Raw genomic sequence first — 144179 nt, 5'->3', positions numbered from 1 at the left:
AAAAAAAAAAATTGTGGCCTCACGTCTCATTTTCCACACTCTCTTCTTACTCCCAAGGCCTTGTGGACACAAAGATTACGACTCCCCTCCCCTCGCTGTTTATTCGCTCCGTTCCTCTCACATTAGCCCTCCTACACAAGCTGCCAGCCAGCTCTGTGATTATGCTGCAAAGACAGACTGTGTGGATAGAAGGCAGCCAAGCCCAGCATGGTAGCAGGTGTGATGCAGTGTGTGGGAGAGAACAGGAGGTCCTTCAAACAGTACCTGCCTATGCGAGAGTGCACGCGAAAGGGGAGCCAGTCAGTTGGATTTTTTCCCCCCAAGACTCACAAATTAACGTAATCATTACCACATGAAGGAGACACGTGTGGCAGGGCAGGTGGCACAGGGCATTGCAAGCAGGTTTCCAAATCAAGGCAAGACCTTGGCTGTGCGGGGAGGAAGACAGGGACCTGTGTTGTGGGTGGTGTATGACCCCTGATGGATAATTCCCTTCCTCATATTTACTTCAAAGGGGTTGTGATTCCGGTTACACTTTGGTATGAACCGAAAATCTGGCTCTTCAACCTCCCTTCATAAGACTCCATCACCTCTTCTCTCTTGTTTACATTGGCTCCCAGCACAGGTATTCAAAGCTCTCTGCATTCCATTACCCCGCCTTTACACCATGGGCAACTACGTGAACTCGACCCAAACCTATTGATAATGTGGATCATAATCGGGGGTTACATGACAACTGTCTTGCCTCTTACTTATTTCACTAATGGTTCATGTTGAAAAACTTTCCCTTCAATAAGTACTTGTAACTGCAGTGTTATAAATTGGTTCATTATTGTTGTAGCTTATTAATCAATCGCAATCGGATTTAGAACAAATGGCATTCGGAACACATATAGTTGAAAGCGCTTTCATACACGATGATGAAGGAAAATTATTTTGGTTAGGTAAAGTATTTCCCTAAGATCACAAAATGTAAGTGGGGAAACCCTGATTTATCCACATTTTCTGGTTTCACTTAGTACAAATCATCTAGTAATAGGGCATTTTTTAGTTTTTCCTTATGTTAAGGGTTTGGTTTTACCTGTTGTACAATTTTCTGCAGTTTTTATATAGGGTCTAAGAGAACTCGACCCAAAGGTATTAATAATGTGCTCTATATTAATCTGGGCAATGTACAGGGTTTACATGACAACTGTCTTGCCTCTTAGTTCACTCATTGTTCATGTTTAAAACCTATCACTGCACCACTTATCCCATTTTGTATGCATTCGCACAGGAAATGGCAACTGGACTCCCAAAAAATGCTGTGCAGTCCACTCCCCCTCACCCCCACCCTAAGGTCAAGCCCAGCCTCTCCACTCTCAAACTTCATTGGCTTCCACTGGTCAAAACATCAGGTGGTTGGTTAAAAGGGAGTAAGGTGCAAGACTATGATGGGCTTTATAATTTAATTTTGAAAGAGCGTCTGTTAAGGTACTGTATTTCTGAAAAATCGCATCAATACTTGGTGTACCTAGGTTAAGTCTTCCCCAGGAGTTGGAGAAGGAAGCTGACCATTGGGAAAGACTAGAGTGTCCAAAAAGTCTCATGGTGGGGTTGATCAAAAGAAAGGGTTTGTGAATCTCTCCCATGGGAAAGATGTGGGACAGCCTGAAGAAAAAGGTAAAGAGTCTTCTAAAGGCCCCCCAAAACATGTTCAGCAGGGTGGGGCTGCGACATTTCACAATCCAAGGGTGGATACCAGAGTAAGAATTGGAATCCGAAAGAGGCTCAGTGTTACAATTGTAAAGCCAATAGGCACCAAACTGGATATTCTTTGTGTGCCAAAATGGCTCCCACTAGTGCACTGTAGGAAAACAGGATCTGTTTTCATGGTTACCCCTACTTTTACTGGTGGCAGTATGTTTTTTTACTAGTCTGACTGGGATCCTGCGAATCAGCACCCCAGTCACTGTGCTTCCTCTCTAAATTTGACATGGTGAGTACTACTTTACCTCCAAAATTGGCTACTAGTGTACCCCCCTATAAGTCCCTAGTATATAGTACTGTGGTACCCAAGGTATAGGTACACCAGGGGTCTCCCATGGGCTGCAGCACGTATTGTGCCACCCATGAGAGATCACTCAGGGGGCGTGGCTTGGGCGCCAATGGCGATGGTCGCCTGAGAGCTCGGCTCCGGGACTGAGCCCGGAATTATCCTGTAAATCGGAGGCTGCGGGGCACCCCAGACCCCGCATTCTGCTGAGCGGACCGACGGAGACCTGCCGGGGCCCCTGGTGGGGCTCGGACGAGGGTTGATCCGGAGTGGAACCGAAGTTTGCGGAGTTGCGGAGTGCGACCCAACATGGCGCCCGGACTTCTTTGTCCCCCTGGTCGGACCCATTGACTCGGAGGAGCGTCGCGAACAGCGACTTGCGCCCGGCCTTGCCATCCCCGGCTGCTCTGTGCACTGAATATCAACTGGATCGGACTTTTTACAACGAGTCTGCACTCGGCTGGGTGACTGGGCGGATGCCCACGGTATAGGGGACCCCGGGAGCGGACGCCCTGTGATCCAGGCGGTGGCCCAACTCACGACACCGCACCTAGCTACGTTTTCCTGGCCAGTCCACTTCCATGGGAGGCGCGACACTTTGGCGCCACAAGTCGTCCGGTGGAGTTGGTGACCCTCACCCCGGGTCTCTAGGGGTTGAGCGGGCCTGCCCGACTCGGCGGCGGTTGTCTCCGCCCCCTCATCGGTGCCCTCGGACGCCGTGGCGGTGGCGTGAGCCGAAGCGGAGAAGTCTCCACAGGCCCTGGAGAAGGAGGTCTCCCATACTTGATTTGAAGACCAGTAACCGGGAGGGTCGTGATCGGCATCTGCACCCGGAGACGCCTACTCCGGGACCTTCACGGAGCGCCCCCGGTGACATGGGGAAACCTAGAGGAGCCAAGGGGACTACCCCGACTGCCTCGGACTCGGAAGCCCAGGACAAAGAGGAACATGGAGACCCAAAGAGTTCTGGTGGCGCACCGATGCAACAACAGTTCGACCGCGTCCTGGAGGCGATAGCGACCACGAGATCGGCCCTCCAACAGGACATTGCCCAGGTGGCGACGAGCCTAGGCCTCCTCAGAGCGGACCATGGTAAATTGTCGGACCGGGTCAAGGAAGTGGAGAGCTCGGTGAAAACCTTGGAGCCGGCGCAGCGAACCTTGGCTGCAACGATGAAGGATGCCTTATCCCGAATCGCGACCCTGGAGCAGAGGGCGGAGGATGCGGAAGGCCGCAACAGAAGGAACAACATCCGTGTAGTGGGCCTCCCGGAAAAGATCGAGGATGGCGACATGGTGACATACTTGGAGACCTGGCTCCGTGACACGGTGGCCCCGGAGGGGCTATCCTCCTTCTACACTCTGGAGCGTGCCCACAGAGTCCCGGCGCGGCCACCGCAACAAGGACGCGCCCCGAGACCGGTGGTGGCGCGGTTATTGCACTTTCGGGACAGGGACTTAATCCTGAATGCCGCCAGGCATAATGGTCCATTCAAAGTGGCGAACAGTCAGGTGAACATCTTCCCGGATTACACCTACGAGACTCAACGCAAGCGGTTCTCCTTCCTGGCGGTCAAGCGCGAGCTCAGGAGCGAGGGCATCCAGTACTCGCTCCTCTATCCTGCAAGGCTCCGCATCATTGTCGATGACAAAACTCAGTTCTTCGACACCCCGGAGGATGTCTGTGCCTGGCTCGAGCTTTACAGGGCAGGGAAAGATGGCTTCGGCTCCTCGTCCCAACGGGCGGATGAGCCGGAACAGAGACGGCGGTCCAGGAGGATCAGGAATCGCCGCAGCCGCACGGGAGGGCCCTCAACTGCAGAGACGTCGTCGGAGCGGAGGGGAGTGCTGGAAGTATTGTCGGAGTTGTCTGGTGCACGAGACGAAGCCATTGAGGAGGAAGACAACCCGGGTGATGAGGAGGCACCATCGGAATCGGAGGACTCAGTGACTGACAGTGCTCATACACCGGTGATCACACCGAAATCGGTGGAGGACCTTTTGGATGGACAAGGGTAACGGGGTGTGCTGCCTTATTTTGGGTGGGGGCCCGGCAGGGGGGAGGCGGTTGCCGTCCATTGCTGCTGACAAAGAGGGTGGGAGGGGTGGGGTGCCCCTGTTTCTGCCCCGAGGGGGTTTTTGGTACTGTTTGGGGCTTGTTTTAGTCCTGGTGGCCTGAGCGTCGAGGGCCCACTGCCTCCGCCCGGCCCGCACCTGGCCCTTAAGGCCTTCCTACGGTGGCGACCGTAGGAGTAGTAGGGGTTATTGGGTTGAGGGAAGGCGAGGTTTGGATGGGATCTGGATGGCGCAGTTTGGGTCCTGTTCTGGGGTGGGTGGGTGAGAGTTCGGGTTGTTCTTGGGATGTTTGGTTTTGGTTGGGGAAAATGGCCGCCATCAGTGCTGGGATGGATGATATCTTTTCTCTGCGGGAGCCCGGACGGGGAGACTGTGCGAGAACACTATGGGACAATGGCTGATGTTGCTAACTTGAAATGTGTTACTTGGAACGTAAGGGGGCTTCATACTATGTCCAGGCGCCACAAAGTCCACGCTTATTTAGTGCGTAGGGGAGTGCAAATGGCGCTGTTGCAGGAAACTCATCTGACCAGGGCGGAAGGGGCGGCGCTACAGCGTAGATGGAGGGGGCAGGTCTTTTCCACGTCGTACTCCGCGTATGCCAGAGGGGCGCTAATATGGATCAGAGCGGGGGTCCCCTTCCAAATCACGAGAACAGTGATAGATCCAGAGGGACGTTACGTGGCCATCTCGGGCACTCTAGGAGGGAGGGACTTGAATGTTTGCTGTGTGTACGCTCCTAATGTGGACCAGACTGCCTTCCTCTCCAGGTTATCGGGCTCGTTGGCCCACCTTTTCTCCGGGCCCCTTCTGCTTGGGGGAGACTTCAACTCCGTAGTGGACGTGGATATTGACCGCTCCCATCCACCACTTCCCGATTCTCCAGTTCGTCGCACGGCTAAGGGTCGTCAGGATTGGCAGACCCGATGGGGGTTGACGGACATCTGGAGGGCACATCACCCCGCATCTAGGGATTATTCATACTTCTCGGGCCTGCATGAGTTGCATGTCCGACTGGATGCCTTTCTTGGGTCGCCCGAACTGGTTTCGGCAGCGGTCCGATCTGAGTACTTGTCCAGAACCATTTCCGACCATAACCCACTCCTGCTGGACCTTCGCTGGTTCCCCGAGCGCCGGCGGTGCCCACCTGGAAGCTGCGACCCGAGGTTCTTGAGGACAGTGTTTTCAGAGCGGACCTGGGAGACAAGGTATCGGAATATTTTGCGTCCAACGGCGGCACCGCGAGTACACGAGCGTTAGAATGGGACGCTTTTAAGGTAGTGGTGAGGGGTTACTGTATTTCTAAGAAAGTGGGTATGAGGCGCGTTATCCTGGCTGACTTAGATGCAGCGGACCAGCAACTCCGCGAGCTTGAAATTCGCCGCCCTGGACACCCGGAATTGCAGGTACGAACGGCGGAGGCGAGGGAAAAGGTAGCGGCAGAGGTCGAACGGCTTCGCTGTTTTGATTATAAAGCCTATACGGTCCGATCCATCGCAGAGGGGGACAGATCGAGCGCGCTGCTGGCATGGTTGGCCAACCCTTCGCGCCAGTCCCACTTGATGACAGGTATGCGTGCGGCAGACGGCACCGAGGTACACACCCAACCGGAGATTCTTAGTTGCTTCCGGCATTATTATGAACGTTTGTACCGCAGTCGCTCCGCACGAGACCCTGCCCGGCTCGATAATTATCTACGTCCACTGGAGCTCCGCGTAGTGGAGCAAGATGTGGCGAAGGCCCTGGGGTCCGACATTGAACTGGGGGAGATCCGCGGGGCCATTAAACGGATGGCAAGAAACAAGACCCCGGGCCTGGATGGCCTTCCCGTGGAGTTTTATGCAGCTTACGCTGATCTCCTAGCCCCTCGATTGTTGGTGGTCTACAGGGAGGCGAAGAGGCTGGGCCGACTCCCGAGCTCGATGTGTGAGGCGCTGGTGGTTCCTCTCCTCAAACCGGGTCGAGACTCGTCCGACCCGGGGTCTTACCGCCCCCTATCAATGTTGACGGTGGACTATAAAATACTGAGCAACATCTTGGCCTCGAGGCTGCTGGGACACATGAGTTCCCTAGTGCATGAAGACCAAGCTGGTTTCATCCCACGGCGAAACACGACTATGAATATTCGCAGGCTGTTCCGTTTGCTGGGGGAGCCATTTGTGGATGCCCCGTCCCCGGTCGTCTTGTCGGTGGACCTAGAGAAGGCTTTTGATAGCCTGGAGTGGGACTACCTCTGTACGGTGCTGCGGAGATTCGGCCTCGGGGAGGGATTTGTCAGGTGGACCGCGGTTCTCTATGCCTCAGCATCAGCCAGGGTCCGGGCGGGTCCACTGATTTCCTCACAGTATCCGGTAGAACGAGGCACGCGGCAAGGGTGTTCACTGTCCCCACTTCTCTTTGCGCTAGCGGTGGAGCCACTCGCGCTGCACCTTCGGTCGGGAGCCCACTATACGGGCTTGTGGACGCCGGCGGGCCCGCATTATGTTTCGCTGTATGCGGACGACCTGTTGCTCTTCCTAGAGGACCCGCTCAACGCTTTACGTGGAGCGGCGGTGGCGCTCACAGAGTTTGGGGAGGTTTCGGGCCTCCGAGTGAACTGGTCCAAGACCTGTCTCTTTCCGGTACGCAAAGGGGCTCCCGCCCCTGCCCTAACTAGGGAGATTCGATGGGAACCCGACTGCTTTAAGTACCTTGGGGTGTTCGTCTATCACGACCAACCCGACCTCCTGGATGGGAACATTGCCCGCAGCATTCGAGCACTTCGAGGCTGCATGGACTTTTGGGCCACGCTGCCGCTTTCGGTGGCGGGACGGATCGCCCTGCTTAAAATGGTGGCGCTTCCCCGGCTATTATATTACTTTCGGACTCTACCGATCTGGGTTCCACCGGCCACGTTTCGACTGTTACGCTCTATGGTGGTCGGATTCCTTTGGGGGTCGGGCCGCCGACGGGTAGCCCTCAAAACCCTGATGAGGCCGAAAGATGAGGGGGGGCTCGCGGTGCCGGACTTTGAAAAGTATTATCTGGCGGCGCAGCTCCAGACCTTCACCCAGGAGATCGCCAGGGAATTTCGGGGCCCGGAGGACAGGAGGGGAACGGGCATGGCCAGGCATGTTCTCTCCTTTATAGTCCTGCGACAACGTTTGGCCCTGCGGGATTTGTCGATGGAGGAGCGGACTGTCCGCCTGTGTTGGAATCGGGCTCACGCCCGAGGCCAACTGAGAACACCATATGCACCTGAAATACCGTTGGGGATGCTGACGGCCCTCCCCCATGGAGGGGATTGGTCACGTTTGGCGGCCTGGGAGGATGCCGGTTTACAGCTGGTTGGGGATCTGTACGAGGACGGAGCACTCTTGTCCTTCCAGGATCTTATCGACCGATTCGAGATCCCCCGTGGTGATTTTCTGCTGCACTCGGCCATTGTCCGAGCAATCCAGGCACACTGGAAGAGCGGGCAGGAGGAACCCCCCTTATCTCAGGTGTGCCAGTACGTGATGATGTCTGTGGGCACGGTGAAGGCGGTCACTTGCCTTTACGGCAGGTTGATTAACGAAGGGTTGGCTCCCCTTACCACTCTGAGAAACCGCTGGGAGGAGGACATTGGTAGGGAGATCCCGGAGACGACCTGGGCCCAGTTGGTGAGACGAGCCTGGAAGGGCACACGTAACGCCCGCTTCCAGCTGGTCCACTATTACGTTCTCCACAGAGCGTACCTGACCCCAGTGAAAATTAGGCGGTATTTTGCCACGAATTCGGCGGAATGCCCTAGGTGCCCAGCTCAGGAAGCGGATCTCCTACATATGCTATGGGCCTGTCCGGGATTGTCATCTTACTGGCAGGAAGTAGAGAAGACCCTGGAGGAGGTGACGGGGAGATCCTTATCATTTGATGCGGCGGTGGGGCTCCTACACTGGTTCCCCCATACCCCCAGGAATAAAATTTCTAGTAAATTTATCGACCTAGGGCTCCTCCTTGCTAAACGAGAGGTGACCGGGAACTGGAAGGCACGAGTTGGTCCGACAGGCAGCAGATGGCACAGCGAGCTTTTGAAGTGGGCGGCGGGGGAGAGCGCGCTGAGGTATCAACTAGCTTGGAGGCAGCGTAATGAGAAGGCGCAGGCCGCGTTGGAGTGGGAAATGTTAGTGCAGGCCCTCAGGGATTATTGTGCCCCCAGCGACTCTGAAGATGAAGAAGCGACTCGCCCTGAGTCCCGGTAAACGTTTGCACAGTTAGTCCTATTGCTTTCCCCGTGGGTCCCATGGCAGATCCTGTGGCGGTAGCTCCCAGGCGCTGGTGGCGAGGGTGGGTGGGGTTTCTTTTGGTTAGTAGTATTTTGAGGGTGGGGGTTTTCTTTTGGGTTTATAGACTTGTTTGGAAAAGCAGATGACGGACAGTGGATCATCCGGACCAGCTCAAGCATCCTGCTGAGCCCCCATTGCATCTCGCCGCCCGACCCCAGGGTTGTGGGCCGGATGGCTGTGTACGAAACTTGCGGTGGGGGGCCAGGGGTTTTACTATGTTGATATTGCTTATGATACGATGCTGGTCGATATTGTAACGATTTACTAATTCCTGCAATAAAAATATATTTAAAAAAAAAAAAAAAAAAAAGAGAGATCACTCAAACTGTGACTACAGACCTGCCATTGAAGCCTGTGTAAGCTGGTGCTAGCACTACTTACGACAGGTATAAGTTTTCTTATATCTGAGGCCACTACACTTAAAACCTATAAGTCACCCCTAAGGCAGGCCTTTCAATCGTGAAGGCAGGGTGCTGGGTTATAAGTGTGTGGGTGGCTCTGCATAAGCAGGACACCGCAGCAAACCTCAGAATCTATTCTCCAGGCTTTGTAAGTGCGGTCAGCCATCTTTATACATATAGTGGCCATCTGTCATTACACGATGGCTAACTATATAGTAGCTGTACCTAACCTGGGCATGTTTGGTATCGACCATGTTGGAATCATACCCCAACACCGTTAATTGTGTTGGAGGTACGTTTCCATGCACTGGGGGACTCCTCTGGGAAGCCCCCAGTACTGCTGGTAACAGCCTTCCGGGGTCTGCCAGTAAACTAGTGCTGCTGCCAATCCCAGACACGATTCTTCCCTCCTGCTGCTGAGCTAAGCTCAAGCAGGGGAAGGTTTAACAATAAGTTTCCTGTCACAGGGAGGTGTGACCACCTCCTAGACAGGACTTAGTGTATTGGGCTGGCGTGGGGATGCTTGCCAGCACCACCCAACTGCTTTGAAGGGCACATTTGATGCCCTCCTTGAATACTCTAGATGGAATCAGTTCTATGAGTCCTCGGCTCCCGCTTTGGTGTGTAACTGGACAAACTCTTGGAAGTATCCTCCCCTCTGTCTAGCTCCTCCTCTGGGAGGGACCCCTGTGTCGTGCTAACCCCTTTCTTAGAGTATAAAATGGCTTACCTGTGAGTGGGTTCTCAGATTCATTGTGGGACAAGACTCAAACGTGAAATCAAGTCACTCTTTGACCGTCTGGACACCTGGACTTCATTGGACTTGGCCTGGAACCGAGACTGCATCAAGGAAGACTCCTGCTGCTCCAGGTCTCTCAGGTCTGCAAGTCTTCTTCGTTGTCTGTGTCTGTGCTTCTTCCAGGATCTTCAACAGACCTTTGGGCATCAAGGACACCCGAAGTAATCTCCCTTGAAGTGAGGGAGTCACTCCACTGCATCTGCAGGCACCGCAATGAAGCTGACCAGTCTTCTACTCCCCACGTCCCACAGACTTCAAAAGGCTCAGCAACATAGGTGGTAGTTCTGCAACTCCCTTGAGGCCTGACCTGTCTTTTCTGAAATTTTGTGGCCACTATCCCTCGTTGGAACTGCTGGGACTGAACCCCTGTGCACCACATTGACTTGCCATTGCCAAGGCTTGTTGACTCTGCATTCTAGAGATCTTAGAGCTACAAGAAGCTTCAGCCTACAGCATCTCTTCCTGCTAAGTACAGCATCCTCACTGCATCCTCTGCATCGTGGGCCTTCATCTTTGGTGAGCTGCTTGAGGTCTTCTTGCGAGTCCTGTGTCCTTGGCCTGTGGGTCCTCTCGAGTGTCTTCTTCTGCATCAGTGGGCTCCCATGCTTGCTCTGGGCCTGCTCTGACTCTACTGCTTGTGGTGAGTCCCTTGGACCTTGCTGGTCCTAACGTTGCTCCTTCTTTTCTTTACACGCCTGTGGCAGCTGCCAAGGCTTGTTGGTGCTCTCGCTGGACACCGACCCCCTGGTTCTCGACTTATGATGTAGGACAGCTCGAGAATGGCTCCTAGTCTTCCTCTGCATCGCCTGTTCCTTACAGCTGCAGCGACAAGGTCACTGTCAACTCCTTTGAACCGTCCATCACTGGTGGGCATTGTTCTTCCGTGCCTCCTGGTCCCCTACTAGTGGCAAAGACTCTGTTTTCTCTGCTTGCAGGTTCTTCTCTTCATCTATGCACCCTTGAATTTCATCAGACTCTTGCACAGTCTTTGCCAGGGGCATCTTTACTGAAGTCATCCATTGTGGTCTACGGCGGTTTCCAAACCTCACTTCACACCTATGCACCCAGTTTCCCTGGTGTAAGTTTCCTGGTTCTTTGGATATGTGCTGGGTGGGGTGACTCTCCAACCTTTTCAGGGTCCACCGGAAAGGGCCCTTTTTCTTCAAAACTGCAACCGCACCTTTCCCGTTCACTTCTACTGAGTACACAGCTGTGTTTCCACTCTGCACACAGACTCTTTGGGATTCCTGGGTACTTACCTTGGGTGGCTCCTTGTGTCCCAGGTCTTCTGAGTCCCCTGGTTCAAGTCCTGACTTCGGTCACAGTTTGCATTCTACTTTTTCTTAGTATATGGTTTGGTCTCCCCCTGAAGACCACTGTGTATTGTGCTTACTTACCTATTTGCCATTGAAGTATTGTTGTGTACTTGTGTTGATATCTCCGGGTAGGAGATATACCAAGGTGCAGTGGGGTTTCTCGTTGAGGGCCTCTGGGTTCCTCCCCCCTTCACTTTCACCAGCCCTTCCAATATAAAAGCAGTGTATTATGTTAAACGATGCACACACATCATTAGTTTCTTTTTTCAGGGGCGGGTCTGCTGCACATTGCCTGCCACACGCTGTGCATGACACTGCAGTCTGCAGCGATGCCGACACTGAGTGACTAAAGTCTGAAGTATTTGCTGAGCTGACGATCTCACAGCACTGAGGCCTGTGAGGTCATCAGCTCGCAAAGACATAGACTTGCGGACCAGTCTCCACCCCTGATGCGTGGGAACAAAATTACCCCTGGTGTTTTACAGTGAAGCCCTGTAGTGCTGGGACTTCACGTCAATCAGGGAGTGGAGATCGTGGTCACCCCGCCTGAGGTAGCAGCTGCAGGCAAACGGGAAGCCAAGAAACTGAGTCTGCACAGACTCGAGGTGGCTGCTTCCCATGCTGCACTTTGTGCATGACGCCATTGAGCTCCTGCCCGTCACCAACGGAGCAGCCAGAAACTGACTCACAGACCTAGGCCTTGTCTCATGCGCTGTCATGAGCAGCAGAATGTGGCCCCCGGGGGAAGCTGGTCGACAGACCAGTCTTTTTCCCGGGGTATTCACGCGAGAGGACGGCAGGCAGAGGGTTAGGTCAAGGGGTGAGTTTTAGGGGTGGGGGGATAGGAGGTTACTTAAGGGGACAGGAGGGGAAGGACTTCCTCTTCCTGTCCCCAATGCCTCAGGGAATAGGTTTAGTTTTGTGCTCGTGTAGTTTAGATAGGCGGGGTGTGATTTAGTGATGGTGCGTGTCGCCACTGTCGCCACTGGTGCCCCGGTGCGCGGCGCAGTTGGAAGGTTGCAGAGGAGGTATCGCACAGGGGTGAGAGGAGCGCTTCGGGAGCCCGCACAGAAACGCCTGATGCAGAGGCGGCGTTGCAGGTGCTCGGCCGGGCTGGGAGGGCCGACCTCCTCCAGCCTGGCGTTTTGGAACAGGCGTGGGTCGGAATGACCCGCAGGCCTAGGCCCGCTTCTGCGGGAGTTGCTGCGGCCGTCGCCGCATGACTGGAAGAGCCCCTAGGGGCCCGTGGAGTTACGTCAGGGCGGGGGAGGGGGGAAAAGCAACAAGATTCCCCCAAGCGCGGCGGGAAGCGGCCGTGCCCCCCTGCTCATGCAGAGGGTGTGGGTGAGGTCCCGGGTGGTGTGGGAGGCCTTGTGAAGGGAGCCATGACCATGCAGCAACCTGCTGGGGACCCCGGGCATGGCTTGGTGGTTTCAGCCCCACCGGCTGATGGGCCGGGCAGCGAGGGGCCCTTAGTGGACTATGGCGTCAGCAGCGAAGGCGAAGGTAGTGGGGGGGGAGGACCTGGGTGATTGGGAGGTGGCGGCTGGGGATGAGTTTGCCCTCATGCTGTCGGGGGTGGGGGAGTCTGGGGGGAGGGGGGGCCCCTTGAGTGAGCAGCCGATGGACCTTTCTGGGTGCAGGAAGGGTGTGGTCAGGGCACAGGGATCCAAGGGCAAGGGTCCTCTGAAGGCGCAGCAGCAGGTGGGGGCGGGGTCTGTGGCGGGGAGCCCATCGGCACCCCCGCCTGGGAAGGGTACACTGGGGGACCTGGAGGGCAGGAGTTTGTGGTATGCCAGGTGGGAACACATGTCAGAGGAGGAGAGAATCCGCGACCAACGTCGTATTATTGAGGAGTCGGAAGTGGAGTGGCTGCGCCTCTGTGCGGCCAGGGAGGCGAAGGCGGGTGGGTGCCCAGGCGCATAGGGGCCTCGGCACCTGCACGTGGCAGGGGTGCAGTTGGTGGACGAGGTAGAGGCGTTCCAGGGGCCTAAGGGGAGTGGGTCTGGGTAGAGGGGTCAGGGACTGCCTTGGTGGCGCAGAGACCTGGTGGCACTGGGGCCTCCCCGGGCTCATACAGCTCGGGGGGGTGGGTACAGGCCAGCAGGTCAGCTGGCAGAGGCCGGGGTGGGCCGGTGGGACACAAAACGGCCTCCAAATGCCAGGACAAAGCAGCAGGGGGGTCCGCGGCGGCCTGCCCTCCACCGAGGGAGCGGGCACCGGCAATGTTGGAGTGTGAGTTTGTGCCTGGAGTGAAAGGGAAAGGTGCCAAGAGGGTGGTAACTGAGGTGCGTGAGTTGGTGGCGCCGGATGTGGAGGATGAGATGTTGGATTATGAGGATGAGGAGGATGATTTGGAGGAGGGTGAAGTGCGTGAGGTTGAGAGTTGGGGGAAGGGCAGAGCGGCAACGAGCAAGTTTGGTGTTTTCCAGGAAGCACGAGATGGCGCCGGTCGGGCCATCAGAGGGAGTGTGAAGCCGGCGGAGACGCGGCGGACAGAGCGGGATGTCCCGGCAACTTTATCAGGTGAGGGCGCCAGGTGGGAGGCTTGGGGGGACGGGACTAAAGGAGGGAGGAAGAAGGCCTGCCGGTCGGTGGGTGTGGGGGACGGGTCTGTGAGGGAGACGGGCCCCCAGGTGGGTCGGGGCCTGTTCTGCTGGATGGTAAGAAGCAGTTGGCGACGGTGAGCTCGCAGACTGACAAGACTGAGGACCAAGGGGGTAAAGAGGATGGTGTGGAGAAATTGGGGAAGAAATTGCCGTATATGGGTTTGGCGATGCCTCTCGGGTCGCATTTGTCTGAGAAGACGAGGGCAAGAATTTGGCGGCATGAGTATGTTGATGTGTTTAAACCCTGCACAGGGAGATTCAGGCGAAGGAGGGGTCGAAGGAGGAGGAGTGGGAGTTGACCAGGCGGCCGAGAGTGCCGGTGACGATGGAGAATTGGACATTGGCCTTTTTGATCTAGGCGAGTATCTATTGCGAGAAGCACGCGGATTGTGCGATTGCGCTGTTTAAGTATATGGATGTGATCAGGAAGGCGTAGTTGCACTTCGGGGGTTTTGCCTGGTTGAGCTATGACGAGGAGTTCAGGGCAAGGATCAGGGTTAACCCGGACAAGCCATGGGGGGATGTGGACCAGGAACTCTGGGTCCAATGGATGTCATCGATGCAGGCGGCGGCGTCTACACATACGGCCAGTAATCTTTCGGTCACCTATCGGTCTTTTCAGTCGTGCCCCGCCCAGTCTGGGGCAGGTGGTCAGGGTGTTGCCGGAGGGCATGGAACTCAGGCGGTGTGAACAGTGGCAGCCGGACAGCAGTACAAACCGGGATCCACTGGGGCCTGCTGGGGTTTCAACAAGGGATTCTGCAATCGGCCTTCCTGTAAATTTAAGCATGAGTGTTCCAAGTGCAGGGGACGTCACGCGGTCACGCAATGGCTCCTGCTGGCTACGCCCTCAGAGCAGTGGAAGATTGCAAGAGGCAGGGGTCAGGCTGGGCCGAAGGGCCCTTACTCCGGTTAAGGTGGAGGTCATGGGTCCATGGCTCTCCCGGTACCCTGATAGAGAGCTGGCGTCGAGATTGTACTGGGGTTTTGTGGAAGGTTTTCGGATTGGCTATCAGGGGCCGAGGGTGAGGCGTTGGGCTGAGAATTTGCGGTCTACAAAAGAATTGCCGGAGGTGGTGGCGCGCAAATTGGAGAAGGAGGTTCTGGAAGGCAGGATTGCGGGTCCGTTCGAGGAGTGGCTGTTGTCGGATCTCATTGTCTCTCCTCTAGGGGTGGTGCCCAAGAAGGAGCCGGGGGAGTTCATGTTGATTCATCATCTGTCTTGGCCGGAACGAGGTTCGGTGAATGACTTCATCGCAGAGGAGGACTCCAGGGTCTTGTATGCCTCAGTGGATGATGCCGTGGGTTTGGTGCTGGCCTGCGGGAGGGGGGCGGAGTTGGCCAAGTGTGATATCAAGTTGGCTTTTCGCCTCCTCCCCATTCATCCGGCGGATTTTTCCTTGTTGGGCATGCAGTTTGATGGGGCCATTTTTGTTAACATGGTATTGCCAATGGGTTGTGCAATTTCCTGTGCGCTCTTCGAGACCTTCAGTTCCTTTTTGCAGTGGGCTTTTGTGGACCGCAGTGGGCACCGGCTGGTGTCTCACTATTTGGATGATTTTCTGTTTGTTGGCATAGGTCGGACGGGAGAATGTGGCGCAGCCTTGGGCCAGTTTCAGCTGTTGGCGCAGGAGTTTGGGGTGCCATTGGCACCGGAGAAGACGGAAGGGCCTAGTTGCTGTCTGACTTTCTTGGGAATCGAATTGGATTCGGTGGCTTGGCAGGTGCGCTTACCGCTACAGAAGGTGGCTGAGATGCAGGAGGTTTTGAGACAGGTGCTCGGTGTCCGCAAGATTGAGTTGAGGTCTGTGCAGCGCTTGCTGGGTTTGTTGAACTTTGCTTGCAGGGTGGTGAGGGCAGGGAGAACGTTTTGTAGGCGCCTCGGCATGGCCATGTCTGGGGCGGTTCTCTCTCACCACAGGGTCAGGGTCACGCTGGGAGTGCGGGCTGACTTGCGGGTCTGGCTGGTGTTTCTGGAAGAATTCAATGGTGTCTCATTGGATTTTGCACGGGACAGGATGGTGTGGCAGGTACAACTCTACTCTGATGTGGCGGGAGCGGCAGGTTTCGGGGTTTTCTGGGACGGCCGTTGGTGTACGGAGCAGTGGCCGGCTCATTGGCTGTGCCTGGGCAGGAGCATTGCGTTTCTGGAATTCTTTCCGCTGTTGGTGGCACTGTTGGTGTGGGGCCCGGAATTCCGGAACAGGTCGGTGTTGTTCCAAGTTGACAACAGGACAGTGGTGGACCTGGTGAACAATCAGAAGGCAAAGGACCTGCGAGTGCTGGGCTTGCTGCGAAGTTTCACGCTGCTGTGTTTGCGCTTCAATGTGCTGTTCCGCGCGCAGCATGTACCTGTCGCGAGTAATGAACTTGCGGATGCGTTATCTCGTTCGCAGTGGCAGCACTTCAGGAAGCTGGCGCGGGAACGGAGGCTTGCAAGACCAAGGTGCCGGAGGGTATCTGGGCCTGGGGGGAGTGAGAGTGGTTGGTTTGGTGGAGAAGTCTATAGCTGAGTCCAATAGGCGGACGTACAGGTTGACGTGGTCTGAGTTTGGAGCCTTTTTGGGTTGGAAGAAGGGTGCGTGGCGGATGCCCAGGGACGCATGTGAGCAAGGGGTGGTGCGATTTGTATTGCATTGCATGGAGAGAGGTTTGTCTCAGACGACGATTGCTGGCAAGTTGGCAGGCGTTTCATTTTACAGCATGGTCTATTTGGGTTTTGATCCGGCTTGGACGGATCTGCTGAGTCGTATGTTGAAAGGTTGGGGACGGGTGAGGGCGGAGGGGGAAGGGGGGGGGGGGAGTTGCCTCGTGAGGCGATTACTTTTGACTTGTTGGAAAGGGTGTTGGGGGAGTTACCTTTTTGCTGTTACGATGGGGATGAGGTGGCGTTGTTTCGTTTATGCATGGTATGGATGTTTTTTGGAGCGTTTCAAGTGTCGGAGTTGTTGGGGGCGCGTGGGGCGCCGGGGCGGATGTTTGCGGATGTGCGGTTGGACGGGACCCGGCTGGGTATATGGTTGGAACGTTCCAAGACAGACCAGGTTGGTCGTGGCAAGTGGGTGTGGCTGACGGAGAGTGGTTGTGCAGATGTGTGGCCGGTGCGTGAATGGAAGGGGTTCTGTGGACGAGTGCGGAGGTCGGCTGGTGAGATTTTTGTGCACGGTTCCTTGAGACGTTTGACGCCCTTTCAGTTGCTGGCGGTGTTACGGTTGGCCTTGCGGAGGCTTGGCAGGGATCCGGCACGTTTTGACACGCACTCGTTTAGGATTGGGGCAGCCACGGCAGCGGCGGGGTTAGGTTGGTCTTGGGAGGAGATTCGGCGGATTGGTCGTTGGCGGCCTCGAAGCTGTGAACGCTATGTGCGCAAGTAAGGGGGGGCGCGGGCTAGCCATCGCGGCGGCAGTTGTTGTTGTACCCTTGATTTGCTGTGGCACTAATCTCTTTCTCTTCGTAGGTTGTGTTCGGGGGCCGGGGGCCGGGGGCCAAGACGGTCGCCTGGATTGTGGGACACTCTTTTGTGCACTGAGCTTCAAAGTATGTGACAGGCAGGTGTACGGTCGTAGCCTGGGCCTGAGGAGCAGTCATCATGAGGTCCAATGGTGGGGTAAGAGCGGAATGCGATGGGGCGAATTGTTGCCATGGCTCACGAAGAAGGTGTCGCAGCTGGGCTGCCCGGACATGCTTGTTATCCACTTGGGGGAGAATGACTTGGTGAAACAGTCTGGGGTGTCCTTGTTACACCTGATGCAGCAAGACTTGGAGGCTTTGAGGAGCAATCTGGCTGGCGCCTGTATTGTTTGGACTGAGTTCATACCACGACGGATCTGGTGGGGTGCTCTTAAGCCTGCGGCCATTGAAAGGGCCCGCAAAAAGTTGAACAGGGCAATGAGACTGTTTTGTGCTGATCATGGAGTTAAAGTGCTGGCTCATGGCGGGCTCAGGCTGGTGAAGCCCCTTCTCTTTTGCGACGATGGCGTGCACCTTTCGCACATGGGGAATGCGTATTGTCTGATGGAGCTGCGGGATTTGATCAGTTTTTTGTGGAATGAATCGATACGGTGTAGGCGTGATTGAGTACGAAAGGTCCACGATTGGTGGGGCAGGTAACCGCCCTCCGGGGGTTCCCTGGGTGGCAGGACCTGGGAGGGGTAGGGAGTCCATGATGGGCAGAATCACCTTTCCGGGGAGGGGGTTACAGGTGCAGGATGGGGGGTGTGGTAGATGGGAGGCGATGGATGGAGATGCTGGAGGAGTTTGGAAGTGAAGGGGGAACTGAATGGTATACGTGGAGAGGTCGTGGTGTGAATTGGGAGTGCCCAGTGGAGTATGTGAGTGGATGATGGTTGAAAGGCAGGATGTTGGGGGGATTGTTAACTGTTAAAGATGTTATGTTGATTATGGTTGTCATGCCTGTCCTAATAAATGGCCGTTCACGCTAAACTGATGCGTGGAGTGGTTATTGCGCGGTGCGGCCCCCGGGGGAAGCAGGTCGACAGACCAGTCTTTTCCCTGGGGTGTTCGCGTGAGAGGACGGCAGGCAGAGTGTTCGGTCAAGGGGTGGGTTTTAGGGGGTGGGGGGATGGAAGGTTGCTTAAGGGGACAGGTTGGGGAAGGACTTCCTCTTCCTATCCCCAGTGCCTCAGGGAATAGGTTTAGTTTTGTCCGCCCGCCCACCCTACAAGTGGTTCAGGGGTGAGGTGCGGGTGTTTTGTTGGACAAGTTGTTCGGGTGCCAGTTTAGGACAGGTTGACACAGGGAGGGCGTTTGCGGGACCTTGGAGGGGTGGGGAGTCCATGATGGGCAGAATCACCCTTCCGGGGAGGGGGTTACAGGTGCAGGATGGGGGGTGTGGTAGATGGGAGGCGATGGATGGAGATGCTGGAGGAGTTTGGAAGTGAAGGGGGAAGTGAATGGTATACGTAGAGAGGTTGTGGTGTGAATTGGGAGTGCCCAGTGGAGTATGTGAGTGGATGATGAATGAAAGGCAGGATGTTGGAGGGATTGTTAACTGTTAAAGATGTTATGTTTAGTATGGTGGTCATGCCTGTCCTAATAAATGGCCTTTTACGCTAAACTGATGCGTGGAGTGGTTATTGCGTGATTATCGCATGTTATTTCAGGCCCTGCCACAAGTGTCTACTTCATGTGGTAATGATTACATTAATTTGTGAGTCTTAGGGGAAAAAAAATCCAAGCAGTTACTGTTTAAAGGGCCCCCTCTTCTCTACCACACTCTGCCTCAAACCTGCTTCCCAGTCGGGCTGGGCTGCCTTCTATCCACACAGTCTCTCTCTATCTCTCTTTGCAGCATGATCACAGAGCTGGCTGGCACCTTGTGTAGTAGAGCCACTGTGAGAGGAACGGAGCAAATAAACAGTGAGGTGAGGAAGGAGAGTTGTAATCTTCGAACCGCCGCAGGGCCGTCAGAGGAAGAAGGGAGCAGGAAATTTGGCTCTATTTGCTCCTCTGTTAAGATCTCATATCTCCCTTGCAACACTCTCTTCTTCCTCTGACGGCCAGGGCATTGCAAGCAGGTTTCCAAATCAAGGCAAGACCTTGGCTGTGCGGTGAGAAAAAAAAGTGACCTGTGTTGTGGGTGGCTGTATGACCCCCGATGGAAAATTCCCTTCCTTATATTTACTTCTAAGGGGTTGTGATTCCGGTTACACTCGGGCATGAACCAAAAATCTGGTTCTTCAACCTGCCTTCTTATGTCTGCATCACCTCTTCTCTCTTGTTTACATTGGCTCCCAAACCAGGTTTTCAAGGGTAATTCCATCACATTCCATTGCCCTGCCTTTTCACCACAGGCAACTAAAAGAACTTGACCCAAACCTATTGATAATGTTGATCATAATCTGGGGTTACATGACAAATGTCTTGCCTTTTACTTATTTATTTCACTACTGATTCATGTTTAAAAATTCTCTCTTTAATAAGTACTTGTAATTGCAGTGATATAAAGTGGCGTATTATTGTCATAGCTTATTATCAAACGCAATAGGTTTTTGAACAAATGGCATTTGTAATGCATATAGTTGAAAGCGCTTTCAGACACGATGATGAAGGAAAAGAATTTTGGTGAAGTAAAATATTTGCCTAAGATCACACAATTTAAAAGGGAAAGCCCTGATTTAGCCACGTTTTCTGGTTTGACTTTGTAAAAATCATCTAGTAATTAAGTTTCTATTTGTTTTCCTTATGTTAAAGGTTTGCTTTGACCTGTTGTGCAATTTTCTGCAGTTTTTATATTGGAACTAAGAGAACTCGACCTAAATGTATTGATAGTGTTGCTTTCTGATATTCGGGGCCATGAGTTTACATGGCAACTGTCTTGCCTCTCAGTTCACTAATAGTTCATGTTTAAAAACTATCACTGGATCACTTATCCCATTTTTTTAATGCATTTGCACAGGAAAGGGTGACAGGCTGTGGTAAAAGGATGATACAGAGTCCAGCTGCACAGGTAGAATACTTCTTTATTGTAGCTTAGTTCTAGGATAGGTGAGTAGGAGAAGATAGAAGATACAGATGAAGCCCCACAAGCAGCAGGCTCCTAGCCGCTCAGCCTGGGTTGACCAACTGACACTCTAAACACAAAGAGGCACTCAGGCATTCCATGATGTCATGGTACATTCTAACAGAGCAGTACAGTGCAGAATAGTAGAGAAGTAGTTTACTACACATCCTCCTTCCTTGGGGAACGACAGCAGAAATAAAGAGAAAGACAAATAAGATACCTCAGAAATACATTAGCATGAAAGTAAAAACATTGAGATGCAAATATCTAATGATGTAGTACATGAGGTATCAGGAATAACACTGGCATGAGAAGAAATGCATAAAAATGCAAAAATTGTTGAATACATAAATATTGTAAACATAATTACTACACGCCCCATCCCCCTCCCTTAGCGAGAAAAAAAACAAGGCAAGGCTTAGGTGGAAAAAAACAATGCAACAGAGAAGGGTGGTCACCCCCACAACCTCCTCATAAGCTGGTACACCACAGGGTAGTCACCCTGACAAACAAAGGTGGGGATTAACCGCCCTTACAACTTCCCCATAAAAAGTACACTACAAGGTGCTGAACCTTGGAACTGAAAAACATCAACCTCAAGAGAGAGGTACAGCAGAGGGTATGGGTCACTCTAGATAACAGGTAGAGTGCAACCTCCCCAAGAAGGGTACACTAGAGAGTAAACGCTCTGGAAAAGAGCTGAAGTTCCCCTGATTGAGGTAGAAGGCATGCTGGCACCAACATTTAGGATTAAGGTCCATTAAGGGTAACGGAGGAGGTCTAAACACTAGAGAGAAGCTTCTCACTCAAAGTCCTACGAACGTGAAACCCTAGGCCACGAGTTCCAAGCAAGTGGACTTCGACCGGAGCACAGTGTCAACATGAAAGGATACCCCATGGGTAGTAACCCTTGGAACTGAGGACCCTAGGTAATAGAAAGATAGAAAGGGTGCACAAGGGTACACGCCCTGGAAGTTACACAACCACCTCTAAGTAGTGGCACTGACAACCCACTAACAATACAAACTCCCCTATGTATGGTGAGCCTAGAAGGGTACACCGCAGGGTACTCACCCTGGAAACTGATATGGGGCATTGACTACCCACAAACAACAGAACCACCCCTAAATAGGCCAAACCTAGAAGGGTACACCGCAGGGTACTCACCATGGAAACTGATATGGGGCATTGACTACCCACAAACAACAGAACCCCCTAAATAGGCTAAACCTAGAAGGGTGCACCGCAGGGTGCTCACCCTGGGAACTGATGAGGGACATTGACTACCCACAAATAACAGAACCTCCCCTAAGTAGGGTACACCACAGGGTACTCATCCTGGAAAACTGAAAACTACAACCTCACCAAAATAGGGCACACCATAGGGTATACACCCTGGAAAAAGAAAAACTACAACCTACCTTAAATAGGGTACACTACAAGCTACTCACCCTGGAAAACTAAAATCGACAACCAGCCCTAAATAAGGTACACCACAGGGACTCACCCTGGAAAACTGGCATCTATGACCTCCCCTAAATATGTTAAACCTAGAAGGGTACACACTAAATAAACAACATGGAAAACAACACTACCTCCCCTGAGTAGGGTACACACTAGATAAACAACAAAACTGAGACAAGACACTATGTTATACTCTGAGCGCCCACACCACCAGATGAAAGCACAGACCTATACCAGAGAACATGCATAATGAATACAGACGTTATATTCACAAAGCATTTGTTAAGCACTGGTGAGCGGTTTCACGCCCGAAGCAATCACCAATGAGAAGCTCTTGGACAAGCATACCATGCAGCACCAGGAAGGTTATCCCTGTCCCTATCAGGATGGACAATCCATGACAGACTATGTAGGGAGCATTAAGACATGCTGCAAGCAAGGCCAGTCCAGCCTCATAAGTAACTCTGAAGTTGTAATCACAGGAGTAAATTTCCCCGTTATGATCCTGGAGCTGGAGTTTTAAACGTGTCACATCGTTGGTCGATCCAACGGCATCCATGAGTGTATTCATCACCTGTCACTCAGCTGAAGAAAGTTTAGAAGTTTGCTAGGAGGCACCGCGCGTCCGCGATAACAAGGGTCGTGGTGGACGTCCACCAACACGCGACTGGTAGAAGGAAGACAAGCACAAGGTGGCGGCACGCTTCTAGATGCTGCGCTGGGTGGCTTGTGGCAAGGGCGTGCGCCACAACGTCTATTGCAACAAGAAAGACGAGGATGCTGGGGACGTCACTGATGATGGCTCAAAAGCAAGACACAAACGGTGAGACTGCGCATGGTGAGTGCATGCACGTGGTGGATAGCTCGTGAATTGTTTGAATGGCAGCGGTTAAACTGCCATGGTACAGATGTGACTGCTTGAGTCCGCAAACAGGCAAAGTAAGATGTTAACACTCACCGTAAGTCACACAGCCACAGTCCCTGCCCTACCAAATGTGCACATCGGCTCGCCAGAGAGGCTGTTCCTCAAATAACAAAATGTTCAGCTTGTCCCCACTTGCTGCACAAAAGCCGGTCACCGTCCCCGCACATGGAAACACGCTCACTGACGATACCGCTCCACAAGTAACAAGTCACTTAGACAGATGTTCTGGGAAAGTACTGCAGTACTACCCGATGTTGTCACTGTCTTTGCCAAAGCGTCAGAGGCTGTTAGGGGTCTCTTTCTGCACAGAAAGCTGTTCACACTGGTATACAGTTTGTTCACAAGACTTGCTGATGTGCCACAACAATTCCCACACAGGTTGAGATCACGAATGTTGCAGGGAAACAGCTTAGGAAGTGTATGCCTGTTGTGCCTGTGAGAAATTTGTTGCTGGATTGGTCAGAATTTTCCAGGTGACAGCAGCGTCTTGGGTGATGGAACCGCAAACTCCCAGGTTGCAGCTCTCCAGAGGGTACTGGACATTGGTGGGGCTGTCCAGGGCATTTCTCTGAATTTCAATTGGCGTTTTGAAAGTCCTTAATGTCCTTGGTTCCTTGTCCTTTAGTTCCTTAGTTGTGCTTACTCCTTACTCCAAGCGTAGGTTCAAGATCGTCACCAAAATGTGGTAAAGTGATGAAGCACAGTCCAGCTGTATAGTTGAGTAATCCTTTATTGTAGCTTGGTTCTAGGAAAGGTGAGTAGGAGAAGATAGAAGATACAGATTCAGCATCACCAGGAGCAGGCTCCTAGCCGCTCAGCCTGGGTTGACCAACTGACACTCTAAACACAGAGAGGCACTCAGGCATTCTATGATGTCATGGTACATTCTAACAGAACAGTACAGTGGAGAATAGTAGAGAAGTAGTTTGCTACACAGGCCTCCCAAAAAATGCTGTGCTGTCCACTCCCCCAGCCCTCCACCCTAAAGCCAAGCCCAGCCATACCACTCTCAAACTTCACCGGCCGCCACTGCCAATGTGCTAGGGAGTGTTCTTTTTTTTTAACCTACACTACATGATTAGATTTGGTAAAACAAGCTGCTTAAAACTTGTTCAGGCTAAGATTGAAGGCTGATCTCCATAGCTACCACTTAGAGAGCTTTCTATGGATGTCTAAGACCTCTAAAATCACCATAGGATTGTCTGGATTAATGCGAGGTGCTTCATTTAAGTGTGCACCATATACTAAACCAGCCTCCTACAGGCACCCCCCAGTTACCTCTGGATTGGTGAGTCTCCAGATGGGAGCCTTGATGTGCCTGACTAGGTCAGGGAGCACAGTGACGCTGCCTTAATCTCACAAGGTGGGACGAATGTAGCTATCCTGGCTGTCTGGCCCTGGAACCTGGAGAAATACAAACAGCCACATATGAATGGGGTTAGAGTTGAAGCACTAAGCATACAGGTGCAAGTGTCACAAAGGTGACTGCAAAACTGATATCCCCTAAACAGTATTTGACTGCACAAACTTATCAAGTCACCAATGCTGTTAACCATACTAAGGTTCATTCTATGGCGTTAGTGTCCTTAGAGTGGGGAAGGGTTACTGGCTAAAAGAAGGTGTTCTTGTCCTCTGAAATTCCTGTTGAATGTCTGCTATTGAATGATCTGGAGACCTGAGGTAGAGCTAACGCCATGCAGCCATGCCAGGAATACCTGAATGGGTGTGTGTAAAAACCAGAACTCAGAGTAAAGGTCAGGGTGAAAAAAAGGTATTGGAGCCTGGAATTGTGGCACCATGGTACTCGGAAAAACTCAAAGAGTAGAAGGGACGATGCAGGGCTCAGGAAAGAAAATGGAGAAGATCCAAATGCACTGAGGACAAGTGTGCTTATAATATGGCACATAGAGCTGACCTATGTCACTGCAAAACCGCCAGAAGAGAACATCTGAACGTGCAGATTAGGGAGGCAAATAATTCCTCTCAGGAATTGTGTAAGATACTAAAATAATTTACCAATCCGACTGTGAGTAGTACAGCAGGCCCCTACATATGGGGTGGGCCAAAGCAGGAGCAATCAAGAATTCCACACCATAATAAGTGTGGAGAACCGCAACGCAGTCTCGCCTCCTTCCGTGATGTTGTCGGGAGATGGTCGATCTTCCATCCCTGCTTTTTAACTCGTACAAAATACAGTATCCAATTATGTTGGCTAGTCTTACTGATCTGTGGTTGGACTGGAGGGACAATTTTTCTGAATACAACTGATCCTTGCTTTAACAATATTAGAGACCTAACGCAATTAATTTTATGTTTTTTTTAGTTATATGTACAATTAATAGTTTACATACCAAGTAAAGGCATCATTACGCTGTCAACACCTTAGCGGACTGGAACTGCCAGACCATAAGGCAACAGTTCCGGCCACACAATTTGGAAGGAAACAAGCATTTTACAATAGCAGCTTGTGAGGTGGGCAGAAAAGGGTGAGGTGGGCAGAAAAGGCCCGCAATACAAGAAGCCATTGTAAATTGAATGTTTTTAAACATCCTTGTAGAGTGTGGCAGGCAGGGTACATCTCGGATCCCAATCTATTTCCAATGCTCTCTTGAAAAATAATTTTGGCTTTGTGGAGGACAGGTGAACGTTCTTTAATTTCAAAAATGCAAATGCCCAGGTGCTTCAGTGCAAGTAGAAGTATTCATGCAGGAGTATACCTACTGGCAATGCAATCTCTTTTCACAAAGTGCACATATCCGAAGTTATGGAGTCTCTTGCGTGGAACACATGTTGTGACTAGCGTCTCTGAATGTATTGAAAGTACAACCATACTCCTGCAACTTGACGGTTGGATATTTCATGCTGTATTCATACTAATCTGAAAGAGACTATTAGTTATATATTCCTTACCTTATTTTATTTTATAGCATTTGTAAGGCGCGCAGCTACCCACAAAGGGTTTCCCGGCGCCGAAAGGAGGATCACGAGCCCAGCTAACCAGAGAGGGAGTCCAGGGTACTTATAGGTCAAACAGCCAGGTCTTTACGCTTTTCCTAAAGATCCTGTAGTTTTCCTCTTTGCGTATTTGAATGGGCAGAGTGTTCCACAGGGTTGGACCCAGATGTGAGAATGATCTCCCCCCCCCATTTTGGCCCGTTTATACCTGGGGCCCGCAAACTTTGCTGATGTAGCTGAGCGAAGATTGCGATTGGGGACATGGAGTTTGGCAAGATCTAGGAGATACTTGGGGGCAGTCCCGGCTTTAATTTTAAACAAGTAGCTCAGCGTTTTAAAACGAATCCTGTTTTCGACTCTGAGCCAGTGTAGGTCACTGAGATGTTTTGTGATCCTGGCATGTTTGGGTATTCTGCAAAGCATTCTGGCTGCGGCATTTTGCACCAGTTGTAAGCGTCTTACTACTGCTTTGTTTGCACCCAGGTACAGGATGTTACCGTAGTCAAGCCGAGAAGTTACTAAGGCATTGACTACGGTCTTCTGGGTGGGGAGTGACAACATCCAAACGATTTTACGGAGCCATCTAAGAATCGTAAAACATATGCCCGCTACTTTGTTAGCTTGCTGTGACATTGAAAGGTTGTCATCTATAATGACCCCAAGATTTCTGACCTGGGTGGCTGGAGGCGGTAGCTTGCCTAATGCGGTCGGCCAATGGGGATCACTCCATAGGTCCCTATTATTTCCAAGAAGGAGGACCTCTGTTTTGTCCCCATTTAATTTAAGTTGATTGGCCGACATCCAGCGGAATATCTCGTGGAGGCCTATTTTGAGTGCAGATGGAGCAGACGTATCCGACTTAGAAAGAGCGAACACAATCTGGGAATCGTCGGCATATGTCATCAAAGTAAGACCGGAATTCTCAGCAAGGTTGGCTAGGGGACGGAGGTACAAGTTAAACAATAGGGGACTCAGGATGGATCCTTGTGGAACTCCGTGGGGAGAACAGAAGACATTAGAGCTGGCCTCGGCAGAGATGATCTGGAAGGTACGTAGGGATAGGTATGATTTGATCCATTCTAACGCCCTGCCCTCGACACCACACTCTTCCAGCCTGACAAGCAGTTTGGTATGAGAAATGGTGTCGAAGGCCGCACTGAGGTCCAACAGGACCAGTGCTACCGTTTGTCCATCATCTCTAAGCTCTCTGATCTTTTCGGTTATCCCGAGCAGGGCTGTCTCAGTGGAGTAGCCACTCCTAAAGCCCGACTGGGAAGGGTGAAGTAAATCATTTTTCTCCACGTATGAGGAAAGGGCCTCATGGATGTGCTTTTCTAGTATTTTAGAAAAAGCAGGGAGTAACGATATAGGCCGATAATTGGCCAAAATCGTTGGATCGGCAGTCAGCTTTTTTAGCAAAGGGCTGACTATGGCATGTTTCCAAAGAGCAGGGACTGAAGCATGTTCCATAGAGGCGTTAAGTGTGTCAATAATAGGCACCATGGTAGAGTCCTCCAGTTGACTCATAATGGTAATGGGAATAGGGTCGCGCGGGGAACCTGATTTGATGGTTTTTAGAAGTTTCCTCAATTGGTCAGATGTGATGGGGGGCCAGGTGTCAAGATGGCAATTACTTTTATGGGTTAGAGGAGTGTCATTTTGGTTGTGGGTATTTGGGCTGGTCATCATATTTATATTTGAGACAATTTTCTCAATTTTGTCAGTGAAGAAAGCCGCCAGGTCCTGACACTGCTGGGGGTTAAGTGGAGCCGCCTCCGCTCTACAATTTTCTCCGGCCAGCTCCTTCACTGTATTGAAAAGCGTCTGGACTTTGTTAACAGCTGTGTTTATAGTGGTGGTCACATAGCTTACCTTGGCTTTCATACATGATGAATGATAGCTGTTTCTGGCCTTTCGATAGCTCTCTTTTTGTTGCAGGTCATATTTCTTGCGCCACTGCCTCTCTAAGTTCTTGCAAGAAGATTTTTCTTTCTTGAGTGCCTCTGTAAACCAGGGGGCCGGGGGACGATGGACTTTCCCTTTACAGCGGGACGGTGGCAGACTGGCGTTCACTGCATCATTAAGCCATGTTTGTATGGCATCAGCTATATTTTCCATATCACCTTCAAGGGTTGGATGGTCTTTGTTCAATGCCCTATTGAGATTTTCTAGATTTAAATTTTTCCAGTTTCTCCTAAAAGAATCCGAAGGTGTAATAGAAGAGCATTTGGTGGGTTGAAGAGAAATGGAAAAGAGAATGAGAAAATGATCCGACCAGCAGATGGGAATAGTGTTAATCCATGACAATTCTTTCATATTTGAGATGATGGGATCGAGAAGGTGTCCCGCTTTATGAGTGGGGCCCTTATTTCGTAATGTCATATCTAAAGCCATGAGATCATCCATGAGATTTTTACAACTCTTGTTGTCTTCGTCATCCAGATGGAGATTCAAGTCCCCGAGTACTGTAAAATTTTGGGTTTTTAAATGGTGGGGCAAAATGAAATTGGCTAAGTTTTCTGGCCAAGTAGGGTTATTAGTTGGAGGTCGGTAAATAAGTAGTCCAGAAAAAGTAAAGTTAGGACTAAGAGTAATTTTAAAAGATGCTGCTTCGCAATTAGGAATGTCTGCAGGTGAGAAGTGGCATACAAAGTCCCTTTTATAGATAATGGCAATGCCACCACCTATTTGGCCAACACGGTCCTTCCTTACAATGGCATAGCTCGGGGGAAGTGCCAGGGCCACATCTGGGCCGGCACTATCATGAAGCCAAGTTTCTGTAAGAAAGATAGCGCAAGGCTTCTCTTCCAACAGAAGGTGGAAAATATCGAGTTTGTGTTGGGGTAGCGAACGACAGTTCACCAGATAGAAGGTAAAATTACTGGGGCGTTCTTGCTGCCGAGGTCTTATTTGGGAGGGGCCATGAGAAGCATCAGGGTACGGCTGGTGATCTGACAAAAGGATAGAGCACTCAGGGCACGTTTTTGTACCACAAGAAGGAATCAATGTTATGCATTTGTCATGTCTAGCAGGGCGAAGCGCTCTGAGAGCCTCCCCAGATAGCGCCATACCTGCAGGATGGAAGAGCAGAGATTTATGCCCTATGTCCCGATCTGGCCCGGACGGGCACAGACGGGCTGACTCTGGCTGGACTCCGGCGAAGACGAGGCGCGACCGCTAAACGCGTCCGCTATCGCGGAAAACAACTGTTTCCTTTTATGTCGGAGACTAGCGCTCTCTCACTGCGCTGTCCCGCCCTAAGATGGCCGCCACAGTATTTCCTAATGCTCGGTGCCTTGCCCTAGATCGGCAGGTATCGAGCGAGTGAAACACAAACACTAAGAAGTCTGGCCTTAGAATTACCCCCAGGTGTCAAACCGGATCCGGAGAATTTTTTTAGTAGTAGTACTCCTGCGCGTCGATAGGTGGCGTTGGTCGCCTCCTGGTTCGTCTTTGGCATCGCGATCGCCGGGATAATGTTGTGGTATCTACTTAGACGCCGCCCTCTCACACTGACGTCAGTTCTTTACATGACATTCCATGCCAGAAGCGCAGAGCCATGCAAGCCACTGACCACTGGTGCACAAAACTAGGGCCCTGAAAGGGAGTCCCTTACCCTAGAAGTCACTTCGCAGAAAAAGGAGGATGGGTAGGGCGGTAAGGAATCTATAACTAAGGTATGTCTCTTACCAATATATCGTTACCGAAAGTAAGTAACTTGTTCATCTGAAAGAGACTATTAGTCATAGATTCCTTACCTTAGACCAGATACCCCAGTGGTGGGTATGCGAACTAAGTTCATACCAGAAAGTCCTGGAGAACAGAATGGCCAAACAAGCTGTCTCTCCGGACTTGACTGTCCTGGCAGAAGTGTTTCGTGAACATTAGCAGGGATGCCCACATGGCTGCCTGGCAGATGTCATTGAGGGGGACTCCACATCCCAAAGCAGCAATGGCTGCCGTCGCCCTGATGTAATGGGCGCGCAGTCCTACCGGACGTTCCTTCTATGCCAATGAATAACACATTTTATTGCAAAGAGCTACCCACTGATCCAGTCTGATGCCTATGTGTTGGGATGAAATGCGCTGGCTGTGTCCCTGTTTCTACCTAAAAGTGAAAGTAAAAGAATAAAGAATGAACATTAAGAACATACATGTCTCATTATGGTTTTTAGGTCTCGTAGCGAAAACACAGCGCGTAAGCGCTGTGTCTCGCCAGAGATCTTTTGTTGCTGACTCTGCTTCCCAGGAGACAGTGCCGGCCGCGCGCATCTCGCAAAAGGCACGCGCGCGTGAACGCGCTCGCTGTGTCTGTCTCCTGGAAAGCTCCAGCGCATGCGCATACACAGCGACCCAGTCCCCACTGTCTGCTCTCCCCTGTCGCACAGATCGCTCTTCAATCATAAATCAGTGCTCCCCTGAGCCACACGCTTCCCCGGGCACATCAGACTTGCGCTTCCCCGGGCACATCAGACTTGTGCTACTGGTTCTTACCTTCTCGTGAGAGGCTGACCTCCGGCGCAGTCCTCGGTGTCGAGTTCCTGAGCTCGCCGTCCGTCTTGCGGGATCACGGGCTGAAATACTCCTCCACCTAACAAAAAAAAACAGCGGGGAATCTTTAGGGTCCCCGCCAGACGCTTGCAACCCACAGGGCGCACTCCTGGCCGCGGCCGGCATGTTTTCGGCCAAGGTTTACGTGCACTCTACTCTACTCCGTCACGGAGCCGCGGGAGGGGGCGTGGTGCGTTGTGTGCGTGAGCTTCTACCGAGACAGCTCACGTCGCGCGCCTCTTAGGTTTCGGTGATCTCTTTCCGTGTGATTCATCATCTTGAAAGCGCTTTGAGCCGTCTTCAAGAGTGAGTAACCCAGTGTTTGAACTTACAAAGCCACTTTTAAATTATTGAATTACTGTAGAGTTATGAAGCAGTCGGAGACTTTTTATTCGCAAATATTAACTCAAATCACACTGTCATTTTATTTTCCTCTGTACTTCATCACGGCTGCTAGTGGGAGGGGCCGATGAATCTGAGCCCCCGAGATACAAGATGGCAGTGCTTCTCTGCGTGGGTTAACCAGCGGCAGAGACCTCCTCAATTGGTGATTTCACCTCGGTGTAGCATCTGTTCCAAGTCTCAGCCCATTGATTTCTGAGGCTCGCAGTGTGCTCTTGAGCAACGTGGTACCTCATAAATAATGAGCGTTTTGTATGAAAGGTGAGGGGGGGCATCTATGGCCACCAGCGTTGTTATTTCTGGTTTTAGATGCTCTGACTCTCGATCAGAAAGAAACCAAAGCGCGCTGGATCGGGTGTCACACGGGGATGGACGGAGAAACTGACAAATGTTATTGCATCCAAACATTGCCTTTGAATTTAAAAAAGTAATACGAGCAGAAGTGAAAATAGTGACTGATGAATGTTAAACTCATTCTATCCGCAGTTGTTAATTTATTACTTTAATGAGCGCGGTGCCCACTAGGGACACCGCGCTCACCTTACGTTTCGCGCATGGTGGATCATCATCCGGCCGCGATCACTCAGAGGCGCTCACAGACTTTCTCCCTGGTCCGCGGAACAAACTGAATCACTGTGTGCAGCCGGTGCCGAGCGGGCTCTGTGTGCTTGTTTATTTACGTGCGTGGTTGGTTGGTCTCCGGCCCCATGACTCAAGGAGTTTACAGACCTCTCCCTGGTCCGTGGGTCAGTCTCGATGCCCTCACCGGTGCCGGGTCCGCGCGTTTGCCGAGCTCCTCCCGGTTCCACGGAACTCGCCGTGTGCATCAGGTGCTGAGCTGTTTGTTGACTTGCGGGGGGTTGATCACCGGCCCCATCACCCCGGTCCTAGTGAACAGATTGACTCGCACATAAGATGAACCGCTAGCCGAGACCCCTGAAAGAGAGGCGGACAAAAAAAATGAGCAACACAAGTGTCCACCCTTGTTTGGCCGCCTCCATTGTCCCCAGCCCGTCCCGCAGACGTAGACAGCAGCCACCAGCTCCGCGAAGAAAGGCCGGCCCTGCATCTGCTCCGGCTGCGACCCCCGGTGACTCAGCATTTCCGCTCCAGCCCCTGACTCGGGACTTGGCGCCTCTCTGTCGGCCCCCTCCGGATCTGGAGCCTCCTCGAGGGCCTCCGCGTCACCTCCCACTTCTTCACTTGCCGCTCTCAGATCGCTACTTTGACTGACCTCGTGACTGGGTGTTGATTCAACATTTGGTGTGTCAGTTGCAGTTTCAGTTTGTTCAACACTCTGCCGGTGCTCTGACTCTGTAGCGGCGGAGTGAAAAAGTTTGAAGTGAGACACATTGCGAGTCACCATCTCTCGTCCTCGGATCACTGTAAGACGGGTGCCTTTCACCCCAATCACTCGCCACGGTCTCCTCTCATAATTGAGTCTGAACTTGCCACTAGTTATTCGGTTGCGAAGAAGCACCACATCTCCTCGTCTGAATTGGGGTGGTACCGCCCGTCGCTTCTGGCTGATTTTGGCAAACGTAGTCTTTCTTTTCTTCGCAACGGCCTCCTCATTTGTGGGGTCTGGCGGTAACTTCGGAGAAAAGTGAAAATGGCCATTTCCACGGACTGTCCCTTATCGTGAGCAATGCGGATGACTTTGTTCAATGTTCTCATAAACCTCTCGGCTTCCCCATTGGCTTGAGGCCACCGAGGTGTTATGCGCCTGTGGCGGGTCCCAAGAGATGACAGATAAGTAGCCAGATCCTGCCCTTGGAATGGGGGCCCATTGTCCGTTCGAAGCTCCCTCATGGCACCATGGGTGGCGACAATTTTCTCCATTTTGGGGATTACACAGTCTGCACTGGTACTTGCCACAATTTCTACTTCTGGGTACTTTGAATGGTCATCTATCATCACCAGCGTGTGTCTCCCGTCCGGGAGACTGCCAAAATCCATGCTGACCCGCTCCCAGGGTCCTTGAGGTCGGGGCTCTACAATGATGGGGGCTTCCCTTGAGGCTTCTCCCGTGACTTGGCAGGCAGTGTACGACCTCACCATGCTCTCCACCATGTCGTCCATGAGGGGAAACCATACTTTGGTTCGCAGCCGGGCCTTGGTCTTGACCATCCCCTGGTGACCTACATGCGCTAGTTGTATCACTTGTCCCGTAAGGGCCGTGGGTATTACTAGACGATGCCCACGCAGCAGACATCCCGCCGTGTCTTCATTGAGTTCTTCCCTGACATGGTATAGGCTCTCCATGATTTTCTGGGCCTCCGGGGTGAGCACCTTCCAGCTCTCCTTGGCTTTATGCCAGTTGGCAGTCCGAAGGATATCCTTGACCCGCTGTATGCAGGCGTCTTGGGCTGTGGCGCTCACAACGTCCTCCAAGGATATGGGGCGCGGGCAAGACCTGGCCACTACTCACTTCACATACGCTTCTGTTTCTTCCGCCTCATCCATCTCCTCCGGAGTGGCGGGTCTGGGATGGCGCGATAAATAGTCTGCCGGATTCTTCGCTCCCGGTTGATACTCAATGTTGCAGTTGTATTCCTGCAGTTGCAATAGCCATTTCTCTATTCTTGGGGGTGGTTTTGATGAAGTCCCTGAGAACAGAGCCACCAGCGGCTTGTGGTCGGTCACCACTGTGAATGGCTTCCCATAGACATACAGGTGGAAGTGTCGACATCCCCAATGAATTGCAATTCCTTCTTTTTCAATTTGCGAGTATCTCTGTTCTGTGTCCGTGAGGGACCTACTGGCGAAGGCAACTGGGGTCCAGTCTATTTCATCCCTCGGCCTTTGCATCAGCACGGCCCCCAACCCCGCCGGTCCGGCATCTACCGCTATTAGTGTGGCATGTCAAGGGTCAAAGAATGCCAGCGTGGTGTTACTGGAGAGGGAGGCCTTGATGTCTTGGAACGCCTTCTCCTGCTCCGGTCCCCAGTTCCACGGAGTGGAGTCCTTTGTAAGCTTGCGCAGCGGGAGAGTTAAGTTGGCTAGGTCTTTAATGAAGCGACCACAGTAGTTTACCATGCCAAGAAAACTCCTGACTTCGGTGACCGTCGTGGGTGGTGGCGCATCCTTGATGTCCTTTACTTTGTCAGGATCGGGGTTGACACCATCAGCTGAGAAAACATATCCGAAGAACCCTATTTTGGTCCGCAAGAATTCACACTTGTCTCGATGTAGGGTGAGCCCCGCACCGCGGAGCCTACGGAATACTTGCGCCAGCCGGTGATTATGTTCTGAGATTGTTCGGGCATGTACCATGATGTCATCGCTGACATTTATCACCCCAGTTATGCCGGCAATCAGTTCCTGAATGACATTTTGGAAGACTTCAGCCGCACTGGAGATCCCAAAACTAAGTCTAGTGTATCTGCGGAGTCCAATATGTGTGGAGAAGGTGGTGATGTTTCTTGATTCCTTATCTAACACCAGCTGATGGTACCCCGCACGGATATCAAGTTTTGAGAACCAGCAGGCTCCGGCCATTTCCCCGATTAAGTCATCTATTGTGGGAGTGATATAGCGCTCCCGTTTGATGGCAGCATTTGGGAGGCGCATATCCACGCAGATCCGGACTGCTCCCGGCTGTTTCGGTTTCCGCGTGACCACAATGAGCGAAACCCAGGGGGTGGGGCCTGAGACCTTCTCGATTATTCCGGCCGCTTCCAGCTTGTGCAGTTCTTCTTCCACTAGCGGCCGAAGGTGGAATGCAATGCGACGGTGTCGCAAAGCCACGGGTTGCACTGTGGGGTCCACGTGTAAATGTATTTCCCGGCCCTTGAAGCGTCCAATGCCTTTAAATAGGTCCGGAAAGTCCATGAGTAGTTGTTGCACCGATTCTTCGTGTACTCCAAAGGCAAATGTGACCACCCCCAGGTCTTCGGCTGTTCTGCAGCTCAGGAGCATGCCTTGGCCCTCTTCCGACACGAATATGTTGGCTCTTGTGACTTTGTCTCCGTGGCGGACTGCCGCTCTGAACTTTCCTCGGATCCGGAGCGGGATGTTGTGAGAAGGTGGCCTGATATGCAGTGCTCACTATTCTAGTGAACACTATGTATCAGTCCAGCAACCCTTATTGATGATTGGTTGTAAGTCAACCTTATAGACCAGCTATCCTAGTAGCGTGGATACGAGCAGTCTAAGGCTAAAGACTCGAGAGGGCATGTTAAGCCAGCTGTTATACCACACATATACACCTTGAATACCAAGTGAAAGGACACCACACAAGTGTTATGAAAATAAACAGTGTATTTATTAAAATCACAACAGCCCTGTACTCTTTATGAGGACAGGGTACTAAGCACAAAACAAAACTCTTACGAAAATACTTAAGTTAGCACAGTATATACAAATGCCCGAGGGGCACGGAAGACCATATACTCTGAAAGTGGAATGCGAAATTACTAGCAGGTAAGTACAGTACTAATAGGCTTTGGAATCGCTAGGTCTTGACTATAGAACCTTCAGATTACTTACAGGAGGCCTAGGGGACTCGGGTGCAGAGTGTGCACTCACACGCGTGATGCGGGACAAAGTCTATGGTAGCTAGATTTCACAGAGTTAGTGTTCTCGGGCGAACCCGACCTGGTAGGAGGAAAACGAAAGTGGATTCTGACCCTTGGATAGTGAGGCTATGCTGGGGCACCGAAATGCCGAAGTTACCTAGCCCAGGGGCTGCAGCTGCATATGTCTCAAAAGACGTCGGGAATCCTCGTAGACGGACCAGGAGCCTGGAAGAAAGATGCTGGCAGGCGACCAGTGAAGAGAGTTCGAAGTGATCCAAGCCTGGATCTTGAAGATAGATGACACCTGAAAGCAGAGGGGACCAAGTTCGAGACTACTAGCCAGTAGTCAGGTGGCACCAGGAGGGCACCGGATGGTAGTCACCTCGACTAGGTGAGTGGGTGACGCTGTGCTCGCAGATCTCACGGACCAGGAGGCGTTGTCGGCGACCAGGATGGAGGAGCGAGCTGTCCCACGATGGATGAAGCTGTCGGCGTCGCTGGACCCAGGATTGGGCAACAAAGCCTTGGCAAATTCAAGCCCACGCGGTGGACTCAAAATGGCGTCTGGAGTGGACCAGGAGGGTCCGGGGTGCCTCTCTTGAAGAAGGAAGCAAGGGCCAGTCTGGAGCAACCAGACCAGCAGCAGTGATGTCGTCGGGCGTCGTGAAGAAGGCCACAAGCCAGCCGGCTAGTAGCCACACAGCGCGGTGAGCAGGCAAAAGCAGAAGGGCCCCACGCAGATCGTGGAGATGCTGGAGGGCTGATCTTCGGTGCTGGAGCTGCTCAGGGTTGGGGCTTCTCGGACCCCAAAGCACTCACCAGTGGAGCACATGGTGGGCTTGTTGCAAAGAAGTCGTGCAGTCTTGGCGATCGTCGGTCCCTCGAGGTCTCGTCGCACTCACGGTTCTCAGCTTGGCTGTAGAGGTGAGTAGAGGTCAGAGGTGCCAGGGAAGCCGGGTCTCGTCGAGCTGGGCAGTCGGATTCCGGAGGAAGGACTTGCAGCAGACCGCAGTGTTCTTAGGATGGTGCCCGCTTGATGCAGGGTGACTACTCCTTAGCCACAAGGGAGAATCTTGAAGAATCTTGAAGATGTCCTTTCGCAGAAAGTCGTGTCTTGATTCCAAAGATGATCTAATTTGAACAGGGGGCCCGCTCCCATCTTTATACTAAAAAAGGGGGCTGACCCGGTGACTAGGTCCTGCCTATGGGTGGGACTAGGAGGGGGGTGGTTACACCCCTCACCCATGCCGGACTTCCCCCAGGCCAGGGGCTGGTGTGCCCCTGGAACTGGTTCTGACCGGCCTATGCGTAGTGAGCACCGGGGTGCCACTCAGCAGTCACCTTCCTGTAAAGCCCTGCCTACCCAGGATACACAAAACCCTGTCTGGGACGGTGCTAGCACCGCCCTCGACAGGAAACCCTTTGTCCAGGCTCCCCTCGCTGGAAGTACTCCCAGCTGCAGGGGGTCAGACTCGTGTCTGTGGTGGCAGCATCCATTTTGTGGAGCTGAGGCTTCGTTTAACTTTAACCGGGGTTCACAGTTACGTACATGTCGTGTCCCTCTAGAAGGGTGGAATGCTAACCAAGTCGCCAGAATTGGTGAGGGGTTAGTATTCCAATTCGTATGACACGTTACTCGACATGTTTTGATAAAGCAATACCAAATATAGCATTTAACCGCGAGGATTATAATGCACTTAAGAGTATATGGTATGCGATATCATGGAACAGCTATTAGGACTTGGTTCCGCAAGCTGCAGACAGGCTCAGCTCATGCCAGAGCACCATCTCACATGATTCCAAGCACTCTGCCTTCAGGATTGTCAAGGCCTGCCATAGGAGTGACTGATAGGAATCTGTGTGTCCATTTTTAGGGTTAGATATAGGTATACTATATCTACAGCAAAGGGTGATTACACGACTTTGCCCCAGCAGTCATGCAGCCAGTTGTGTCAAATTTAGGAGGCGCCTGTGTCCACTACCGCCATGATCTCCTGATCCGCCACCTGGATGGAGCATTGGGGCAGGGTCCTGGGCCGTCTGGTGGCGGTGCCGATCATGTGCACCTTGTGCACGGACCGCTCCTCTTCTTCATCATCATCCATGTCGCTGGTGCATAGATCACCTTCCACAACTGTCTGTACTGTTTGGCATGGCTTGCGGAACCTTTTTGACCGGCATACTTTTTCAAAGTGGTTCATCTTGCCACATCCGGAGCATCTCTTGCCGCGTGCCGGACATTCTGGTGCCGGGTGTCGCGGGCCTCCACAGTATCCGCATGACTGTCCTGATGCCCCGCCTTGGGTGGGTGTCGTTCTTTTGTGCCACTTGGATGGTGTCTGGACCTGTAGCTTGTTGATTGGTTCCACCTTCACGTTGGCTTGAAGTGCAGCCTCCATGTGTGCCGCCCTGGCCTAGGAAAGCTCTGTCGTGCGGCCAAGGGTGAGGATGTCGGGCAGATGCTTCCCCGATTCTTCCAGGATCCTCTCTCGCAATTTTGCAGAAGCGCACCCCTGTATTATTTGTCCCCTGATTTCCTCCGTTACATCCTGGAACCCACAAGTTAGTGCCAGCTTCTTGAGTCTGGTGTGGTATGCGTCCAGTGACTCTTCCGGCAGTTGCCGTGCTTGTCGGAAGACAAAACGTTCGTAGTCCTGGTTCGCCATGGGCTCAAAGTGTGCATTGAGGGCGTTAATCAGGGTATGATGAGTCTTGGGGGTCGCCTCTGTGAGGGTCCGAGCAATGGAGTGAATGTCTTTGCCGCCAAGGTGGAGGACCATGGCGCGTTTCTGTTCCTTGTGGACCTTCGTGGCTTCAAAGAATATTAGGAGCCTGTCCACCCATTCCTTCCATTTCGGAGCGAGAGTGGAGGGCGCACCCTCCACCACAAACGGTTCAATGGGCGGAATGGTAGCCATCGCCCAGGACGCGCTTGATCAGGCTCGTGTCTGGCCGAGGGGAGGCCCGAGGTGGCACACTGAGGAAGTCGCTGACGGCTGAGACCTTGTAAGGACGTGTCGATGCCCACCGGCAGTGTAGACAGCGACCGCGGCGTGCCCCTCAGCAAGGGCAGCAAGGGCAGCGGAGCGCGTGCGACCGGCACTCCGGTTTCGGATGGTGATGGTGCGCCTCGGGATGGGCAGCCACCACGTCCCCTCGAGCAGCCAGGCAGCACCGGCCGCCGCCCTGATCGCCTCGCCAGGCGGGTCGAGGTGCGCTTCACGCACGTGCCGACGGGCACGGTGCGGCACCGGACGGGGAAGCCGTGCGGGAGAGAGGCCACACACGACCACTCGGGCCACGATGCGCGGCAGTTCAGCGTTGGCCAGCGCAGCTCACCTTCAAGGTGCCAGGGGTGGAAATCGTCGTCTCTCCAGGCGCGCTGTGCGGGGGTGTGTGGGACAGCAAGGCACGAACACCACGAGCTATTGGCAACGCTCGCAGCCGCCTCACGCGAGAGTGGGCACACACACACCCCGACCGAGGAGTCTGCAACAACCCTCGTCGCCAATTGTTGTGTCCTATAGTAGGGAAGTGAGTGCCCTAGGGGTATCAATCTGGGACCTACACTCCGGGGCATCTAACCCTGACTAGGCCTAACACGTGGCCCTAGAATTAACTCAGTCGGACACTGGGAATAACTTTGTTGCTCGGTCTGCGCGCCTCAGAATGGCTGCGTGCGTGCAAGACCTCTTTTTATTATAGGGAGTCACAAGACTAGCGCGCCACACGCCCAAGGGCGTCGGGGGCGTGCCTCCAGGAACATAACACCGGGCACCCCCTGTGTTTGGCAGAGTCCAAACAAAAAGAGCCATTTGCTGGGTATTATGCGCCAGAACCGTCTCCCAGATCCCTTTTTGTGTGCCCTGATATGTGTGCTAAATGAAGTCTTAATTGCATCACTTTTGAATGATAAAACAATGTTAATCAGGCAGAAGAAGTAAATATAAGTTTCCGTCGCGCCTTTACTCTTAGCTTCGCTACTTGTTTTGCAAAGAAATTAAATAAAAGCTGGCATAAGGATCACGATCCCCAAAGGAAAAAAAAACAGGGAGGGTACATGGGTTGGCACACGCTACCTACACCAAGGGGCAAAATGTACGGAAACAAAGGGCCGAAAGCCAAAGCCCCCCTGGTAGTGGCAAACTCACCCTCTTCCTACTCCACAGCATAAGGTACCCACCCCAGCATGCTCATATCTCACCCAGAGGAGCCCCTCACTCGAAGCATAAAAGCACCAGCGAGGCTGTGGACTTTGAGGTGGTGTCAGCACAGCAGCAGGTTGCAGGCAAACCTCGCAAACACTCGCATGCAGGCCGTCGAGTGCAGGACAGACTGCAGAGATATATCCCCCACCCAGAAACTCAGGCCAGCTGGAGACACACACAAAGACTCAGGTCCTCACCCAGTCACGGCATAGGGCTGCTGCTACACAAACAGACTGAGGTACACCTACATTCCAGCTACACTTACAGCACAGCCAGTGGTGCAGACACAGGCATTCTAACATTCACATGCACTCGCACACATAAACACACGCTCACCCGCAAGCATGCATACAAAATACATTTAACAGTAATCTTTTTACTTACCTTAGCTTCCAGATAGGGTCATATTCTAGCTAATATACTCCATTTTATATAACACTAACAGTAACGAATATTATTCACTATTTGCAAAATTAAACAAGCATTTTCAATGCAATAGGTCTCCTATTTGCAATAGTTTAAGCTATTGGCATTGTAAATGACAATGTCTTTGATTTATGTTTTGAAAAACAATACATAAATAAAAGGCATTGTCATTTACAATGACAATAGCTCAAACTTGCGTAAATACGAGACCTATTGCATTGCAAATGCTTGTTTGTTTTGAGGACTACATTTCTTTTGTAGCTCTGTACGTGGTCTCTTTTTTGGGATATTAGACTCAGTGTTGAATGTTTTCTGTAGACTCGAGGTATATTTAAGGTGCTTCTGCTTTTTGTGATTTCTCTCATATGTGGGGCATTTTAGAGGTTGGCCCTCTTAGTGTGCACCTTATACTGATGAAACTGTACAGTGTGCGGTAATAATGAGCCATACCCTTTTCAAGCTACAATTGTTGAATGTCATCTATCTTTTTGTGCTGACTTGCCAAAACCCAACCCATACCTTTGCTCAAGACCTCACACCTAACGGGTATTCACGTGCCCCTCTCTGGATCAGACCAATATTAGCAATGCAAAATTCGGGACAGACCATCAAGAGCATATGGGTCCAGACTGCTCTAACAGAGGTAAAGTCGGGAGCAGGTCAGAAATAACTGCAAAACGCGGAGAAACAAGGGACGTTCGCGCGTGGAAGCAGATATTTCGATCGCCATTAAGAGACCCGCACTTATACCTCCCGCCCTAACAGGCCCCCACCCTGTTCTTGCACATTCTTCATTAAGCATTCAACTGCATGGGATTTGCCGGGGGCCGTAGTGCGCCCCCCGCTCCAGATTATATTTTTGCTGTTACATACTCGACCTCCCTGTCAGAAGGGATTATCTGCCTTTAATCGCATCATATCTCGAGCTGGGAGGTTTTAGACGCGCTGACTCAGCAAAGAGGCGGCTAAACCCCTTTATGTGTAAGGCAGGCACATATGGCGTCGAAGTTGTATTTCTGTGGGCGCTGCTCTGTGCTGAGGAGGATCGGACCTGGACGGGTTTCTTTGGGCAAACACCTGTCTGTCTGGAGAGGGAAGATGGCGCAGAAAACGGTGCTGGTCACGGGATGCTCGTCGGGCATCGGCCTGGCCATCGCGGCGAAACTGGCACACGACGAGGAAAAGAGATTTAAAGGTAACTGACGGTTATGGTGCTCATTAAATATGTGTAACTTCTTTTTTTATAAAGGGGGATGCGCTACAAAAAAAATCAGGCTTTGGTTTAATAAGAACGTGTCAGAAATGTTGGTAAAGAGAGCTGTGCACAATTCCTGGAGCCGGGTCGCCATCACTAGAGGTGCCAGGCTCAAAGTGCCCACCACAAGAGTTACAGTTTTCTTCGAAAAAAAAGTGCGAGCGCCGCACGGGCTTCCAGTTGAACCACAAAACTTCAAATGCTGTTTTTCTATCGTGAATATATATTTTTTTCGAAAAGAGGCCACGGATTTTTTTTTTATTCATATAAAAATGGACTCGTTAAAACAAAGGGGATTATTTATTTGGAAGCCCCTCACGCGTCGCGCAGCCAGTGCGTCACTTTTAATATGGGAAACGAGAGACGTTAGGGTGACCAACTGGCATAGGTGCAAATTCCGGACGGTGAGTGTAAAAATTCAGGACAAAGGGTCAAAATTCAGGACAAAAATTCAGGACAAAATATCAAAATTCAGGACAAAACTTCGGGATAAAAGGTATGTTCTACAGATATGTCAGAAGTGGTCGCGCAATAGTATATATGTAAGTAAATAGACAACCATCTAAGTACAAGTCAAACTAGGTTTATATTAGGTTGAGACAATTGTGCACTTTACGGTTTTTCAGTATGGCTGCAGTTTGCTGCCTTAGACAATTCAAAATTCGCATCTCGCTCCAGCAGGTACATTTATCACCAGACAAGACAATGGTGAACCACACCTGAATATAAGTGAAGCCGCTTTTATTGTTGATTGAAAACTACTGGATATATAAGGAACTTTGCAGTGCCAGCCCCCAGTAACAAACCTCCCCCCCCCCCCCCCCCCCTTTCCAGCCTCCCAGGGAAACACCCGATGCCCGGTCCGGCCAGTCCTGCCTTGCTATCACCCTTCAATGGTGCCCCTCATCTTCACTTGGACGGTCTCTCATGTGTATTTAAATTCTCTTATAGTGTTACTCATTCCAATTATGTAGGGCAGGGTGTCGGAGTGCGTTACATCACACACATTATATAGAGACAATAACTCATATTAAAGTGAAAGTCAATGTATAGGAAATGCTAGTTAAGATTATGGGTGCTACAAGGTGTAATCATTCTTTTATCTAAGATTCAGTCTTTCACCATTCATTCTGTCTTTTCATCTATGTGCCCATTTATATCCAAACATATTCAACCATTTGCAAACCTATCCACCATATATCCTTCCATCCATCATTACACTCATCCATCCCTCCATCCACCCTTTCAGTCATCCATCCATTATTCATCTATCCACCCTTTCACCCATCCATCCGTAGAGTCATCCATCCACTCTTTCCCCCATCCATCTATTCACTCATCCATCCAGCCATTTACCCTTTCACCCATCCAGCCATTCATTCATTCACTTACTCATCCATCCACCCAGTCACTTATCCTTCCACCCATTCACCCTTTCAGTCATTCATCCTCCCTTTCTCTCTCCATCCCCCTTTCACTTATCCATCCATCCATCCATCCATCTATCATCCACCCATCCATCTACTCATCCATTCATTTATTCCATCCATTGATCCTATTAGTCATCCATCCTTTCACTCACCCGTCCATCCGTTCTCTCGCTCATCTATTCATCCTTTTGTCCATCTACCCCTTTCGCTCATCCATCCATACATTCACCATTTAACTTATCAATTCAATCCATCCATCCTTTCACTCATCTATCCACCCATTCACTCACCCATCATCTAAGCTTTCACTCATCCATCCATCCTTTCATACACCCATCCACCCTTTTACCCATCCATCTACCCTTCCACCCATACATCCATATATTTACCTTTTCCCTCATCCATACTTCCACTCATCCATCCATCATTTCTTTTATCTATCTATTCACCCTTTCATTCATCCATTCATCCTTTCAATCATCCATCCAGCCATTCACACATTCCTTCACTTATTTACTCACTCACCTTTTCACATTATGAGCTGAGCCTTTGTCTACATACAGAGTTGCAGACAGAAGAGGCCCATCAAGAACTTCACCTTGCTGTAGTTCCTAAAGCAAGGGGTGGGGTGGGGGAAAGTTCACTATGCCCCTGCACATAGGCAGTCTGAAAACGTAGAAGTCATGAGTCGCACATGATGCACAGTGCCATGATGTGAGGTGACTGTGACATGGTCTTGTTTCCAGGGCTTGAAGTGGTGTAAAAAAACTGGGGGGTCTCTTCAAAGGGGGGTTCGATGTAATTAAGGGCGTAGCTTAAAACACCTAGGCTAAAAATCAACACTAGCGTAGTGTTCCGCCCGACTGGTATTATGTTGTTTCAGTCATTGCATCCAGATATATAATACAGCAAGTATCATTACAGCAACAAAAAACAGGACTATTGGCTTTGCCAATGGTTGTTAGTTGCTTAAAATAAAAAAAAAGCAGCAACCATGGCTTTGTTGGATATAATATTGAAAATACTTCAGTTAAAAAATGATGAGACAGTAAAAGAACGATAACACGTTCTTTTTAACTTATTTTACAGGCTTCTTTATATAAACTGTTTTCTTACGTTGCTAAAGTTGCAGCATTAGCGTTTTGCCTTTTATTTTACAGAACGCCCTACTGTACACCGAGGCATGAGGAGGCCGCCACATGATTTACCAGCCCAGACTGCCCCATTGACATTCTGAATGTGGAAATCATCAGCCCCATACAGAATGACAATGGGCGGGGAGGGGCTGCTCTTTTGCTCAAGGAGGACCGCGAGGCGCCCCATCAGGAAGGTGAGGCCTCTCACAGGAGAGCTGTGCTGCTCCCTGTGATGGCCAAAATTACGGACAAAAGGCATCCGTAAAAGGTTTCCTCACGGACAACGGACGTGAGATCCAAATTACGGACTGTCCGTGAAATTTACGGACGGTTGGTCACCCTACTCAGAGACGTAACGGCGGCGCGTGGGGCTTGTAAATAAACCCCAACGTTCTTACTATAGAGGACTATAGAATGACCAGAGTCGGAAAAAATATTTGTGCCACCATTTCCCCAGAGGCAGAGATGCATCATTCGCTGCTCTTTAAGTGCCACAGTGCTGTGTATTGCACGTTTTTAGGCTACTTTTGGTTCCCAGTTCAGCCCTGCCCAGATGAGGGTGAATTTGGCGGATCCCGTCTTCCAAACCCATGGGCTTTGGACATTAGCGGTGGAACAGCGAGGTGCAAAGAATGGGGAGGGAGAGGGGACAGGAGGAGTCGTGGTCCTGCAGTTTCTCCAGGACTTCAGAAGCAGGGCTAGCTGGGTGTGAGGCAGGATGGCGGCCCTGGAGTACCCTTCAAAGGAACTCTGAGTTTGAGATTCCAGGCAATCACTGTAGTTTGCCCAATTGAAAAAGATGATGCGACGATTGAGGAGGGTGAAATGAAAAAATAAATACACACTTGCCTGGACTTCAGCAGAAGCAGCATATTATAGCACAGCACGGAACAAACAAGAGCTTGCTGTTGACTGGCCTTGAATGCACGGTGTCCACCTTAACGGGTATAGCATGTGGGGCCCCAGCTGATGCTGCCACCTGCCACTCAAAACATATCACCCGAGCCTGCATAGCCCTACCATTAAAATGACGAACCCTGAGACTTTAGGAGACAACTCAAGACCTGGCTGTTCGAGCAATAGCAGACCCCTTCCCCAAGCGCCTTGAGACCCTTCCGGGTGAGTAGTGCGCTATACAAATGCTATGATTGATTGGTTGATTGATTGAGAACATCTGCCCACTTAGAAAACGGACTCAGACTGTGCGACAAGCGATTCTAGTTCGTGTAGTGTCTGGTGTACGGCTCCACACACCCCCCACGTTCTGAATTAGATCTTATTTTATGTCTTTTTGTCCAAGGATTTGGGTCTTCCTGTCCCAATGTGTAAGTTATTGTCTTTCTGTGTTAGCATTGGTGGTCATGTCTCTAGCTCCCAATCTAAAGCCAAACTGTACACATGGGCAGTTACCTGGCATTAGCAATGTGTACTGTCTGTAGAGTTCTTTGTCCCAGAGTCACTGTGTTTCCTGAAGCCTTGTCGGAGTATCCCCCATCCCTGAGTATGTTTTAAATGAAGACCCTGACCGAATAAGTTTGGTAACAAACATTGTGAATGCCCGTCGATCGGGGTAATAACTGAAAGTGCCTCTACTGTCAGCGGTGAGTCTAGGCACTTAAATTACTGATACATGCACTCATCCTTGCACTATTTCATCCATGTACTCACCACAGACTAATTCTTGCATTTCCTCACGAATCCACCCACAACAAAAAAACAACCAAAAAACCCACCCACCAAACGTGCAATAAAAGCAATACATATTGCTGCCTGAATGAGGCAGTAATAAGAATAAGTTTAGAAAAACAATGAAACATACCAGACGGCAATCTTAGAATAGTAATGTGCATTGTGTGTACAAGATTTATTAATAATCAACCAGTAAACACCTATTGGCTCTAACATATGCCTTTCACAATAAATAATCAGAACTACTGCATTTGGCATACATGTTCACAATAAACAGACAAGACCTACGTCATTTACATACCTTTTATCAATCAGGCATTTATCACCCCAACCAAAATTACAGTTGGCAAAACAATACAAAACGTGGGTCAGGACTAGCACAGCGCAAATCTTCTACGCAGAGGGTTTGTCAATATCAAACCCTTGCCTAATGCACTCATTTATGGGATTCCATCTGATGAAATACCTGCATGTAGACATTAGAACAGTGTAGTAAGATTCCACAATCCACACATGAAGGCCTATTGCCTTTAACATATATCTCAGAGTACCTTAGTACATTTAATAATAAACTGATTAGCCTTGATCACTGACTTGTCACGATAACCAACTCTGATCTACTGTATTGAGCATTCCCATGATGCAAAACGTGTGACCGAATCACACACCTGACCAATCAAAAGCTTGTAGAGAGGAAGATCAACACGAGGGTGGAGCCTAAAGCCCTCTCTCAGAACTGCTTCTCTGATGCTCTCTTTTGTGTCTACAGTCTGGAGAGAGCTGTGCTGTCAAGACAGAACTAATAAAAAGGGCCAGATATATGAACTGAAAGTCAATATGAAAGAGATGAGTCCGATGCATGGGGAATATTTTAGATCTATGGGTGGTAAAGAAGTAAGAAAGATTATATCCATCATGTAGCCTGCCTCATTGCAAGGCTACATAATAATTTCAGAAAAAGCAGTGTCTTAGAGCAGTACACTTCCAACTGCCGAATGGGCTACAATACTCACCCAGATATTTAAATCTTTAGAAATACTCATCTCTGAACAACCTTCTGTAAGGAGTGAAACTAAATCTTGGTGGCTTATTATGTAGATTGCATTGGTAATGTGCTCATGTGGAGAGAAACAGCTTAACCAACTCTTTTTGTATTCTTTTTATGACCGTCGCATGGTCAACATATGACATCAAATGAGGAAAAAAGTTTGTTATTTCTTTAAAAAAAAACAAATGGTGTTGAATATATAGGAGCTACAAGACCAGGGCTTTATGTGGGATGAAAAAACTGGGGGGTCTTCCATAGGGGTGTGGCTGATGTAATTAAGGGTGTGGATGAAAACACCAGCTAAAAATCTGTACTTACACATAGGGCGCTGCTCCATTAGTATTTTGCTGTTTCTGTCCATTCATCCAGATATACAACACAAGTAACATTCCACCTATAACAAGCCAGGACTATTGGCTTTGTTAAGGTTTGCAAATTGCATAAGATAAATAAGCAAGAACTATGACTTTGTTGTATATATTACTGAAAATGCTTCCATTCCTGTGGGTGAGGTTGTGACGTAAGGTTAGAGCTCCCGTCTTTTAAAGCTGAGAAAGAAGGTTGGACCCTCGTGTTGGCTCAACATCCTGTGATTAAAAACATGAATATGTCCTTGTGTAATGTAACTGGTGCTCGTGTTTGCACTATATAAAACTGTAAAATGAGTCGCTCTGAAGTTGCATCAAAAGCAGTGACGCAGTTAAGCTTTTTTTTCCTCCTCCCTAAGGTAAAAATGGAGAGCCCAATACGCACCTGTCTCAGTATCTGCTTTTAAGAACTGCTGGTGCTGAGCACTGGAAGGACTCGGCACACTTAATGCCCTGTATAAGACCAAATGTGAGAAAAGAAGCTAAAAATTGAGATCGTACGTATAACTGCAGTCAGGGGCGGCCTTAGGCATGTGCAAGCTGTGCACCTGCACAGGGCCGCCAAACTCCAGGGGCCGCCACGCCAATATAAATCCATAACAAAATAATCCTCTGAGGATGGATAGATATTTGCGTGGCGGCCCCTGGCAGGGATTTGGCGGCCTCCGGCTCTGTTCCACATCCAAACACCCTGACCCCCCCTCTTCACTGGCCTCCGCGCCTGCGTTCCTCCTGGTTCCTAATTGGCTTCTTTTTTTCCCTACCCACTCCCTCCCTGTCGTTTGTCACAATACCCTCCTCCTCCTAAATGTTATCATTCTGAGACAAATTCAGAAGGGTAGGAGCAGCCGCAGGTACTGGTCATCTAACGCCTTTTCTGGACGTTTTATTAAAACACCTTCCTGAGCTCCGGGGGGGCTCCGCCCCGCCCGGACTCCCTCTCCCGGGGCCCCCTACCTACGCTCCCTGTCCAGTGCCACCATGAGCTTAGAGCCGCCCCTGCTCCAGTGACAGAGTTTCAAGTCATGAGGGAAAGGCCACAGATTTCAGTGGCCTTAGGATGTAGTCACTTGTTCTTCTACGGAGTTCCCACAACAGAAGTTTTCAGTATTTTGGAGAAATTCCATCTATTATAGCGCACACAGACCCACACACACACAGTTTATCTACCAACGGCGCTATCATAAGCAAATGTAAGCAAAAGGCCTCTGAAAATCTCATGCCAACTACTGCTAGGGGAAGTGTGGTAGTGTTTTCTTTGTTTATTAACCACACTTTTTGCAAAAACTACGGACAATTAGTGTGGTGCCCAATATCTTCCCTGCTGAACCATTCACAATACAACAGGAACGCAAGTTATGTACTAGTTTGTATACAAAATGCTCGCAAGTTACCTAACAGACTCATGGTTTGAGCAATAGACGTGGCACACCTCTATCTCAAGAGTTCTTGTGAGATATTTCTGCTCCACAAAAAGCCTTGAAAGTTAAAATGACCGAACAATAAGAAAAATGAAACCCCGCTTTCTATAGGTAGACCATAAATCACGATTTATGTGAGACTACATTCATGTAAAAAAAGTGTGCACACTCCTAAAACTAAAAGAGCCTGCAAGCAATAAAAGGTTCAACTTTTTTTGATCACACCACTGGGGTCGGTGCAGCAAAAAAAATCAAAGACTCCGGAAAAGTGATGGATCAAACATTTGATCCCAATCAAATCACAGGAAGTGAGATCATGCGGACTTTGACTCAAACAAAGGACTTATATATATATATATTTTTTTTAAACCATATATTTTAAAGAATTGATGGATCAACATGTTCACAAGCCATCATTATAAGATGATCCGAACAATCAGCTACCAAAGCTAACACGAGCTAAACGAATTCAGATTTGTTTAATGCCCAATCGTTAAATTAAAGAGTCACATGGGATGCAAAGCAAACAGCAACAGAGGCAGCAGTTGATACTCATGACTATCCCTACTTGGCACACCTGGCTCACTGACCCCATTAATGTAGCATTATCTGGGAATATTAGAAGAAGATGCCTCTGGATACTTGTGAACCAGAAGGTTACGCAGAGTCTGATGCACTTAAAGAACCACTGTGATACAAACTCGCAGCTCATCTCTCTTATGTGAAACTCGGGCATACTTACAAGGGTATTATGCCATTGCGTCACAGTGGAGCAATGCCCTGCACCATATGTACAAAGTGGCGTTAAGCCACTTTGCATGGCTCAATGCCACTTTGTAAATATGGTACCCTTTCACACAGGTGTCTGCGTGAAAGGTGCGTATAATGGGTAATGCTGTGGGCGTTCCACCGCAACACCAATTACTTCTTGACGCTGCCCCAGATTTACCAGGATCTCAGGCAGCGCCAAAAACTAACGTCACTGGTAGCAGGTGTTAGATTGGTGCAACTAGGGGAAATACTTTTATTTCTCCTCGTTGTTGCTCTTTCTATGTGGACTGCAGAAAGATCAAATCACCTTTAAAGATTGTTTATGTGCAGGAAGGTGTCCCTTCCTGCACATAAACAAACATTCCGTACAACACAGAAACCCTTGCACCATGGTGCAAGGGTGCCTGCGTTGCAGGGATGATTCCCTGCAACGCAGTCATCCTTGCACTATGGCACAAGGGTGTCTGTGCTGGCGCTAGGCAGCTTTCTTTAGCGCCTGCACAATAGAAAACACAGGGGTGTGCCATATTCTAGTGAATACAGTGTATCCATGCGTTTTTGAAATGACTCCGCACTGCAAAATTCACTGCAGCACTGCGATATTCCTTGTGATTATGCCCCTCACTGTCTGGATTAACACATTACTGGAATCCTTCTGTACTAGATCCTCCCATCATGCAATTGTTAGTATGTGTTTCACATTGCAAAACTGTTTTGGGGGTCAGAATGACCTAAATCAAGCAAAGTTATATTACGATATTGGCGGCATAAAAAAATTTCATTGGCTACTTCCCCTCCGTCACAGAAATATTGCTATGACTTTAAGCACTGTAATGGCATATAATTTTTGTAATAACTTGCATTCCAAGTTAGTGCATGGCTGCAGACAACAGAGCTTGGCCACGTCTGAACTGGGGTGGTGTGGTGAGCAAAATAACAATGGATTAAACCCAGATCTGTGACTGGGGTGAATGTTTTGTCATTGTGCAACATATCATCCATCAATTGTTGTTTTTGCATTTGTCACCCTGAGTGGGACGGGTATGCTCAGACGTGAGTCCCATGCTCTCCATGCCACTGGAGTCAAGCTATCCTGGCTGATGACCGCTGATAGCCAGAAACCGGTCCTAGGATGCTTGATTATGGTCCAGGGAAGACATGGCTTGGCAGTTCGGGCTGGACTGTTCCCATGAGGCACAGGGTCAAGACTGATTTGCATATGGCCATGACTGCACTGGGGTGGTGTGGTGAGTAAAATAATGATGGATTAAACCCAGATCTGTGACTGGGGGTGAATGTTTTGCCATTGTGCAACATTCCGTCCATCAATTGTTGGTTTTGCATTTGACAACAGAGCTTGTAAGCAGGGCCAGTAATTGCCTCTGCGTGTTCCCGAGCTCTGCTGTCAGCAGCAGATGCCCTAACCCAGAGACTTTTCGAGTTCATGTATGCGCTGCCATCAAAAAAACAAAATGCAAAGACCCCTACTGTGTCGGCGCAGTGCAAGAATGGGATCATGAATGATAGGCCCCTGGAGGCTGTGGGATGTTCTACAAAGCTTCAAGCTTTTTATATTTGCCTGCCCTACATCGACTACACAAATTTGACTACCAGAACATCGACAAGGTAGGTAGCTGTGAAGCTAAGAATAGTAAATCTATACTTCCCTATGTGTACGTACCTCAGAGCTATGTTGGTAGTCGATGTCCGGGAGTCAAAATAAGTGCAGGTCGATATTGGTGACCTCGATATTTTGACATACATCCTTCTTAATTTTATCAAGCCAGCCACTACCGACATATTACAAAACTAAACAATACGCTAGTCTACTATCACCTCGCCAGGCACCAGCCACCAACCACCATCCAAAATGACTCATCTCTAAGCAATCCAAAACACAACCAAATAAAAAGTCAGCAGACCACTTTTTCTCTGGTCAACAAGTACCCAGAACTGCAAAGGGAGCCCAGATTCCAAACGCAGAACTCAACCACACAAATGGTATACGAGCGCGATACAACTGTACGTAATAGATCATGGACTTTGCTTGCTACCTGTGATGTGGTTATGTTGAAGCAAATGTGGGAGGTATTGTCGTCGCAGAGCAGAAGTCTGTGTCAAGATGTAAGAATTTAAAGGTTGGTTGAGGTGACGAATGGCTGGTCTGGGACTGGAAGTGGAAATGGCTAATGCAATGGGATTGTGAATATATTTGTGACTTGAGCGGCTGCGACCTTGGGCAGCGAAGGGCTGTTACATAATAGAGGCTGTAGGATGGGATTATGCTAATGCAATGACACCTGGACAGAGAAGGAACCTTACAGTGAAAAGCCATTACAATGGCAACTTTTTTAGGTTGACACTACAAAAAATAACCCACTTAAAATAATTAATTTTGATATTACTTAAAAAGGTGACAATAAAACAAAGAGGTTAAATATATGAAAAATAGCTCAGCGGTCTTATCAGGAGTCTGGTCTCAGTGTATCAATGTGACCAGCCTCATGGTTTGCGTTGCAAGGGATTCTGCTGTGGAAAGCAACTATTTGCAAAAAGTCACAAATTACCCACCGTATTCATATTAATTGTGTCGGAAATTGCTTGTGCTTTATTGGGAACACCAGTGAATGCTGGGGCAGGAACCCATATGGAACTATCGAACATCCTGTAATTTGGAATGCCCCTGCATTGCAAACATTAAAGGGACAATGGTCACACTGCCACAAAGAGTGGCTCGCTAAAGATGTCCTGCGGAAAGCACTCGCGGTCTGTGGGATGTTCACTGCTCTTCTCAATCTGTCCAGGCTGCACCAGCAAAGAATAAGTTGTCAAGTAGTGGCAGGTCCTATTTTGCAAATGGTTCAGCTCACAAACAGACCAATTGACAGAATTGGGTCGTTTGCGACCTGAAAAAAAAGCATTTTTAAATGTACAAAGCCATATTTGCGATTCGGCAGTCGCATAACATTTATACTTTACCGACTCCGTGAAGGAGGTGGCAACCTATTCGCAAACTGGAAGGACCACTGCCTGCTCTTAAAAAATGAAAAGGAAACTTAAAATGTTTCTTTTTTAAATACATCCCGTTTTCCTTTAAGGAAAATGGGTTGCATTTCAAAATAAAAAACTGCTTTATTTAAAAAGCAGTCACAGACATGGTGGTCTGCTGACCCCAGCAGGCCACCATAACTGTGAGTGCCGGCTATTCTCAATGGGCCGCAAATTGCAACCTGAAACATGAATATTAATGAGGCAGGTCCCTTGCAACACACTGGGAATCGCAAACAGTGTAAAACATAGTTGCACATAGCTGTTTGCAATTGCTTAATAGCGAATTGCAAAATTCGCTATTAAGAAATCGCATACGGAAGTTTATGTACATCTTGCCCAAAGTGTGCTATTCGACTACAAAAAAAGTGCTTGCATTCGCCAATCACAAGCATGGGCATGGCCACTCCTTTAGCATCCATCTTTCATTGTGATTTGCAAGGGTTCATAATCTGTGCATTGTGATTAAAGCTCCCGGTTTCATGGTATTTTTTTTTTTTACACATTTCTGTCTGTATTTATCCATATTTATTTTTTGCCCTTTTATTGGTATTAATCCATGTTTATTTTGTGTTTTGGTTGTGAATTAATATAGTCATAAACTGTTATATTTTCACATTTATTTAATCAATAACCTTGTTATTTAACTGATAAACATGCACTCAAACTTTACACCTGTCACATTTTAGCAAATTACCAGCCATATACAACAAAACACTGCACCCACAAGTACAAATTTACATTAAATACAGATATATGTTAATATATGCCGATATTTAAGGGAATCTCATCCTGTGTTTTTTACCTCACTGTGCTGTATATCTACTGAGCGGTTGGCCTGGAATTTATGAAGAACAGCAATGAGAGTCAGTGACAAGAATCGCAGTTTTCTGTATTTTTCCACTTTTACAAATAAATACAGACCGGAAACCCATTGTTTTCTGTCTGTATTTATCTGTTAAAATCAGTAAAAATGAAAAACTGGGAGCCTTATATTGTGATTAATAATGGTACTTACAGGGACGGCTCCACAGAGGAGCGTCGCCTTACCAACCAAATTGCCCCAGATATGGAAATAAAGTTAATTTATTACCATTTTATTTTTCATAACCTGTTCCAAGCAGAGCATCAGGACAGGGTATGGGGCTTTCTGATTTCTGCTGTTGCGAGTCAGGCAGCAGCCGAAAGCAGTGATGGGCAGGGCACTTAGGTTCAAAGTGTGCATGTCTTTTTGGCCTGTTGTCTTGCAACGGCCACCCAGACGTTAGCAGTTTAAACCTCTCTAACCCAGTTGTCTAAGACAGCTGGGATTAGAGACAGCATAGGGCCCAAGTGCCCTCAGGAGTGGCCAGAGACACTGCTCCTTCCAATCCTGGTGCTTCTTTCATGCTGCAAGAAAGCTTCGCCAGGGTTGGTTCCTGCAGTTTCCTGGGCCCGTGTTGGAGCCTGCCTATCTGGTTGGACCCGAGCAAGGAGGACGTCGTGCCAGGATTGAAGGTAGGTGTCATTAAAAATAATATATTTATAACTTTTATTTTTTCCCCTCCCGCCCTATTACCCTCCTCCCTTGCCAACCGCCACTGGGTGCTTGCGTATTATAAGGCACTTTTGTGCATTGTAAATTCAGACTTTGCATCCTCAAAGCCCGTGCAACTGACATTGGTTATGCAAAGTGTTTTGTGCTTTAGGTTTATGGGAGTAGGCTATGGTTACTTTAGGAGATTGGTCTTACATTTAGGGCCAGATGTACAAAGCAATTTACCGGTCATTTTGCAACCGGTTAAATGCCTGTTCAAATGTTTCAACCCTCTTTTGCGAGTCAGTAACCTATTACCGACTTGCAAAATTGTGTTTCCGAGTCGCTATTAGGAAGGGATGTACCAAAGGCGACCATTCCTAATAGTGAGGCGCACTGCTATGTAGGAATGTTTTGTGACCGTGAATGCGGTTGCAAATCATTCGCAGTTTACCACCAATTTTATATTGTGACCTGCTTCGTGAATATTATTGAGACAGGTCATTTGTGAATCCCTAAATGTGTCTCAGACACATTCGTACATTTGATTTTGCGAGTCGCAAAAAATAGCAATTAAAGACTCGCAAAACCAAATGGTCGTTCATCTGGTCCCTAGAGTCAGGCTCGCTCTTGGGATAGTGAAACGGTCAGTGTTAGGATTCAGCTCAAAGTAAGATGGTTACAAGTGTTAGTTACCAAAGCTGCATGAAATAGATCCTCCTTCTAAAGAAAGTTGAGGTAATGGTTTGGTTTCAGGAGCACTTTCAATGTTAACTGAATATTTTCTGTTGAGGTTTCTCTGTAGAGGTTTCGCTGTAAACTTTTTTCTCTCTAATAGTATTGTTTGTAAGGACACAGATACATGTAGCACACTATATGCATCACTATTGCAGAGACAGGTGGATGGTTCAAAATTACAGCAGGCATGCAGAACAATATAATAAATAATTTTGTTGTAAATAATTTTACGTCAAATAATACAGTGGAAATATTTGTTTAGTAATGTTTAAAGGTGTGCATATGCAAACTGATCCAACACATGCACACATGGTGGAGAAAGGGATGTTTCCAGTTTCCGACCCCATTACCCCTTTTCCTCATTGAGACCGGAATCTAGTGTGCATCAAACAGATAGTAATTGTGAAAATAAGACTGATGGTGAGATGAGAACGACTCATGGTGGCCGGCGGAAGCCGGGGAATGTCCGAGCCCTGTTGTCAAGGTCAGGAATCTCGGAGTCATCTTCGATGACCAGCTGAATTTTTCTGCCCAAGTCAACAGTCTCACCTCCTCTTGCTCCTTCTTATTAAAAACTTTGAGGAAAATCTTTCCTTTCATCTCGTAAGAATTACAAAAGACGGTGATGGTTGCCCTTTTTCTGTCCAAGCTGGACTATTGTAATGCCCTTTTTTTGGGAAATGATAAGACGCAGATGAAAAAACTGCAGTCGTTACAGAATGCGGCAGCACGCCTGCTTTTAAACATACCGAAGAGACAATCAACCTCGGCAGGGATCAAATCATTGCATCGGCTCGCGGTCCAGAAGTGGGTGGATTTTAAGGCATTATGCTTGGTATACAAGCATTCTATGGAAGGGGTGCCGAGGATGTTCAAAACATTTTCACACTCTATACCCCCTTGCGTGTTCTAAGATCGTCAAATCTGGGCCTAGTGCAGGTTACAAAGATTAGGAGGGCAAGGTGGGGTGGTAGGATGCTGTCGAACTGTGCGGCTAAACTTTGGAATAGAATGCCAGTGGCCATGAGATTTCAGTCCAACCGGCAGCTTTTCAGGAAGGCATTGAAAACATGGCTGTTTGCCTCTGCCTAGTCTCCCTGAGAATTTAGGAGTTTCCTCTTCCACATACATCAGTGCCAAGACGCCACGGCATTCGAGCGCTTTAAAAACACATATCCTATCCTATCCTATAATACAAAAATATTATGCATGCCCTCTGCTGAAAATGGTGCAAAAAGCTCTCAAAAGGGATTTTCTTCATAGGTTCCTCCTTCTCAGGCATGGGTGACACCTGCTATGTCTTCTATGGTACACAGTCAAAATATCGAATCTTTAATTTTGACTTACACTTATATCGAGTTGCCAATATCGAAGGGACAGAATATCGATGTCCAGAATATCGATGGCCAGAATATCGACCATAAGGTAAGTAATATCGAAATTACTTATATCGATAGCATATATATCGATGTAAGTAATATCGACATTACTTATATCGATAGCATATATATCGATGTAAGTAATTTCGATTTACTAATATGTGTTAGAAATTTTAGTTAAGTATTTAAATTAATTGTTATAATATGTCTTTAATATGTTTTTATAAATAAAAAATATAAAAGTAAATTATATGTTTTACTACCAGAGCGGGTTGTGGGTTTTTAGGGGAATAGGGTGGGAAGTAATTTATTTGTAATTAAATAATTATTTTTTAATGATTAATTTATTTTGCAATTAAATATTAATTGGCAATGAATTATTTTAATTGATTAATTGATTAATTAATTGATAATTTATGTATATTTCTAAGTAAATTATATGTTTTACTACTGGAGCGGGTTGTGGGTTTATAGGGGAATAGGGTGGGAAGTAATTTATTTGTAATTAAATAATTATTTTTTAATGATTAATTTATTTTGCAATTAAATATTAATTGGCAATGAATTATTTTAATTGATTAATTGAATAATTAATTGATAATTTATGTATATTTTAACTAAATTATATGTTTTACTACTGGAGCGGGTTGTGGGTTTATAGGGGAATAGGGTGGGAAGTAATTTAATTTTAATATTAATTAATTTTGGGTAAAGGAGTATTTTTAGGAGTCAGGGTCAGTTTTGGGTTTTTGGGTAAAGGGGTATTTTTAGGGTTCAGGGTCAGTTTTGGTTTTTTGGGTAAAGGGGTATTTTTAGGGTTCAGGGTCAGTTTTCAGTTTTTGGGTAAAGGGGTATTTTTAGGGTTCAGGGTCAGTTTTGGTATTTTTGGGTAAAGGGGTATTTTTAGTGTTCAGGGTCAGTTTTCAGTTTTTGGGTAAAGGGGTATTTTTAGGGTTCAGGGTCAGTTTTCAGTTTTTGGGTAAAGGGGTATTTTTAGGGTTCAGGGTCAGTTTTCAGTTTTTGGGTAAAGGGGTATTTTTAGGGTTCAGGGTCAGTTTTCAGTTCTTGGGTAAAGGGGTATTTTTTGGGTTCAGGGTCAGTTTTCAGTTTTTGGGTAAAGCGGTATTTTTAGGGTTCACGGTCAGTTTTCAGTTTTTGGGTAAAGGGGTATTTTTAGGGTTCAGGGTCAGTTTTCAGTTTTTGGGTAAAGGGGTATTTTTAGGGTTCAGGGTCAGTTTTCAGTTCTTGGGTAAAGGGGTATTTTTTGGGTTCAGGGTCAGTTTTCAGTTTTTGGGTAAAGCGGTATTTTTAGGGTTCACGGTCAGTTTTGGGTTTTTGGGTAAAGGGGTATTTTTAGGGTTCAGGGTCAGTTTTCAGTTCTTGGGTAAAGGGATATTTTTTGGGATCAGGGTCAGTTTTCCCTACTGTTGCACCCACTGGAGTGGGAATAGTAATTTTAACCCCTACGCTATCCAACACTTTCCCTACTGTTGCACCCTCTGGAGTGGGAATAGTAATTTTTACCCCTACGCTATCCAACACTTTCTCTACTGTTGCACCCTCTGGAGTGGGAATAGTAATTATTGTTAAGTAAGTATATATTATATATGATTTGTTAATATATTTTTTTTTTATTAAATATGTATTATTATTTTTTTTACCATTATTAAATATATTTAAACATGTTTAAGTAATTTATAAGTATTATTTACAGTATTTTTCATGTAATTTTAAACCCAAAAAAACCCGATATATTCGACAACGATATTTTTAACATCGATATTATTTTTTCGATATTTTGGTACTTACCATGTTGTACATAGGGCGTCGATATTCTTGCAATTGATATAATTACGCCAATATTTGTGTAGGTCGAAATTCTGTCTGTCGAAATTCTGTCATAGATCCGTCTTCTATGTCTCCTATCCTTGAGGAGACGGAATCTATCACAGAATCGTACTGTGTCGTGCCTGTACCGATCGCGACCATTGGGTGGTTGGCACTTTTAGGATCAGCGATGGTTGGCAAAACACAGAGAGCCACCAACACGCATGCGCGGAGGTTAGCGCATGCGTGTGATCAGTATTTAGTCCTTCCTCAAACGTCCAGGAAACGCTTCGCGTTCCTTCCGGGTTACGTCGTGGCTGCAGTTCTTCCGGGTCACGGTGGTGGCGTTTGTCGGGTCCCGTCGGGAATCATCTATCGGCGTCCCATGTTCCTTGCAGTTCTGGTTTTCTAGTTGAATACAGGTATTCGCACTCGGTGAGTCGGTACCGTTTATGATTTGTAGAGAGGCAATTTGTTCTGTGCCTTATATTTAGTTTTTTGGAAGTGATCATTGCAGAGATATAGTTTGCCTCGTTTTGGGTTATTGTCATTAGAACAAAAGAGTATAGTATAGAGCAAATGCTCTTGATTTATGTTTTTGGACTCATGATATTTTGGAGTCCTGAATTTCAGGAAAGCACACATCAAACCAGTAGGTCTTCTCTGTCCTATCCCTACTCCTCCTGGTCCTTGGCACACTGTGTCCATGGATTTTATAGTTGAGTTACCACGCACTAGCAATGGAAATAACACCTTGTTGGTGGTGGTAGACTCATTCACGAAAACTGCCCATTTCATTCCTTTGCTGGGTCTTCCTACATCAATGAGGTTTGCACAGGTGTTTTTGCAACACATCATCAGATTACACGGCATTCCTTTTGTTCTGATAACAGATAGGGGTGCACAATTTGTATCTCGGTTTTGGAAACAATTGTGTACATTGCTACAGATAGACGTTCGTTTGTCATCCAGCCATCATCCTCAGACGGATGGTCAAACAGAACGTGTAAACCAGAGCCTCGAACAATTTGTAAGATGCCAATGTATCCAGTCTAGTGGGGAGTGGGACGAGATTATCTGGTTAGCTGAATTATCTTACAATAACAGTCACCATTTCTCCACTCTGTTCACCCCTTTTTATGGGTCTCATGGTTTTCATCCTCGGGTATTGCCTATCCCTCTTTCTGCTTCCTGTGATACCCCAGCAGTGTCAGCTTTGATACAGAATCTGCAGGTGGTACACAATTCCATCCATGATAATCTTGACAAGGCCAAGACTCAGTATAAGAAGGGGCGGACGCACATAGAACACCTGAACCCACATACAATATAGAGGATAAAGTGTGGTTATCAACCAAATACATTGCATTGCGAGGGGCATGTAAATTCCAACCCAAATACATAGGCCCTTTTCCTGTATCCAAGATAGTGAACCCTGTTGCTCTTAAACTTGACCTTTCACCGTCCATGAAGATACATCCTGTCTTTTATGTATCGCTCCTTAAGCCTGTTGAACCTGGTACACGTCTTCCTTTGACCCCTGCCCCTGTCATTATTGATTCTGAGGAAGAATATGAAGTGGAGGCTATCCTTGATTCTCGAAGGAGTAGAGGCAGGTTGCAGTACCTCATACATTGGAAGGGTATGGTATTGAGGAGCGCAGTTGGGAGCCCGCTAGCCAGATACATGCTCCGCGGCTGTTGCGTTTGTTTCACAGACAGTACCCCGGAAAACCCAAACCGGTAGGAGGAGGTTTAGGTGGGGTGTACTGTCGTGCCTGTACCGATCGCGATCGTGTGGTTGGCACTTTTAGGATCAGCGATGGTTGGCAAAACACAGAGAGCCACCAACACGCATGCGCGGATGTTAGCGCATGCGTGTGATCAGTATTTAGTCCTTCCTCAAACGTCCAGGAAACGCTTCGCGTTCCTTCCGGGTTACGTCGTGGCTGCACTTCTTCCGGGTAACGGTGGTGGCGTTTGTCGGGTCCCGTCGGGAATCATCTATCGGCGTCCCATGTTCCTTGCAGTTCTGGTTTTCTAGTTGAATACAGGTATTCGTACTCGGTGAGTCGGTACCGTTTAGGATTTGTAGAGAGGCAATTTGTTCTGTGCCTTATATTTAGTTTTTTGGAAGTGATCATTGCAGAGATATAGTTTGCTTCGTTTTTGGGTTATTGTTATTAGAACAAAAGAGTATAGTATAGAGCATATCCTCTTGATTTATGTTTTTGGACTCATGATATTTTGGAGTCCCGAATTTCAGGAAAGCACACATAAAGACCTAACATAGGTAATCAGAGTTAGATACCTATTTATAGAGACCTTTTGACTTGAGTGGGTGCACAACAGTGATTTCTTTATATATATATTATAGGGTTTATACAGCAGCAGTGTCTTCTATATTCTGGTGTGAAGATAACAGAAGAATATATATAAAGGCATTCTACACGCAGGAGATCCCCACCATATAGACACAGGCATTCATAACGCAGGTAACCATACATCCCTCCAGCTTTACAAGATATTTACTTGAAGTATTATCACTAAGGGTTATACTATATACTTACCTTATAGGCGGTCTCCAGCATTATTTTCCCTATCTTCCTCTATTCTGTGAAGTGAACAGGACATTGGGGAATCTACAAGTATTCATACAGCATAACGAACAGGTAGTCGCCTATTCTATTCACTATCATATATCATCCAAATTATAGGGATTAATATTAACCTCTATTTCTTGCCTTCTAGGAACAGGTTAATCGAAGCCTCCTTGTCCCCTGAACAGCCCACCTTACCTGCGTACAAGACCCTGTGTTTCCCCGCCTTTCCTTGTTTTGGTTCCCTGCTTTCCCCACACTGGCATAACTTTCTGTTACCAGTTATAATATATCTTTGGTGCAGAGTGAACCTGTGAGGGGGAGTTGCGGACAGTACGTCAATTCCGTGGTGTTTACGAGGCAACCATATTTACAAGCTTGACATACTGCTTGAGAGATTAAATTTGCAGCGGATACCGATTTCAAAGAATATTGGTGATGGCATCCGGAGTATTTACCAATTTAGCATGGTAACCTCATACCCAAGACCGCAGACATGCTTTTCCTACAGGGTGTGTTTTGTGATCCCTTCTTCTGCTGACCATGATCTGTTAAGGTCTGTAACTATGATGCATTTTTAAATAGTGTTGGCCTTCGCTGATCTTACTTCATCGCAAAGTGGAATTTGTACCTTCCCGTTGGTACTCAATCGATACTGCGGATCCCTGCATTACATGAGTCTTGCTCACATTCAGCAGGAGACTGCCTCTTACAAATCTGTTTTCTGTTTCCCATTGGTAATTCTGTATGTCCAAGAGGATTTTAAGTTGGGCCCTTGCAGCAGAGGTCCTGGTGCTATTGCCACTGTGTTGGGGGAGCCCCAAAGACTCATTCGTCTGATGGTTCTTTCGTATTCCCCCATCATGCTGAACACTGCTTTTATTTCCTGACTCTCAACGAGTGTCCACTGTACAATCAGTTCATCCAGTAGACTCTTGCCAGTTCTTTGGGTATTACAAAAGCATCCCTCGGCTCAGACCCTCAGTGATTTGTGTCACCACTTACACACCACTTAGAAAGAAATGAAGCTGTCATATGTGATCTTGAATGATCCCCTATGCTGGTATCATTGAGGCAAGTTCCACAAGGGTAATGGCTGCCAGTGGAAGTATGTCCTATTTGTTGGCGTTTAAAAGGCCAATGCTTGGAATTCTATATAGCTTCATCATCACAAACTGAACTTGTGTTTGGACTGATTCCCTGGTCTGTGTCCCAACTCTTCCCCAGGGCCTGTAAAACTCAAGGACAGATAGGCAATCCTCGTGGCACCTATTGCTGCAGTGCCTAGAAACACAAATACCACATTCTGAAATGCTATAATGCCCCTCCTTTTTACTGCTGACTTTCAGAGGGTAGCGAAGCAGAGCAGTCATGGCTAACTCTAGGATGGGGTAAACGTCTAGAGAAAGGAGCACTTGTGTAATTGACAATAAAAATAATGTCTAAGCAGTCTTAGCAGGGGCTCTTTCCATCTGATAGCAAACACAAGAGTCTGCTCCAGTTGCCAGCTGAAGCTACAGGTTGATATTTTGTTTCAGGCTCTGTTGATCATCACAGGGAGAGCTCATCACAACCCCTCCTGGTCAGAAGCAGGTGCACAGACTGGGGCTTCCAGCTGCCTAAGAGGAAGGTGCAGCAGTCTCAGGATGCAAGCAGTAGATATGGCCTATTGTGGGTCACTTTTAAAGCACAGCATTCACTGGAGCTTGTCGGTGCTAGACTAAGCGGCACCACCTATAGAAAAGGCACATAACCAACTGTATAAGTGAGTTTTTAGAAGTTTTCTGAATTGGAGGGCATTTGGTTTTAGCCCCAGATGAGTAGGAAGAGAGATCTACATTCTCACTACTACCACAGAGAAAGTGCTCCATCGCTGAACCTCACTGTGCAGGTTTTGGGCGCTGCTGGTGAAAACTGGAAGCTTGTTCACAACACTTGCTTAGGAGTGCGCCAGAAACTTGTTTTTGTGAGCATCAGGTGATTGTTGCTAGAGTGCTCTGTGTGCTGTTGCTGGTGATCTGAAGATTATTGTTTTCTTTATAGGGAGCCAATGCACCTGCCATAGTGCAGGAGAGATATGGTTACCCAGAGTTCCTGTGATAAGACGGGCAGCAACATTGCAGACTAGTTCTAATAAGTGAATAGTGGAATGTGGATTAGAGATAGACGGATGTCTGATGGCAGTGTATGGACCTGGGGCACCAGGGCCGCTGCTCAGGGAAAGGAGAAAACTGCAGTCAAGATGCAGGGTGCAACCACTTGGGCTCTGCAACTTTGTATGAAGAAAGTTGTGCAGGGTGGAGACACACAGGCCTCACACAGCCATTGGCACCGCGTGGAGAAGCAGTTGTGTGGCTAATGCAGCATACAGGGGCATGGGTCTCACAATGTCATCGGTGCCGCATGGATCAGGTCTCTTGAGATTGCAGCAGCAGCGAAGTCTACTGGCTTCGGAATCACTGCTCTCAAGTGACGCGTCCGCCGTGCTGACAGTAGTGTCAGATCCCCGGTCTTGGCAGGCTTGACACTTTCAGATACCCCAGATGAGGTTCCTGGATGCTCGGGCTGTTGCTGAACAGGGGAGATCCTATTCTAATAGGGCGGGCAACTTTCTGGATCCTTCCTGGGTCTTAGTAATGAAAATCTTCTGCCTCAGCCCCTAGGGCAGAGGTCTTCAAACCTTTTGATGCCGCGACCCTGCCCTGTCAAAACTTTAGGCGTAAGGACCCTGTGACATAAATTTCTGGAACTTGGTACTCCTCATCATTGACAATCATAAACTTCCCCAATTCCCATTACAAATAATTGTTAGTGGGGTAATATTAAACAGTGTTTATAAAACCAAAGGTCAGTGAGCATGGGGGCGTGGTCAAAGGTGTGGATAAAAACAAAAAAATAATTTATGAGGAATTGGCATAGGGCAGCACCGCAAATCTTCATGCTGCGCTGTCCTACGCCAATCTGAAAGGGCAGGAATGCACCTTATTTATGAAATACAGTACATTCCTGTCCTTTCCCCCTGCATTGGCGCACAAATTGCAGCCTAGGGCCAATCTAGGCAGGATGGGTTTTGTGCAGGAAGGGGCACCTTCCTTCACAAAAACAACCCAAAGAGGCGTTATCCCCTTTCTATGTGAGCTGCAGAATGCAGCACACATGGAAAGAGGAAAAAACAAGGAGAGATTAAAACATTTCTCCTCGTTATGCCTGCTGTGGGGAGGCATAAAGTTTTGGCACTGCCCCAGGTTGACATGGTATTGCATGGGAACACCCACCACAATGCCCATGGAACGCCCACTTGACAGAGTAGGACAACGCACTGATTTGCGCTGCTTTGTCTTACTCCATATCTATGAGGCCATGCAAAGCCACACTGGGTGACTTTACGTCGCCTCATAGATATGATTGAGACTCTTGCGCTGAGGTTAAAAAAAGTGACACTCCAGCATCTCAAGCCTCTCATAAATCAGCCCCAACATTTTTTCGGCCTTTCACCATCAGGTAGCTATTTATAAAATAATGGGTAGCTTAAATGAAAAGTACATTTTAAAAAGTTGTTACTCAGTGAGAAATGCACTGTAGTACATTAGGAAACCTCTATTAGTTAATGCACTGCAGAGGTCTGTGTGTAACCAGAGACCCATAGAATTAACCCCTTCCATGCGGCCGCGATTCCCCTGGTGTGCTGTAAACAACACGAACAGGGGCGGGCCGTGACGAACCCCAGCCGTCATCAATACACGAGCACCGTAGTGCATGACGGCTGGGGTTCGTCATCAGCATGGAAGGGGTTAAATCTTGATTGGTGCAGTGGAGAATAGTGACTAGTATATTTGTAGTGCTACAAGGTCACCTCACAGCCTGTGACAGAAAGCGCTGAGAATGTTTAAGTCATTATTTTATACTTGCATTAAACACATTATAAAATAGACTGCTACAAAGTGTTAATAGTTTTAGGATAAAATGGAGCATCCAAAATGTAGATTTTATTATTACCAGACCATAAGTAATGCAATATTCTTTTTGCATAGCTGTCCCTTCAAAACCTCCTCTTGGGTGCTAAGCGCTGTGTAAATGCAATTATGATTAAAAGCATGCACTTCACAGCCCAGTTGTTAACTCTTCCTACTACCACAAAAAAAAACTTTGCCATCAAAATGCTTTGAGTGATTTGAGCAAATAAAGCCAGCACCGCTCCCAAGCTTACATTTGCAGATTAACTCACATTTACATTTCATTCAGGCAAGCAGGCGCTAAGGATTGTTTTACCTGTCTGCCAGCCTTTCCCTTCCAGAGCACAGGAGACTCAATTAACTTTAGCTGAAGCATTGAAGTGACCCGAACGGTTATTTCAGTGAAGCCTGGAAATGCGAGACCCCTTTACCAGGGCTCCATTGAAGACCTCTGCCCTAGGGTCTGACTCTTACCCTTGAAACAAAAACAGCCAAGTTTCCGATCCCTGATCCTCACTTTCATCTACACAAGTGTGCACAGGTCCAGGAGAACAAGGGTGAACGCTGGACAGGATTCAGGACCAGCCCATATCCAGCTCAGCTGGCTAATTCAGGTTTCTCCAATGTCGGTCCTGGAGGGCCGGATCCATACCAGATTTTCATGGTAACTCTATCGAAATGCGGAAATGCTGCAAATCTGGCACGGATCTGGCCCTCCAGGACCTACATCGGCGAACCCCGGGCTAATTCAACAGACCTGTTACTCGAGGGCCACCAACTTTTGAGGGAACCAATGAAGTCAAAGCGCTTTTTCTATTTACCTTGCCAATGCTGCATCGCAACGTGCTTCGTGTGGTGAACTTGAGACAGGCATAGCCCTTCAGCACACAGCAACAGACGCAGGGATGAGCAGGCAGCTTCTCTTCGTGGGAAGAGGTGTGTAGGCTAGCCGTGCCTGTTGGTCGTTCCTCTCTGCCTCTATTGAAGATCACAGGCTGGCAGCTGTTGCAATTGGTTTGGCCAAGTCCAGTGAAGCACCACCGTTCCTCCCTTCCCTCTGCATGTGGAAGGCAGACAGTTGCACTTGATTTTACAAAACTGTCCTTGTGAGGAGCAGTGCACAGAAACCTGCAGGGAGGGGGGAGCCATCAAACTCTGACTCCCACTAACCCCCTGGAGAGCCCTGTGCCCTACGAGTTCCATTCCATTCTTGGGGGACCCCCAAGTTCCATTCTTGGGGGACCCCAACAAGAGTACACCCCCTCATCTTATCCCAGACACTATAATGCATGCTGCACATACAATCAATGCAAATAAGCGTCCTAGTTATGACCGGTATGACCTATACGGATTTAACAAGGATAGTGCGTAAGCAGTGTCCCCTCCGGGATGCAGGCATAAAGGGCCTGTACCCCACTAATAGAATCATTTGCTACCCACTGTTAGTAGTGTCAATGAAAGATCGTGGGATCACCCAGATTAACAAAAAGTACCACCTTGGGTGGACATCAAATACCCTGTCCTCAAGCAGCATACCCTACCATGCTGAGCACTTTTCAAGCGAGTCCTGGCATAGTTCTCCCCAGTGACACACTTGGTCTGTCGCAATAAGAAAATGAGGGGCTGGTTGTCGCATGGGATTTTTAACCTGCCAATCGGAAGTCAAGTACTTTTTTTCTAGCATCAGTGGTCTTGAAGAGCACTTCATTAACACATTTATTTCCGCTTATAGCGGCAGATTTATAAGAAAGTGACGCATCGGTGAAGATGCGTCACTTTCTCTGCGCCACTTTGAGAAACCTTGCGCCACTATGGATGTGCCATATTTACAATACAACGCACCATGGCACAAGGATTGACAGATGCGCCAGAAATTCTGACGCATTTGTTGACGCAAATGTCTCGCATTGCTGGGGTCGTGTCGCAAGCACAACGCAACTCCAGCAATGCAGGGGGAGGCCTATCCTCATTGTGCTGCGTCACTAATTACGCCTGCTTCAAGCAGGCATAAGAATTTGACCCAGTGGTGTCCTAGAAGTGGCGCAGTGAAATCTTGTAGATTTCACGGCATCACTTCTACAAGGCTTTTTTGCCTCGGAACGCCCAGCCTGCATACATTATACCTGACGCAGGTATAATGTGACGCAGGTCTTTACAACGTGACGCATCTCCCTAGATGCGTCACGTTGTAAAAGGGCCGCATTTTTGCGCTGCTGCTGCGTCTCAAAAAGTGATGCAACTGCGGCTCAAAAACAATGCAAGGGACTTGTAAATTTGCCCTGTTGTATGGAAACTGACCTGATGTTTTTGGTTTGCTAGGGAGCATCTGCACTCAAAACAAGCACTTGCAATGCAATAGGTCTCGCATTTGCGAGAGTTTAAGCTATTTGCATTGTAAATGGCAATGCCTTTTATTTATGTTTTAAAAACCAAAACATAAATAAAAGACTCATTTACAATGCAAACAGCTGAAACTCTCGCAAATGCGAGACCAATTGCATTGAAAATGCTTGTTTCATGTTATGATTGCAACTAGCAGTACTTTTTTTTCTGTCGTGAGTACGGGTGGATCAACACAACCCACAGCTCTAATGTGAGAGGCAAACTAGGCCAACTTTTTTGATGTTTTGCCTTGTGCGTTACACTTCTGCGTTTTTTGCTTCAGAATATCATGCAATGGTATTTGCATATTTCTATACAGTAAGAACTATGATGACATTAGAAAAAGCACTTTATGTCCCCGCTCCCGTGTGTGTGAGGCGCTATATTAACGCTACAATGAAGGCAGCAGTGCTAAAACAAAAGACTATAGAAAAGCACTCACACGTTAATCTCTATTGGAAAAAGAAACGCAAAAATAAGCATGAACTTTGTATTTTTCATGGAGCATGAAATGTGACACTATCAAGTATGTAAACAATATAGGACGAAAGAAAAGTATTTCTTCATTTCAAGGCTGCTACACTGTATTAAAATGGTTACAAATTATACTTGTGTACGTAGTGCTTGGTTTTATAGCCCTTCAACATCCGGTGTTACTTTTACAGACTCTTCGGAGAGCACTGTATCACCCCATGAGAGATGGGAGGCTGAAAAAGACGGAATTCAAAACCCCCGACCTGATGGGTGCACGCAGGCATATCTGCATCAGGCACCTTAGCCCACTGAGCTAGCGCAGATTTTCACATTGACATTTTATCCCACTAATGAAAGCCATAGGTAGGCAAGATACGCCTTCTTCGTTCAAAGTCATTTGGGGAGAGGCAGTGGGTACGATGTTTGGAATCACCAGCCTAATGTCAAGCGGCAGGCTCACGTCCTCCCGTTCTAATAATATGGCGGACCCCCGATTATTTATTTATTTTCCTCTTACCATGTTCACCTATTAATTCCTTCCTCTGGCAGTCGAGATTACAAAAATTAGCAATTGCACCATAAGTGCTATACTATAATCCGAAAACTGCACACCTTCTGCAGAAAACAAGCGGGAGGCGGCTCGGGCGCAGCACGTCTTCCGGAGATGTGCGCGTTCACAGAGCTGAATCGGCTCGTGCACAGGCCAGTAGCGGCTCGTGCACAGCTCTATCTCCCTTGCCAGTTAACACGGTGACTATAGAACTCGCTGGCGGGAGCGCTTCGCGCTCCAACGCCAGCTCGACCTAAAAAAGACTTTAGTGATCAGCATTGGGTGCAGAATATGTGCTGGTGATTGTTCTTTCTATGGTTTAGTCCTTTATTACCACATATCAAATACTTACATCTGTCTCGTTTGAGTAGTACTCATTTGATACATTTGATCTTATACAATTTGCATATACCAAATAAGACTGAATGATGAGGTAGAACTTCTATTACATCCTACATATGGAAGCGACTCGTTTGCCTTCAGGGAAGGACGGATGCTCAATAATGAAATGAAGGAGCCCTTGAATGTATGAATTAAGATCAGCAGTACGGTTTGCAGAACTAGAGACAGGTAAAAAAAAGGCAAATTTTTTTTATCAAAAATAAATTAGGGAGAATTACAATTTGAGAGTTTTCACTAATGGATAAGGACCTCATGTAGAGGTTCACGAATGAGCTGCTAATTGGCAGGGGTTGTAGAGGTACCATCTCTCTTTCCCCAGTGGCATCAAAGTCAGTTTCATAGAAAATCTCCCAATGAAGGGGATCGATTTTAGATATGATAAATCAATGCACCTGGTGAGCGTGGAGTGGTTTCTACTAGCACTAGGGTGAAATTGATAGTTTTTTTTTGCCTGGGGCCACCATGCTGCCAATAGCAGCCCTGGAGAAAAATAGATATGGTTGACACATTGTCCAAAGCCCTGGCCTAATTGGCTTACATCCTAAATAAGTTCTGGGGTGGGCCATGTGGGCTACAGAGCACCCACAGATAATTTACGGCAAGAGTGTTTGCGATCGTGGAGCTGTCAGTGGGGTGCAGGAACAAGAGCTGGAACAGGACAGCTGCCAACCGTCTGGGGGATGCCCATTACCATCCAACTCTAAATGAGGACAAAGATCTTTCTACTCTGTTCTCCCAGTTCAACTCAAAGTCATCTATTGAACAATATCCTTCACATTAAGCAAAATGTGTTAACTCTACTCCTTTCTGAACTGTTTTATAGTATACGCCACAATGAGAAATCTGGACAAGCAAGACCTGCTGGTTGAAGCTGCTGGGAAAAGGCTTGGTAGAACTCTGGAAATTAAACAATTAGATGTATGCTCTGAAGAATCAATCAAAAACTGTGTGGATAGCATCCCCGACAGGCGCATTGATGTCCTGGGTAAGTAGGATACAACTGTAAGAAGAGAATATTTAAGAGAATATGTAATGCTCTTATACTACAACAGGTGGTGTCTTATACTACAGAGGTTGTGTTTTGTAAATTTTCAATAAATCAAAATGTATTTGTTATAATGCAGTTTCAATATATTTTCTTGTCCTTTTCCATTGCACCAAAAATTGGCAATATGTGTAAATGTGAAAGTCAGAGTGTGGTCAGGTACCACTGGAGCTTTTAACGCCTCATTAATCAGAGTAGCACGTTTAATACTTTTAAATAAAATTCTTCTAGGAAGTACTTATTTATTATTGATCAGAAAGCCAACTTCCGAGGCAACCATTGGGGAGCTCTGTCTACGAGATAACATATGTATTTAAGCGGCATCATGGTCCGAGACTATTTATGCAACCACAATTTACACTATGATTTTTCCATTAGCTTACTCCAGTAACTCAACGTTTTGCATTAGTTGATTTTTCGACTGGTTAGTGGTGCAAATATAGAATCTGCACTGGTTTAAAAGTGAAAAATAGACTAGCGCTTGAACTATGTCCCCCAAAAATATTTTCCCACCCCACTCAAAATATGCAGAGCATCAGACGATTGATTATAAGACATTATATTTTGTCCTGAGTTCAGAGATGAGAGGTGAGATCAGGTTGAAACATGTCAACATTTTTTTTTATTAGTTATAGTATATAAATTCTGTAACGATGAGGCATTAACAATATCCTAAAATATTAACTAAGGGAGAAGTTAGGAGATGATTTGACCAACACCACTGTGCGGGTTCAAAGTGAGAGTGCAGGAAAAGGAACACATGTACAAAGGCACATGGTTTGTACTACAAAAATTTCTTATAGAATTCCTAAGGGATAGTCAAACTCATTTAAGATAGTTTATGATAATCTATTAAAGAGCAATATTGTAAACTAGAGAGTTTTTAATTTCTAATGTCTTCTTAATTTTTCAGTGAGTGATGCAACCTTCCAGTAACTTGCATACCATAAACATTCTCCTATGCACTTTTCATATTATTCTTTTTTATAATATTTCTTTTTATTGTTTTTTCAAACTTTCCAAGATAACAATACTGCGTTTTTTCATATTGGCCTACATTGAAATCTTAGGCTTTGCATATTCCTCCAATGTTTTGTGTGTTACCCTTCTCCTACACATATTGTAGTTAAGGTCTGCAACAGAGATTTCTGCCTCAACATTCCTTCACAAATTGCTTGTACCCACGTCCCATCTGCATTAGGCCCAGATCTTCTGATATTGCTTCTGACAACCTCTTGTCTTGTAAAGTAACTCTTCTGCCAAGGCACAATTCCTCTTTGCCATTCTCTCAGCGTGGGTCAAACACCCTCTCCCCTCTTCCCCGTTTCCTATCAATGCCTTGTTTAGCTATCATGAGTCCAATCCCGACTGGTGTCCAAGAGGCTGCTCCACTCTCCCATCCTTCCATTATATCCAACATAGCTAATTTAGGTTTGGGAATCAGTGAACAGCACACAATGTTCCTTAGTGTTAAGTGTATTGTGATTTTCAGGCAGCTCCGGATAGTGTGCATGATTGTCCCTCATGCATTCCCACAGGAAAGGAAACTGGGTGACTGTGCTCTGCCCTTTGCTGCGATCTGGCTGGGTGGAAGTAGACCCCGTGAAGGTGTCTAAATTGTACTAACCTAAGGATTGTGGTGCTAATGGGCTTGGTAAAATGTTCACCTTTACCCATCTTCTAATTCTCCTAGGTCTTGCTCCCACTTCTTCCTTAACATCTTAAAGGGGTCAGGCGTGCTAATCCTCAAGATGCCCTTCTTTCCTAATTGTTCTTTGCCTCCAGAGTAGGCATGGGCGGAAAATCCGTTCCGCTCGCGGATTTTGCGGATTTTCGGGAAATCCGCAATCCGCGAGATTTGCGAATTTCCCGCAAAATCCGCAAATCCGCGAGCAGCGGATTTTGCTCGCACTGCTCGCACTGTTCGCGTGAGTTCGCGCCCCGCGAATAAGTGCAAAATTGCAGAAATACGATCTTAGCAAAACTGAAAGTAACTACTTACCAGGTTCAAAAGTTCAGGCTCATCATTAGTAGCCATTTCCTGTAGTGCTTCCTGAGGGGCCCCTCCAGAGTTCAGTTGCCAGTTGAAACTATTATGTGACCCTGCTCTGAACCTCAGAATAGTTACACATATGCCACAAAGGTCCTGAATTACAGCTAAGGGAGACAAGCAGGAGCCAGGCTGGAAGTTAAAATCCATTAATCAGCCCCTAATTCATTATTGTCAGTTGGGGCAGGGCAGGTGTTGTAACTAATTTTGCAACAATGAAAGCACTTAGCAAGTGCAAAAGATCACTAATCAGGGCGCACTAAGGAAGCAGGTGCCAGCTAAAAAAATATTCTGTGACACATTAATCAGCCCCAAATTAATTCAGGTCACTTGAGGCAGGGAAGGTGTGCTTTGCTTTGCCGAAAATAATGTACACTGGACAACCAGAGGGTGTGGTGATGAAACAGAGGGTGGCATGGGTGGGCCAGAGGGTGGCATGAGTAGTCAGAGGGTGGCAGTGGTGACAGAGAGTGGCAGTGATGAAGAAGAGTGTCCCAAACAGGCTGGACACGTAGAAACAACAAGTTCGCGAAACTTGCGACCCGACAGGTAAGTTCGCAATTTGCGAAAGTGTACAAAACCCTCGCGAACTGGCAGAAACACGGGCGAACACAAAAAAAAAAATCTGCAAATTCGCGGGAATTCGCGGATTTTGCGGATTGCGAATCCGCAAATCCGCAAAATTCGCGAACGCGAGATCCGCAAAATTCGCTCATGCTTACTCCAGAGGGTTGAACGGCGGAACTTCCAAGAGCTCCTCTTTATAGAGCTCTAGGGCATGGCAAAGTTTGAGGTATTTAAAGAGTCGAGTTTTGCTCTTTAAATACCTCAAATTGTTCGCGAGTTGTTTAAATGTCCTAATGAGACTCGATGTCCAAACATCTCCTAGCTTTGCGTTACTAATAAAACCCTGTGTAAGAAATTCCTGCAGTTCTGTCACGGTTATCAGTGTTTTGTGACATTATGGAGTTCCCCTAATAATTTACTCTGTCATTTGCCATTTGCTGTGCCTCAATGCGGCTCTAGGTGGTGGCGAGTGGGGGTGAGGGGGGCCTCCATAAAACAGGGAGTGTGAATCTAGCAGGTCAAGAAGATCTAGCTGAAGCCATACTGTTCTATCACTTCTCCCACAGAAAAGCCAGCCATTAAATAGGATTTCTTGGGATGCTCAGTAGTATAGCTGGATATTGGATATCCATAATCCATCATCAACAGGGGCTTGTGCGTTTTTATAGAATGAAATCTCGAGCAACCCCGTCCGCCCAAGGATAAGAGTTTAGTTGTAACTGTATAGATTACAAAATTGTTTTGGTAAAAAATGCGGATAGGTTTGTATTTGTATAGGATTCGCGGTAGTGTGACCATTTTAAAAAGTGCCTCCCTTCCCATTATGGTAAGTGGCAAGCTGAACAGCCCTCCATTTCATGTTTAGTTCTTTTGAGTAGAAGGGCAATGTTTAATTCCTAACTTCTTTTGATACCTTTTAGCATGATCAGGTCAAAGCATTCAAAATTGGTATCTGCTACTCTCAAGTGGGTTGTTTCTATTTTTTTCTGAGATGGCACCTGTTACTGACATATGTATTGATTTTTCCAAAATTACACCAAGGCCTGAGGCCTCGACATAAGTCTTTCGCATGTGGAATGTTCTGGTGCGAGAACTGTCTGGCTGCTGAATTAATAAATACTGGATATCTGCATAAAGCAAAACCCTGTCTTCCGACTCCCTCTTCCATCGAAAGCACCTCAGATGTGCATCTCATCTAATCCACTTGGCCAGCAATTCTATTATGATCACAAATATAACGCCCTTGCCAGGCACCTCAATGTATGGGGAAGGGTTTAGATAATATTCTGTTCACTCACACCCTGGCCCATGGGTAAGTATCCAGTACCTTAATATATGTAAGGAAGTGCTGGCCAAATCATCCTTTGAAGTGCCTGGTGCATGAAAAGCCATTGGACTGTATCAAAGGCCTTTTCAAAGTCTACTGAGAGTAGTGCCGGTGAGCCCTGTTAGTCCTCACTGCACGCCAAAGTGACCTGCAATCACTTCAGGCAATATCGGGTACCTCTCAGTGGCATGGATCCATTTTGGTTGGCATGCACCTGTTCATGTATCACTTTGGCAAGCTTTTTTGCCAGCAATTAGGCTAGGATAAGGATTTTGATCTAATCAGTTATCTGTGATATAGGACAGCAGGAAGCCCATTTGTTGGGGTAGGGGGTCTGCCCGATTTTGAGATTACCATATCATATCATATCATATGGGAGCCTGCCTGTGATCAGCATCTCATCAAAGAATGCTTGCAGGTGGAGTGCTAGTAACGAGGCATCCAGTTGAGTCAGGGATTTTACCAGAGGGTATATCTGAGATTGACTGTTGAACCTCACTTTTGGTGATGAGGAGGTCCAGTTCCAATGTATGAGCAGCAGACAAGGTATTCATAATTAGATCATTATTAATTGAGCACACCTGCCCAATCTCTGTAGAGTTCTATCTAGAAAAAAGCTTCTAATAATACGTTACAAACGTTTCTGCAATTTCTATGGCATCTGTGACCAGCTACCCATTGGAATCTGATATCAATGGGACAATAAGAGCGCCTCTCTCAGTTTGTCAACCAAGGTAACCATTTACCCACGTTGTCCCCCACTTACACATTTTGTGCTCTGTGATCAGCCAGTCAGATCGGGCCAAGTGTAGCCTTTTCCCACTAAGTGGATCTTTCTGTCTGAGAGTCACCCAAGTGAGACTCTAAGGTTCTAATTTGTTCTTCCAGGCATTTGCCTCCTGTTCCTCTGTGCTTCTATGATAAGACATGGCCTGCTCTCCAACTATCGCCTTAAAGGCTTCCCAAAGGGTTGCCTTTGTTGAAACCAGGCCTGCATTGATCCCAAAGTATTCTGAAATGCTGTCCGTAGGAGATCTATACGTTTCTTGTTTCATAGCCATCAGGCATTCAACCACCACATACCCCTTTGCCCTCTATTGGCTCTCCTAATGCTCATCTACACTAGAGGATGGTCGAAGATACCCCATGAGAAAAAGGGCATTTTCAAGTTGGCAGTAGATTCTACTACTGGGACAAAAATATAGTTGATGCATGAAGTAGAGCAGTGGGCACCAGAGTAGTGTGTAGACTGCTGTGTTGATCTGTGACACTTATGCCATGTGTCAACGAGACATAGAGAGGAAAATCATTTAGATAGGATAAACCTGTGTGTGCTCAACTGTTTACGTTGAATACCAGGTTAATCACCGCCTTTAACTCTCCTCAAATCACTATAATTCCAAGGGTGATGCTAGCATCAAATTAGATATGAGGTTTACGTGTTCTTTCTTGTAGTGCAAGTGGCACATACACATTTACAAGGGTCCATGGAAGTCCCTTTAGATGCCCCATAACAAATCTGCCCTGTGGGTCTGACTGAGTTGCTGGTGGGATAAAAGGGAAGGTATTCCTGGAGTAATATGGCGACTGTGCTAGATACCTGGAACAAGCCCGGGTTGAATACCCATATGTATCCATAGCGGTCCAGACAGTTACATCTAGAGCCTACCAGTTGTGTATCGTGGAGTAGGATGGGGTCTGATGCATGTGTTTGCAAAGAGAATAACTGCTCACTTTTTGATCTTATTGTCCATTCCAGGACATGGTACAGTGGTGATCCATGGCCATGTCATGAATGTCCATGAGGGTTGACCATGTGTTCTAAGAGCCATGCCCATTGCCTCGGTTGATATGATGCCTGCAGCTTCAGAACTTGGAGAGTGGGGTGGACTTGTAGAAGGCCTGAGCAACGCCTTCCAAAAGAATCATGACAATTCTGGCTTCACACAGCGATTCCCGAGTTGAAAACGTGCCACTCTATGCATACTGTAGAGCCCTGTTCTAGATAAACAGTTAACAAACTAATCCCTCACAAACAAATTACCATCATTTCCCCCCAACTGTCCTCTTCCTATTCTTCCTCCCAAAAAGCATCAGTCACCCACAATAAACAGATAACTGTCAAGCCATTTAAACTTGGAGAATGGGGCCACAAGGGCGCATTGGTTCCTCCCTACAATCCATATGGGATGTATGACGTTACAACGCATACTTTTACCACGCATACCATTACAACGCGGTATTTACAACGCATAGCGTTACAACGCATAGCGCTTAGAGCTGCTGGATTGTGGTAAGTATAATTTTATATTCCAACTCCAGTCCCCGTGGACACTAGGGAAGGTGTTGGATATAAAATTATACTTATTCCCTATCCTAGAGCGCCCCCCAGCGCAATGCGTTGTAATTGTATGCGTGGTAATGCCTGCGTTGTAGTGGTAGTGCGTGGTAAAAACTTCGTTGTAAACGTTGTATACCATCCATATGAATTGTTGCCCTCTTTGCCTCTGTGTTTTGGATTACTCATGTGCTTAGTCTCCTCTGCTCCCCAATAATAATCTATGAAAGGCAAGGTAAGTGGGTTATCCGCTCAGGTCACACTGTCGTAGACATCTCCTCTAAGACACAAATTATTTTTCCCCAGACCCTTCGTCTCTGGTGTGCCTGAGGGGGGTGTGCGGTTTCCCACCGGTCTTTGGTTGAATCTTACGTTAATATTCTCTCTCCAATCTTGGTGTGTGGAGCCGCGTCATTGTCTTTGTTGCTGTGTCAAGTAGCACTTCTGTCTTCCTTTGCTGCAGCCAGGCTCTCTTCCTTTGAAGCTGTGGGCGACCCTCCTGTCTAATCACAGCCAGGATGGCTGGCTCAGGACATAGATGCATAATCCAATTGTATGGATCTGAGTTTTTGCATGACTGCTGTAAAAGAGCTATGTTGTTGTTGTACTGCATACGCGTAGTCAGAAAACAGCATTATCTTTCTGCTGTCAAACAACTGAGCAGGTAGGATGGGCAGTTCTCCATTTTAACAACACAAATGCATTGAAAAATCAAGCTATTATGGGCCTCATGATGGGGGTGGTGGGACAGCTTACCGATCAGCACCCCCTGGACCGAAGAATGTTGTGATAGCTCATTCAGTCGGACTCAGGATTTCAGCCAGTTGGTAAGAAATTGTTACCATTCTGGAAACAACTATTCTGAGGTTATTTCTTTGTATCCACCCCGGCGTCTTCAAACCTCTCTTCCAGGCGCTTTGAAGCTTCCAAAATACATGAGAATACAATTTTGTGGTCTGGGCTTGGTCCTCTACCCTTGAGATGCATTCTTCTGCTTCAGTAGCTTGTTCCACTGTGTTCCGCAGGTCTTGCGTCAGCAGGGATATATCCAAATGGACTTCCTCCATCTTCCCCTCTAGGGTGGACTGCGTGCAGGTCTGTAAATTTATTTATTTATCTATTTTAAGGTTTTATAGAGCGCAAACTTGACCCGTGAGGGTATCAGAGCGCTTTACATATTCAAAAGGTAGTATAGAGCGCAGTAAATCACAGGAACCTGTACATCATAGAGCTTACAGAATTGAGGGGTCAGAGTTTTGCTTATCTATCAGCAAATGTAGGAGCTCTTCCGCATCTGCCATTTCTCCCCATGGGAGGGTTTCATCGTGTATCTCTCCATTTTGGTTTGCATTGGTTGATTTCAATTGTCCTTCACCATTGGTGCCTTACTTTTAGGTCTCGCCTGAGACAGCGTATGCTTTGTCTCTTCAAGACATTTAGTAAGAGGCTTTTCAAAGTGCCACCAGAGGCTTTTGCTGGCCTACAGCTTGCGTTCACGAACTTGTGCACGTGCACAGCTGCCATCTGTGTTTTTATTGCTGTAATCAGGCTCCTCTGCTTGCACTACCCCCTCCCTTTCCCCCCTCCCTACTGGTCAGCTTCATTTTTGTCTTCTAGCTGTGAATCATGCTCCTCTGCTCCAATCCCCCTCCCTTCTCCCCCTCCCCCTCGGCCCCTCCTCTTCGTCAGTTTCATATGTGTCGTCTATCACTGTGAATGCTCCTGCCTCCACCAGGCACACACACCATCAGTCGTCAGTGCACGCTTTCACCAGGCACCCACACCACCAGCCATCAGTGCACACTTCTACCAGGCACACACACCACCAGCCATCAGTGCACGCTTTCACCAGGCACACACTCTACCGGCCGCCACACACTACCAGCCGTCGGTGCATGCTTCCACCAGGCACACACCACCAGCCGTCAGTGCACGCTTTCACCAGGCACACACACACACCACCAGCCGTTGGTGCACACTTTCACCAGGCACACACACCACCAACCGTCGGTGCACACTTTCACCAGGCACACACACCACCAGCCGTCAGTGCACGCTTCCACCAGGCACACACACCACCAGCCGTCAGTGCATGCTTCCACCAGGCATACACACCACCAGCCTTCACTGCTTAAACATTCCCACCCTGGTCCCTGTGGGCCTGATTCACAGAAGTATTCTGAGACGAAAGTCTAACTTTACGACTTTCGGTATTCACAAAGGGCATTTGATACTACTAAAGTTAGACTCTTGATCTAAGTTTTTGGTCTAAACTTAGATCAAACGTCTAACTTTAGTAGTATTAAAGCTAGACTTTTGGTCTAAGTTAAATGCCTTTTGTGAATACCAAAAGTCGTAAAGTTAGACTTTCGTCTAAGATTACGTCTGTGAATCGAGCTCCCAGTCCCTATGTTACTTGAGCCTTCTTGTTTCCACTGTTTTAATGCTAAATATTACTTTTTATCACAAACACTGGAATTATGCGGCAGGAGAGGGCCAAATTACGCGACAGGACTTACTAAATTATGCAGCAAAAAGGCATATTATTCAGTGTAATTTGGCACATTTTCTCATAGTTTTACTTCATTATTTTGTCATTTGTACACTTGCTAACACTGTCCGGGCATAGGTTACTCCTCATAAGTACCAATTTGCTACAAATTTAGTAACTTTGGAACCGTTGGAGCAACAAAGCCTCCTATTTTCAGGATAACATCTCCCTAATATATGAGAACTTCTAAAAAAAAAACACTCACTCAGATGAATTTGACGATACTAGGTCGACACCAGGTTATGGCTCAAGAAATTTAACCCCTTCTCACTGGAGGACGTAATTTGTCATCTTCAATTATCCAAATCAGGGTCCCCTACGGATATATGCCCACCCTACATCATGGCTTTAATCGCAACAAGCTGTGCGCCAGCCATTCAGGAGATTTTCAACTCTTCAATTGCGAACTGCCACATCCCTACGGTGTGGAAGGAAGCCTATGTTTGTTGCATTCTTCAGAAACCCTCGGCAGATCCCATGGTTCTGAACAACCACAGACCAATATCCTTACTCCCTCTGCTAGCGAAGATATTGGAATCTCATATTAATACCCAGTTGAGCCACCATCTAGAGACCAATAGTATTCTGGATATATCGCAGTCCGGCTTTTGGCCGGGCTTTAGCACAGAGACTGCCATTCTGGCTGTCACTGACTCTATTAGGAGGACCCTGGTTGGAGGCGGATCGGCAATGCTCATTCTTCTGGACCTCTCCGCAGCATTCGATACTGTTTCACACCGATTGCTTGCGGAGAGGTTACAGGACTGTGGGGTCAGGGATCTTGCGCTGAAATGGTTGGTTGATTTTCTGGCCGATAGGAAACAACAGGTCATGATGGGCCCTTTCAGGTCAAAGAAGTTTCAGCTGGAGAGGGGGGTCCCACAGGGCTCATGTCTAAGCCCTACACTCTTCAATGTCTATATGGCCCCATTAGCCAGGACTGTACGGCACTACAGGTTTGAGGTCGTTTCATATGCAGACGACACTCAACTGATCTTCCCCATTGGGATTAACCTGGTTGAGGAAAAAGTGCGTTTCTCGCAGGGAATGTTGGCTATTGCTAATTGGATGGCAGACTCCTGCCTCCAATTAAACCCAGGAAAGACAGAGCTGATGTTTCTGGGGTAAAGACAAGATCTGAAGTTTGAGGATTGGTGGCCGGCCGAGCTGGGCAGTGCTCCCGTCCCCTCTAACTCTGTAAAAAGCCTAGGAATACAGTTAGATCAGAATCTGTCTATGAAGCACAATGTCGGAAACTTCATGAGCTCATGTTACTATAGCCTCCGGCTGTTGCGGAAAATCATCCCATACCTTCCCCTGAACCACCGCAAAATGGTGGTTCAGGCTCTAGTAATCAGCCGGATGGACTATGGAAATGCTTTGCTGGTGGAAGTGGGGGAGACGTTGATAGCAAAGCTCCAAGTCATCCAAAATACAGCTGCCCGGATGGTCCTAAATCGTCCCCCTGGAACGCCATCCCTTCCCCTACTTAGGGAATTGCACTGGCTTCCAGTGAAAAATAGGTCCTTTTTCAAGACATGCTGCTTGACATTTAAAGTAACTAGGGGAATAGGCCCTAAGTATCTACAAAACAAACTTCGCAAGTTGACATCCTGCCGTAATTTAAGATCCAATGGTAAGGCCCTACTATCGATTCCACGTATACGCTTGGGAGGCAAAGCTTTCTCCTATGTGGGCCCTAAATACTGGAACTCCCTACCAGAAGCCCTGCGTAGGTCACCATCCTACTTGGCCTTTCGCAAACATCTGAAAGCTTTTCTATTTTGAGGTCATTTCCCAGCCACGTTTCGCTTTCAGTTAGTTGTCTAGTTAGCGCGGAGATGCCCCCGGGTGAGTCATGCGCTTTATAAAACACCAATAACATAACATAACAATAACAAACAACATTTCTTTTTTGTTAAAATCTGCAGATTATGCAACATATAATGAAATATGTGGCAAATGAGGCAGGTCCATAATTATGCGAAAAATGCCACAGCAGCACAATTTCAATGGCTATGCTTTTTTTCAACCTAAATATTTTATGCACATACTTAGCTATGTTAGATTTAGTATTACGTGTTGTGCTTGCCACATATCAATGAACCATCACATTAACTCTATCCATTGGTGTTGTTAAGGATATTCAGCCACATTAACCCATATTAAAACCATCTGTTGCTGAACAAATCCAGCAACACACCTTGGCGACCAGACTTCAAATGAAGGATGATTGAGTTTGTGCAGGAAGGGACACCTTTCCGCACAAAAACAATCATTGATGGTGTTTTCCTCTTTCTATGTGTGCTGCAGAATTCAGCATGCTTAGAAAGAGGAGGAGAAATAAAAGTATTTCTTCTCGCTGCGCCTCCTTATGCCTCCCCTGGAGAAGCGTAGGATTCTGACGCATTCCCAGGTTTACGAAATGTTGTGAATCTAGGAATGCGACAGAATCCATGGGTGTTGCATGGGAATACCTACTGCATCACCCATGGCATGGCTCTTGCACGCAAAGTGATGCATGAAAAGGCCGTGTAAATATGGGCCAGCACATTGCGCCACAGGTGCATCAAAATGTAATGCGCCAGCGGCTTAAGAGGCTTGTAAATAAGCCCCTCTGCCTTTGTGTCCTAGCTCCATGCTTATGGCATACATCTAGATGTTCACTGCAGGAGAGAGAGGCCTACAGGGTTCATAGAGTGTGAGTAACTAACCAGTCATGTGTCTTCAGAATACAGAGGCCATGCGCACTCACACGGAATGCCAGGAAAGTGGACCAGGAAAGAAGTCTTAAATGTGCGGTGATCAGGATCCCCAGCTGAAGACATGCATTCCAGTCACTAGCTCCATCCAGGACACATACCGAAAGTGCGCATTTTGGAGTTTATTATGGTTTAATGGTCCAATGGTCAAGTGGTCCACTGTTATTTCTAGCAAGGTGCAGAGCACCCAATCATTGATCTGTGCTCTCACGCACCCTGACTGACTGTGGGTAGTAGTTGGCAGACGGAGTAAATGCGGACAGGGTGACAGAGGACCTTATGTCCATCGAGAAGCTTTTACTCCGCTCTCCAACTTGAGGGTTCCAGCAAACATGGCAGTGAACTCTATAGATTTGTATGGATCACAATAAGCATGAGGGTTTATTGCCATCTGCCAAAGAATTCAACATGGAGGCAACGTTGGTTGCCTGGTAGACTGAAACCCAATCATGGGACATTTGGTCTTGTATCAATCAGAAAAAAACATGATTATTGGTCAGAGATTTGAACGTAGAGGAGCAGCTATCTTGTTGCAATCTATTGAAAGCCAGTTTCTGAGCCAGGGTGTTTGTTCAAAGCTGTACATTAGTACACCTCTGCTGACACCGAAGGAACTATTTACTCGTAGGGCTTGTCTTGGGCTCAGGAGGCAGCACGAGGTCTCTCGAGCTACTACATGATGCCGGGGTCATGTCAGTGTGCTAAATGTGGGGACATGCCCTTCAAATCAGTTATGATGAGCCAGCTCCCAGGGTGAGGGTGTGGAGGCTAGAAGCAAAGGCATCAACCCCAGGAGGGGAGCCATCCTGTGCACGCAGTGGCTGATGGGTCATCTACCCTGGACCTCAAACAGGCTGCTGCACCAGACTGTGCTTTCAAGTGGCTGTGCCATCTAGCTGGCCAAATGATGGGACCACCTAGGCGGTGGATCTAGGGGCTCTGCCCTCCTGCAGTATTTCCTTGCACTCCGGACATCTGCCTGGGGACTGTTTGGCCAGGAGGCGGGATTGGTTACCTGCATGGATTATGCCAATATTTTAATCCTCCCAGGCTCTATGAGCTCCCCAGAGCAAAGGGGACTTTACATACAATAAAAATAGCTTGTGGAGCGTGCAGGAGAGTGCAATGGCCTCACTCCCTACACTACTTGGACCTTGGCTCCAGAAAGGTAAAAAGCATCATTGACATGCTCACTCTAAGTGGCCAGGGCGGGGGGGGGGGGCTCCTTATTAGCCCCTTGAGTGCTGGACTCTTGCAGCGCATCAGTGTATGAATGTGGGGAATTAATCTGATTTTAGGTCTCCTTGCGCAGTGGCTTTGACCAGGATGGGATTGGTGCTGCTAGGAGGCAGCAGTCACCTCTGGTGTGCTCCCCTGCTTTTTGGTTAATAAGAGAGAAAAGGAGGTGGAAAGATAATCTTTAAAAATGGTGACTCTGATTCAAGTTATCTGGAAGTCATTTTTGAGTCATGTCTCTATGGGACATTTACACAAGAGGTTGCTGTTGTTGACTGTGGGTATATTGTGTTGCAGACAAACCATGAGCTTTGCTGCTGGTTGAGATGCTTGTAGGGCGACACCTGAGGCGCGAAGCCCTTGCCTCCTTCGGAGGCAGAGACCTTGCTCTGGGGAGTCTTAGCATCATGAGGAGTGCAGGCTGGGCTGGAGGGCAGTTTCAGCTGGCAGGCCATTAAACCAGAAAGCTCGGGTGCTGTCTCAGTGGATTCTATGTAAATATTTTCATCCAGCTCGCATAAGGATGTTGGGAAAACATGGGTACAAGAAAACACAATCACCTTCCGCAATATTACAATACACATTTTGGCAGTGAGCTGCTCTACCGCTCAGATCCGTCTCCCAGGTGAGAAGGCCAGACCTTGCTGAGAACGGCCTCTAGGAGGTCCCATGGACCCTAGCTGGAGGTCCCCATGACTTACTGATTCGAGATGTCATCATGAAATGGGGCCAGGGCACAACAATCGCGCCCCAACCAGCGGGGCAAGACTTGGCGAGAATCTGTGCTCTGCAAGGCCTTAAGGGATTTTAGTGAGGGTTTTGTGAGTTTTTCATAGACAATGCCAAACGTTTGCGGATTCTGTTACGGCCATTTAACCGTATTTTAAAAAACGTTTAAACTTACTTAATTTTGCATTTTTTTTTATTTTTACATTCCTAACCTGAAATGAATAGTTTTGGATATGATATTAATGTCACATAACATGAGAATCAAGAACATGACATAGGTTTTTAAACAGATGCTCCGGGTGAGAATAATTGACTGATAAACATGGTTGCCAATTAGGCTGGCAGGACCAGCAGCTGTTAACCTAGGTTTGCCCTTAGGTACACCTGCCACTGCTTTCATGATCCCTGATAGTACGGGTCAAGAATGCAGTTGCAGAAAGATACTTTCTGTAGTTTGCAGTCTTTGCCCAACACCAACCCCTCAGCAGCAAATAGGATGACATCGAGGGAGTAAGAATGGAACAATTTGTCAACTCTGTTACACCATCAGCAGTTATAAGGGGCTGAATGCCTCCTCCTCTGTCCGCGACACTTTAGTTAATTTGATGTCCAATGGAATAATACACTTTGAGTGAGATTAACTGTTTGTCATATAATCCAGAGGTTACTGTTTACTCACTGAAAACGAATAAAAATACACGACCTATCTTTCGAAGAATCTTTGTAAATGAAATAATAGAGGGACACAAAGCTTCCTGAAGAGTAAGATGGCTGGTTGTAAATCTCATTCAATTTATCCACAATCATGTGCTTTTCCAGTCGATTAAAAGTAGTGAAGTAGAACCCTGAAAAGGTTTCCAGGAAGACCTTTCAATACCAAGAATGAAGCAGATTTTCCCGACCTCACCGGAATGACTGCATGATACTTATTTACCCCTGGGCTGCTATGGTGTGGACTACACTGACATCTTCTTGGTTCACAGTGAGCAATGCTGGAGTTGGGCTTATTGGACCCATCGAATGTCAAACGATTGAAGAGATGAAATCTGTGATGGACACCAACTTCTTTGGCTTGGTGAGGCTCCTCAAAGAGATATTACCTGATATGAAGAAAAGAAAAAGCGGACATATTGTTATCATAAGCAGTGTCATGGGAATCCAAGGTATGGCTAAAAATTCCTCTTTATTTTTCTTATTTTTTTAACCATGATTGTTGTATTTTTTCTGGTTATGAAGAACATTATTTGCTGTTAGAGACTTTGTGGCGCGATTGTCATTGAAGATAAGTGCACACAAGCTAATCATTCTTGTTAATTGTGTATTTTTCTAGGCGCTACATGCTAGGACTTGTTTTCCGTGATTACTCTTTTAGTTTGAATCTGTTCATTTGCATGCTACATTGTATTTCTTATTCAGGATCATAGGATTTATCAAGAGATTACATTTTCTTCATGAGGAATTCCTCCTGTACCAATTTACATCCTACAGAATTAATAAACCGGAAAAAACAAATAGCGGTGGTTGATCGCAGAGAAAGTACCCCAAAATTCGGACAAGCTTTGCATTTTAATGTAGATTCTGTATACTTGTATGCATGGGCGTAGGGCACATTTAGATAGGGAGCAGCAGCTCTACACGGCAGTAGTAGAATCTACGAAAGAAATATAGAATGGGGAGGAAACCGTGAAAGAGGATGTACAACAGTAGCTGAAGGGAGACGAATACTGCCAGGCCCTATCGCAGGTGGAGCTCAGTGATGACTGAGTTTCTCCTTGAATGAGTGAGTTTAACTCCTTTCTGTACTGCATGAATAATTGTACAAGCCTAATGCACGGCGCAGGGCTTGGTGCAGACACTTGGACTGGAGACAAGGTGGAGAAATGTGGCTCAATGGTTAGAGCGGCAGACCCTGATGCAGGGGTCTAGCCCGGGACCAGGGTTCAATTCCCCGCCTTGGCTCGTCTTGGGCTCAAAATTCCACGGACCTGATAATTCTCGCCTCTGTGCCTATTCCAATCATTGAGTCCCACTCTGCAACTCTGGGCAATAGCTTGCTTAATCTCCACAACGGCCCCCACAACGCTAAGGATTCCTGGCCCCCACCTTGGGGGTGCCCAGGAGTGGACGCCTCACAGGGAAAGCCAGGACGGGTTCCACAGCGGTATTCGTACAAGCACCTTGCGACCCTTGCGGGTGAGTAGTGTGCTATACAAGTATCAATTTACATTTTTTTTTTTTACAAGGTGTGATTCTTGATGTAACTTTTTGGCATTTCTTGAATTTAACTTGAGACTTTCCCGGTTGTTGTATTCAATTGGCCATCTGATGAGGTGAGCGTTTAGAGCAGGTTGTTTGGTGGGACACTTGTTGATGCTTTTGTATGTGATACAGCATGTTTATAAGACAAAGCCTGGAGAAGCAACCAACAAAGGATGCTGCAGCGTTGTGGCTATACATATCGTTCCTTTGGAGAGTGGGTCAACAGCAAGCAAGACTCTGTAACTGAAGCGAGTGTGGAGCCAGGGCAAGTACCTGGTGCTGTCATCATATAGGTGGTAGAGTATGTAGACAGTATGGTCAACTTGGAGTTTGGTCAATTTCATATTTGAAGGTTGTTAGTATGAGACACATGCATAATAAATGCAAAACAGATACGAAAGATGATGAACACTGGCTCCATTGTTCCAATATCTACTATGCTGAAGCTACTGAAAACTGTGCAAATTGCTCAAGGTACCAGTTCAGGCAAAGTGCTCATGGATGCCTTGAAGGTTGAAAGCTGTAAAGAAGGTGTTGAATCACAACCGGAAAACTCTCAGATACATGAGTAGTAGGCTGTACACTCCACTGTTGCCGATTTCCATAGAACCCTGAAAAAATTGAATTGGTACCACAAGCAATTAAAAAAGCTGGAAACCCTCTCTTAAATTTGGGTGTGGGTAGGTACAACATTTTCTTTGTACCCAGAAACACTCAGTAAACCTTAAATATTGCACAAGCATGCTGCAAATACAAAACCAAACTGAGATACTTTTCTATACTGCTGACGCCTCCACCTATCTGAGAACATTTCCCGCCGCTCGGCCATCCTCCCATTCAAAGTGTGTTCTTAGTAGCTGCGGACTCCCTGTCAGTCTGTACATCAAGAACTGCCAAGGGTGAGGACTCTAGCCAACATTGGCAAAGTATCCGTCTTCAAACGAATGTCATCTTGTTAAATGTGGCTGTGAAGAGGTAATGCACATCACTGACCACAAACACAAACCTTGGGCAGTCACTAACCCATCCATGACCTCCCTTCTATATCTGTATTAGGTGCATTACAAAGAGACAAGTACTTGCTAAATAGGACCTTCTGACCCATTGAGCCCATTGTGAGGCTTTTGGTAAGGGGTGAAAGGAAATATAGTGCCTCCCAGGAATTTTATTTAGGGTTACCCACCTAGATGTGAACTCTGTACGGTGACTGTACCGTAGAACCCTAAAAAAGAAAAGGTACCTGTAGAGAAGGAAGAGTTTAGGGAAACATTGAGAGATGGAGAGGTGAAAAGTGGCAACAAATGGCATCTTTTGCACTTTTATGTAGGAAGAACACTCAGACAGCACAAAAGCAGGTGGCTTGAATGTATTCCTCCTAGAAAGTGGAATATTGATGGGTAGACATGAATTATGAACAAACAGGATACCTATGTACAAGTATAACCCTGTACCCTCAGTCCTGCTTGGATATATGCAACTATCCAAAATGTTACAATTTGCACACAGGTGTAAACACAATTACAGGTTTGTACATTACAGTGTTTACCCACATTTTTTTTTATTGGGCAGAAGTTGTCTAACACTGGGAAAGGCAAATACTTATGCCCAGATTCATAAAGGTTTAGGGTCGTTTTAGTGTTACTTTAGTTATGCAAACCAGCTCAAATTGGTATTAGTATTGATTTGTATGGAAAATAATGCACAGCAGCGCAAAACGCTGCTTTGCATTACTTTGCCTTAAGGGGGCATTACACGGGTGGTACATGGGTGCTCCCATGCTTTTTGATGCTAAACCCTAGCTACAAACATTAGTAGACCGGGTTTAGCGCCAAAAATTAACGCCACTGTAAAGCAGGCGTTAAAAGTAGAAATGTTTTCATTACATTACATACAAAGTAGGAACAGGTTTTAAACTTGTCTAGGCATAGTATTTTGTACAGGTAGGGCACCCTTCCTGTACAAAACAGATGCTAGACTTAAGCACGCACCCTAGCACTATGGCACCAAGGTGTGTGCCTGGCGCCCGGCAGCTGAAATCAGCGCGGGCGCTAGGAAGATGGAAGGAGAGTGACATATCTCTGTGAATATGGGTTCTTCTGCTTTCTCCCTGTCCCGCAACGCAGCACAGCCTCTTTGGGTGCTGCGCTGCATTGCGTGACACTTTTCAGAATCTGGGCCCTTGTACGATGATGTACGGCTGTCACAGCTATCTACCGAATAACAGATTGATATTCCAGCTTGTTGAGTCTGCCCATAAATGACAGGGTACAACCTTTTGTGTTCTTTGTAATATCAGAATGCCCTATTTATGACTTTCCAACGCTTGTTTTGTGTCCAGGTATATTGTTTAATGATGTCTATGCTGCATCGAAATTCGCTGTTGAAGGATTCTGTGAAAGCCTCGCTATCCAAGCACTCAAGTTTAAACTTCAGTAAGTGTCAATCTGTAACTTTGGTAATAGCATATTATTTTCAATGTGTAAAAGCACACGTTAAAAAAACATTTATGACCACTTTTGACCTCCAAATAAATCCTCCCACCATCTCTTGTGCCAGGAAATTGGTGAATCTAAAACAAGGTTCAATTATGGTCACTCATTGTTGACCTTCTATAAACTGTACATAATCTTGGTATGTGAACGACTGTAAAATTTACTACACTTCTTAGTACGGCTATATTGTAGCATTCAATAGACGGTGATGGACCCCGTATTTACAAATACTTTGGTATCTGATTGATAAAGCCTCTTCCAACCCTTTCCCCCAAAAAACTTAAAAAGAACATTATGTTTTCCCAAACACTCTTGGTTAGTCTAGATTGATAAGCCAATTTCTGTACAGTTAACACAGTGTGAGATACTCTATAACTTTATTTATTGTCAACCATCCACCCTCTTCCACACCAAATACAAAGATAGATGGCAGTTCAAACCAGCAGCATTATTTTTTATAGACATTTTATTAGGATTTTTCATTTTTAAAACAGAACAGTTCGCAATCAGGTAGGCAAATACTGGAAGAATTATTTTTTATACCTCCGCCATATATGCACATGTACAGTCAATAACCGTTACCCTTAACAATCCCTGAAAACTACCTTTCCTCCCATGAAACAAGATACATTTTCGGTTGGCCTTATATACCTCCAAACCACCTGCTTCAATGTCCGGAGTCCAAGATCTCCTGACACAAGGTTCAAGTAGGATACCCCTGTACTGACACTATTCCCTCTAGATCTTTGGATGCCTTTAAGATCAACTCAATTTAGCATCCTTCCAATCTGGGGTCTCTGGGCAACCTCCAACCCAATACCTCACTGAGGCATGTAAGCACCCCCTCCCGAAAGGAAGCCAACCTCCCACATCCTGATATCTTATGAAAAAGATCTACCCTCTAGATCAACATCTTAAACACATTGGTGAGGCAACTACTCCCATTCTCTAGAGCCTATCACACGAGAAGTATGACAGATGAAAATATTTCCACTGTATAGTGCGGAATTGTGAGCCAATCGCAGCCTCGCCATCCAGGGGGGATGTCTGCGTCTCTCTCCAGTCATCTTCTGTAAGAAAGCCCAGGTTCCCCTCCAATGAGCTACAGTTTGTCAAAGGAATAAGAAGTGTTTATGACCAGAGATTGCTAAATGTTTGAAATTTTATAATTTATCATCTCTTCTAGCAATACATCAGCTTCTATCTGCGGTGATTTGAGAGCTCCCCCAAATTTGCTCACTTTGGCCCACGATAGCGTGTTTTAGCTGCAGGTATCTAAAAAATTGGCTACGATTGACGCTATACTGCCTGCAGCTCCGCAATGGATTTTAACGCTGCCCTTGACATGACGTCACCCAATTTTGAGATGTGTATAAGGTCCTATTTACAGAATCCCTACAATTCAGAAACCTCCGAAGCCAGCTTCCTTTCCAGAGGATTCTGCTGGTTAAATGTTGCTACCAACCCAAAGCCCTCATCATCTCATCCTATTTTCCAAATACCACTTTCACGGTCGGTGGTAATTCCCAGGAAGTAGTCTCCCCATGTGAGATCTGTACATCCTGCATTCCCTATTTCTAAGAGGCGAAAGCCACTCTCCTGTGGTATCGAACCACCATTCCTGCTGGACAGCCAGATGGCAAGCCATAATAGAAAACCAGAAGTATTCTTGGCCAAAATGTTTCTTCCCATGTGGATTTCTGATTTTTTAATTAAGGAATCTTGTAACTGTCTTATAAAAGAGTTAGAAAACTGTCCTATCCTCTCTTCAGTAGTCGAGAACCTGTAAATTGGAACGTTCAATTATTGTATTGTGACTACGCAGAGTGTAGTCAATTCACAAAGCATTTATGAGTGCAGGAAGTAGTACTCTTCAATAAACTCTTTCATTCTGTTGTAAAGTGGCCCGAAGCGTCTAACTCCCCATTGCTAAAAGTGCAAAGAGGTTGCAGTCCTTTCTAGTTGTACTAATTACACATGAAACGTCTCTGATTATTTCCTCTTTAGACGCTTTGGAGATTATTCACAAAGGCATGTAAGAGTATGTAAAACAGTACTATAGGAGTACTACTTTATGTACCCTAAAATGTATCTGTGAATGAGCTGTATAATTATTTTCACTTTGCAAAAGTGAGTCAAATAGGCACAGAAACTAGTCTGTTACTTGTCAGTAAATTGCTTCCTCCGCAGCACAGCTCCGCCTAGTAGCTATTGCTCCCTAACCCTTCTAGGTCCTGAGTTCAAGGCCAGTTTCCCTGGTAGTGCAGTGGGGAGCATCTCTGTTCTGCTGCTGCTCTCTGTCTGTCTGCTTTCTGCCTATTGCTTGTCTGCTCTTTTTTCACCTTCCTTTTTATCTATCTATTACTTTTCTTCTGTATTTGCGTTTTCCACTTTATTTTCTTTCTCCTCTTTTTGCACCATTTCCCCTTCCACGCTCTTGCCATTGCTGGTCCCCGCCAACCTCCAGTGCCGTTTTTTCCCCCGCTTCCGGCTTTTTTCTCCTCTGCCCTATCACCCTCCTTTTTATCTATCTATTGCTTTTATCTAGTATTGCTTTTTCACTTCTATAATTTCTCCTCTTTTTTGCACCTCTTTTAACCTTCCGTGCCCTTGCTGCTCCACATCCCCCATGGCCCGCCCCCCTCCAGCACCATTTTCCCGCTTACCAGATGTCCAGCCCTCCCAAATACTACTTAATGGCGGCCTCTGCGTGGTGAAGGAGAGATCTTACTGACCTTGTCAATAAATTACTTCCCTCTCTGCACAGCTCTGCCTGGTAGCTGTTGCTCCCTGACCCTTCCAGGTCCGAAGTTCAAGGCCCATATCCCTGGTGGCCCAGTGAAGAGCATCTGTGCTCCACTGTTGCTCTCTGTCCTCTGTCTCTCTGCTTTCTACCTATTGCATCTCTGCTCTTTTTTCACCTTCTTTTTATCTACTTATTGCTTTTGTTCTGTTTTTGATTTTTTCACTTTCTCTTATTTCCCCTCTTTTTGTGCCTTTTTCCCTTCTTGGCCCTTACCGCTTCTCGTCTCCTGTGACCCCGCCCCTCTCCAGCACCTTTGTCCCCGCTTCCTGATTTTTGCTCCTCTGCTCTTTTCACCTTCCTTGTTATGTTAATGTTATGTTAATGTTATGGGTGTCTTATATAGCGCTCGGCTACTCCGAGGAGTGTCCCGGCGCTTTCTAACCCACAGCAAAACTACCAGAGAAACAGAAGAAGGGCAAAGGAAAAAGATCGAATATTGTCCATAGAGCCACGTTTTCAGACCTTTTTCAGATCTATTGCTTTAATCTATTATTGCTTTTTCACTAATTTCTCCTCTTTTTTGCATCTTTTTTCTACCTCTGTGCCCTTGCTGCTGCTCGCCTCCTGCGGTCCGCCCCCCCTCTAGCATCCTTTTCCTGCTTCCCACCTTCCAGCTGTCCAGCCCTCCCCAACACTACTTGATGGCGGCCGATGCGTGGTGAAGGAGCGATCTTACTAACTTTGTCAGTAAATTGCTTCCCTCGCCGCACAGCTCCGCATTGTAGCTGTTGCCCCCAGACCCTTCCAGGTCCGGAGTTCAAAGCCCGCACCCTGGTAGTCCAGTGAGAAGCATCTGTGCTCCACTGTTGCTCTCTGCCCTCTGTCTCTTTGCTTTCTGCCTATTGCTTCTCTGCTCTTTTTTCACCTTCCTATTATCAATCTATTGCTTTTCTTCTTTTTTTGCTTTTTTCACTTTCTCTTATTTCTCCTCTTTTTGTGCCTATTTCCCTTCCTTGCCCTTGATGCTCATCCCCCGTGGCCTCAACCACCTCTGGGGTCATTTTTCCCACTTCCAGCTTTTTGCTCCACTGCTCTTTTCACCTTAATTTTTATCTATATATTGCTTTTTCACTACAATAATTTCTCCTCTTTTTTGTGCTTTTTTTCCCCTTCCATGCCATTGCCGCTGCTTGTCTCCCACAGCCCGCCCCCCTCCAGTGCCGTTTTCCTGCTTCCCACCTCTCTGCTGTCCAGCCCTTCCAAACACTACTTAATGGTGGAGCTGTGTGGCTGCGCAGCTGTGGCACCAAATGCACTAAATGCAAGCCCATCTGTGCCTGTCCGTGCCTGAACCGTGCCCAGCACCAAGGACTCTAGTCCTCGGACCATCCACCGCTTTGACACCAGCACCCTTCACGCCCTCAACACCAGACGTTCCACCGCCTGCCACCTCGCATTGTCTAAGAACACCTAAGGCACATTCACCTGGCGTATCTGCAACTGCACCTTCGCCTGCCTCCACATACTAACACTACCAGCCCAACGACCCTCAAGAACCGGACCCGGCCACCTCAGATGCATCCTACTCAACACCTGCTCCCTCAAAAGGCAAGCCATGAAGATCTGGGACATGCAAGACTCCATGTCCCCTGACGTAGGCTTCCTTATGGAAAGCTGGATGAACCCCACCTCAGCCCTGGACATCGAAACCGCCATCCCCAACGCCTACAAATCATCCACAAGAACCCCATCGACTGACCAGGAGGGGGCATCACCATTGTACGAAAAAACACCCTTCATCTCACAACCAGCTCCGACGACCAGTCACCGGACATGGAGCACCTCCACTTCCAGATCCAGACCAACCCGAACTTCACCCTCGGGGGCATCCTCATCTACAGACTGCCTAGACTCCGCACCCCCTTCAGCGAAGCCATAGATGATTTCATCGCTCACCACACTCTCGCCTCAATAGACTACATCCTCCATGGTGCCACTTGGACAACCTCGATGACCACAACACCTCACCCAACTGGAGAACCTTGCCAATATCAGACTCACACAACTGGTCACAACCCCAACCCACTCAGTAGGACACACGCTCACTCAACGCCATCTTCTACACAAGCAACAACATCTCCGTCAGCCACATCTTCGAGCCTCACTGGACCGACCACCACTGCATCCACTTCTCCTTCTCCAAACCCACTGTACGCCACCATGCTGTGATCCTTGCAGAAGCAGGAACAAGGTAATTGAAGACCAGCTCACCACCTGCCACAGCAAAACCCCACCACTGACATCCCCAGACACCAACACCTCCGCACGCAATCTTCACCGCTGGATCTCTGACTGCGCCTACATACTGGCCACCCTCAGGAAAGCCTCAGCCAAGCAGCCCTCTAAGAAAGCCAGCTGGTTCTCCCTCGCCCTCCAAGAGTCCAGACGCACCTGCAGACGGCTCGAGAAAAGATGGACGAGCAGCAAGATCGTGGCAGATGAAGCAGCCTTCAAAACAACCATCACTGCACACCACCACCTCATCAGAACAACAAAGAAAGCAGCCATCCAGAAACGCATCAACGCCAATGCACACAACCGTAAAGACTTCTTCGCCGTGGTCAAAGAATTCGCGAAACTCAGCACTGAAACTGCAGATAATTCCCCTCTCAAAACGTCTGAGACAACCTCTTCACCTTCTTCCACCGCAAGATCAAGGAGATCTACGACAGCTTCGCTACCCAAACCCATCCACCGCACCCGCAACTGCCACACTCTGTGGCTCCAGACCTCAGCAGACCTTGCCGAACTGGACCACCCTCACCCCTGACGACACCCTCATGATCATGAAGAGCAACCATTCCGGAGGCCCCCAGGATCCCTGTCCTCATCAGATCTTCAACACAGCCGGCACTTCCATCGCACCCGAAATTTGCACGCAGAGATCAACCCCCTGCTTGCCCATTGGACCTCAAGAACTACAGACCCATCTCTGCTTACCTTCCCAGCCAAAGTCAAAGAGAAGGCTATCAACGCCCAACTCTCAGTTCATCAAAACAAACCACATCCTGGACCTCTCCCAATCAGGCTTCAGAAGCAACCACAGCAGAGATCGCTCTCCTTGCTGCAATAAGATGACACATGCACCCTCCTTGACCAAGGCAAAACTGCTGCCCTCATCCTCCTGTAACCCTCAGCCGCCTCTGACACTGTCACCCATCACACCTTCTAAGCAATACTCCATGGGGCCAGCATCCGCAACAAAGCCCTAGAATGGATCTGCTCCTTCCTTACCGTTCAAACACAAATTGTCAGACTTCCACCGTTCAACTCAGAACCCACAGAGATCAGCTGTGGAGTGCCTCAGGGATCCTCTCTGAGCCCCACCCCTTCAACATCTACATGACTCCTCCTGCAACCATCGTCACAAACCAAAGACTCAACATCGTCTCCTACGTCGATGACACCCAGTTGATTGTCTCCCTCACAGACGAACCCACAGCTGCCATGAGCAACTTCCACAATGGTATGATGGAGTGGCCACCTGGTAGAAGGGAGGGTAGCTGACTGAAGCCTAAATCCGACAAGACCGAAGTCCTCATTCTGGGTTCCAAACCCACCACCTTGGACAACTTCTGGTGTCCTGCAGCACCCAAAATCCCCCCCACCCATGGACCACGCACGAAACCTCGGCATCATCCTGCACTCCTCGCTCTCAATGAACCACCAAATCAACGCTGTTTCGTCTACCTGTTTCCACATGTTCTGCCTGCTTCATTAGATCTTCAAGTGGATCCCCACTGAGCCCACGAAAATGGTCACCCATGCCCTTGTCAGCAGCAGACTCGACTACAGCAACACACTGTATGCCAGCACCACCCAGAAACTCCAAAAGAAACTGCAGAACATCCAGAATGCCTCCGCCAGACTCATCCTGAAAATCTCAAGCCGCACCCACATCACCGGCCACCTGAGAGACCTTCACTGGCTACAAAACAATTACATTCAAGCTCCTCATGCACGTCTACAAAGCTCCTCAAAACGCCAGACCTGCATACCTCAACCACCACCTCTCCTTTTACACTCCCACCAGACATCTTTGCTCTACCCAACTGATCCTGGCAAGCCATGCAATTTAAACTAATTCACAATATTTCGCTATTTTTTAAAGAAAGAAACGTGCAAATTTTGTTAATTGGCTTTTTCAGAAAGACAAAAGTGTACTAGCACTCAGCTACACCCTGTGGCATTGTACGACCCCTCCAGTTTAGTCAAGTACTGCGATCATAAAAAAGTTCAAATAAATGGAAAAACTGAAAGGAAAAATAGCTTGAAAACTGTCAGCACTGTATGGCCTTACAGCGTTTTCAGAGTCTGGGCACCCTTTGTGTTAAACATACATGAATGTTATCTATTTGACATCATCATCATTACAATTGTAGACAACATTGCTGAAATACCCTAAAAACTCTTAGGATGACTAACACCTAAATGGAGAGCAGGAAGGGTTAGCAATAACACTTTGAATGCTTAGGGCTAACTTAGAAATTCTGCAGGTTTGGCATATATCTCATTGCATATAGTTAATCTCTTTTGTATTGGGGACTGCGTACACAACAGCATAACCGATGAAAGAATAATAATGCCTTTAAACTAAAGTTACATGGGGTATGTGAAAGTGGCAGACTCTAAACATCTCTTGGAAATGTTGCCACCTCTTTAACCACTGCTAGTCCATTCAATCTTCGAAAGAAAATTCGTGTCCCTCATAAAATCGTTAAAATAAGAATATCCTTTCAACAAGATCCACAACATTTTCCTCCTAAAGGCTGTATTCCCTCAGCGAACGAACGTAACACACTGCTCCATTTTTAACAATATCATCACACAGGCAATGTTCTTTGGAGACCCCCTACCTCACCGAGCATTTAATGGCAGTGCAATTGCAAGTTGGCAAACGTGAATGAGTCACTGCTTATTGAGCCTGAGCACGGATACACGTTCATCAAGCACTTCTGCAGTAGCCATATATCTTGTCTTGGCTGACTTTAGCAGGCCACTCAAACTTTTCAGCAATTCTTTAGACAAACATCGTCCTTTACCTGACCTTTTTTCTTTTCTAACATGGACAGGCTACACAATCAACCATAAATCCATTAGAATCTTCTCATATACTCCATCCACGCTATTTGTAGCAATTCCCCAGACATAAATCTTTCCTTGCCTGACAGTTTCCCTTCAGTGAGGATGGAGCACATTCAGGAACTTAACGCAGGCTCCTGCAGCCCCAAATGTTCAGGGGGCATCCATTCAGCATGAGGCTTATAGATATCTGTGGGATAGGGGAGACTCATGTGCCCGTCATCACATTCTGCTGGGCACCATTTTGCGTTATGACAATAGGCTCATTATAATGCACATCATTTTTTTCCGGCTAACAATGCTGTTTTTTTCACTGCCTCCAGTTTCAGTACACTAACTAGAAGAAAGCCAACAGAATGTATGTATGGATTAGTTCCAATCCCATCCTGAAGCAATAATTCACAAGTGTCCCTATATGCGTGGCAGGTATGGAGGCGAGTACCATCACATCATTGACTGTTTAAAACAGATCCATTTGAAGCTGTTTCAGGTTATTTGTTTCCTTAAAGTGCAACTTCCCAGGAAAATCCCATATGTCTGCCCCAAGCACTTGGTGGCATTCACTCTCTAGGATTTGCACGCCATCAGAGCTAGATCTAGAGCCTTCTTTCTAAGTTGATTGTACACTCCCTGGACTCATTGAGTAGATTATGCTAGCCTTAATGCTTTCTAACAAGCTACGAGGTGCACTAAATACAACGCCTAGGTAAATTAATGATTACCCAGGCCATTTTCAAATGGCATCTCCATGACGAATGGACTGCCTGCCACCATGATTTCAGAATTCGAATGACTGTGTTCTAATTTTCATTAAGTCCCCCAAAACGGCCTGTAGATGTTATGTTCTCTAGCTACATGAAGACGTATATCATCTGTTAGCATTAAGATGGATGGGAACCTTAGCTCCAGCAACCTTAGCTACATCTGTTAAGACACAATTTTTATAATGCCTTTAAAACAAAAGTTTATTAAGAGGAGGGCCCAGGACGAAGCCCTGCTAAATCTAATTGTAACTGGAAAAAGTCCAATGGGATAGATCTCTCTATCATATGTTTCTCTTAACCTATTACCCGTGCAAAAGACTTAAATTCATTTTAATACTAAATCTGTGTTTCTAGTTCGGCTTTCAAGGTCCATGTCTGAGAACACTAGGCCAAGCCAAAGGTTTTTCAGAAGTTAATATACGACTTACAACCTTGTGGATTTTAACAGATGGGATACTCCTTGAAAACATGGCAGGTAACCCATCTGCCATATTACAAGTGCCACTTCTGCAGGGTATAATGCACTTGTATTACAGCAGCAGGGACGTCCGTAATGTTTACAATGGAGTAGCCCATCAACCAAACTCTAACCAAGGCCTTAAGTTCCTTATAGACTTAGGAAAGGCCCTTAGGACAGACAGGGAATCCATCAGAAGTTCCCAGATGTTGTGTAACCTATCACAAGTGCCCTTGACTATATTTCCCTCGTAATACGACGCACGTGACATCTCTCACAATTGCGACCTAGTACCTTGTCCACCAAACTCTAAATAAGGCACTTTAAGATTAACTACAAATTAAATGATTATTCCTGAACCCCCACCTAAATTTGGCTTGAAAAGCTGCTCAAGTCTTTTTTTTTGCTTTATCCGCTTTTGAATTTGTGCCAGCAAAATCTTTCACACCACTTGAAACAGGAACTTACCAATAATATTGGAGTGCACAATGGTGGAAAGGACTACTCTCTGGTGAGCTGTTACTTGCACGTGGGACATAAGCTAGCTTGTTAAATGTATATGTAGTTTACATGGACCCATAGGTTATAATGATATAAATATGTAGACCTACCAACTGATGGCTTTGTACTTCCATGGGCTAGAGCTGTTGCAATTGACGTATAGATGTAGGTTTAAATGCTGCAAATACAAAAACATATATTCGTGTTGTGTTTTGTTTATTAATTATGCATCTATTCAGCTAAAGGTTAATTTTAATTCCTTGGTTACTTATGTATTTCTTCAGTTAAATACAATTATGTCTCTCTTCTTTTGCCATGTCCCTACCAATGTTATGCTCTTAAACTACACTTCATCTTTCTAATTGTTATAATTTCAAATTTTGCAGATTTTCCTCTTCATAGAACAGCTTGTATATATTGTTACTTGAGAGTCAAAGTCAAGTAAAGCACTAGGCCCTTATACATCCATCTTGACTCTTAGACCAATGTTGGTCTCCCTAGTCCGAAAGGGAAATTAGCAGGTGCTTAGGACTTTCAGGTCCATGGCTTCAGTTAGGCGTTTTGAAAATGAGTGCTTTCTGTAAGATAATAATTCAGCTCTGGTGTCTTATATGGGGTCTGACTCTTACTGACTATTCAGATAATCCTTAAGTGCTTGCTTCCCAGGAGTTTTCATATGTTCCATTCCAAAACCACACTGAAATTTCCTATTGGTTGCTCCCCTTTCTCTTCAAAAAGTCTGTTACTTTCAACTACTTTGCAACAATCCTGAGGATGTTTGCAGGTTTTACAAAGGCCATTCTTTCCACACCTATTAGAAATTTGTAATTGGAGGATTTGTTTAGGTTTCTTCTCTGCAGTAGGTGTCCCCCTAAGTTATTTGGTCCAACTATTAATGGTTCAATAGTCTTGGTGTTAGCAGAGAGGAAAACGGAGGCAGGCTATAGAGAACGAAGAAATGATTTCAAAGGGAATAAGTTAGATTGAAACACTGGTAATGTCACAAGAACTCAAGCACTCCCCAGGGTGAGATAGGATTCTTTTTTTTTCTTATTTTATTTAAAGGTTTTCAAAACGTGGTACATATTTAGCAATATCAGAGCATGAACTCACTTTTAATGGCAGTAGATAACAACAGACGTCGTCATATTAGCATATTTAACAGAACAGTTACGACTCAAAATTGCAGGACGTTAGATATCAAATGTTGACCGTGTAAGTCATCTCATACTTCTCCCCTTGGCACCTTGTGCAATTTTATGGTTATACATTCTGTAAGAGTTCCTCTTCCTTTTCTTTCTCTCCAGATGATTTAGAGGGATTATCTCAACACAAGTCAGACCTATGTAGGATCATAGACATATACCCCGGGCCACCTCTCTGGCTTCCAATAGTTTTAATGAAGGTACCGAAGGGTGCTGACGTTTTTTCAAATCTATGCATTGTGTTGCTAACCAAAGCTGTCAGTTTTTTCATTGCATATATTTTCCATAACTTACACCGCCACATGTTTAGATGGGAGCATTCACCTGCTTCTGACGGATACTTCTACCTGCATATTCCTCACCTGTAGAATAATCAAGGCGTCAGACTGGATTCAGAAACTTCAAAGCTCTCACTTCGTCGGTAGGCAGGGCTGGCTTCGTATTCACACTGGAAGTGGCATCCTATGACATCACCAAAGCCATCCCGGTCCAACAAAGTCATTTCCCTTTTTTCTGAGCCTTTGACACACATCCGGAGTTAGCCCTCACAAAGATCATGAGTGTTCTAACAAGTGCAGTATCATATTTCTCCTTCTAAGAAACGGGGTTGAAACCCTGTAGGAATTGTGAGGCACATATGTCCATAACTGATCCCCACTCCATCTGCCTCTGGCGACTAAGTTCGGACCACGTCTCCAGATCCTGTGACTTATGTCCGAGCATGCGCATGAGGGCAATCAAGAGGCGTTAGGCGAGACTCTTCACGGCCCATACCAGGGATAAGAGGCGCAGTTGACGCTGCTCCAGGCTTACTCCCTGCATTTCTTTATGGTTGGGGGGAGAGAGTGTTATTTGTGGGAGGGACTGCTTGACAACAGGTTTTGAGGCAGGTTCCTTTTTATGTTGCTCGTTTTATGCTTTTTAAAACGCAAATACCTTCACTTGATACTCTTCACTGGGGGTTGTGGCTGCTTTCTATTCAGCTGTACCGCTCTATGATTGGTCCATTTGCCCAAATCAGAGGTGTGCCTGAGAGGAGCCAGTTGTGCCCCCAGGTACATTATGTACGCTGCAGCGCGGTCATGCCGCTGGCACGCCAAAGACAAGCTTGTCTGCGCCCGTCCGCGCCTAGACGGCACCAGGCGCGGACAGGCGCCTGGACTGGGTACTTTCACCTACCCACAGGCTAGCGTACTCTCATGAGGACCTACTCAAAGTACAAAGGAGCAGCCCCTTGTGTGGGGTTCACAGTTGGTCCCCCATTGCAGGTGCCTTCCACTGCACTTTATGCAATTTTAGGCCTCAATACAGCATGAGTGCACCGCCAGGCAGTCACCACCTCCAATTCAAAATCGGCCGCATTAACTGCCGCTCACTAGTTAAACATCATGCGGAAGTCTTTGATTTATTGACCAAATGCCGGTTAGACGTGCTATTCTAAACGGAATCTTGGCTCTCCCAAGACCCAGTTACCATCCACGCTCTGGCCCTGTGTTGTGTACACTACATTCCAGCATTACCTCACTGGAATGTAGAATGTCAAAATGGGCTTTGGAAATAGTAGATTATATATTGTTCAGTTACCTGTCACTACACCCTGCCCTCTGGCTTTATTATGAAGAATGTGGATAGGGGGTCGGAATTGCTGTAATTTATGAAGACTGCTACACCTGCACCTTTACTCAGGAAAGCATCCAGGATTCTGAAAGTGCCTCTTTTAGAATAGCTCTAAGAGCAAATTTCACATTTTCTGGATTATTGATTTATCGCCCCCCGGGGCCGTCCATACTTTTTGGAGAAGCAATAGCTAATATGGTGAGCAGTTTAGCACTCAAGTCAGCCAATTTTACCATTATTGGCGACTTGAATCTGCACCTGGAGTCTGATAATGACCCTGATAACTGTAATAACAACATGGTGACTTGCCAACTCCTTCAATTGGTTTCAGGCCCCACTCATGAGGCGGGACATCTTCCGGACCCTGTACTGTCCAACATTTTGCTCTCACAGGCCCTGATATCTCTACCAATCGCCTGGTCCGACCATCATCTTATTCTCTTTTCTTTGCACATAGCTGGCCCTAAAGTCTCGTCACCTTGCAATCTGGTGTATAAACGACCTTGGCAGAAACTTGATTATTTCACCTTTCAAGACACTCTTGCCATCTCTCAACCTATGCTGTCCGCAGACATTGAGGAGTCTAGCGACTGCTTTGAAACATGGATCAATCAGGCCTTGGACAAGTGCATCCCCGCTAAATGGACTAATCAGAAGAAAGCCTGATCGCATGCTTGGTTTGATGAAACTATTACCGCTGTTAGGAAAAACCGTAAAGTACTTGAGCGTACCTGGAGTCTCGCTTACAGTCCCTCAGTCAAACTGGAGTATACAAAGACCAGGAAAGCTTACAGTAAACAGATACGGAAAGCCTGTGCTGCACATCTTGCAAACAAAATTAATACCAGTAATAACCCCTCCAAAACAAATTTTCATTGTTAACCCCTTCGAGGCTAATGACGAGCTGGGCTCGTCATGGCGCTTACCTGCCGTGCGCGGATGACAAGGCCAGCTCGTCATAAAATAATGTAAAACAATAATCCCCAGCGCAGGACGGGAAAACGCCTAGCAGCCATGGGGTTAAAGGATATGGTGGAATCACCTCAGACAGCAGATAACTCTATTGTCTCTGATGCCCAATGTGAAACTCAGGCCACTAGTTTCATCAATAAAGTGGCAGGCATCAAAGAGTGAGGTTGTATGCTTAATGAAGGGAGTTCTGATTGGTAGTGAGACCCACTCTCTCTCTGCTTTCACACCCATCCTGATGGACAGCCTTGAAGCCCTGTTCATCAAAATAAAGTCAGGGTCTCCTGATGATCCCTCAAAACGGACCTTTTCATCAAAATCCAGGAATGTCTACTTCCCGGCTGCCACAGGCATGGAAACATGCAAAGGTTGTCCCTCTACTGAAGAAACCGTCACTGGATGCCTCTAGGCCAGAGAACTATTGCCCGATCTCCCTGCTTCAGTTCCTGGCCAAAACAACAGAATATAACTCACACTGAATATAGGGTAGCAATGGACCAGGCAAAAGGCTGTCAGAAAAAGGAGGGAGATGCAAGAGCGATAAGGGCACAACAATGTTGTGGACAAAAACCCTCACTCAACCGAGGGTGACATGCTTCACCGCATGGTATCCCGTGTGGGCTACGACTTCACCCAAAGTGAAGGAGCAGGAGTATAAAGCACGTGATATTTCTAATACCTTATGGGGCAAATGAGGGGCAGAGTGCAAAGAACAATGTGTGAAGGTGCATTAAAACTATCTCCCTAGGGGCAACAACTTTATTCTTCCATCCTACGGGATAATGAATAAAAACAAGTGATATAGGGTTAACAATATGTACCCTATCGATTGGTCAACATGTTTCTGCCTTGATGACAATTAAGTTCTGGGCATTCGTCAGGACCAGTATCTAACAGTCACTATGCTGTGGTATAGTGTATAAAGTGATAAATACAAATAAAAAACGATCAAAATGATACCTAGGCCTCAATTCTTGACCCTCAATCGCAGTATCAATCAATACGATTGGTCAGAAGGCACTGTAAAAAAATAATAATGATATAACAATTTGTCAATTGATTTAACATATCACTAAGGTGCACCTTCACCCTTCACTCTACAATGCCTGGTCTGGCAAAAAGATCTTACCTAAGATCAAAGTGTAGTCCAACTCAACCATCTACAGAGTCTTTCTGTGGTATCGAAATGCGAGCTGCTAGCAGAGAGTGAGTGAGCAATTTTCCTGAGTAAGTAGTCAAGGGATACTTAACGCGCTTGCTTGTGTCACCCAAGTGCAATGTTAGCGGGTCTCTAGGAAAAATCCAGAACCGTGATTAATTGAATCTGTTCAAGGACCTCACTTCAAAACATTTGGACTTGATCACAGTGCCACCATTTGTGTGCCATCATAACCCTACCTCTGCATCCCCTACAACATAAATCTGATAAGCCAAACATGGCATGCAATCTGACTGGAGTTCCAATGCAGAGGAACTTTTATAACTATTCTCCTTGGGTTGTGTGCATACTGAGACCTTTGCCACCCTCAACCATACATGTAGCCAATGCTCTTCTCTAATCCGTAAACCTAGGTTGGTTTCCCAGGTGACCACATAAGGGGTAACAGGATGAGATGGGGTTCTGACACAGACCACAAACATGTCAAGCATGCATTGTGCCGCAGACAGAGGCAGTGATCATCCACTCTGCTTCTTTTGGTCCTGAATTAGAGGAGTTAATAGAAGAAAATTACAATCCACTCACGGGGCTTTAGGCACATAGCCAATGCAAAAAATGTGTTCGGAAAACTTGTTCTTTTAATTCACCTCTTTCTCTTGGTGCCTTCCCTTCAGATTTCCCGCTTCTCTCAACTCCATCTCTCCCCCAGTTTCTCCCTCAGAAAACCTCTGGTCTGTGGTGCCATCCAAACTGTGTATTGGTAAATCGGTAATAGTGAGTTGCCAGGAAGTATGTGTGTTGTTGACTGCCAATCTGGAATCGTATCTCAGCCCTTCAATGATATGATGTGGATAAGGCCCGGTGCCCTGAGGGAGAAAGTGAAGATGATATTGGTGCCTATGTGCACTTGACCCAGCAATGAATGCAAGCAGCACCTGCTTTTAATATGTCTATACAAAGCCACCTGGCAACCACAAAGAAGCTCTCCTATCCTGCTGGGCTCTCAGCTTTTTCCAGACATACAATCATGCAGGAGAAGGGGTTCTGCTCTTTTGCACAATGCAACCTGATCTAATCTAATAGTTCCACATGGAGGATGCCGGGATCCGTTTGCCAACCTGCCTGCACCTCTAAGGTGATTCTTACTCCTCAGAGAGCATGACACTCTAAGGTCTCCCACCTGAAGTGTGCCATGTGGTAGAATATTGTAGTAATGATTCTGTTACTGCCAATTCAAAAGAAATCTTTGATGGATGGTCCACCAAAGAATAACTTCAAGGTGGAACATAGATCAAATTTCCTGGATACCTCTGCTATTTTGCACACCTTCTTATAATTTTTGAAAACTTAAAATGCTACAAGGCTTCATCTTCTTGTGGAACCATTCAACCACTGATTAGTCAAAATACTGACTTTAACCACTGTCTAGTATGAAATACCTTGTCCCTACTCTTTATAAATCACTGACCATGCATTCAATTAGGAACCCTAAAATGTTTCCCCAGCTGGCTATGATCTAAAGTCCCTCTCTACAGAGCAACCTCTCACCCCCCATCCACAGAGGTGACCTGGAAAGGGACCACAGTTGTTTGCTCTAATCTTTGACTGACCAAAGATCCCCAAGGGTGCCAAAGTTATTTCTTATTATGTCTTGGTTTAACTAGCATTTGGTGGAGTAGCCTTACAGCTTTATTGTGGTATAAATATCATATGCAACCATTGAATAGGGCATTGTTACTCATTACCTATTTAGAATGTTGTAAGTGGTCAGCCCCACAAGAATCCAAACATGTAACCCAGGTGTCTCGAACCCGCTGATCGCAAGCTACCAGTAGCTCGCAGACACCTTAAGCATAGATTGCACCTTTTAGTTCATTTTTAAATAAGCACAGGGTCACATTTTCCTTTTAAAGTTAAGGGACGGCTGTGTTTATTTTAAATTACTGTTATCAGGCTGCCGATAGCAGAGCCTGATAATGAGCTGTGCGCCACTCAGAATTATGACGCAAGTAGGTCACAGAGATCCAGAACTGAAACACTGAGGTAGGTAACTCTTAAATAAAAGTCCTTGTCAAGTCAGTATTAGAGATTGAGAACAAAATGATGTTTCTGAATGCTTTTTGATGGGGGGAAATTAATATGAATAGTTAACTTAATGATTAAGTTAACTCTTCATTTTAATTTTCTCCCTTTTCAAAGTGTCACATTTAAGAAACAGCAAGACTCTTGCTCCGAATAGCCAGTAGACACTGTGCCATATTTATGTTTGAAAAATACAGTCATTTTTCAAATTTCAGAAATTTAAAGTGAAGAAAAAATATTTCAATAAAACATTGTCTTAATATTTTTCTCCACTTTCAATTAAGCCAATTACATCTTAATATTTTATGACGCATGTTTCCCTACTTCAAATTCCTCCCATGTAAACAGATGGCTGTATTTTTCTGCTTTAATTATGGCACCACGTCAAGAGACCACTGGGTGCAAGTTGCCTGCTATTTGTAAATCCAACAATTTGAAATGGGAGAAAATGATGAGTTTTCTGGCATCCATATAAACAGAAAGTTAACTTTTCAGTTTAATTTTCTCCTATTTCAAAGTGGCGTATTTACACACAGCAGGTATCTTGCTCCCAGTGGATGGTAGACATAGTGTAATTTTAATAACTGAAAAATACAGGCATTTTTTTAAAGTGGTAGAACTTAAAATGCAGAAAATATAAACATCTTTGAAGAGTATTTTTCAGCACTTTAAATTTCTCCTATTTAAAAGCTGGTTGTAAGTTGGTGTTATACATGTAAAGGTGCCACATATTGCAAAAAGTACATTCTGTGTCACAAGTACAAATGACACAGACTCTCATTCATCCATACACATATATCCAATTCATATGCGCAGATGTTCATACAACTCTGAAGACCACACTCTCACTGAAAACATAAGGCAGCCTGTCAAACTGCCCCTAGTCGAAGTATTTTGTTCAAACCATAGTAACTGGCTCTATGAACATTAGACTTTTAGTCAATGAAGCTGGGCTTGGGGGTGTCTGGTAACACTGCACGAATGGCTTAGCCTTCAGTAGTTCACAATGACCAGAAGTAAATCTCACTACAGAACATGTTAGAGACCTTAGGAGAAACCTGCACCTAAGGTCTCTAACCTTAGGTGCAGGTTGCACCTAAGAAGAGCATTTATCCATATATCTGGTGAAAAAACAAACATAGAGGTTAACCCCTTGCATGCTGCGCACATTTACCTGCTGTGTGAGCAATTTAAATAGTGGACGGGATTCGAACGGCTCACGGCCGTCCTCCGCACATACCCACTGTGACGGCGTTAGCCTTCTTTGCTTAACACCGCGCTCTGCCACTTCTGGCACGTAGGGCTGCACCGTATTTACAACAATACAGTGCATCCCTGTGTTTCTCTCTGCGCTGGTGCTAATTTCAGCTGCCTAGCGCCACCGCAGGCTCCCTTGCACTGTAGTGCAAGAGTGCCTGTGTTGGGGGAATGATTGTTTAAGTACAGGAAGGTTTCCCTTCCTGCACATAAACAATCTTAAATGGCAATTTGTAACTTCAATGTGTGCTGCTTTTTGCAGCACACATATACATTGCAATTCGTCATTTTTAAAATGATTGTTAATGTGCAGAAAGGGACACCTTCCTGCACATAAACAATCATGCATGGCGTTTTGCTGTTTCTATGTGTGCTGCACAATGCAGCATACATATAAACAGCAAAAACGAGGGGAAATAAAGCATTCCTCCTCGTTATGCCATGTTAAGATCAGGTGTTTTTTTAGTCTTAATTTTGGTGATGCCTCCAATTTACGCCACCCTTGTAAATAGGAGGGCAACATCAAAATCAGTGGGTGTTGTGGCAGAACGGCCACAGCAAAACCCAATGCCTACCCCTTCCACGTTAAGTATAGCAGAAAGCATGCCTTATTAACAAGGCAGTGTTAAGCCACGTTAAGAGGCTTAACGCTGCCTTGTAAATAAGGCAAAGCCCATATCGCCACAGGAACGTCTATAAAAGTGACGTTCCTGTGGTGATAGGGGCTTGAAAATATGCACCTGAATGAGCACAGTTTGTGGTGGGTGTTTGTGGAGGTCCAATTGGATGGGGAAGGCATAATACAGATGTCAGTGCATACCTTTGAGAGAAAGCAAGATTAAAGGTTACCATCTTTTTCAGTCAACTGGTTTGCTCCGACATCACAGAGTTCCTGAGTGTTTTACATTTATTAAAGTCCTGGCAGGGGTATGCAATTCTTTCATCATACACCATAAGGTATAAAAGCTTAAGTACGATTAGTTCCTACCTACTGTTCTACCAAAATCACCTCCAGGATTATTTGAATATTAAGAGAAGACACCTCACCCACCAAATGGTGGTATGCTTCATCATTGGTGTCTCCCCTCATTCTGGCAGGTGAGTACCACAGGAATGGACTCACCAAAAAGTGGGAGCTCGTATAAGAATTGGTTCTGGATAAATGCAGGGATCCAGTAACTGTAAAAATGATTAGGGGTATACCCTGGATATTTCCTTTTAATTTTCAGTATATGGTGTTGAAACCATTGTGCTTTCATTTAATATCTGGTCTTTGTTTTTTATCTATGATCTGAGTTCTTGCTAAATAACAGGAAATATCCAGGGTATATCCATAATCCCTGCACTTTACATTCAGGAGAATACCTCTGAGTATTTTCTGGAGTGGCGTGCATGGAGAGAACACTGCAAAAGGTAGAATACCGTGTCGTTTTACCCGTCAATGAGGCTGAACTGCATGTTATGCTCTTTTTTGACAGGCAACATCTGGAATTGAGGGCTAAACATGCCCATGGTATTGATACAAATCTGGCTTCTATTCTGCTAAACTCAAGTTCCCCAAAGCCGTTAAGAGGTGGTAAAGTGGCAAGTTTAAGCCTGCCCCTCAGCTGCCTCTGCTGGCATAAACCTCTGGTCAGGAGGCTAGTCTGCCGCTAGGCAGCCAGATCATGGTCATAGGAACCCCTCCATATTTTGGATGGGCGACTGTCACTAGATTCACCTACCAGGGACCGCAATGTGAGAAAATGTTCTGCGCGTCACTGTCATTGTTTTTTTTTTGTTTTTAATAAACAAACTCTCGCTTTGCGAGGTTATTTCTAGAGAACAAAATGCCTTTGTGGTGTACGCGCAGAAAATATGGCACCCATTGGTAAAACGTTCAGTGTCTTCAGTGAAGCCGCCCCACCAGTGGCAGTTGGTACAGAATAGCACTCACTGCATAGTCCAGCTCTCCGGTGCTAGAGTGAACGCCGGAGGATAAAGTTATTTTTTTACTGGCTCAGCCTTCATTTATCCTCTTACCTTGTGATAATTTCTCACTAATGTACAGACATAATTTTTATCACTAGGAAGTAAGTCATATTTTTGAGTATGTAGTGTACTAACTGCAATTGCAAGCGGCCATAAATATAAATTCAGGGAGTTAAAGCTATGTGTCTCCTTCCTAATAGGATTAGCCTTATTGAACCCGGCCCTGTGGTCACTGAATTTGAACGGAAGGTTTTTGAAGATGGAATGAAAATGGACCTTTCTGCAGCAGACAAAGAGACAGCTGACATGTTTACTGATGTCTACTTGAAGAATTATAAGCAGATATTCCAAAGCTTGGGCCAGAGCCCTGAAGAGGTGGCAGAGGTATGTTATTATGTTGTAGTTTTGCTAAAATATTACAATAATATAATATTAGAAAGGTAGTAGAGATTGTATGGCGTATTTCTGCATCTTTTTAAAATGCTATTACACACCTTGTTGTGTTTTATAGTTCTTACTTCTTGTACAGAAAGTGGACACTTACTTGACACCTACTGTGTTTGAAAGTAGTGCTGAAGCAGGGAGTATCGGTCAAAATATAGGGTTGCAAAAGTATAATATCACCTGGTCTAAGCAAAATCCCTGCTGTTTGGTTGACATACCTTTGACGTTGAATGAGATAAACCAGGAGCTGCACAACACGGAATATATTCACAAACAAAGTATTAATTCAGTCAATAATGAGAGTTTGTTATTTGTTAAAAGGTTCCGTCAGAACTCCTGACGAGTTCGTAAATAGAAAGTGAAAACATAAGAATAAAGCTTCTGCGTAAAAGAAAAAAAATATCAAAGCAGAACTTCCCATATAGAGAGGCTTAAAAAACTCAGTAGAATCTCAAAGCAACGTAGATAAAGGTTCTGTGGCATGGCAGGGATAAAAGCAAATCTGCCCCTACTCGAGGAACACGCAATAATATAAACATCACTTTTCATCACTGTTGCTATTCTCAGGGTAATCCTTCTTCAGCCAGCCAACCATCTTTCAAAGCTCTTCATGGGAACAGGATTGTCCTCGTCTTCTCACCGGGCACACAATAGCTGTACACACAGCAGTTATACATTTATCAATGAGCAATGTCCTGTTTAAGGTTTTTGGCAGTTGTTCTCGTATTCAAAACTACTTTCCCATAAGGGAAACTTCATATCTATCATTCTAAACAACCTTTCATAAAGACATTTAAAATTGTTCACTGTGTAAGTAGGAACATTGGCTGATTTACATGTCAATCTAGGCAACTTATTCATCTAGAAAAAATACATGTCCATGGGAAGGTCAGGAAAAATAACATTTTTGTTCAAGATCAGCACTTTCAATCGGATCAACATGTCCAAAAATAATACTTCATCAGCTAGTTAGGCCTAGAACAGTTAAGTATAACTGCGAACTATATTTTTCCAAATTTTAAACGCACTTTTAATTATCGTTTAAGACTGCGCTTTATTTCTTCATGTTAGTATATCTGCATTATTTTCTTATTATTATTACATTTCTCCTCCAGTACCTTTGCGTTACACACTTATATAGGGTGGATGGGATGAAGGAATAGGAGAAAATATAATGAACACAGCAGAGCTGCTTCAATTGTGGACCTTAAATCCTTGGTAACTTCTATCCATCGAAATGAGTTCGATGTGGCTTCCTTCTGCAGCTGCACTGTTGCTACTAAGGGTACCAGCACTATGCCTTTGCCCAATCCAATCTTTCCTCTCATTTACATTTTATAGGAAGCTCTGTGCTCCATCTGAGCATTCGGCCATTCCTTGTGTATCACACTCAGCTTAGCAGAATCCTATAGTGCATCTATAAATCTCGATTGTAGCAGCTTCCTTCTGATATTCGAGAATTCCTCTTTCATTTTTTCCTCTGTTGTAATTACTGCACATATCTCGGAATTAATGCTAGGTGCCAGATATACTAGTCCTATTCGCAAAGCAGAGATGTGCAATTTACAAACCGTCTGATCTGTGGATGGGAATGCAATGTACAATGTGGCACAAGTACTAGTAGGTGCTTCGCAAATTGGCTAAACAATGTTGATTAGTCAAGGCAATTTTGCAACCCCTCGTGAATTGTGCATCATTCTCATGTATCATGACACTCCAGTTATGTCTCCCTTTGGAATTATTTTGCTAAAATATTTACCTTTTTGAAAAACCAGGATTTAAGGTGCTGCAAACTGCAAAACTATGATCCTATTTTGAGGGTACACTGTCATTTAAAATACTTCTTTTTTGCAAATGTTTTTTTACTTACCCTACTCTTTCCATCGGTTCTCCTCTTATAAACAGTGGCCATATGTACTAACCTGTGATTCGCTAAATCACAGGGTTTGCAACCCCTAATTGCCTTTTTACTATTTAGTAAACCCATTATGTGATAAATGGTGGCCAAATAGCAAAATGGGTTTAAAAAATGGATACCAAACCGCAATTTGGAAGGGGCTCATTTATTGCATACCTTCCAAATTGCGATTCACAATTTAATGTATCAATAGTTTACGACTGCAGTTTCAGTCGGAAACCACTGGAAAGTTACCGACTTTTCAAAGGAGATGGTAACTCATTCGGAAACGGATCCCTCCGGGGACCTTTGTGAATATTACACACAAAAAATTGTTGGGAAGGCGCCAGTGGGTCCAGGAGACCACTACCAACTCTCAAACAAACATTTTAAGAAAACTAAAAGTTTTATCTTTAAACGCAGCATTGTTTTAAGTAAAACGGTGCGCATTTAACAAAAAAGTTGTCTTAATTTAAATGCGATCACAGACGTGATGAGTTGCTGACACTAGCAGGCAGCCATCCATATGACGGCATCCAATAGGAGGATGTCACAATTTGCGACCTACCTCGTCCTTTATATTCCTGTCGGAGCCAATTCACAGAACGAATCGGAGAAAAAATCCTAACTTTACGACTTTCGGTATTCACAAAAGGCATTTAGTAGTAGTAAAGTTAGGAACTTTACTACTACTAAATGTCTTCTGTGAATACCGAAAGTTGTAAAGTTAGGATTTTTGTCTCAGTTTAGTATTAGTAAAGTTAGGAGTCTTAACTTTACTACTACTAAATGCCTTCTGTGAATACCAAAAGTAGTAGGTTTAGGATTTTATCTCAGATTAGTTCTGTGAATCAGCCCGAAGTGCTGGTCAGTTCACAAGGTCTCATTAGTTTTGCAAAAAGTTGGAACACAGTTTGCAAACACGTTTTACAACTTCAATGTTAGTAAATCTGGCTGAGGATTCCGTATTTCCCACATAGCTCCCCTTCCTCCCTCCTCTTCCTTCAAAGTAGCTCCTGCAATCATGTGGTCTAGTGGTTCTCTTCTAATTGCCCATTCTGAGGGTGTCACAACTGTTTGTCCCCCCCCCCAGTCTTCATTTTGAGGACTTATTACAGTTTTTCCTTACATTCCTTATTATGAAGCTCTTTGTATAGTCCATTCACATTCACTGTATATCTGAGCTAGCTTGCAAGGGGCCTGTTTATCAGGACATCCAAAGACTTATTCCCATCAAAATGCAATTCACACTCTATGAGTGGAAATCTCCACCTCTCCTGTCCGGAGACCATCGCACAAGTCAGCTTACTACTTAATATTAAATGTGAGATGGGCCGGGGAGTGGCTGGAAAAAGGAGACTATTTACTTCTAAATGGGTGGGGTTTATGGAGAAATACAAAGGGGTTTTAGGAGGTGTTTAGGGACAGACACCTATCCACAAAAGGGGGAGATTTTCAATCCTTTTGCGCTGGTTTAGCATCACAAATATCTCTGAAGATATGGTGCTCTCCTGCTCGCTACCTGTCACACAGCGCAGCCTCGCGAGGGGCTGAGTTGCGTAACATTTTTGAAAATCTCCCCCTTAGTCTATTGCTATACACAAACTGCACTTCTAAAGTTACCACAGCTAAATAGGATCCAAAACAGTAGTAATTGTACTCTAGCTCAGACCTAGAGTAAGACCAGCACCCCACATGGCCAAAACTGGTACTGCAACACACTCACATAAAAATAATGGAGAGTGGGGCTGAAAATAGAACCTCTATGGAAATAATGTTTAAATCCATTAATTTATTTTGGCTTTTAAAAATATATACACATAAGTTGATGTTAAAAAAATATATTTAAATACAAAACAAATATTTTTTGATAACATTTGAATTTAGAAATAAATGTAATTTTGTTTTAAAAATTATAGTACATTAATTTCAATTTAATTATATATCTAATTTTTATGTAAATTTAAATACATAAATAAATATATAGATTTTACTTTAGGATGGATTATTTCAAATAAATCTTTAAAAATAATGAAATTGAATGTAATACATTAAAATTAATGAATTATTTAGCTCAAAATTAAATTAATAGCGCTGTAGCATTCTTATTGTGTTCTACATTTAAAATAAAGAAATACAATTATTTTACATTATTATTCAACATACAAATAGTTTGACTATTTTTTTTTACATTTCCCCATACTTTACCATAGGGAGATCTCTGTCACGGTGGAAGAGAACTCCATCTGTGAAAAGTTACTAGTAGTAACATTATACTCGTAAATTTGGCCTCAACCCTGTTTCAGTGTGGTAACTGAATACGTGCCAAAAAAGGCAGATTTACTATCTCTATTTCTGGCAGCATGCCCCTGATTTAGATTTTGATGAATATGCCGGTGGAGGAAACGCCACTAAATCTGCCATTCACCCAAAGTTTGAAAGGAACAGCACTAAAAATGGTGGCATAATAGATGCTAATCAGCTACCCGCACTAGTATGACTGATCCATCACCATGTTTGATGGTATTCCACCAGTAAAGTGTGCCATGTAAACATAATATCACTACCATACTGGCCAACACACTCAGAATGTTAGGGAGACTGGGTATGTAGGTACTTACACTGTATTTTATAATTTGGAGCCACATATTCAGAGCCCACATTTGGTGGGAGTAATCCCATTCACCCATCCGACATCATGAACTTTGGCAGACATTCTGCTGGGTGTTCGTCCTTCTGAAATGGCCCCTCCCAAGTTAGATCTTATTATCTGTAGAGGAATTCACTGATATCTTGGTGGAGAAGGGACATCTTCTATAACGGTCAAAGGAAACTCCACTAACAACACTATGCAACAGGCCTTGTTTATCGCTTTGAAAGTAGCATTGGTTTTGGCATATTGTTAAACTATGTTTCTCTCTTTCCTAGCATACTGTGAAGATAATTCTCTTGGAGAGTCCACCTTTCCGCCACCAGACGAACACTCTGTATACACCAATGACGACTCTAAAATATGCAGATCCAAATGGAGACCTTCCTATTGACACTTTCTACAAGATGGTGTTCCAGCATGACAAAGTGTTCAATGCCAGTCTTAACTTCATCAAGCTTTTAAGATGGAGGAGCAAAAAAAGCTTTGATTTGGGGAAACCCAAACAGTGAGGAATCATTTAGAAATATTTGCATATCACATTAATTTACAATTCTAAATATTTGGCATCATTAACTCAAGAGAAACCATGTTTAGGTGGGAGCAAATTTTGTAAACTATCAGTTATGTTGTGGATGTACTCAGTAACACAGACTTTTGAATTTGTATGTTTTCATTTGTTGATATTTAGTGAAAATGTACAAAAACCAGTTACCTCAACTATCATTGCAGTGAATGTTTATTATACAGTACTCTGCTATCACATGCATGCTTAATGTGTCCATGCTATGCGACTATTGTTCCAAATATAAATAAACGTTTCATTGTTCCCAAATGTAAAAAAAACCTTGTGTATACACCTTATTTAAGTATATATGTTTCGAATGTTTTTTGTACAGTGAAGCGTTTTGCAATTTGCATGGGTTCTTGATGCTGGTAAGGGTCCATTTGTAGACTACTGTCATCTAGTTTTGAGTTTTTCCAGTTGAGTATTGCCACCTCCCATCAAAGCCATGCGAGGCTGATCAGAGGCTCTTTAGTCTCAGCTATGGTGTCAATGTCAGTGTCTCTCTGTACCAGTTTGGCAGTCAGTATCTCTCTTTTCCAATATGCATGTTTGTATATCTATGTCCTAGTGTCTATAACTTCCGGTACTCTGTCTTGTTGCCCCACGTGTGAGTCTATTTTCCAGGTCCACCTGTATATTATAGTGCCCGTATCCGGGAGAGTGTGTGTAGGTCTCCCCACCCAAGTGACACAAGTGTCACTGTTCCAGTGTTAATTCGATTTTACTGGGACGCAGTGGTAATACCAGACCATGTCCCAGTAATCCAGTTAATCTCCGTGTAGTTTTTAGAGATGTCTTTGGCATCATGTTCCTGCTGAAGACATAGTGCAGTAATGGCACAGATGGTACCACCGTTATGTCCCAAAGCACCAGGCCAACAGGTAAATACGGTGGTAAGGACTGGCAATAATGACTTTTGTGAATGCTACCAGATCAACCTTTTATACTATATTTAGTGACTCTGATCCTACTTGCAGCCTACATATTAGTGTGTTCTAGGTTTCATTTTCAGTGTGTTCCCTGACGAAGTGTCTGCCTGTTGTAGTAGTGTCAATACATTCTCTCTCCCATGTTCAGTGTGTTCCAGTGTTTGTGTCAAATTATTCCCACAGGCAGTTCTGATATTTTCGCTGTTTTTGGTTTACAAGTCTCATTCTCCTGGTCTATGCTTTCCAGACTTACTGCTTGTGCATTCCTGCCTCAGGGTAGGTATCCTCCTGTGTGTTTCAGTACAGTGATGTGTTTGTTTTAGCACAGTGATGTGTTTGTTTGTTTCTTTACTGTGCTGTGTTTGTTTCAGTACAGTGATGTGTTTGTTTCAGTACAGTGATGTGTTTGTTTTAGCACAGTGATGTGTTTGTTTCAGTACAGTGATGTGTTTGTTTCAGTACAGTGGTGTGTTTGTTTCAATACAGCGATGTGTTTGTTTTAGCACAGTGATGTGTTTGTTTCTTTGCAGTGATGTGTTTGTTTCGGTACAGTGATGTGTTTCTTTCAGTACAGTGATGCGTTTGTTTCAGTACAGTGATGTGTTTGTTTTAGCATAGTGATGTGCTTGTTTCTTTGCAGTGATGTGTTTCTTTCAGTACAGTGATGTGTTTCTTTCAGTACAGTGATGTGTTTGTTTCAGTACAGTGATGTATTTGTTTCAGTACAGTGATTGTTTTAGCTCAGTGATGTGTTTGTTTCTTTACAGTGATGTGTTTGTTTCAGTACAGTGATGTGTTTGTTTTAGCACAGAGATGTGTTTGTTTCTTTACAGTGATGTGTTTGTTTCAGTACAGTGATGTTTTTGTTTCAGTACAATGATGTGTTTGTTTCAGTACAGTAGTGTGTTTGCTGGTACTATCTTTTTCAAACTAAAAAGTGTAGGTTGTCAGTGCCTGGCAGTACTGGCGCATTTAAAGCACTGTTCCTCTCGCTTTGCATGCCTTTCTGTCTGTCACAGTATCCATCACTACAATTCTTCCTCGTATCAGCACTTCATTTCACTGTCTGTTTGTCTTACAGGATCAGACTGACCGCTTTGCTTTAAAAAACATTGGGGGTAGCTTGCCTCTTTTTTGACTCTGTCGGATACTGTCATTACACTGAACAACGTTGTATGAATAGGAAGAATAAACGATTGGATCAATCTTCCATTCCCAGTTTTAGATCCTCTTACCCATTCATCTAATAATTATTTATGTTTTGTTTACTAAGGATTTTTTGAAAGTGCCCCACACAGGCTGTTGCATTTAACAATGATCGTTTTCTTAAGATGGAGCTGACACAATGCCTCAATTCGTCGGCAAGATAAGATTCACAAAGACTGGCAGCAACTGGAAATCATGTGAAATGAGTGCATCAGTTTGTGGGTTTTTTGTTACGTATAACTGCCTCTTACAAAAAGTAACATCTCAATTTGTTCATTCCAAATCAATACAACACCACCCGGTACCCCTCTCATAAAAGGAAAGCGTTTCTGGTGATGAAGCATTTCTATGCATTCAGGTGGAAGTTCTTTTTTGCCGTTAGGGCTTCTGAACAAAAGAAAGACATATGTCTCCATCCAGTGCCTCTTAGAATACAGTACGGACTGCGTGCACATCCCTTTTTTGGTCTCTTTGCTACATGTGGTATTGCAATTCAATGACTGTGACTCTCGGGAGCTAACATATGTTTTATTTAGGATTAACAGATTGCACCTGTACAAAAAACACGATGAATCTGGTACTGAGGTTTCCTTTTACCAATAATAGTAAGTGTATTAGTCCACGTGGGCTAGTACAATAAAGACTACAACTCCCAGAGTGCACCGGTAAAAACATGAAAGTTCAGGCTTAGAGAAAAATCCAAAAAGTATTTTGGTAAAGATATGCCATGTTTTTACCAGTGCCACCATTTAACACATCATGTGCCAGGTCAACATTGTGCAACACCTAGAGCTCGTTCTAGACACGTGACCTGTCCTCAGTCAGTCACAGCGCCGGCAATGCCACTTGTTAAACAAGTAAAATCCTTATTTTAACCTTCATTTAGTCTAGGCTTACAAGCAAGGACAAAATCCAGTCCAGTACCAATTTAAGAACTGTAGTCATCCATTCTCCTTAAGACAGGGTTCAGTTGCAGAATTGACAACCTCAGCACACATTAAATAAGCATTTGCAATGCAATGCGTCCCACATTACTGAAACTTTGAGCTATTGGCGTTGCATTATTATTTGCAACACCAGTAGCTTTAACTTTCAGTAATGCAAAGACCGATTGCATTGCAAATGCTTGTTTTAACATGTATATCCAAAACGCAAGCAGATGGTCAGAAGCCTGGACATCGCCTTCCACCCTTGTTTTATTTGAACTAGGTGTATCATGGCATGTGGTACATCTTGTGAGGCACTCTTTGTCGGTCTTTCCTTTAGCAATGTTGCCTACAGCCTTAAATTTGATTGACATTAGTGTTAGCCAATCGTAATGCAACTGTTGAGCCAGATGGATCTGATTCAAGGTGAACAAATGGGATGGGTATTTGGGATATTAGTAAAGGAAAGGCCGATAAAAGAGTGCCTCACAAGCTGTACCACATGCCACGATAATGCAAATGATACAACAAAAACAGATTTATTTACGAAACCTAGAAATAAGGAATGCCATAGGCATGTAAGTAAACACTACTTACACAGACCTGTAGCAGTAATTCAGAGTGTGGAGAGGAGGACGTGTGTCCGGTACTGCTCATTCTACTCCCTAACTTCCCAGGAGTGCACATGCTTCCCTACAAGGGAATCCCTTAATGGTATGCATACGTAGTGTGTTTTCTGTGACGTATGATTGCACCAATGACCAATCAGTTGGATATACAGAGTTGAACAGTTCAAATCTGATGGCTACTGATTGAGGATATTCTGGATCATGCGACTTTCTCATAGTGTAATCTGTCACAACAAGGGGATGAGCTCCAAGTGGCAGACATGTTTGAAGGGATGAAAAATTAGATGAATGAACGAATGGGGTCAAACCCCTGTGTATGTGTTGACCTTTATTCGAACTCAAAACTACAATTATTACTTTGGTCAATGGTACTTCAATGTCATTAATAATCTGGCAAATAGCAGACTCCCCTGAAATGAGGTACAGTGAAACATTTGAGAGGGGCTTTAAATGAACATAGCTTGCAACTAATCCCAGTCTCTTCATAGCACTGTAAAAGGCCTTTCCAGCAATGCACCCAGAATCTGGAACAACATCCCAGTATCCACTAGGACCACTCCAACGCTGCTCCAGTTTAGAAAAGAGTTGCAAAGTCAACTCAGACTGTTGTAGAACACTACAACACAATGCATGAACCACCCACTACAATGCTAACCAGATCTGGTCTTTGTTAAGATAGCGCCCTGGGCGTTTACGGAGAGAAATGTGGTGCTCTCGCTGATCGTAGTGAATTAAATGAGGCAGCAGGGGGTCTCTTTCGTGTTCACTGGTCAGTCCCTGGCTGAGCAGGGACTGGCCCCTGAACACAAACACACCCAGACGACCTCAACCAGCTCACCATAATCAGATAGCTTAGTTGTCTCACGTAGATGATGGTTTTGTTGATGTGTGCCAGCAGGGGACCAGAGGGTGAAGGGAGGGCAAGGAAGGGGGCTAAAGGGGTGTTAAGAACATCGCTTTCCATATGATAATGAAGGACTAAAACCACTTTAAACTGGAAAATCAGACAGAAACGAAAAGGAAGAGACTAGGACTAGCCTGGAGCAAGATGAGAAGGGCACTGCAGTTGGCATACATTTAATTCACACAGCTTCATGCCCCCTCAGAAAATTGGGGTCATGGGCCTGGGCCCAGCTCGCCCAGGCTAAAGGCGAGCCCTGCTGCTAACTTTCGTATCACTCATTGACTCAATGCTTGTCTTTCACAGTGTAAGGCACTCAAAGCTTGTCTTTGACAGTGTACGGCCATCAATGCTAGTCTTTGACAGTGTAAGGCACTCAATGCTAGTCTTTGACAGTGTAAGGCACCCAATGCTTGTCTTTGACAGTGTAAGGCACTCAATGCTTGTCTTTGACAGTGTAAGGCACTCAATGCTAGCCTTTGACAGTGGAAGGCACTCAATACTAGTCTTTGACATGTAAGGCACTCAATGCTAGTCTTTGAGAGTGTAAGGCACTCAATGCTAGTCTTTGACAGTGTAAGGCACTCAATGCTTGTCTTTGACAGTGTAAGGCACTCAATGCTAGCCTTTGACAGTGGAACGCACTCAATGCTAGTCTTTGACATGTAAGGCACTCAATGCTAGTCTTTGAGAGTGTAAGGCACTCAATGCTTGTTGTTGACAGTATAAGGCACTCAATGCTTGTCTTTGACAGTGTAAGGCACTCAATGCTAGTCTTTGACAGTGTAAGGCACTCAATGCTAGTCTTTGACAGTGTAAGGCACTCATTGCTTGTTGTTGACAGTGTAAGGCACTCAATGCTTGTTGTTGACAGTATAAGGCACTCAATGCTTGTCTTTGACAGTGTAAGGCACTCAATGCTTGTCTTTGACAGTGTAAGGCACTCATTGCTTGTTGTTGACAGTGTAAGGCACTCAATGCTTGTTGTTGACAGTATAAGGCACTCAATGCTTGTCTTTGACAGTGTAAGGCACTCAATGCTAGTCTTTGACAGTGTAAGGCACTCATTGCTTGTTGTTGACAGTATAAGGCACTCAATGCTTGTCTTTGACAGTGTAAGGCACTCAATGCTTGTCGTTGACAGTGTAAGGCACTTAATGCTTGTCGTTGACAGTGTAAGGCACTCAATGCTAGTCTTTGAAAGTGTAAGGCACTCAATGCTTGTCTTTGACAGTGTAAGGCGCACAATGCTTGTCTGTGACAGTGAAAGGCACTCTATGCTAGTCTTTGACAGTGTAAGGCACTCAATGCTTGTCTTTGACAGTGTAAGGCACTCAATGCTTGTCGTTGACAGTGTAAGGCACTTAATGCTTGTCGTTGACAGTGTAAGGCACTCAATGCTTGCCTTTGACAGTGTTAGGCACTCAATGCTAGTCTTTGAAAGTGTAAGGCACTCAATGCTTGTTTTTGACAGTGTAAGGCGCACAATGCTTGTCTTTGACAGTGAAAGGCACTCTATGCTAGTCTTTGACAGTGTAAGGCGCTCCGCTGCCTTTCAACTAGGCGTATCCTATATAAATACCACATGCACACATAGATAAAATTAGCTACGTTTCCCTCAAGCTTATTTCCATTGCGTAGTTGCTAACATTTGAAAAAAAATGTCCATCCAGTTTTTCAGCACAGGGCTGCTGCCGACAGAAAGTTCTTGTTTGCGTACTTGTGTGTAATAAAGAGCAACAGTTTCTGCAACAATATGACCCGGGACAGTCTCCAAATTGGCAGGAATGTCCCTGCAAAAACGGGACAGTTGGCAACTATGTAGTGCTTTCTGTTCACTAAGTACTTTTTTCCCAGGGTGTGTGTACCTTTTCTCACGGATGCACACGTCAGAGCTTCCTGCCTGGGGCATAAAATAACAACAAAAGTCTTTCCATTCTCATTGATAAGTGGTAGCAACAGGCTGAAAAGGTTCAATGGTCAGTCAAACAAGCAGCACAGGCTAGATGGAGCAGGCCGCCACTTTCTTCAGAGTGACAAAATAGGCAACGGGTGATTCGCCAAGTTGACCCTTGTCACTTTCCTTAAACTTTCAGATACTTTGGTGAAAGACATGAGGGCAAGGGGTCTGAGGGGCGAACAGACAGCAGCCCCTCCACCCCGAGGTACATTATACAAAGATATAGAGAAAAAGAAAAGGTAAGATCCTTAATAGGTTTATTCACTCAAAGAGTAAGAGAACATAGTCCACAACATTCTGAATGAACTAATAGAAGCTTAGGGGGGAAATGGATACTACACCTCTAAGAAATAAATTGTAGAAAGGGATACAATAAAAAAATATGAAAACAACGTAAAGGAAATAAACACAGTGAATAAAATAAAATATTTTTCCCCATTAAAATAATACAAACGCTCTTTGAGATTAATAGAGGCTTTTGACTCTGCTGAAACACTTAAAATAAAAACTATTCAAACACATTCTTTGGATTTCTCGGAAGGAGTACTGACTCTGCCTGAACAGGTAACTCTGAAAGCTACAGTGTCTCCAAGATGATTCACATTTGAAAGATCACTACCGGGGCAGCAGTGCACCTGAGCACTGTTCACACTCTAAGTAAATGTAGTGCCTTCCACAACACCAAAGAACTACTGAAGTTGACATCCAGCATCAGCAAGAAATCACCTTCTGCCCTTTTACCAGAGGGTTGTAGTCTGGGATACTGAGTAGGTAATATGTTATATATTAAAATCGTAGCCAAAATATTGAGCAAAAAAAATACTGAAAGATAAGTGAATATAGCAAAGTATAGATTTATTATTCTTTTTTCCAAACTCTATTGAATTTTCTAATATAGAAAGTATTCACGTTTCTTATATATAGTGTATTGTCCGATATATTGTGTGCACATTTATTATTCTTCACTTCACATATCATGTGTACTTTTATTATTCTTAACTTCACATATCGTGCGTACATTTATTATTCTTAACTTTACATATTGTGCGTACATTTATTATTCTTCACTTCACGTATCGTGCGTACATTTATTATTCTTAACTTCGCATGTTATGTGTACATTTATTATTCTTCAGCATACCAAGTAGTCCCAATTTTTCCACCTCGTTGCAGGTTCCTCCAGTTCATCTGGAAAGATCAGACATACGAATTTGCATCCCTTCCCTATGGTCTCTCCTTGGCCCCATGGTGCTTCACCAAGGTGCTCAAACCGGTGTTGGAACACCTGAGGGCTTGAGGCGTGTGGCTAATGGTGTATTTGGACGATCTGCTCCTTATGGACTCCTGTTCCCGCCGACTCCTTGGCCATCTTCATCTGGCAGTGAATCTTTTGCAGAGCCTTGGTTTTGGAATCATAAAGAAGAAGTCTTGTTTGATTCCCGCTCAAGAGATTACATTTTTAGGGTTCGGAATAGATTCCACAGCCTCTACTTTAAGTCTTCCATCCAGGTAGATAGCAAAAATTTGTCACAAGTTGAGACGTACTCTGTCCAGACCTCAAGTGACTCTAAGACAGGTAGCTCGAGTTGTGGACCTCCTATCTTCATCAATTAAGGCCATCTTCCCGGGTCCCTTACATTACAGGGCCCTTCAACTTCTAAAGGCGTCTCATCTTCGCACAAAATGTCTCTGTCCGAGGAGTCTCAGAAGGAGCTCCAGTGGAGGCTTTGCCACATGGAGGCCTGGAATGGCTGAGCAATCTTCGGATCAGCACAAGATTTAGTTATAGAATCCAATGCCAGTAAGACGGGCTGGGGGGCCTGATGCGGCGCTGTCTCCACAGGAGGCTTGTGGTCGCCAGAAGAACAACGTTTATACATAAATTGCCTAGAACGTTTCTAGCAGGTTCTTTCGCAGTTCGCTGCTGGACAAAGGATTCTATTCATTCATGTGTCCACCTGAAGATGGACAACATTTCTGCAGTCCGTTACATCAATCATTTAGGGGGCACTTGATTGAAGGACCTCTCGGACCTATCAGCCGCCTTTTTGCAATATTACCTGGACAATCAGGTCTCGGTCATGGCCGATTACTTGCTGGGCTGCGAGAATCAGTAGGCGGACTTCCAATCTCATAACCTCTGGGATTCCAGCCTCTGGAAGCTGGATCCGGAAGTGTTTGCATCTCTGAACTCTCAGTGGGGCCCATTCTCAATAGACCTTTTTGCCTCAAGACTAGACCACCAGCCTCCCCGCTTCTTCAGTTGGAGAGTGGTTTTGTTGGCACTCGCCACAGATGTGTTTCTACAGGGGGTATGCCTTTCACCCATTTGCGATGATTACAAGGGTAACTGCACACGTCAGGAGACAAAAGGCCGAAGTGGTTCGATTAACCCAACTCTGGAGGTCTCAAGTCTGGTTTCCAGTTCTGGAACCTTCTTGGGATTCTCCAATCCTACTCCCCCAATTTTCAACTCTCCTCAGTAGCCCAGATCAGATTCCTCATCCTCTACTTCAAGAGAACTCATTGTGGCTCATGGCCTTGCAGATTACTGGAAATTCTGGGAAATCCCAGGACATTCGGAAACAGCTGAGATCCTCATGTCCAGAGTATGGGCGGATAGTACGGTCAAGAGGTACAAATCTGCTTGGGGCAGATGGCCCGGTTGGTGTTTGCGAAGGGATCTCAATACCCTGGATGCCGATGTAGTCCACATCCTTAATTTTTTGGCTCTTTTGGCACATAAAGGGTTAGCATACAGATCAATTTACCCCTTCCGACCAGCTATTCGGCCGGGCACTCCCCTATCAATGACACAGAGGTGGGTGAACACCCGTTAATCTGCAGGTTGCTCCAAGGTATCAGACTTTCTCTTCCTCCAGTACCTAGGTACTCAGCTCTTTGGGATGTCAACCAGGTCCTTAATCTCTTCCTCGCCTGGCAACCTAACCAGGTTCTTCCCAGGAAAGAATTGTCGGGCAAGCTAGCTATGTTGCTATGTCTCATATCCTGCCGCCTTGTTTTTGATGTAAGAGCGTTAGATGTCATAAGCCGAATTTTTTCCCCAGGTGGGTGATGCAAGAGGCCCGAATAGATCTACAGATTTTTGGTGCACACTGAACTAGAGGTGCTATGGCTTCTAAAGCATTTGGCTTAGGCTCCCGTTTAGAGGATATTCTAAACGCGGTGAACTGGTCTTCGGACTCAACCTTTAAAAGGTTCTATTTCAAGCCAGTGCTTGACATGGCTCACATTGTGGTCAACAAGCTTTAAACTAGCATAATCCTCGTCTCCAGTCTTGACATTAAATGAAAACATTTCTAACTCTCGTAACAGAAAGTTTCAACTCTATTAAGGACTCAGAGACGAGGATTAGAACACCCTAGGGATTCCTTCCAGGAGATCACCCTCCCATTATCGGAGTAAGTTATTCTCGCTTTTAACTATATACAAGAATGTGGTCTTGTTATACAGTATAGAACTCTTTTTGATAATGTATATCTCTCCACAGGTTTTAGAAGTTGAAGACCTATGTGGTGGCAATTGTCCTTATCTTGCAGGTTCTGACGCTAACAAACAGGATTCATGATGGGGATCCTTTGACTGACTGCGCGCTTCGAAAGAGGACAAGGGGACAATGAAGAAGGACTATATTGGACTGACTGTGTTGGTTGGCTATTACATGTGTTCCCTATTGGTTGTATTTTGAACTACTCTTTATTCCTAATGTACCATGGAAAAAGTAGTTTCTGTTTGAAGTTTCATGGCTGCTGTAAAATAAAGTGAAGAAAAGAAGGCATAATCCTCGCCTCCGAGTCCTTAATAGAATTGAAACTTTCTGTTCTGAGAGTTAGGGAATTTTTTATTCTCTTTAAAGGAGGATGAAACTGGGGGATCTCTGAGAAAAGGGCAGGGGGTTTTGGTTGTGTCCTCTATTTCCTGCACTGGGGGCAAGCTTCTAGATTTCTGACTCCTGTGGAACTATGAACACGCCGTACATGACAGGAACTTAAGGTGATCTCTCTGACCATAATAAAAACATAAACTCAGAGGCTTATTCGCAAGCTCCTTGGGCCACCGGTGCGTCACGTTTAATATGGGAAAAAGTGATGTGCCTGCGGTGCAAGGGGCTTGTAAATAAGCCCCTCAGTTTCTGCCACCTTGACCTTTTCTCTTCTGCTAGAGGATCTTTGGTGCAACTCACTTGTATGGACTTTTCTTTAGGCTCAGAATATTTTAATGTAACCTTAAAGAACGGTGTATTGATGGTTTAAGACAAAATCTGTTTTTGTCTTTCGAGACGTCTTTCCTGAAGTCTAGCTGGACTGTCAGTTGGATGAGATCTCAAAGGGAAGGCAGTCAAGCAACTCTGGTAAGGTCATCTTTTGCTCATCCCTTGACCCTTTTCGGAACAGGGTGAAGAGAGGCAGTCCAGCTGATTACTCTTGCAATGCCTTTGAACTTCGAAGTCTAAGAATGGAGATCAATAGAACTTTGGTTAAGTTCCAGAATTTCTTCTTGGGCTGAAAACGTGTGGTCCAGCATCCTTTCGAATTCCGTTAGGAAGGCTGTAAAGTTGTCCAGGAGAGGACTGCACCCCAAAACCAAAGGCATAGCCCATACTAAGTCTTTTCTAATGGCGTTGCTGACTTAAAAACCCACCTTGGAGCTATCAGAAGTATAGATGCGCAGCTTAAAGGTGAAATAGAGTTGGCAGGTATCTAGCAGTCGCGGTCCATGCAGGTAACAACGGTGGGGCCAGGTGGGGGGATTTCGAAGGATGACGGCGAGGGAAAATTCAATAGATAATTAATATCCCTCAGCATTGTCCCTCGAAATCACCCCTCAGGAGGCCCCATCGGCTCCACCGTTGTTACCCTCACAGACTGCAGCTGGTATCTAGAAAGGACTTTAGGTTCCTCAGGTTACCATCAAACTTACATTTTGCCAAGCCAGCAGGGCAGGATCCAGACCGCCTTATTGTAAAACAACTAAAGGCTTACCAAGCCACTGGATGGAAAGAATATGATAAGTACTGGTTTGATCGACATCAGTGATAATCAAATTACGGCCTAGGTCCTGCATGCAGGCCTCCTGACCTTCAAATGCAGCCCCTTGGTCAACAGCAGCCATGGTCTACTGTTTGCTTGAAACAACATTAACATTAAACAGATGTTAAATAAACAGGTAGTTATTTATTTAAAGGTTAATTTCAGTTGAAGAAAAAAACTAACTAGGGTGTCCTGCACCGCTTAACTTCAGGAACACCTTCATTTTTAGACATCTTGCAACAAATGTGTAAAAATATGATAAAGTCTTATCAAAATTCAAAAGGTGCATTTTATTAAAAGGCAGAACCGTTTCACCGTAGTAAATCTGATTATATCAGGGCATTGAGAAGTTTTAAATGGGATAGTTTTCAAACATGAATTTAGAAACATTCATGCTTCCATACTCCCTGACAACAATGCCACTAGTGAACTAGTAGGCAACTCAGTTATGTGCACCCTTTGGGTGGCAGGAGTTGCTATTATACATGAAAAAAATTATAGTTTATTAAATCAAAACAAGAGAAAGTTTTGTGGGGCGTGGCTAAGCGCCCGGCGAGGATGGCAGCGCTGGTGTGAGCGCTCCGTCGCGGCCGGGAGAAAACAGCGGTGCACGCATTCCTCTGCTCCCGCAAACAGAGGATTCCAGCATCCAACAACCTGGGGAATGGATTAAGACCTTTTCCGAGGTCTATTTCGGCAGTTTTCCTTTCTGCGGCGGCGTGACTACCGCAGTAGCGGCTCTCTGACGGCCGCGGCCGCCATTTTGTGAGATTATGGCTTTCTGACGAGCGTGTTGAAAACACGCTCCTGCTTCCTACAACGTCCTGTGGTTTCAGCGCTTCCTACATTCCTCATGGTGGGCTGATATTCTCCTCCTGAATGGACTTTGTCAACGTGGTATGACCTTTCTTGTATCTTTGCAAGCTGTTTTTTTTTTTTATTATCTTCATGTTTTGGCGACCGTTTTGTGACTCATGCTGTATTTCCTCATCTCCTTGCAGCGCATGCATGCGATTTCACCACCGTGTCTCAGTGGCATTAGTGGTCTTCTCTCCCTCACGGCCTGCTTTAATGTTCACTCATCTCCTGTCGCTGTTTGTATGCACAGGAGGCTGTAATGGGGATTTGCAGGGCCAAGCGCTTCCCTCACTAGTCACGGTTTCTGTATGTACAGAAGCTGATTATTTGTGCTCACCTCTTCGAGGACGTGGCCCCTTGACTCCTGCTGGCTGTCTCTCACTACAGTGGACTCAGTTAATGTACTTTCGCTTTCAGACTGTCATTTCTACCTTGTGGAGGCTGTGGAGGTCCTTTGGCTCTGGTTTTTCTTGATGTTCTTCTTGATTCTGACTGTTTTTTATGGGCAAGCTTACAACATACTGCGCTAACAAGGTTGGGAAGCGCACCTTTATCAAAAACTCTAAACTTTTCTCTGAGTTGGCCCAATTGGAAGCTTCTCAGGCGCCATCTGCTTCTATGCCAGTCAAATATGCAGTCAAATATCGAGCCTTCTTCACAGCCCGGTGGGAAAACTACTGTTAAACGGCTAAAAAAAGACCCACCCTCACCGTTGGCTTCGGCATCCAATGTTTCCATGGAGTTATTGCTAACAGAGATTCGAGCACTTCGACCCTTCATGGAGGAAACTAATGCTAAGCTACAAGTCTTGACTGACAACTGGGCACAAATGGATGCGAGAGTCATGTCAGTGGAATGCAGTGTTTCCTCCCTTCAGGAATCAGCCTCCAAGGTTTCTCATGTGCACTCTCAAATTTCCTCTCTTCAGCGACAAGTTGAGAACCTTGAAAACCGAAATCGACGCAACAACCTGCGCCTACGGCCCTGTGGAGGGATGCGAGAGGAATTACCCCATCACTTTCTTCAAATCCTTCCTTCCCAAGCTTCTGCATCTTCCAGATAGCACTGTGCTCAATATACAGCGTGCTCACAGGCTGGGCCAAATCTCCTCATCTACGTCAACTTCAACGAGACCTAGAGGCGTGATTATGTATTTTCTAGAATACACAGATCTTTTAAAAGTCCTCTCTGCAGCCAGGGCACTTCCACGGCTTACATGGTCTGGATCCCTTTTGTTTTTTGCGCAGGACTATGCCAAAGCTACTGCTAATCGCCGCAAAGCTTTCCTGGATATGCGACCTGCCATTAGATCCATTGGCGCTAGATATGGGATTTTTCATCCTTGTCTCTTCAGAGTCACTTATAACAATAAGACAAGAACTTACAAGGATCTTGTGCGACTTCAAAGCTTTCTGAATTCCTGCGGTTCTACAGACATGGATGCTTCTGGCTCCTCTTCTTCCTTCCCTCCATGACTTTTTCTCTTAACCTGTTGAAGCCTATCTGTTTTTGGGTTTTTGGGTTCTTGTTTTTCTGTTCATAAGTTTATCAGACATAATCTGCCTCCTTTGCATTTTGTATCAGTTCTTCATGTTAATTCTGTTGTTCATATCTCATCATAATCTTTCTTGACTACCCTCTTTTCTATATGTTAAATTTTGCTACTCCCTTTTCCTAATGTTTTTCCTCTTGCTCTTTACAGATCATATAACGCGTTCCGTGTTGTTCTTCCGGCTGGACGGCTCGCTGGCCTGGACGTCTTGTCTCCTCCAGTTGGCTCTTCCCCCCCTCCCTTCACGTCTGGTTTTTTCCTTGGTAACGATCCCTTCCTCTCCTTCCCTGTAAGTACAAGTTCCTTCCTTCCTTGTCATGTTCGCTTCTGATCCCATTTTCCCTTTCATGTTGCCCTCCCCCTTTATCTTTTGCTTAAAGGTGTCATTTCATCTTTGCTATTCTTGTTCTCTTTTCCTGCTATTCTATCTACGTGTTCTCTTCTTAAAGGTGTCACTTTTTCTTTATCATTTTCAGTTTCTTTCTCGTCACTTATTTTCTATCTCATCATCTTCTTTGCTTCTTTTTCATTCATCTTTTCTTGTTCTGCTTTGCTATGAGGTTTCTTTTCATTATATTTACTATCTTTTTCTATCGGTTTTTAATGTCAGTACGTATTGTTTCATGGAACGTTAAAGGTCTTCACTCTCCCATTAAGAGACCACAAATTCTTTCTCACCTTGCTAAATTGAATGTGGACTTTGCCTTATTGCAAGAGACTCATTTATCTGAAACTGAATCTGTTAAGCTTAAAAGAGGCTGGGTGGGAGAGGTACGTTTTGCTGCTGGAGATGGTAAGCAAAATGGTGTCGTTATTCTTATCCATAAATCTCTTACTTATTCCTTGTTGGCTGCTGAATCGGATTCTGATGGTAGATGGTTGTTTGTCAAGCTTTCCTTGAGGGGTGTTCCACTCTCTTTTCTCAATGTTTACGCCCCTACAGGTGGTGACCCAATTTTTTGGCGCGAGATGTCTACCACTCACATTGATGATAATTTTATTTTTGCAGGGGACTGTAATGAAATGAAATGAAATGAAATGAAATTAGATTTATAAAGCGCATGGCTGCCCGAAAGCGTCCCAGCGCTAACAGAAAAATAGAACAAAAAGCAAACTGAGGAAGAAACCAATAATTAGGGGTCCTTGGGAAAAAGAATAGTTTTAAGGGCCTTTCGAAATTTCAGATGGCAAGGTTCTGCACGGATCCAGTTGGGGAGAGCGTTCCATTTTTTTGCTGCAATTAAAGAAAAACGGCGACCCCCAGTACGTGCTTTCCTAACTCTGGGGACCCTTGCAAGATTGCCACACTCCGACCGGAGAGCCCGGGTGGTGTATAAGGGCATATCAGGCTCCTGAGAATCAACCCCTTGATCCTTTTTTGGATCGAAATTCTAAAGCTTCCTTCGTTCCAAACAAGTCTGATAAACTCTTTACTCACACAGTATTGCAGCATAAACTTATTGATGCTTGGCGTTTGTGTAATCCAATGGCTAAAGAGTTTACCTTTTATTCTCCATCTCACCATTCCCAGTCACGCATTGATTACATTTTTGTATCCCATCACCTCTCGCAGTCTCTTACTCATGCAGAAATTGGCCCCATTCTATTATCTGATCACGCCCCAGTTTCTATTAATATTGATATTCTACCTAAAGTCGTTGGACCTAAAAGGTGGCGTTTCAATAATTCCTTGCTCCTAGACCCCAAATTCACTACTTTTTTTACAGACTTTTTTAATGAATATTTTACCTTTAACGATACCCCTTCTATTTCCACTCACACTATCTGGGATGCATTCAAGGCCACGGCTAGGGACTTTATTATCCAATATGTGGCTAAGAAGCGGAAATCTGCACGTAAATACACTAATGACCTTCTCCACAAAATCAAGGGTCTGGAGCACTCTTATTATACCTCTCACTCAAAGGAAAGCTTGACGGCACTTATTGACGCTAAGTTGAAATTTCATAAAAAATCTACAGAAGACGCTTCTCTTTACCTACTGTAATCTAGCTCGAAATTTTACGGTGGGAGGAATAAGGCAGGGAAAATTCTGGGTAATTATTTGAAAATCAAACACAACAAATTAAATATTGAATCTGTATTTGATGACACTGCTGTTCTTAGGCATAAAGACAATGATATTCTAGACGAATTTTCCCACTTTTACTCTATACTTTATTCATCTGAGACCCATCCTACTCCCAATCTCTCTCTGATTTTTTCTCTAATATTCGCGAATCAGACCATTTTCCCATTGACTTAACCTCTTTGGAAGTGGATATATCCCAGCAAGAGTTATTTTCTGCCATTAATTCTCTCAAGAAAGATAAAGCTCCAGGGCCTGATGGATTCACTGTCAAGTTCTATCTCCATTTTTCCAAATTGCTAATGCCTAAATTACACTCCCTGATAGACTCCTTTGTTTCCCTTGGTAGCTCATCAGGTACCTTCTCTGATGCCCATATTTGTATCATCCCTAAAGAAGGGAAAGACTCTCGAAAAAGTATAGACCAATTTCCCTTGTCAACATTGATTATAGGATTTATGCTAAGTCCCTTGCAGCTCGGTTAGACCCCTTCTTACCTGAATTACTCGGCTCCGAGCAATCTGGATATGTTAAGGGACGCTATATTAGTGGAGAAGTGTGGCTCAGGGGTTAGAGGCGGCAGACCCGGAAGCTGAGATCGGCCCTGGACCAGGGTTCAATTCCCCGCCTCGGCGGGTCTTGGGCTAAAAATTCCACGGACTCGATAATTCTCGCTCCGGTGCCTTCTCGACTCATGGGTTCACACTCTGCGACTCTGGGCAATAGCTTGCTTAATCTCCACAACGGCCCCTCGCGGCGGGATGCCTGGCTTTCACCTTGTGGATACCCTGCCGGGGCTATCTCACAGGGGAATACCAGGACGGGTTCCCTAAGCAAGCGCCGGGACACCCACTGCGGGTAGCTGTGCGCTATATAAGCTCAAATACATTTACATTTACATTTACATTACTGATAACACCAGACTCCTCTTTAATGTCTTGTCAAATCTTCACGCTTTCAAGATTCTCTGGCGGCTATTGCCTTGGACGCAGAGAAGGCGTTTGACAGAGTGGAGTGACTTATCTTTTCTCTACCCTTAAATGGTTCGGTTTTGGTCCCAAATTTGTTTCCCTGATCTCCTTTCTTTACTCCAATCCTAGAGCAGCATTCTGTGCTAATGGTCTGGTTTCCTCCTTTTTTGAGTTGGGTAGAGGTGTGAGACAAGGTTGTCCTTTATCTCCTTTTCTCTTTAATTTAGCTTTGGAACCCTTTCTCTCCAAACTCAGACAAAATCCTGACATACACGGCTTTCAGAAATCACATTCTCACATTAAACTCGCTGTCTACGCAGATGACATTCTCCTTTTTCTCTCCAATCCTACTGTCTCTATTCCTGCCTTCCTTGCCGAAGTATATGAGTATTCGAAGATTTCTGGATACAAGTTGAACAATGACAAGTGTGAAATTTTGCCCCTCACGAAATATACTTTTAAACCTGATTTTGCTGCTTCTAATTTTACTTTGAGTTCTTCGCACATCAAATATTTAGGTTTACATGTCACTCCCTCCATAGCAGACACGGTCTTACTATGTCTCAACAAATGTATCCAGAAACTTTCCGACCTCACCGCCAAATGGCATCCACTCTATCTTTCATGGTGGGGACGCCTCAATACCATTAAAATGATGCTATCCCCCCATCGTTATATACACTATTTCTAACATTCCAGTTCTTTTCCCCATGAAGTTCTTTCAGAAGATTAATTCCATTCTTTTCTCTTTTCTCTGGTCAGGCAAAAAAACCCGCATGTCCCTGTCTAGACTGACACGTCCTAAATCTGAGGGGGGGTGTTAATTTTCCTGACTTTCCAACATACCATAGGGCTTTCCTATTATGCCAGGCTTCCTTCTGGTTACGAGACCCTGATGAACCTTGTCCTTTATGGGTTACTGTAGAAAGTCTCTCTCTCGCTCTCCCTTTACTTTTGCTGAATTTCTATCTTTCTCTCATAAGCCACAGCTATCATCCATTCCCATACACAAATTTACTGTCAGGTTGCTCTTAGCCTCCTCCCCTGCCCCTCCATCCTCTGTAGCTGATTTTTTATCCACTACCATCTGGCATAAGAAAAGTCTCCTTATCAACAACAAACCTTTTTACTGGAAATCTTGGAGGCACAAGGGTTTAATTTAGGTCTCTCAGCTTTTTTCTCAATCCACTTTTTTATCTTTTTCAGCATTACGCCACTCTTTTGTCCTTCCCGCCTCCTTTGCTTGTAAATATCTCATATTTAAAGAAGTGGTCCTGTCTACTTACACCCAGCTCCAGCAATCTCGCAATCATTCTTCGTCTCCTAATCCTACCTCACAACTTCACTCCTTGTTGGCTACTTCTTCTAAAGCCTCTCTCATCTATGCATTTCTTCGTGCCATACCCTCTCCTCGTCCAAAATCCAAGGTAGAGGAGCAATGGGAATGCGATTTTGCCACTTCTTGGCCTATTTCTTTGTGGGATAAGTTGTGGGCCAAGATTCGCAAGTCCTCTAGATCTGCTACTTTAACACAGACACTATTTTATAGGCTTCTTTTTACACCACACTTGCTTAGTAAGAAATTCTCTTCTGTCCCTGACTCCTGCTGGTCTTGCTCTGCACCCATTGCAACTCTATTCCACATGCTCTTTTCTTGTACTATCGTTCATGATTTCTGGAGGCAAATTTGGACCCAAATCAATGATATTTTTCACACTCAAATCCCTTTTTCTTTTATCCACATTTTTTAGGTAGTCTCGCTCCCTGTTGGGATCAAGTCACTTTTGATGTACGAATCATTGATTTACTGATAGCAGTTGCATTCCAACAAATTACTGTTAACTGGAAGAATTTTGCGAATATTTCATTTAAAGCACGGTGGTATAGTGTTTGTCATAAACATAGGTTAGATACTGCCTTTGTTTTTCCTCTCAATATGGCAATGAAACGCACCAATTTATGGCTTCCTATAACATTGTTCCTTGATACCTGTGCTAAGAATTAATCTCATTTATCACCCTTTCAACAAGAGGTCTCCAAACCTCCTTGATTGACCTTACTGTTCCTAAGTATTTTTCTACCTAAATAGTTTTTGCTACTGTACCCATTTTATCCTTTATTGTGTAACCTCATTCTGCCTTCGTCACCAGTATGCCTTTTGCTATTCATGCATTGTTTTCTTAATTGTTTTTGCTTCTTTTTTGTACCACATGTGTATATTGTATTGACACCTCTTATTGCTTAATAAACTCTCTTTGAACTTAAAAAAAGAGAAATTTTGTACTGTGAACATTCCGAAGTCATGCATTTCGAGGTTCTCTTATATGTGATAAAGTATTAAAAGGAGGGAAAGTGAATTGTCTAGGATCACACAATTTGGTCAAGAGGGATTGATCCCAAGTTTTCTGGTTCCAGATTGTGCAATTCACTACAGCTCCTAGATGTACATGCTTTGCTTCCCCTAAACCCACTTTAACCCTCCTCCCCAAACCACTGCCCTGCTGGCTTCTGTGCGGCACTCGGTCACATCACAGACCGGGGGCTGGGAAAATGTTTGTGAGGACCCATGATCTGCATCTAGTTGCTATGAAAAAATACATATCATCTCTGGAGATAAGTTGCACTATAATCTGGGTCAAGGAGGAACACTACCATTGTCTCTATTCCATCCCAAGGGTAGGGTGTTAAAATATCGATTACAAAAATATAGCTGACATAAATATCGTTGTAAAAATATCGTTTACAAAAATATCGACACCCTATACTTAAACAGGTAAGTACATAAATATCGACTCCAAAATATCGTTGTAATTAATATAGATGTAAAAAATATCGACTTTTTAAAATAATTAAAATTACATTAAATAATAAATAAATATAAGTACTATTAACAAAATACATTACATTACTTTTATTTTTTAACTATTTCAAAAAAATTGACTACACTTTTTAATTATAAACTTAATAAATGTGGACATATAAATTAATTTTACACATTACTTTTATAACAACAATAATACATACATATAATTAAAATACCCCTTTACCCAAAAACCCAAAACTGACCCTGAACCCTAAAAATACCCCTTTACCCAAAAACTGAAAACTGACCCTGAACCCTAAAAATACCCCTTTACCCAAAAACATTTTCACTAAAAAAATCCTGTACACACACCTAAAATTAATTTAAAAATTAACATAATTAATTACATAATTATTATTCAATTAACTAATTGAAATTAATTAACTATTATTTATGACACTATTTATATTCATTTAAAACATTAATTAATCTATTATTTCATTATATTTAAATACCCCTTTACCCAAAAACTGAAAACTGACCCTGAACACAAAAAATACCTCTTTACCCAAGAACTGAAAACTGACCCTGAACCCTAAAAATACCCCTTAACCCAAAAACTGAAAACTGACCCTGAACCCTAAAAATACCCCTTTACCCAAAAACTGAAAACTGACCCTGAACCCTAAAAATACCCCTTTACCCAAAAACTGAAAATTGACCCTGAACCCTAAAAATACCCCTTTACCCAAAAACTGAAAACTGACCCTGAACCCTAAAAATACCCCTTTACCCAAAAACTGAAAACTGACCCTGAACCCTAAAAATACCCCTTTACCCAAAAACATTTTCACTAAAAAAAATCCTGTACACACACCTAAAATTAATTAAACAATTTACATAATTAATTACATAATTATTATTCAATTAACTAATTGAAATTAATTAACTATTATTTATTACACTATTTATATTCATTTAAAACATTAATTAATGTATTATTTAATTATATTTAAATTACTTCCCACCCTACTCCCCTATATACCCACAACCCGCTACAGAACTATTAATACTAAATTCAACTGAAAATACATTATTAAATAATAATATACTACTAAAAATACTACTTTGACTACAAATATTCATTAAAAACACTACATTACTTATAATTATTTAAAAAACGATATTATTGTAAACTATGTTTTTGTAAACGATATTTATTACAACTATATTAATGTTAACGATATTACTTACCTGTCTGTCGATATTCTGGACAGACGATATTTTTGTCATCGATATTTCTTCCTGTAGATATTTTTGCAGCGATATTTAGGTTAGTCGATATTTTTACGACGATATTCCTGCTTTGTACCCATCCCAAGACTTAATAGCTCACAAGGTATATATTGAAAATCCAGCAACAATAGTGAAAAAAACAACCATTGTTTCTCAATTTCTACAAAATCAGACTACCGAGATAATTGTTCCTCCTCCAAGCAAGAACATAGTGAATTATATAAAAAAGAGAGATCTTCATGAGCAGTCGGACGAGATCAAGTACCAGTGACAGTGTTAAAATCAAATTTAGAGTTATGGGGAAATGGTTTACCCCCTTCTTGTTCTGTTACAAAACTGGCCAAATTCCTAATTGCTGGACTGTGAGTATTTCCTCTTGAAAAAAAAGGTAGTCATTCACTCCCGAGTAATTATAGACCAACTATTTTGCTAGGTTCATCTAGAAAGATGCCTGAAAGAAGTATCCTGGATCATCTGTAAGATGGGACATTTGAGAATGATAGAATCCACTGGGACAATCTGGATTTAAACCTAAATGCACTGTTATCGATAACATTGCCATTTTATAATCTTTAACTGATAAATGTGTTGTTTTTAAATCACAGATATTGTATACTGTTTTTATTGATTTTTCTAAGACATTTGACCGGGTAGGTAGGCCTACTTCATGGAGATAGCTGTTAGCACAAGGCATTCCTCAAAATGCTTTCAAAAAGGATAACTGTCATCACATGGTGTAGATTATTGATGGAAAGATCTAATTTCCTAGGATATAAACTGAAAATGACTTGCAACAAGGTTGATTATTGGCTTCCTTGTTGTTTGCTCTGTTTCTAAACTGCCTTCCATGTCAATTCCTTCAAATTAAGACTTTCCTTCCAAAGTTGGGTTCCCATCCACTTGTTGATGTATGGGATCATATTGTAATTTTTGACCTAACTCCAATTGGCCTACAGCTGAGTTTCACTGCATTCACATATGTTTGCTGAAAATCACTTTCTTTAAATATTTCCAGAAATGGAGGTGTTGTTGTTAAAAGAAAGAAACACTGTAAACGAATTAATTGATTCCTAGGTGCAGCGAAAATAGAGATGGTAGATTCTTACCTTGGAAGAACCTTTCTCTCATGATGTACATAATAAACACCTTAAACAATTGGGCATCAAAGCCATGGTGCATGCCAGGGAATTAAATACATTTTATATCTCACTGGGGAAAAGGCACCTTTTGCCTTTATTGAAAATCTAGAAAGTAAAAGTTACCCCCACTGTTTAGCTATGGCCTTGAATACAATCCAGGAGAGAAATGGCCTTCATATCTACAAGCGTACTATTAAGCATAAATTTAGCACATGACATGAGTCATCAGTTCCTATTCAGGCTTCACACCTGGAATTTAACTTAGTGAGTTAATTTGCAGAAGCAGTGGCAAAATAATATCCTGGGATCATTGTATATTACCTTTCCCAAAGGGTTCTCTGAGGGAATTGTTAAACCAGGAGATATTTGTAGCTGCAAAGAAGAATGATACTTTTCAGTTAATCCTCGCTATGCTTTAAAAAACCTTGGGTGCAGAGTTGATCTTTTCCAGGTATGGTCTCCAGGGTATTGCCGTTCCTTTTTATAAAATGCCTTTCCTCAATTTAGTTTGATTCTAGAAACTCAGAAACCACTACAAGCAAAACCAGTCACTGTAAAGAGACCTGTTTATTGTTACCTGCTAATTGTATTTTTGCCTCTTTACCACTTCCGCTCGCCCATTCGCCGCCCGCTCCCAACTGCTCCTCCCTCCCACCTCCCTTTATATGGAGGCCGCTGCACGGTGAAAGGAGTGATCCTTGACCCTGCTTGCAGGTTAGGCCGCTCCCCATGCTGCACAGCACCACCAGTGTGTCCGTGCTCCGCTGCTGCCGTTTCAGTAAGTTCTCCGCTGCCCTCGGCTCTGACAATTTTCTGCTGCACCTGTTTATTGTTGCATCTGTTAATTGCTGCCTGCTAATTGTATTTTTGCCTCTTTGCCACTTCTGTTTTTGTTGCCTTTTCTTCCCTCTTTTGCCTTCTGTAACCCGTTTTCCTGCCGCTGCACCCCTGCGGCCCGCCCCCGCTCGCCCTTTCCCTGCCCCGCTCCCAACTCCCAGCTGCCCCAAAGCGCACCCAAGGACCCTTCACCTGCCGGAATTGCAGCTTCACCAGCATCCAATCCACAACTCCACCCACCGTGAAAGAACTCAACCACCTCAACTGCATTCTCCTCAACACCCGCTCCGCCTGCAAATATCCAGTTGAACTCTGGGACCTACTGGACTCCACCTCCCCAGACGTTGCCTTCCTGACGGAGACCTGGATGAACCCCTCCTCACCACCCGACATCGCCATAGCAATCCCCGACGGCTACAAGATCACCCGCAGGGATCGCACCAACGGAACAGGTGGAGGAATTGCCATCGTCCACAGGAACGCTCTCAGAATCTCGACCCGCACCAACGACACAATCAGAACCGCCGAACACCTGCACTTCCAGATCCACACCGACCCCAACACCACCCTCAGAGGAACCCTCATCTACAGACCCCCTGGACCCTGACCACAGTTCAGCGACTCCATCACCGACTTCGTCAGTACACATACCCTCGCCTCCACAGACTACATCCTCCTCGGGGACCTGAGCTTCCACCTCGAGAACAACGATGACAACTCCACCACCTTGATTGACAACCTCGCCAACCTCGGAATCAGACAGCTCGTCACAACACCCACTCACTCAGCAGGCTACTCGCTTGATCCCATCTTCTCCGCAAGCTCCCATGTCACCTTCAGCCACACCACCATACTCCATTGGGCCGACCATCGCTGCATCCACTTCAGCTTCCGGAAACCCACCATGCACCACCACACCCAACAGATCCCCCGCCGCTGCTGGACCATAGTCATCGAAGATCAGCTCACCACCACCCTCGCCCAGAGACCACTCGCCAACCCCACCGATCCCAACACCGCCGCCCGCAACCTCAGACAGTGGATCGAAGACTGTGCCAGCACTCTCGCCCAATCAAGAAACCCTCCAACAGACACACCAGCATGAAAGCCAGCTGGTTCACAGAGGACCTTCAGGCCTGCCGAAAACTCGAGAAGAAATGGCAACGCAAACAAACACTGGACGGCTACGCGGCCCACAAGAACGCCAGACACCATCAGCTCATCCGGTCCGCCAAAAGGACCTCCTTCAAATACCACCTAGACAACAATGCACACAACAGCAAGGAACTCTTCAACATCGTGAAGGAACTCTCCAACATCAACGACATCCCACCTTCGCAACACCTGTGTAACTCCCTTGCCACTTTTTTCCACTGCAAGGTTGCAGACATCCACAACAGTTTCATTGTCTCGACTACCGCGACAACCACTGAGACCTCTGTCCCCACGTCCACCATCAGCACTGACCCCCTGCTCTCCTGGACCAACATAAATGACAACGACACCATCAAAATAATGAATACGATCCACTCCGGCTCTCCGTCAGACCCTTGCCCACACCACATCTTCAACAAAGCCGGCACCACGATCGTACCCCATCTCCGGAAAACCATCAACATCTCCTTCAAGACGGCTACTTTCCCGGAGAATTGGAAGAACGCCAAGATCAATGCCCTACTGAAGAAACCCAAGGCCGACCATAAAGACCTCAAGAACTTCCAGCCCATCTCCCTGCTCCCATTCCCGGTGAAGGTCATCGAGAATACCGTCAACAAACAACTGATCCGCTACCTCGAGGAGAACAGCATCTTGGAGCCATCCTAGTCCAGGTTCTGCAGCAACTACAGCATTGAAACTGCCCTCATCGCCGCCACCGACACCATCAGGGCCCTGCTGAACTACAGCGAGACCGCGTCCCTCATCCTCCTGGAACTATCAGCCGCCGTCTACACCGTCTGCCACCATACCCTACGCACACGCCTCCACGACGCTGGAATCCGGGACAAGGCTCTGGACTGGACCACCTCCTTCCTCTCTGGCAGAACCCAGGGCGTCTGTCTCCCCCCCTTCTGCTCCATAGCCACTGAGATCATTTGCGGCGCACTGAGATCATTTGCGGCGTACCCTAAGGCTCGTCCCTCAGCCCGACATTTTTCAACATCTACAAGGGACCGCTCACATGTGTCACTCGACTGCACGACCTCAACATAATCTCCTACGCCAACGACACCCAGTTCATCCTCTCCCTCACCAAGGACCCCCTCACTGCCAAACACCAACCTCCACGAAGGAATGAAAGCCATCGTCGAGTGGATGAAGAACAGCTGCCTGAAGCTAAACTCAGACAAGACGGAAGTCCTCCTCCTCGGCTCCACCCTCTCAGCCTGGGACAACTCCTGGTGGCCGACTATACTAGGAACAGCACTGACACCCACTGACCACGCACGCAACCTGGGGTCATCCTCGACGCCACCCACTCCATGACTAAGCAGGTCAACGCTGTCTCATCCTCCTACTTCAACACCCTCCGCATGCTCCGCAGGATCTACAGGTGGATCCCCACCGAAACAAGAAGAACGGTCACCAAGGCCCTCATCAGCAGCAGGTTGGACTACGGAAACGCCTTCTATGCACGCCTGGTCCTCAACATCCCTCGCCACAGCCACATCACAACCCACCTGAGAGACCTGCACTGGCTGCCCGTCAACAAGAGGATCACCTTCAAGGTCCTCACCCACGCACACAAGGCACTTCACAACACCAGACCAGCATACCTCAACAGATTCTCACCTTCTACACCCCCAGCCGCCAACTCCGATCCGCTGACCTCGCCCTTACCACTGCCCCCCACGTCCGAAGAGCTACCGCAGGCGGCAGATCATTCTCCCACCTTATTACAAAGTAGACTTGTAGATTAGAATAATAATGTGAAGTAGTTTGGCTCACTGGTTAGAGGTGGCAGACCCGAGAGCAGAGGACGGCCCGGGACCAGGGTTCGATTCCCAGGGCGGCAGGTTTCTGGACCAGGGTCAGCGGACTCGATAATTCTCTTGCCCTGGTGCCCACTCTGATCAGCGATCACACTCGGCAACTCTGGGCATTAGCTTGCCTCATCTTCACTAACGGCCCCACCAGACCGCCGGGGATGCCTGGTCTCACCCTGGAGATACCCATTAAGGGACCATCTCTCAGGGAAGCCAGGAAGGGTTTCGCAGCGGTCCAAGCGCCTTGGGACCCTCCGGGTAAGTAGTGCGCTATATAAATGCCTATACATTTACATTTACATTACATAATGTATTTATTAAAGTTACATGGAGCAACCCCTAGGCATGTCTGCATCTGCATCAACTGCCTTCATCCACTGAGCAGCTTCTACCAACATTCTGAGATAGCATGGTAACCATCACTAGGTAACATCCACAACATGGTTGCTGGGATACAACACATCTCCCCTTCTTAAACTGAACAAATGATTTACATAGAAAATTTACACTTGCATTTCAAAGATAACATTTTAACTAATGAACACATGAAATACAGACAGTAAACAACGTAGCATATTGTACTCCTATCTATGTATAATATATACACTGAATAAGCTACTAACATTCGTAATTATCTTGCCACTTAGGATGTTTCTTAGTGCGCGCCACTCTGTTCATGGCAGGTACTTTCTCATTTTCCGCACTTGATGCTTTGCCATCTGGTTTTCCTATCAACATATGTCTCTCCGCAGGAGTGCACAATGTGACACTATGAACATTCAATTTATTTCCATCCGACAATCATATATTACTTCCCTTCACCCTGACTATGCTTTTAGGTTTTGACCATTTTGACATTTCAGATCCATGGGTGCTGAATACCTTAGTTCTTACCCAATTACCAACAAAAACCTCTCTTTTTTCCTGTCATTACGTCTCTTAGTGTACTTGTCTAGATGCACATGAACCATGTCCATCAATCCCTTCTTGTCTAGGCAATATGTACTCCCTCTAAGCATCCACACTGGAGACACTCTGGTACCTGCCTGCCTTCCCTTTAAAAGCCTGAAAGGAGTTTACTTGGTGACTGTGGTGATGGTATGTTTCTTTAATGTTTAATAGAATTGTACTATGTAATAGAATCTCGTGTGGTGTTCTGAAGATGGTAGGAATGTCATGACTTCATTATACTGTTACCTGCTTGATCTGCTGCATGCACTTTTATCTTCTGTACTACAAGACAAATAAATACTTAATACCACTTATTGGATGTCGACTTATTGATGAAGAGGTCCCTACAGATCTGGCAACGAGGATGGGCACAACGTTTAACTTCCAATACCACTATGATTTTACGAATTTCATTTTTAAACTTTCTTCGATTCAACTGAAAATCGTGAGTACCTCACACTAAGGATTGTGTCTGGATAGTGTTTGGTGCTCTGCAAGCTCGTATTTAGAAAGTTTGCAACGTTGTGACTCCAACATTCAGCGTAAATGAACGTTGTAGCTTGAAGACTCAACTCAAGACTGTTACCCTCGCATGTACATTTTTATGGATGACTGTTGTTCAACTTAAAAGAAAAGAGATTTTTTTTTCTAAATCCGACCGCATGTTGAAGGGATTTTGAGAGACGAATGCCTGAGGTCTTCTTTGAAATCTACACCGTGGAATTCATTTTATCAGCGTTGTTTAGTTTCAAATAGTAATTCAACGCTTACCGAATGCACGAGTGCCTCGCTCTCACCATTTTCGAATCACGCAGCAGCGACGCCTCGGGAAACTGAACGCAAGGCGCGCCTACGTGACTCTGACAACAATTCATCGACTTTTGTAAACGTCATCATGCTCTCTATCGTCATCTCATGGTTGCCTTGACAACGCAATCACAGAAACGAAGAGCGTTTTCAGCGTTCAGCTTTTTGGTATTTATCGCTTATTTTGACTTAAATTTCCTGCGCTTTGGACAGGAAGCATATTTTATGGCGCATTTTACATGAAATGTAGTCTTTTCAAGTGCATGCAGCGTGAGATCTGTTCTTGAAGCTCATTCTTTTATTTTATTTTCGTTCTTGAAGACAGTTATTATCAGCATTACAGCATAAAATCATTTTATTTCTTGACATTCTCTATTCTCAAGATGTCAATTGAATCTACTCCCTCAAGAGACAATCCAACAGGAGACGCCAATCCAAATAGAGACACTCATCTGTCTTATTTACAAATTAATTCTCCAAAAGAGTTTTTATCAATCCCTGGAGAACCAGTTGTGTCATGGTTAGACTGGAAGGAGTACTTTTTAAATTATATAGCGAATTTGGAAGATGTCAATGGCGTTTTCACTCCTGAAAGAAAAAAAAGAATGTTGTTGTACTCTTTAGGACCTGAAGGCCTACGCATTTTTAATGAAATGCATAAACATCAGAGCGCTGAGGGGGATTTAGATGTTTTTAAGGCAGCGATTGTAGATCTCGATGATCATTTCTCTCCTGTAGTTTGTATTGCTGTTACCAGACATTCTTTTTTCCACAGGAAGCAACAGAAACATGAGTCTATAGAAGAATATGTCTCTAGTTTGAAGAAATTAGCTGCAAAATGTAAATTTGCACAGTTGCATGACGATTTAATTCGAGACCAAATAGTGATGTATTCTAAAAATAGAACTCTCCAAGAGAAATTGTGGGTGGAGGGTGAAAGTTGTCTAAAGGATATTATTGCTTTGGTGAAAAAGGCTGAACTTTCAGAACGTTGTGCCAAAGTCACTCTTTCACAGGATAAAAAGGTTTCGGAGGAGGTGGTTGGGAAGATTGTGGAAAAGAAAAACTTTTACACTAATCAGAAAAAATTTGAAAAAAAGAAACCTAATAGTTTTGAAAAGAAAAAGTATGAAGGCAGGGAACAGAAAACGTTTAGTAATGTTGTGTGTTACAGGTGTGGCAGTTATACACATTCTGCCACTTATGAGAGATGTCCTGCCAAAGCTGTAAAGTGTTTGGAATGTGGTTTGGATGGTCATTTTTCAAGAGTTTGTAATCGCAAACCTAAACAAAAACCAAAAAGCAAGATAGCTTGTGTGCAAGAAGATAGCGATAACAATTAATCTTCATCGGAGAATGAGTCACATGTTAACCTTATAAAAAGGAAGGATGTAGTAGTGAACATTACAGGTTCTTCCTCTTCTAAACCATTGTGTTTGATCTCAGTGGGAGGTATTGTCATCCAGGTGGCTGCGGATTCTGGGTCCCCTTACACGATTATCTCACAAGATGTTTGGAGGGATCAGTTTGTTGACAAAATAGGACCTTGGTTAGAAACCAATGACGTTTCCGCTGAAAGCTACACAGGGAATGACATTGATTTCTTGGGTTTTAGAACTTTGATCTTTCGTTTTAAAGAGAGAAAAGCAATTGGAAAACTGTACGTGGCAAGAGTTGGTCCATCTGTCTTAGGGTGGAAGGATCAGAAACTTTTAGATATCATTCTTAATCCCAGCAGCAAGGAGCAGGTTTTAATTTCCTGTGAATCTGAGGATACAAAGAAGTGGGTACTTAAGGAATTTCCCTAAGTATTTTCGAATCATATGGGGAAACTGAAGGGTTTTACTCATCAGATTCATTTAAAAGAAGGAGCAATTCCGAAAATTCATAAAGCTAGGAATATACCTTTTATAATACGAGATGAGGTTAAGGGAGAATTGGATAAAATGTTAGCCAATAAAGTTATTGAACCTGTTGAAGCGGCTGAGTGGGTTTCTCCATTGGTCGTAGCCCGTAAATCCAATGGCAAGGCCCGCTTGTGTGTTGATTTGAGGTATTTGAATAATAACATTTTGGTAGACCAGTTTCCTCTCCCTAGGATTGATGAAATGGTCTCCTTAACACGAAACGCAAAATGGTTCTCCACGCTTGACTTATCAGCCGCTTATCATCAGGTGGTTTTGGATAAGAACAGTAGGCATCTTACATCCTTCTGTACACCTTTTGACTGTTATAGGTTTAAGCAAATGCCTTTTGGGTTAGCGTCAGCCGCTGCGGTGTTTCAGCGGATGATGTCTAACTTATTCAGTCATATTCCTGAAGTCGGTTTTTTTCAGGACGATATTTTGATCATGGGGAGAGACAAAACACATCATGACACCATCCTTAGAGAAGTCTTAGAAATACTCAGAAGCAATGGGTTAGTAGCAGAATGAACTAAGTGTAAGTTCTCAGAAAGGTCTCTCACATATTTGGGACATGAGAGTGGCACTTTTGATATTAAACCCAAGACGGAGTTGGTCGAGGCCATTCTCAAGGCAGCTGCACCCAAATCGAAGGATGATCTGCGATCCTTTTTGGGCTTAGCAGAATTTTATGCGAAATTTGTTAATAATTTTTCCCAAAAAACGTATGAAATGCGCCTTTTGATGAAAAATAAGGTAATGTTTGAATGGAGTGTCAACAAGCATTTGAAAACATAAAAAGAGATATTGCACAAGCACCAACGTTACAGGGTTTTGATCCTCACGCTGCATCCATCATAACCACTGATGCAAGTGCCACTGGTATTGGGGGTGTCCTTACACAAGTGTCCAGTGCTGGCAATGAAGTAATTATAGCTTTTGCCTCTCGTTCATTATCTCCTGCTGAAGAAAAGTATTTGGTCATAGAACGAGAGGCATTAGCATGTGTATTGGCCATGGAGCACTATAGAAAATTCGTGTGGGGAAAGAAATTTTTGCTAAGGTCCGATCATAAACCATTGACAAAACTTCTCACCACTGAAGGTCTTTCCAGAGCATCTGCTAGAATTGCTAGATTGTCAATGAGGTTACAGGATTATGTGTATGATGCACAATATGGTCCTGGTGCAAAAAATGTCATAGCGGATTTTCTAAGCAGATTTTCTTTACCGCTTAAAGAAATAGACAATGATCCATGGAAAGATTACTGTGTAGCTGGTGTGTTTGATGATGTTCCTGGCCTTTCTAAGCAAGTTTGGCAGAAGGAATACCAAGGTGATACAATTTTTCATGCAGTCAAGGACAAAATTGCTAATGGGTGGTCAAACGAAGCCAAGGTTGATCCAAAATTGAGGCCATTTTGGGAGGTGCGAGATGAATTAAGTGTGGAGATGAATTTTGTTTGCAGGGGAGGAAGAATTGTACCTCCTTCGGGCATAAGAGACAAGATCATTGATATAGGCCATGGGGGGCATACAGGAATCTCTCGTACCAAGAGAAATATAAAAGTCTTGTATTGGTGGCCAAAGATTGATGTAGATATAGAGAGAAAAGTTTGTGAGTGTTTCAGTTGTGAAAGTGCAGACAAAACCCAAAAGACTCTAAATCCTCCTTTGTCTTCTCTAGGATGTCCGAATTTACCTTGGGAGTGTGTTGCGTTGGATATTCTTGGATCTGTCTGTTGGCAGGATGGTTCTTTTAGGTACATTTTGGTATTGGTGATCTTTTTTCAAGATGGTTAGAAGTGGAAATAGTTTGTACAGTGGACACTAAAGCAGTAATTGGTTTTCTGGAAAGGTGTTTCTTAAGAGAAGGTTTTCCAGCTTCAATTTTAACGGATAATGGCGTTCAATTCAAGTCTGAGGTTATGAGAATATTTCTGAGCAATATCGGAATTGAACAGAAATTTACAGCACTGTACCATCCTAGGGGTAATTCTGTTGTTGAAAGGGTGAACAGAGTTATTAAAGGAGTTTTGCAATTGGCAAAGAGAGCTAATAAAATTTTTGAGGATGAACTTAACAAACTTATCTGGTCTTATA

At 45.6% G+C, this 144179-nt stretch overlaps 1 protein-coding gene across 1 annotated transcript; it reads left to right on the top strand.

Annotated features, from left to right (window-relative positions):
• Positions 1–40452: 40452 nt before the first annotated feature.
• LOC147747444 (retinol dehydrogenase 8-like) lies at positions 40453–112528 on the top strand. Its single transcript, XM_086936320.1, has 6 exons — positions 40453–40708; positions 68323–68484; positions 83088–83267; positions 86702–86795; positions 106926–107109; positions 111995–112528. Exons 1-6 carry the CDS (start codon positions 40510–40512, stop codon positions 112226–112228), a joined length of 1053 nt encoding a protein of 350 aa, XP_086792446.1. The 5' UTR covers positions 40453–40509; the 3' UTR covers positions 112229–112528.
• Positions 112529–144179: the final 31651 nt, after the last annotated feature.

Source organism: Lissotriton vulgaris, chromosome 1_1, assembly GCF_964263255.1.
Source record: "Lissotriton vulgaris chromosome 1_1, aLisVul1.2, whole genome shotgun sequence".
Classification (NCBI taxonomy): domain Eukaryota; kingdom Metazoa; phylum Chordata; class Amphibia; order Caudata; family Salamandridae; genus Lissotriton; species Lissotriton vulgaris.
Note: the sequence above shows the minus strand (reverse complement) of the source record. Positions and strands in the feature narration are given on the sequence as shown.

Bases quoted from the DNA above. Each gene is read 5' to 3' on its own strand.
- LOC147747444 (XM_086936320.1), top strand. From the start codon at position 40,510: ATGGCGTCGAAGTTGTATTTCTGTGGGCGCTGCTCTGTGCTGAGGAGG. The intron at 68,485-83,087 runs GTAAGTAGGATA...CTTGGTTCACAG, and splicing joins CAGGCGCATTGATGTCCTGG to TGAGCAATGCTGGAGTTGGG. The intron at 107,110-111,994 runs GTATGTTATTAT...TCTCTTTCCTAG, and splicing joins GCCCTGAAGAGGTGGCAGAG to CATACTGTGAAGATAATTCT.